The 143,743-nt window shown below is 43.5% G+C and overlaps 5 protein-coding genes and 1 non-coding gene across 10 annotated transcripts; all 6 read right to left on the minus strand.

Moving 5' to 3' along the window:
- Positions 1-5,835: 5,835 nt before the first annotated feature.
- Positions 5,836-57,184, minus strand: col12a1a (collagen, type XII, alpha 1a). The gene is made up of 66 exons (XM_035533030.1): positions 57,034-57,184; positions 56,222-56,325; positions 52,783-52,899; positions 52,541-52,681; positions 52,223-52,273; positions 51,011-51,274; positions 50,609-50,773; positions 50,331-50,504; positions 49,931-50,221; positions 49,219-49,821; positions 48,213-48,491; positions 47,803-48,075; positions 47,296-47,565; positions 42,365-42,634; positions 40,556-40,822; positions 39,971-40,163; positions 39,702-39,826; positions 37,488-37,637; positions 37,287-37,406; positions 36,904-37,068; positions 36,508-36,654; positions 35,808-35,950; positions 34,836-34,965; positions 33,197-33,342; positions 31,980-32,109; positions 31,754-31,890; positions 30,498-30,627; positions 30,170-30,309; positions 29,947-30,079; positions 29,731-29,751; positions 29,500-29,639; positions 27,758-27,887; positions 27,438-27,577; positions 27,123-27,252; positions 25,997-26,139; positions 24,423-24,552; positions 24,173-24,315; positions 23,879-24,008; positions 23,350-23,469; positions 23,088-23,234; positions 22,842-22,958; positions 22,557-22,709; positions 22,377-22,451; positions 22,128-22,267; positions 21,868-21,991; positions 21,364-21,507; positions 21,069-21,233; positions 20,931-20,969; positions 20,656-20,794; positions 19,691-19,833; positions 19,230-19,339; positions 16,039-16,197; positions 15,355-15,432; positions 14,093-14,179; positions 13,598-13,651; positions 13,283-13,378; positions 12,894-12,947; positions 12,093-12,146; positions 11,766-11,819; positions 11,205-11,276; positions 10,941-10,976; positions 10,776-10,842; positions 10,458-10,640; positions 9,556-9,633; positions 7,774-7,944; positions 5,836-6,700 (listed from the first exon to the last, which is right to left on the minus strand). Exons 2-66 carry the CDS (start codon positions 56,289-56,291, stop codon positions 6,549-6,551), a joined length of 9,342 nt encoding a protein of 3,113 aa, XP_035388923.1. The 5' UTR covers positions 56,292-56,325; positions 57,034-57,184; the 3' UTR covers positions 5,836-6,548.
- Positions 57,185-58,080: 896 nt separating this feature from the next.
- On the minus strand, positions 58,081-61,077 carry LOC113574113 (cytochrome c oxidase subunit 7A2, mitochondrial-like). 2 transcript variants are annotated; one of them, XM_027004799.2, is made up of 4 exons: positions 60,969-61,077; positions 60,034-60,123; positions 58,524-58,608; positions 58,081-58,299 (listed from the first exon to the last, which is right to left on the minus strand). In XM_027004799.2, exons 1-4 carry the CDS (start codon positions 60,984-60,986, stop codon positions 58,247-58,249), a joined length of 246 nt encoding a protein of 81 aa, XP_026860600.1. In that variant the 5' UTR covers positions 60,987-61,077; the 3' UTR covers positions 58,081-58,246. The 2 variants fall into 2 exon arrangements, with proteins under 2 accessions (XP_026860600.1, XP_026860599.1); XM_027004798.2 differs by having other exon boundaries at positions 58,524-58,611; positions 60,028-60,123.
- Positions 61,078-64,322: 3,245 nt separating this feature from the next.
- tmem30aa (transmembrane protein 30Aa) lies at positions 64,323-69,191 on the minus strand. The gene is made up of 7 exons (XM_027004860.2): positions 68,735-69,191; positions 68,514-68,627; positions 67,082-67,189; positions 66,893-66,980; positions 66,638-66,784; positions 66,096-66,305; positions 64,323-65,788 (listed from the first exon to the last, which is right to left on the minus strand). The coding sequence occupies exons 1-7, from the start codon at positions 68,981-68,983 to the stop codon at positions 65,595-65,597; spliced, it is 1,110 nt and encodes a 369-aa protein (XP_026860661.1). The 5' UTR covers positions 68,984-69,191; the 3' UTR covers positions 64,323-65,594.
- Positions 69,192-71,237: 2,046 nt separating this feature from the next.
- On the minus strand, positions 71,238-75,095 carry si:dkey-229e3.2. 3 transcript variants are annotated; one of them, XM_035532952.1, is made up of 6 exons: positions 74,695-75,095; positions 73,475-74,179; positions 73,160-73,264; positions 72,505-72,643; positions 72,146-72,214; positions 71,238-72,012 (listed from the first exon to the last, which is right to left on the minus strand). In XM_035532952.1, exons 2-6 carry the CDS (start codon positions 73,549-73,551, stop codon positions 71,890-71,892), a joined length of 513 nt encoding a protein of 170 aa, XP_035388845.1. In that variant the 5' UTR covers positions 73,552-74,179; positions 74,695-75,095; the 3' UTR covers positions 71,238-71,889. The 3 variants fall into 3 exon arrangements, with proteins under 3 accessions (XP_035388845.1, XP_026860647.2, XP_026860648.2); XM_027004846.2 differs by having other exon boundaries at positions 73,160-73,317; XM_027004847.2 differs by having other exon boundaries at positions 73,160-73,330.
- A 333-nt stretch (positions 75,096-75,428) lies between these two features.
- eprs1 (glutamyl-prolyl-tRNA synthetase 1) lies at positions 75,429-90,237 on the minus strand. 2 transcript variants are annotated; one of them, XM_027004826.2, is made up of 35 exons: positions 90,128-90,237; positions 88,659-88,743; positions 88,381-88,480; positions 88,131-88,287; positions 87,885-88,027; positions 87,638-87,738; positions 87,316-87,442; positions 86,988-87,180; positions 86,586-86,757; positions 86,189-86,422; positions 86,011-86,095; positions 85,853-85,912; positions 84,861-84,881; positions 83,908-84,018; positions 83,675-83,811; positions 83,147-83,354; positions 82,879-82,991; positions 82,643-82,760; positions 82,159-82,536; positions 81,859-82,071; positions 81,355-81,597; positions 80,979-81,218; positions 79,312-79,580; positions 78,764-78,815; positions 78,388-78,597; positions 78,231-78,303; positions 78,056-78,135; positions 77,848-77,949; positions 77,610-77,765; positions 77,074-77,271; positions 76,790-76,963; positions 76,510-76,670; positions 76,335-76,413; positions 76,148-76,212; positions 75,429-76,006 (listed from the first exon to the last, which is right to left on the minus strand). In XM_027004826.2, exons 1-35 carry the CDS (start codon positions 90,168-90,170, stop codon positions 75,856-75,858), a joined length of 5,052 nt encoding a protein of 1,683 aa, XP_026860627.2. In that variant the 5' UTR covers positions 90,171-90,237; the 3' UTR covers positions 75,429-75,855. The 2 variants fall into 2 exon arrangements, with proteins under 2 accessions (XP_026860627.2, XP_026860628.2); XM_027004827.2 differs by lacking the exon at positions 84,861-84,881.
- Positions 79,037-79,169, minus strand: LOC113574158. Its single transcript, XR_003410289.1, has one exon. It is a non-coding gene; the product is annotated as a small nucleolar RNA SNORA47 (small nucleolar RNA).
- Positions 90,238-143,743: the final 53,506 nt, after the last annotated feature.

Genomic DNA, 143,743 nt, shown 5'->3' on the forward strand with positions numbered 1-143,743 from the left:
ACTGCAAAGTTTACTATTATCCTCTGTCTGATCACATTTGTTTGAAACTGCTACAAAAGTTAAGTAAAGCAGTTCTGGTTAAAGGCAGTTACAATGTTCTGTTTCATTAGAAGCAAACTTGCTCCAAGGAAGTAGACTAAATCAGTGAACTCTCTATGACCCTGTGCCATTTGAATAAACGTTTGATTTAAATAATGTCTCCATAGCAGGCAGTCAATGAGTCTGTCAAAGAGCACTGCAGACAATTCACTATGTTGAATTCAGAGCTCCCAAAGGAAGTATGAATTCTACTGAAACAAATAAGTGGTAAAGTTCTTTACACAAAGTAAACTACTCTTCAGCAGGGTCTCCCATATGCTATAGTCTATACACATCACACAGATGCATAAGAAATAATCACTTTATTAGGTAGACCTACTCTGTCTGTATCTAATACGATCATATGGGCTTTAGAGTCAGTGGTAAATTATAATGCACTGTATAATTGCACTCTGACGTTAGTTAACATGACTAGGCCTCATTTATGAGGGACATGATTTTGACCAGGTATTAGCTGAAGTTTTTACTGCACTGTAATTTTAAAATACAGCATAAACTCATAAATATGAATATGATATACTGTACCTTGAGTACGTTGTATCAACCGCTTGTTCAGTGGTTGTTCAGTGGCCTCTATCATGAGTGACCTGGAATGGACCTCAGACCTCAAACCTCAGTCAACTAACTTTTGAGTACATGAGATTAGTGGAGGATCCTTAAAAAGGAGGCATCTTCCTGGAGGATTTGTCTATGTAAAATAAACAAAAGCCACTGTTTTATCCATAAAATGGTACATGAACACCAAAGGAATTTGTGCTGTCTTAGTGGTAGATTGTTTAGAAGTCAGTGCATCCATTCACTGAACGAGCAAAGGCCTCAGCTTTGACTTCCTAAGGAAATCCAAAATGTTTTGGAAGAGCTGCAAATGCATTTAAGTCTTAATAGCTGTGAGTAAGGCAAGGAGGTTTTGCAGTCCTTGGAATGTGAAGAGTTGTATTGCAAATAGGAATGAGGGATTGTCAGTTTATAGCTAATAGTTGGTGGTAACCAGAATTTTCAGACTTGATAAAAACATCCAAAAATATTATTCTCATGCCAAGATGTGTTAAACTCCATGTATATTCCAGAGGTGGGTGGAACTTGGAGAAGGAAAAAAGAAACAGTTGGAGCTCTTTAAATGTGCATGTAGCAGTACCAAAAATGTCATCTCAGAAATATTGAGAGTACAGGACAAGGTCAGAGCTGCTTTACATATAAAGCTGGTATCAGAAATCCACATGACTGCTTCCTTCTTATAAAGAGCTGCACTCCAAATGACAACAGCTGCATTCTTATCGGCTTAATAACAATTTCATTTCTTCTGTAGAGTATTCACTGGTAGATTCTTTCTTTGGTAGATTAAGTATTTTAGCTGGTTTGTTAAAAATGATATTATTAGTGTCTCACACAGTGCTTGAAATTCCCCTGTAGGAGAAGAGGACATAGCACAGTTATATTTAGATAAGTTAGGGTTTCCACTAGCACCATGGCATGTGGATACAATAGCCTAGCCTTATACTAAACATGGCAACAGTTAGAGGCTAACTACAATTACAACTTTGAAATAACTGTTGCATTAGCCTTGTAATCTTAATAAACAACTTATTCAGTTTTTTGGTCAATATGCCGCACAACGTTTTGTGAACGTATACAGATGGGTCTTGACAGCTCCTTTTAGGAAACAGGCCATTTGTCTGGCCAACAACTGTGAGATTCACAGCCTGCCTATTCCAGCCACAATGGCCAGTTGTAAACAGTGTCTGTATATCAAAGGATTATTTTAGGTGGTGTAAGTTTCCACACTAGTGTAGTAATGGTATTTGTTGGGTTTTCTCACCATTTGGTTGCTTCTGAATGGACTTTGGCAGGCAAGCTCTTTTGACAACTTGCTGGAACTTCAGATGAAGCTGAAAAACAGTGTCTTATACAAAGGTGATATATATAAATAAGAGTGCAAGCTCTGAAACTCTGTAGTTTCTAATAATCCTATGACAGGGACATTTATCACATTAGTGCTGACATATGATCAAAGCACTGAGTGTCATCGCTGGCCTCCGCCTGTACCCTGCCTTTTCCATGATTCAACATGATGCCTTGATTTAGGTGGCAAGAATTTTTCCACAGAGTGCTAGATCTGTCAGAGGCAAGGTGTGGCCAGAAGCGTGCAGTCTGAGCTCATCTGAGCAAGAAGTGCCACATCAACAAGCCTGCCTTGCTGAAATATAAAAGAGAGCATCCAGTCTCTAAAATCACTTGTAATCTGTGAAGACAGACTAGGGCTATGTTTTTCAAATGTTTATATGGTGAAGATCAAAGCATTTTAAACTTTAAAGAAAACATGTGATTCCTTAACCATAGTTCTACTGAACAACAGCACTAAGATTCTGAACTTATGATAACCTCAAGGGAATGAAATAATTTTATAGCCTGACATCATTGCTACACTTACCATAAAAGTTACTGAAGCCTTTAAAAGCCATGCTAGAGTTTAGTACCTACTTATGGAAAACAATGCATCTTAAAGGAGGCTCTCTTTTTACGTTACTGCACATGTAAGTCAGAGTTTCAAAGTGTCATGGCCACCCTCCCTTAAAAATAAATCATGTCAAAACGCCTAAAGATAAGAGGTTTCACCACAAGACATTATTGATCTTAGGTCTGTTGTGTGAGAAAAACCAAAATGATGTCATTGGTACCTTTAAGGTATTGTCTCCTCAGAGACGCCTTTGAAACTCAGGAGTGAAGTGGTTCAGTACCAAGAGAAATGGTGACAGATTTATACCTTTAGATTGAAATTTATGTCATGTCAGAGCCACTTTACCTCTGTAACACTGTAAAGATGACTTTTAGGTATTTTTTTATGAAAATGTTCACGAAATATTCGTTATTCACTATCTGTTCAGTTTTACTTAGTTGACGGCTATTTTGGACCAGATGTGAACTCTTAATAATTTACAAATTCAGTTACAGTTTATACCAAATTTAGTTTAAATACTGTTAAAAGATCAGAGGTTAACAGTTCAACAATATCTAGCACAGAGACGCTACAGATGTAGTCACTAAATAAACAGCACATGTAATGAGTCCATAGGAGTGTTTATAAGTAAATATAAACAGACCACAAATAATTCATCTCTGTCTTCATCTTTTTCTGTGACAAGGATGTTTTTTCAAAAAAAAAACAAAAAAAACCTGCATATATTAAATTAATATACTTTCAATGTTTCACATTTGTTTGACATTTTGTTTTAACACATTTTCCAAATCATTCTTTAGGCACAGCCCTGCTGGAACAAGGGTGTTTTGTACTGAAAATGTTTGCTTCAAATCCCAACTATGAACCACATGTAAATAAAAAAAAAGAATCGAGAGAGTTAAAGGGCATTTCTTGATCTAAAATGCCCAATATTAGCTTTATTTGTTCAAGTTTTTTTTAATGCACATATTGTGCCTATGACATCACTTTGTGTCTTATAGTAGCTCCGAGAAATGACAAGTGGTGTTTAGAAAGGGAAACCAGGCTTTATTCAAATCTGCATGGCAAATAGTCCACCATGTTTTTGTGCAGATGTACATTCCCACAATGAATGGAAAAAGCAAACCAATCTTTGGGTAGCTTGTTCCAACGGCTTTATAGCATGCACATAGATGTATCTAGATGGATTTGAGCTGGAACCAACCTGAACATCTGAAAGCCCCATTAACTGGTGAATAAGAATTATTATAGTGGTTCACTATTGCTCTTGGAATGTCCTGCCCACACATACATTAGAGCTGTTAGTTTCCACTGCATTAACAGCATGTTCAGTTCCTAAACCTGTATATTCTTGTATGTAATTTGTAGGTTGTATTTACTTCACTAGATGTGAAGAAGATAAACCATAGGTCTGCATGTTTGGACTTGATGAAATATGATGTCTTCCATGCATTTCCATTTACTTAGTGCAAGTTCATCTGAACACAATACTTGTACAGGACAAAAGCATGTGGAGAACTAGGGTAATTTATTACACTCTGCTGAAAGAAGACTGAATCTTGATTAATTTGCTTATTTACTGAATATGTTTTACTCAGTCTCTTGTACGTATTAATAATACGGTTGCCATTTGTGTCTCTTACCTACTGTATTTTGAATAAAAACAAAATGGACAATTATCATAGTTTCCATATTGAGTGTGTTGCAATAACATCTAGGAACACATAGGACTATGAATAAATAGTTTTTTTTCTGAAACTCCAAAACATTAATGTTTTTGACTAATGTTCCAGACGCAGCATGCAAACCAAGAACCACTGTTGTAATTTATCACTGGACATGTTAAGTTGCACACTACTTAATGGCTCTTACTGGTCATCTATCATATGTTATGAGTAAAAGCCGATCTGAAGTCGCTATTGAAAACATTTTAATTGACGTTTAAAAAACAGGTTCATGCATCCAAACTGCTCTATAATGCTCTACAAAAATATCTGTCTGAATTCTATTATAAAATTAATAATGATTTGTTTTATAGTTGTGGAAAGAGTAGATTTACGGAATTTGAAAGAAGACAGTAACCTTGTCTCCATGTCTTAATAAGGATTTTTAAATGAACAAAGTGTGCCATCAATGGAGATTTTCAGTACAGGACAGGAACCTACTTGAATGTATTGGAGGTGAGGTAAAAGTGGCATACTCCTTGGAAACTTTTAAAACTATTTATTTAAATGCTCAGATAGGTTTGCTAGCTAACTTTGGATTTGTGGGTTGTGGTTTGTTCTCACTTTTCACAGAGTTTGGATGCACATGTAGCAGAATTATTCCAACACTGTTTTATGCCATGATAGAATGAGCACATTTACATTCACCAGTATATGCAGTCCAGATGGTAGCCTAGTAGCAGTTAGCCTAGTAGCCTACTGTCTCTAAAATAACCACTAATAACACACTGTATTGATAATAATAATGATTGTAAATAGTTAGAGAAATAGTATGAACTGGTATAAGCTTGGTGATATAGGCCTTTCAGGGTCTGTTGAGCTTACGTGAGTCAGGAAATATTTGGAATTTTTATACCCTTTATAATTCTGGTGATGTACATGGTATATCTGTTAAACTGTGCAGAACAAACAAAAGTCTATCAATCTATCTCTAAAATGCCAAAGGTTTGAAACATCTGTTAAAGTTATGTTTTGTTATTTGTGATGTCTGTGACCTTTGGCCTGAAACCCATTAATGCTAAGTTAATTTAGTTTTCTTTTAAGTTCTCTTGATTGAAATATTTCAGTTTGAGAAAACTTTCCATTGAAATGGATAAGAGAAGCGCCTTTAACAGTGGGCTTGTAATAGTAAGATCTTGGCAGCAACATAATTAGAATTGCTATTAAGGCTTTAAACTAAAGAAATCCAAATGCCAGCAATCTGCATCGTTGTTAGAGGTGCATACAATCACCCAAATAGCTTAGACTTGCAAATTTGGGACATGATAATACCTTTCTAAATCTTATTAATACTACTGTTCAATTCTGAATTGACCTTTCAAGAAGCATGATCTGGCTTGCAATTACAGAAATCACTAGGGCTGTGGCTTTGTTTTATATTGATTTAATATAAAAATAAATTGTTTATTTGACATAATGTGAAAAAATGCATGGTTATGTTCTCAAAAAGCATATTCCTGCTGTTCTTGGCACATTTCACTATTTTATTCTTATGTCATCCTTACTGAATCAGTAATGTCAAAATTTTGAATGGGCAGAACAGATCAGTAAAACAGGTTAAACATTTTCAGTAGTTTTATTGAAAAATGCCTCTTCTGATCCAGAAATAAATAAGAAAATAAGGCTGTGGAATTCACAATTTGCAGTTCAAACATAAAGGAGCAATACTATGACCACAGTATTGATTCAAATTCCAACTGCATTGAAGATCGATTAAAAAAAAAAACTATATTTAAAATGTACTTACTAAATATACAACACAGTCATGCAATTCCACCTTTGGTAAAAATGAGCTGTGAGCTGGTATACAACAGATAAATATTTAGGATAATGAAACAAAAGCCAAGTCTTACAAGGTTTTAGAAATGAAAATGGAATTACATCTGAAAGCCTTCACTGATGAGAACGAAGGCATAAGATGAAATTGTATTGCAATGAATCAATATAAAAATTGCAATGATCTGTGTGGAATCCATCGGGTCAGTCTATACATCTTAACGTTAAGACATTACATTGAATACTGATCTTAGGGTTAGTGCACTGAATAGGAGTTGCATAAAAACTTACAGAGGATTTATATTACAAGTTTGGGGACAGTGAGCAAGCACACAGGTTTCTTAACATGAACAGGAAATTAGGGTTGGATAGCAGCCTTATTTCCACTTAACCTTGTTAAATTTGCATATGCATGAAGCATGATCCAATAACGACATTTAGCTTTGGATGTTGTTCTTCATGCAAATAAAATCTGAAGGTACTTTTTACTTGGTTTATGTTTCTATCCTCTCTGTTTCCTGTCTTGATAGTGATCTCTTTCCACGCAGGTTTCGTAAACCAGGAGACTGTATCTCTGTCACAGTATCTTCTGATGTTTCCTCTGGAATTGGCACTACGTAGGTATCAGGCTGAGGTGGGTAGTGGCCTGGTTGGAAATATTATTCATTGTTTCTCAATCTTGCTCTTTGTATGCGTTTACAAACTTTGCTAGTCCTATACCATGCCTAAATCTAAAACTTAAAAGTATATTGTACAACCAGAAAAAAACAACAACTAGAAACCAAGTGCTGGGATGAAGTAAAGATTGACCAGCAATTCTGTTCCTTATGGCACGGCGAGGTAGCCTATTATCCCACAAGATAAATCTCAATGAAAATAAGAGAAAAATGTGATTTGTTTGAACACAACATTCTGCAAACATAATCAAGGAGATTATGATTACATGTACAAATTGCACATGCTACATTTATAACCTGAGCAGAGGCTGTATTCATTAATTGAAGCGATTTAAGAAAATAATAACAAAAAATATAAAGGTTATGTTGGCAGTCAGCAAGATGCAAGTTATGAGGCACAAGCTTGATGACAGATGTTAACCCCTTTACTGTGACTGAAATTCATTTACAAGGGATCAATAGTTTATTTACAAACACCTCACCCTCATCCATTATCATCTCTGTTGACCTCATCTATGAAATCCTCATGGTTAGTAGTTTACATGCTTCTTGAGCAAAAGGAAGCTCAATCTTGCTGTTTGCTGCTTTGGAGTTCAAGATGCAACCAGGCCACAGGTATGTAGCCATCACTGATGCCTGCCTGATAGAGTAGCGGTGAGCTGGTGTTAGTGGCAGTCCAGTCCTTTCTTTGGTTTGGTTTGGTTTTAGAGTTGGCCAGCAAAAGTTCATTAAATCAAATCCACGGTCGTTATCCTTAAAAGCTTATTAGCGAATGTGCTGATCTCTCAGAGAGGATTGGTTTATTTTTTCAGGATTTCAAAATTTAAGGGTGACAGGCAGCTTACTATGCATACTATGCCAGACCTGAAATGGGTTAAAGATGGTGTTAGTGTAACATTACTGTTTCCTTTCTTTATTTGTGAAATAATCTACATGCATGCAGTTCTCTACCTTTTAATTACACCATAACACTCATTTTAAACAGCTAGTAAGACACACAAGGCATCCAGCTAAATGACCATCTCCCTTCCCTGCCACTTACCTGCATATCCCTGTCCATTGTAAGGGATTCCTACACACTGAGAGGAATCGCAGTAACCAGGGGGCCCAGGTGGTCCTCTGATTCCTGGAGAACCATGGCGTCCTGGTGGTCCGCTGGACCCGGATGAGCCTGAGGGACCTGGGGGTCCGGCCTGGGACACACCTGGTGGTCCTGGAAGAAACCAAAAAGAGGGGTGAACAAACCATCAGACATCCACTGACATCACTTTCAAATCTCTACTAGAAGTGGAAGGGGAAAACTGGTTTCTAGCACTGTAATTTAAATATTTTGACTGCTCAATTAAAAGGGAGTAAGGGGAAAGAACTGTGTGGAGCCCCCCCTCCCTCCCCCTTCTGTCTAGACAGCATAAACCAAGTTTGGAATGATTTCACCCTCAGCTCTCAGTCTCACAATCTGAAGTCAGCACATGTGTTATCAATGAAGCCCCTGTAGGCAACGCATTGAGTAAGTCTAACTGACCCCCCTATGAAGGTGAGTCAGTGGGAACATCCCCCTACTGTCCTTGTCTTATTCCATTCACAGAGATCTTGGCTGGGTTTCTCTAGGAGGGGGAAGGACTTCAGTGAACGGCTAGACATTGGCAGTGTTACTCAGCTTCCAGTGATAAGCGACCTCTGGGAATGGGAAGTTTTAGAGTAGCATATTGAATAGTAATTCAATTTGGTGAATCTGTATGCAAAGCTGCCTCAGAGACCCAATATTTTTAGATCACTAGATGATGAGCTACGCCTGCTTAACAGATTGCTGCAACAATGGGTCTTTAAGAACAGTACTTCTACTTTGAAACAAGGACGTGTACATCAGTGACTACGCTCCCTATTACGGAAAACCCAGAATACCTCTTGAAGAAACATTAGGCACATTATTGTAATTGTCATTCCATATCTTCATACAGTGTGTTTAATAACTTCCTAAAACAAAAGCTTCCTGAAACAATGTCTTTCATATAGTGAATCAACCTGACACCAACCTTGGTGAAACTCTGCCTGCTTTTTGAATAATGGATTTAGTTCAAGCTCTTTATGTGTGTCCAGACCCCAAGCTCTTGATTAACAATGGTGTTGTCTTCACATATGTGCGAAAACATCCATGTGGGCTACTCACAGGCAAGACTGACATAAATTTCAGAAATGTTTTGCTGGGAATACTTTGACTACTTGAAGGGAGAATTTATAAAGCACAGCTGGCCCAATTGAAATTCATAAGATGTGTTTAGGTACATCTCAGCTTTTGTACCCAGAAGTCCCTGAAGTCCACTGTTCTGTAACAATCAGTTCCCTAAGGCATTATTATTATTAAGGCTCAGTGTACAGCAAGTAGCTTTCTATGCTGAGAAATGTCTCTAACAGAGATCAATGAGCAACTAGAATTAATTTCAGTAACATTCAACATTGAAATCAGAACGGACATGTGGTCCTGCTTGGATTTAAACATTTTCCACTGCATTTTTCATGTGCAGTGTAATTTCTGAGCGTGTGAAGTAGTTAGGCTATTTGAACGATTCCCTTAATCCCAAGTGCCCAAGCACAACCTGCTTGAGTACATTAATACATCAGTCTTGCAGCAGACGAGCTTTTTACTTCTGGAACTAATTTAGATTTTTAGCCTTAAAGGAAACAGGCACTTGTCGAGTTTTTTTTTCTTTTTTCTCTTCGTTTAAAGGCCATCAAGCAGTGTTCGACCTGACCTTAAAGTAGCGAATCTGCGGCTCCTATCTGGTCAGCCGTGAGACCGACTTGGACGAGCAGAGATATTACGCACCAGGTGGTCCGGGTGGTCCTCTCTGTCCTCGCGTGCCCATGCCTGGACTCCCCCTCTCCCCCTTCTCTCCTGGCAACCCTGCAGTGGCAGAGGTGGTCAGGAAGGCACTCAGACCAGCAATGCCATGGTCAGATACACACCAATTTCTTTTCGGACACAACTGTGTAACACTGAAAAGGGGTGCACTAGCACAATGGCAAGTGGTAACGATAAATACACCAACCAACCAAATACTTTAACACGTAATACACAAAATCCCCAATCCGTGTAGTGCAAGGAACATATGGATGGTATTAAGGCAGTGTATGAAATTCCAGTGTTCCAACTGATCTTAATTTTTGTGCATGGCTGCTTGGAATAAAACTTTGTTTTTAAACATTAGACCATTTGAAAATGTTGTAAGCCTTCTGCTATTATCAGCCAACCAGCAGGAGACAGTTTGGCTATTACACAGAAGATAGGAGGCCTCTCAAAACGGCACCATATGTTACAGTCATGCTTTGTTTTTCTACTAGACTTTTCTTTTCTTTTCTTTTACAATATATCTAACCATTTACTCTATCTAACCATCTAACCATCAAAGCAATTTGCACATACGCATTTGCACCTGAAATTGGATTTACTTATAAAAAATTGGGGTGCATTAAATGACTTCTTACACCAATTAATTCCCTGAAGATTCAGATATGCTTTGCACAGTGGTAACACTATAACTTAATACTCCATCTCTTGCCCAGTGGACAGGCTCTACTATTACTGCACCATCTAAAGAATCCATGCTATGAGGACGGTCATAAAAGATACATCCATCAGGCTGCAGTCTATATGAAGCTGTGTGGAGGCATGAGAGTTAGGGAACATTAATAAAATCCACATTCCTAAGGTCCTTATGGAGCTCATACCTCTTTCGCCTGGAGGCCCTGGTAAGCCAGGGTTGCCAGGGAAACCACTGCGTCCAGCCTGGCCAGGTTCTCCACGAGCGCCCTGCTCACCAGGAGGCCCTGGAGGCCCAGCAGGACCCGGACTGTTGGAGCGGTATCCACTGGGAATCTGATTCAGCATCATGTCAATCCTGCTCATTTGTCCTGGGGGCGAAGAACAATATTCTGAAATATCTCTGGAAATCCCAACGTAATGTTTTTTGGGGTGTACGTTCACGAAAAAAAACCCCCCCACAAAAAGTAAAAAAGTGTTCCGATCCTGTTAAGGAGATGACTCACTGTTAACTAGCTGTTCACAGACTTGTCTTGCGATGGATCGCATCATATTTTGCGAGGCAGAATCACCCTGGAGAACAGAGACAATAGCAGATAAATAGAAGATTCAAATATCCAAACCTCAGGCTCTATCTGTGAGTTATCGCAAACGAGAAGGGAAGCACATACCCTCTCCCCCTTTTCTCCCTTCACACCAGCAGGTCCCTGTGATCGAGAAAGTGTGTAAAGTGAATGGAGTATAAAAAGGGGAGAGAAGGGAATGAACACACAAACAGAGCAGCTTCTGGCTGCAGCTGATGTCTAGTTTTGCTCTTTCGCAGCGGCGATGGTTTCATCTCAACTTTGAGGGCGGTATAAGTTACGTTGTACTTATTTAACCACATCATCTTGTTTGTTACGTACATGAAAAAGGATCCAACAGAACACACATACCAGGAATCCTGGGTCGCCAGTCTTGCCAGGTTTTCCAGTGATGCCTGGCATCCCGGGAGTTCCTGGGCTTCCCTGAAAAGATAAATCTATTATGTATTCGTAGACTCTAAAAACGCCCATCATGTGGGAATGTGCTCTTGGTTCAATTTTACAGTAATTTCACTGGACATGAGAGCAGGACGAGATTTATGCAAAATAGCATGTGCAGATCTATAATTCAAGCTTTGACCTGCTAAGCACAAACATATGAGGACCATAGACAGCGGTTTCAGAGCATTCAGGATTTAAAACTTCAAAATGTATGTGACTGGAGTTCTGGAAAAAAGCCCAGTGCCACCGTGGAGCCATTAAGTGGAGTCAAGGGGAAACCACAAAACAGAAAATGAGATGCACGCTGGATTTTTTAAAATGGGAGCCTTGGATGTCTACTGCAGATGGTGTTGCTGAATCCTGGAGCGTATTCTAACTGTCTTAGCTACATCAATTAGAAAGTGAAATACTCATTCAAAAACACCAAAACAAACTGAAAGAGATTTTTTTTCTTAATGGTTAATTACACACCATTGGTCCTGCTGGGCCTCTTGGTCCAGATGGGCCTTCTGGTCCTGGTGGTCCCTGTACAGATAGCATACTCAATCACAAAGTGGGTAACACATGCATGGTAACAACTCCAGCAAAAGATTATCCAGTCAGATGGAATGTTTAAACATGTTCCAGAGACAAGTCTAATACAAAAGTCTAAATTTAGTGAGACCAGACATATCATACAGCGAGAAACATAATATAAGCTGGAAACATACTCTAAAAGAAGGCACCTAAAAATAGTGTGTTTGTGCATATGGGTAAGCAATAAGAAAACAAACAATCAGTTGAACTAAAAAGTTTTACCCTTGCTCCAGATGTCCCAACGGGGCCGAGGGGCCCTGGAGCACCAGGAGGGCCCTGAACAGAAGGACGAAATTCCATAATCCAGTAGCTGTCTTAACAGTTAAAATGAACTGGTAAAACAAATATTTCAGCATCACATGCTGTTATCCTTTTACAAAAGTCAGAATGGTAAACATTGCAGAAAGGTTTGATGATGCCCACTTGCACAGCTCGCTCAAAATTCAGTGGCGATATTTCTTCCTCTGAGCTCTATTCCGATTCAATGAATAGCTACGGCGTTAACAGAAATGTTTTTAAGAGAAAAAGGGAAGCAATTTCAGCAAGCATGGCAAAATGTTGGAACAGCACATTAAAGCAAGCTTAAAGGAAAGTGACTGCTTCTTGTTTGCTAATATTTCCAAAAACAAACCAAACATACCTTTCAAATGGCAGCAAATAACAGACATGAATGTTTCTATTCAACTTCAATGAAGAGAGAAAGATGTGTACTTGTCTCTTTCCTCAGTACTCAGAGACCTGTAAACCTTTCCTAAACCTTCCAAACGCCAGACTTACTGTATGCATGCAACATTTTATGCTATCATAATAGCATGCACATTAAAATATCAGCTCTTTACAAACCAAAAAAAAACAACAACATGCTATGCATAACAAATTTTTGTCTGCTTAACCTATAACATAAATACATCTCAACACCCCACAGAGAACTTTAGCTGTAAAGCCAATACAGCTACTGCAAAATGTGTTTGTATTTCCTATGCAACACTGGAGATGAAAAAGCTAAACAGAAAGAGCACTTACTCTTTGGCCAGGTATTCCTGAGTCACCAGGGTCTCCCTTTGGCCCAGGCCGTCCCTGAAATTTACAGGAAAGATGTGAACTTTTACACTGGAACCACAACTCTTCTCCACACACTCCTGAGTTTGAAACGGCATGACAAGGAACAAGTGACTAGTGCTTTGGCTAAAATAAATAGCTCTGAAGTTGTGTGATTTTAGTCATAAATCAAACACGAGCGGCTAAGCTCATATTTTCAATTACATTGCAGCATTCATAGTACAAGCCCCCCCCCCATGAGAGAGACTTGAAAAATGCTAATAAAGACCAATGGGGACAAAGTGGAAAAGTCTGATTGAGGACTGGCAGGGTACAGACAGACACTCAGCAGAATCGTGCATGCTTAAACTCACTGGTTCTCCAGGAAGAGACAGTCCATTCGGGCCTTGCGGACCAGGTGGTCCCATCGGACCTGAGGGACCTTGCTCTCCACGCGGGCCCATTGGACCCTGAGTGGGGAAAACAGATGCCGTCAGAGAGTAAGCAGCCAGTCACCATATTAATCATCTTTCTGAGGGCCCCAAAGGGCGAGATGAGCAGGCCAGTGCAGCTGGTAAGAATTAAAAGACCTATCGACCTACAGAATTAAGGTGGATGGAGTCATTTAGGGAGTTAAGGAAACTGGCGTGTTTGCAGTGGTACAAGACTGTGGATGAGGCCAATCTTACCGCAGATCCAGAATCACCTCTATCACCACGTGGGCCTTTCATACCAGGGCTGCCCTGGAAAACAGAGAGCAGTCAGTTCCAAAGGCCTTCCAGTGGAGGATCCCATCAATAAACCACACTGTCAGGAGGCCTCTTCAGGGGGATAAGGACTAGGTTCTGTTCACACATTCAAGGCCTCTCCTGCAGGCTTCCCCTCTCTGGTTCCCAGGATGTCTCCTGATATGTCTTTAAGCCCCTGGCTGCTAACAGCCCACGCTGTGAGGTATGCTCATGAATATCAACACCTTGACTTGAGACCAAGCATAATAACACAGAAGTCCCCCCTCTTTCATGACCCTTGACTTAACGAAAGAGCAGGGGTTGCACTTTCGGGGCAGCCATTGCTGAAACACTATACTTCTCTGTCTTCACCATTTAGACGCCAGATTTGCAGTGCAAGCAAAATGACTTTAGAGACCTGGGGGGAGGTGCACGGTGAGGCTCTAATGGATTTACCGAAGGGCCAGCAGGCCCTGGAGGGCCTACGCTATCCTGAGTGCATGTGCAGGAGTGAGGAAGAGCTGGGCACTTGGCTTCATCTCTCTGCAAAGAAACAAAGAAGAAAATATGTTTGTCAACACCTGTCTACTTTAAGTGTTCCTTAAAAACGAAAAGGCAAAGAAAGAGAGAGAATGCTGTGACCTCATGTAGTGACCTCAGTGAGGTCACAGACTGGACCCCTGTGAGCAGTTTCTCATAGAGGGACCTCAGTGAGGCGTCAGACTAAACCCTGCATAACACAGGGTCATGAGGGACCAGTAATGAGAGGAAAAATAAAACGAGCTACAATAGGAATGAAACGAAATCTCTCTCCCTGCCTTTCATCTTGAGAGAAACTGAGAAAACATTGGCCTGCTATTAGTAAAGTAATTGTTTGCAATTAAAATAATTGTATGGACATTAGCTTCACAGCCATTGCATTGTCTTAAAATGTATTCTTGCATTAATGAACACGGAGCTTTGGAGCTGTTCATGCAACAGGGAACATAGGCTTGTTCTCAAGTAAATTCAGGCAACGTGATTCTTTGCAGTATCTGCTCTCCATATGGCCAGAGGGAGATAATGTGGAAATTCAGTGAATTAAAAATGTGATTAATCAAACATTATGCAATTACATTGCAGTGACCTGTTTCTGGGGTATTTAAATTCATCTCTCTTTGTATATTAATTCAAGGCCATATGTGGTCCAACTATTCTGTAAGAAAATTATACACGCTTTATATAATAAGATCTCTATATAGGAGATTTACTCAATAGATCTTAAAAACTTCATTTCACAGACAGGAATCAAAATGTCTTTAAGAAACACACTCTAGCATTAAGTGAAAACATATTCTGCAGATCAGAACTAAATTATGTATAACACCAGTATGAATAGCAGGTCACACGGCAGCAGTGGAAACACCACAGAAGCAGTTCATTTCAGTTGTTCCATCTCACTGCACAAACTCTCAACCCAAACAACTTTACTGAGCGTTCACATGCGCTCCAGTGGTTTACAGAGCTTAGACAATTGCGATTCAAACTGAATATCTCAAGCCAAAATCCACAGGGTCTGTTGAAATTTGACTCATTTAATCTGAAGTTGAAGAATAAGGAGCTATTAGAGAGCGTGATAACATTCCGCTGTATGCAAACAAAACACGGAGAGGTTGCTGTTATGCTCAGGAGGAGGACGGGCCCTCATCGGGGCCGGCCTGTTTGGGATATCCTCTCACCGTCGCTGGAAGGTCACAGCATTTGTCTCGACTTGTCCATCCAAGGCTGCAGACAATATCAAACATCTGGAGCTGGAACTACAGGAGAAAAAAAAAAGAAGAACAGAAGCGGATGTTACAGATGGTTGTCCATTGAGCCTTAGGATTTAAACAAAAAAATAATGTTAAAAAATGTGCCCACATGCGCGGCACCCACAGTGTGCTGGAAAAGCACATAAATGAGCAACTGTCAGCATGAGCTGGAGCAACTTAACCATAAAACTGGTGGAAGAATAGCCACACAGCAGCAACAGCTACTGTTGTGATGCACAATAACCAGCATAAGCGCTGGGAGGTTGCAGTACCACTATTCTTCTTCTTTTACCTTTTGTTTTTCTTTGCTTTTTTTTATGTAAAGCAAGCAAACTGCACGCTGGGCTTCCGCAGATATTTACAGTTTACACCTACTGACTTCAGAAGACAGATAGGAGAGCAAGGAGTGAAACCAAGAGAACATATGCGCAGCTCTGGCACGGTCACTCAGCCAAGGCGACTGCAGGAATTAAAACCAAAGCGTGGAATCACTCCAGAAATGCGCGCCTGAAAAGTCTCATAAATGAAAGGAGACATTCTGTACTTTTGTCTCGGTTTTCCTCCATATTTTATCCTTTATACCCTTGGATGAAACCGCGCTTGCGGACTTACGGTCGCAGACTGCCTCTTGGCTCCACCGGATTTCGCCATTTTACCGAGCACCTCATAGCCGCCCGTGGAGATGTTGCCGGCCTCTTTGATTGGCTTCTCTCCCACCTCTTGGCAGTCAATGTTCAGCTTGACTTTTTCCGGAGAAATGGTGATATGAAGCTGCAAAAGGCAGACACCGTTAGCCAGTATGCACTTGACACAGCAGTCCAGACCTTGGACACAAATATGTGCAAACGCTAAGTGATGATTCCTTGTTAACAAAGAAAATGAAGGCACTTAGACAGACGAATCTTTCTCCAAAGACACTGATATGATCTCACCCTTGAATGCTAATCAGCACACGATCACATCTAACCAGACCTTTTCCATTCAGATGTGGACTATATTCACGTCCTGACACGAATGATTAAAAGCCAGTACACATCCTAACTGCCCCTGGACCTCCTCATAAATATCTCAACGGACTCGCATCCTCTGTGATCTATGTTTAGAAGTATTAGAAGTAAGTTTAAACATTAATAAATCTATTTCCCTCTTATAATTATGGTAATTATAGATTATTTTTGTTGTTACAGGTAACACTGTACAAGTGGTATGAATGGGAAATTTTGTCAGTATGATTAATTAAACATTACAGATTCAATAGCTGTAATTTTCTTTTTGGAATTGATGCATGTGAGGCTGGTAATGTCGCTCTGTCTCCACATGTATTTTCCCAGGCTATTCTTGAGGGATATGGCAGAATGTGATCCTTTTATCATGTTGTCCTGCGGCTGCCCGTCCACTATAACCAACCCATTATCTTGCAACGTCACATTCTCAGTCAAAGGGCCAAGCCTGCTGAAATCCCTAGTATAATATATACTATTAAGAATAATATCAACCCATAAATTAGGCCATATGTCCTGGCAAACATGTAGTGCATTACGAGCCATGTCTTTCATGAACAAACCCGCCATTTGACTAACCAATGGCGACAGGGTCTGAGGTTCTGGTTTAGATGCAGGCACCAAGGCTTATGGAAACAACAAGTTCAAAGGCAACTGGAAAGCTGAGAAGAAGATATATACTTGTAGACAAAGTAAGAAGCATAAGAAATGTAATTAGGTAGTATAATTAGGTGTCATCTGGACACATGCAGATGTAATATTTTTCAAAGTACAGCTTCAGCCATTATAAAAGTGTGCTGTATTTCACCTGTTTTAAGAAAGTGTCATAAGAAAGGACACTCCAGATAATGTCCAGCGAGTGCTGACAGTATCTTCAGGCAAGGCTCTCTAAAGGGACTGGGTCAGAGAAACACAAGGCCATGACCACTTCTTTTACCATGCTCTCTCCTCCGCTGAACTCCTCCCGCTCTGGCTATCGCGGGTGTCCGCATGTGGTTTTATTTTGGCCCTCCGCTGCACCCTTTCGCCACAAATCTCCTGTCAGTGTTTCATAATGCCTATCTGCCTCCATTTCATGCTTGCTGAACATGCTTGTCTCCCTCCATTTTCTAACTTGAGCCTTGATGACAACTGGGAGAAAAAAAACAAAACACCCTGATCCGCCCCTGGTCGTGCGCCCATCTTCCCTTAGGAGTCATCAAGGAAAGCAATTCATGGCCAAGAAAGTATGAGGTCTCAAGCAAACATACTGTTGAGAACATGACAAGAAATGAGTGCAAGCTGATGGAATGCATCCTGACATCTACAGATTGGCTATCTTTGGATTGACTTTTGGCCATCATGGGCTATCATGTTGCTTACAAAAGTCACATCAATTTAGCTGTTGGCAGAAAACCATTTTATTCACGGGTACTTCCTTTGCTTGCTAATGCAGTTTCACGCATCATTAAAGCCATTTGTAATTTCAAATAAACAGAGAGCTTTGGGAAAGGGCACTGAACGCAGTACAACAAAGCCAAAGTTGAGAAATGTCTTGTGCCATGTTGTACTGGCCTGGGTCAATCAAGGGATGTTAAAAGCCGCTTTGATGGATCTCCCTCACTGCTCTCGTTGTGAAGGATATGAATACTGGCACAATTCATGAATCAAACCTATGAATGGAAAATGTGAAAGGGTGAAATGCCAGTACAGATAATAATGAAGCAACTGTAAGACTCTGGCCTGGGAAAAAACTCCAGAACAGAGTATCTAACTACTGAAATGCTACAATTCAAAAGACAAACTCGACCAACAGTAATAGGGTCCAAGTCAACACCATTTTGGCTTCATGGTTATGGAGCTTGTGACTGATTTTTCTGATCCTGAGGAAAATGTCAGCCCAGCACTGGTAGTGTAAGCATGGCCAAAAACTACACCGCTGTAGGAAAAGCCACTGGCATCAACACAAGAGGAACCCCTAAAAGAACCTCCATGTAGACTTCACACCGCATGGAGAGGAAGCACATGAACGTAATAAAACCCCTACAGATTTTATCATCAAAAGCTCACCTACACCTATTCCTCAGCCATACTGTTAAATTCTAATTTATTTGTCGTTTACTCCTAGATTACTCCTGCATTGTCAGGGAATAAAATAAAAGTTGCCTTCACTTTCTAATGCGTCCTGTATGGAACTTACCCAGTGACCCTATACAGTTTATAAGCCTTGGCAGACAAATGGTAAAAATCTGAAATGAGAATTCTTATTGCCATTAAAGGTTTGCCACAATGAGGAGGTTTTCCCTGACATTTAACCAATCTGTAATCTTTTAGCTGTTGGCAGAAACTAAATCTCTCAGGGAGGTTTCTCTGTGTGGCAGTCCCCTGCAAAGCCAGTGGGGAGAGAGGAGGAACTCGCTAAGTACAGTAGACCACAGCTGCAAACCAAAGGCCTTCAATTCCAAGGAGCAGTTGCTCTAGCACTAAAGTCTGATTTTAATAGCTGGGAATCCTTTTTGAAAGAAATATGTAAAAACACACAAGCAAGCAAACAAATATCTAAAATAATAAATTATAATAATAATCCAGAAAATCATAAAAGGAACAAAAATTCTGGAATGACTTGTAATTATATAATACATTACTAAAAAGTACATCTGGAGGTTGTAATGGCTAACAGTAATTACTATAGGTCTTAAATTATTACATTTTCCTAGTGCCATACAAGATCCTAGGGTATGTGTGGTACTTGGCATAATATATTTTACCTTGTGTAGAATACTGTTAAAAAATGCTTTTTATGAAACACACAATATTTCTTACCTTGTGGAAGCTTCCGTGAAAGATTCTCTTGACTTGGTCATTATCAAAGCTGACTTTCTGAAGCTCTCCTCTGGTGTCCTTGTTGTAGAATGTGATTACTTTGTTAGAAGCTAAAAACAGAAAAGAAAAGGAATGTAATGGTCTAGTTGTTCAGACAGACACCAGAGAAACACATGAGAAAAGGTTCCAAAAATAGTCAACAACATTGTTTCATAAAACTGGCAATTCAAGATATGCATGTCCATACAGTTTGAAAATCCACTTCAAAATGATTACCATGAGAGATCGACCCAGCCTTGTGAGCAGGATTACGGACTACAGTCCATGTTCATAAATGGTATTATTCACAAAGTCAAGTTGAACTGGAGGGTCGAGACTTGAGCCTGAAACACAGCTGGTAGGTGGGCTAGGCCAACCCCACATACACATACACTGTACTGAATAAAGAAAAGGTCTCTTACGGTCAAGAGTAAGGCCAACTTCTGGATTATTATTGCCATCAGCGATCTGCCATAGGTCGAATGTATCCTTGGTGGTGTCAGAGAGGAGCCGGAAGAGCAGTATGAGCGTGTAGGATGGAGGTAGCCCATCTGGATGGATTTCCCTTGAAATGAAATACTCATTAACATCGCATCTCTATCAATGGTAAGAAAGCACATAACATTAAAAAACATATGACAAGAAAGCACATATGACAAGAAAGCACATAACATTAAAAAACATATGAAGAATCAAACGTTGGCATCTGCATAGTAATACTGTTATTGCCATGCCAATAATGGTGAAAAGTTGCATGAGTTATAGAAGGGAAAATGATAGGGAATGTTCCACATATCTGATGCATGTTAATTGAGAACAGGAGACCATATGAACTCTAATCTCTGCAATAGTGAATCAGACGAAAACCTTAGTGTGAAAATGGAGAAAGTCTCCAGGCCATTAAAAATTGCAACATATTGAAAGTATTTTCCTCTTCATCCTCTGGTGCTTGAAACATTTCCATTTGCACAGTTGTCTATAGCAATTGGTATTTGTGCGTGGGTAGACAAGTGAAGGGATCACACTTTGGCCAGGGACATTTACACAGAGTTCTTGAGCAGCTTCACCATGGCCTGAATCCATTCGAAAAGCCCCAGTAAGCTATACTTCCTGACCTCAGGATGCTCCACTCATGACTTATGTGGCAAGACGTTTTGGCAAAAAAAAAAACAATTATTTTAATCACCTGACATCTCATTTCTACAAGCTGGGGAAAAAAGAAAAATACTTAGGGCCTGTGTCATGTATAAATGCTGAAACCTTTGAAGACAACAATTAACAATTACAGTCACTTGGGAGCCATTACAGTATTTGGAGGACAATGTCCTCTAGGAAAGTGACAGGGAAAGAGAGAGAGAAAAAGAGAACAGTCCACACTTCAACCTACTTAGTGGGCTGAGAAATGAACGCATCCTTATGAAGTCGGTAGGCGATGAAACTGTTAAAGGAGCCTGTTTCCATTGACACTCCATTCATTCCAGAATATGTCCGGTCAGTGATGTTAAAGGCCTCAAGCATCCTGAAGCCTAAATGCAATAAGGTTCACGACAAAAGGAGGTGGATTGCAAGTTACTAAAAGTGCTTTGGAGTATGAACGCAGTAATGTAATTAGTCTATAACCATCAGTTCTATATTTGTTCTGAGTATATTGACCAGTTTTACCTGGTGACGTGAATCCATCCAGGTAAATCAATGGACAGGCTTTAGGAGAGCAGAGTAGAAAAAACACAGTTGTCATTTAATTTGGTATTGAGGAGAAAATAAAAAAGCGAATGTAAAAAGTGAAGAAACGCCTTGTACTTGATGTTGCTGTTTCACAGATGAACGTAATGAGGTTGTCTTGAATCTTGACGAACGCATCATAGTCGTCAACGACAAAGACATGCCTCTCACTCGGCTTGCTTCCGATGTTCCTCAGCTCTGTGATGTCCACATCTGCGACACCCACCACAAACACACTGAATCCTGTGGAGAGAAGAGAACACACTACATTTAGAGAGCACACACACCTGAACAAGCCTTCACCATCATAAAAACACATTGTTGCTGCTGGTAGCATTTTGGACCACTCTTGGTAAACAGGGTCTACAGATACCTGAATGCTGCAGCTTCGATGCGCTTTTCTTAACGTCGTCTTGAGAGCGCCCGTCAGTCACAACAACCAGAACCTTTGGAACATTTCTCCTCATCCCACTGTCTGATGTGAATACCTTCTCTCCAACATGCTTCAGAGCAGCACCTGCAACATTCAGACCCCAAAGAACAGAGATTTTACTTAGATGGTTAATCCTGCTGACAGAGCATCAAAATTAACATTGAAAGAGATTCACAATGTGTGTGTGTGTGTGTGTGTGTGTGTGTGTGTGTGTGTGTGTGTGTGGTGTGTAAAACAGATACTTGTATGAGTGATTTAATTTGATGTGGAATTGATGTGGAAATTTTTAAAACTGAATTTACTTATGGCTTATCCACTGAGCCCTATGACCATGTTGAATTTCCTCTTAAAACCATTCAATACCTTATCCATATCTAATGCAATATCATTATACTGCATGACAGCTGATAAAACTGCTGTTTTCTGAGATCAGTTAGCGCACACCTGTTTTAGTGTTTCCTCCTCTGTAGCTGACCATCTGCACGGCGGATAATGCCATTCCCTTGTCATGGTATGTGTTCAGTTTGAACTCTGTCTTGGCATCATCGCTGTACTGCACGAAGGACACCTGTTTCCAAATGGAAGAAAAAAGTTAGGAGAAGCAGAAGCTTCCCACACGGCACTCGGACAGCGCCAACCAAGTCAGCCACAGAAGAGCTCCGTGCACATGTTACCATTTAGGAGCAGGCTGACAGCGTGAGTACCTGCATGCCCTCGTGATTGATGACATCAAAAGCTCCAATCATGCTGAACACGAACTGGAGAACTTTGCTGAAGCTCTCATCTCCAATACTCCACGAGCCGTCGATGAGGAACACCAGGTCAGCTTTGGCGCCCTTGCAAACTGCATTGGGTGGGAATGGTAAATGGAGGACAGGAGGAAAATGGAAAAGAACCTGCAGCATCCAGTGAGTACATCTACAATTCCAACCATGATTCAACATTCTCCTTACCCTCAAGAGCAGCAGGGATCGTAGGAGGGGGTGGAGGGGTTGGCGGTGCTGTAGGGGGCACAGTGGGCTTCACCACTAAGCAAAACAAAGAAACAAACCAACAAACAATTAGCAGTTAATACATGTCAACAGATCTAATATAGAAGAGCATGCGTTAAATGCTTCCTGAAGTTCACTTACACGTGCGCTCCTTAACACTGACTCCGGCTCCCTCCATATTGGGAGTCTGAGTGAACACTGTGGCATTGTACAGCGCATCAGAGTCAAGCCCATCAAAACAGTACTGGCTCTCTGCAGCAGTGATTGTGACCTCCTGTGTGCCACGGTTAGAAGCTACCAAGGAACGAGAAGGGCAAATAGAAACAATACATTGGGTGATGCCTATAACATTTCAATGCAAAGAGTATACTCAACAGGACTTTGGGTATCAAAAGATTCAGATTTATAAAAACATTTCTAACTCACGGTTAAAAGGGTTGACTTTAAGTCTGTAAGAGGTAGCAGCTCGGTGAGGAGTCCACTTAAGGCAGAAAGAGTCATAGCCAACATTGTATGTTGTGAGGTCTGTCACATTCAAGTACACTGGGTGGAAAGGAAACATTTTAAGGGTCAGTGTAAAGAGTTTATATTCCTCAGCCAACACCAGCAAAAAGGCTGAAAGGTGCTGCTTCTCATGTAAGGTATGTTTATGCACTTTAAATGTGCACGTACTGGTAGTTCCTTGGTCAACGAGAGGCCCACTCGTGCCTGCGTCATACTGGGCGAAGACCTTCACATCATATGTGGTCCCAGGCTGGAGGTTGTGCAGATTATAAGTGGTCACATCTCCTACAAACATCTCGGTGAACCTATCAGTACCTGTAATTTGCACAAGCAATAACATGCCTTAGCTGGTAGATGCCATCGGGAACCTGTGAAAACCTTGGACCGGACCAAGAACTTGACGTTTGTCCAGAAATATCCGGAGACTCACCCTCTGGCGCATAGGCTAGCTTGTAGCCGTTGACCCTCGCAGGTGCAGGGTCCCAGGACACACGAAAACGGGTGTACCACTCGTCTGACACGCGCAGGTTGCGTGGCCCCATGAGCCCCACTAAGGGTAACACACAAGAGGCAAATGCTCTAGACTCCCTGTACAACTGGAAAACATGATCAAATGTGAAACAGGCCGGGAAGAGAGACTGAGGAGAAATGGAAAACAGCGACAGGGACAGCTGGACCTAAAGGTTTAAATCCGTGATTGTTTCTGAGTACAATTACTGCATTTGTGTTTATTTATTCTTAGAGAAGGATTCCTCCAAGGACGAACCACTTCCGACTTTCTGGCAAACAGTTGTATTCCCAAGCAACTCTATTTTTTTTCTTCTGGGATTCAGTCTGATGTTGATGATGCTCACGGGTGCTTCCAGGTCATTTATTATTCTTGGGCATTACGGGTGTGTGTCAAATGGAAATGGTTTAAATGTATCTGTGTGTGCACTGATGTGTTTAGGAGTGATTACATGTGTGTCCATCTCCAGAAAGCTCTCCTCCGGGTCCATCTACATAAACAGCCACCACGTTGATCTTGTAAGGCGTGTCTGGCTCTAGGTTCTGCAAGACGATGTTGTTTCTGTTGCCGGGCACACTTGTCTATTGATGATTCAAAACAGAGAACAAAATTACCCAAATTGTACTCCACTTTGTGAGTAGTTGCTGTGAACAGTTGTACAGGTAAAACATTTTTTTTTTTTTTAAAGTAGAAAAACATGCCAACCAAATAAAGTGTGCATTGGCTAAGAACTGTGTCCACTCACGAACTCTTCGATGGGATCCCCTGTGGTGGGCGCATATCCGATGCGATACTGCAGCACAGGCCCTGCGGCCGGCTCCCAGCTGACAGTCAGAGTGCTCGTGCTGGGGTCATACACACGCATATTCCTGGGACCACTGCGCGGTACTGCAATTGAACAGCCATATATGCATCCATTAGCCAGTGAACTGTCAGTCTTTACTGTCTATGAACCGTTGCGGTCACTGAAGGAGGAGCTTAAGTGCAGGACGTACGTGTTTTGCCATTATCACTTGCAGAAGAGCCCTCTCCATCGGCATAGATAGGGAACACCTCGACTGTGTACTCTGTGTCTGAGCTCAGCTGTTCCAGTAGGGCATGGTGGGTATTCCCTGGAACAAGGATCTATAGGATGATAAAAAAAATAATAATAATTTACATACTAATGGACTTGCAATCTAATGGAAGTGATGGATGTGTAGTCAATCAGATCTCTGTGCAACCAAAATGGAATACCACACAGAAAACTGGACAGGAAAAAAAACACCCTTTCATTATAACTGACACTAGATTTTTTTTTCTCTTTGGAACTGGAAGATGGGGCAAACCTAATACTACAGATTAAAAATAATTAAGTTAACTTACTGATATTCATTTTTGCCAAAAGATTATTTGCTGAATGAAATGTTTAGCTATTAAATGTTCTACTCAGAAGCTGTAATGGATGGAAAGGACATTCAAAATTCTGATAGACCACCATTCTGGTGGTTACCTATCCAAAACAGGCTGGAATCAAGACCATCTCTGGGATAACCTGCTCTGGCGGTACCTGCAAGCTCTGATTACAACAGGCTTCTCTTCTATAGCCATCATAAAGTTAAAAGTAGCACAAAAATTCCTTTGATGTTCGCATTTCCAAGAATACAATGTGTAGTCTTGCTGTTTCCAACTATCTTTGCACTCAGTCAAAATGTTCCCTGCCCGGAGGCTAAGGCAGAGGGGTCTCGAGCACACGGGATGTCTGCTCTGATAAAGGGATGCAGCAGACTCCTGCCTCGTTCCCTCATCTTGCCAAGCACTGATGCCATACATAAACCAAAAAGACCTTAAAGCTCCATATCATCTGCCGGCAATGGAAGCTGATCCTCCAATCCAATGACTCTTCAGTTCTTTAACTTTAGCACAAGCTTATTATTCTTTGTCAGATAATCCCCCGTAAGTGCTTAAGGTTTGGTGTCCTCGAGGCTTCAGTTAATATGGAAAGAGGTAAGTGAAGTCATTGCACAAGGAACACTGCAGAGAGAATACCTCAGATAGAATACCTCAGATAGAATATTTCAGAGAGAGTGCACAAAACCTGTGAAAGATCCTGAGAATTATACCACATTCGTCCAATTGAGGGATTATGGAAAACTGGCTAAAACACTGGAAAAAAACAGGTTTGACAGAAAAAAGTAATTCAGAGGAAAAAAAAATCACCACAGCTTTGGATAAGACAGTATTTCTGTTAGCAAAAGTGGAACATCACCACTAACCTGTGCTCAGTATTTCTCACACATGGTGATGTTTGTGTTCATGTGCCAGGCAAAAGAATTCATTTTAACGTGTCTTTTTTTAAAATCTATGTCCCATCTGATATAGATGTCATATGAAAACATAACGACATGACATGAACGCAAACCCTTCCAGTCAAAATTGAGTAAAAACAAAGGCTCATGGTCAGACATGAACATAAGAACTAGACCATAACCCAAGCAGTCCAAAAAAGACCGCCCAGGAGCATGCAATCTCCAAAGACACGCCCTGTTCTGACCCTGCAGCGTAGCCATGACAACACAGCGTGACTCACCGACTGGGGTGGGCGGGTTCCGGTGAATGGCACGTAGGCGACCCTGTACTGCTGCACGTCTCCTGCCGCAGGCTCCCAGCGTACGCTCAGCGCGTTTGGGGTGGGGTTGTACACCCTGACGTTCCTGGCAGGGGACCGCACCACTGCGAGAGGACATTGGGAGAGAGGTTTACAAACAGCTTTGCTGACCTAAACGCAGCTTAACCGACTGATATATGTACAGGAAAGAAGGCAGCACTATGAGGACGGGTCCCTAACAGAGAGCAAAGACACCCGGCACTTCACAGGGCAAGGAGACAAACATTTCTGCCCTTTTAAACCGCAGCAGATGCCCAGAGTTGTACAATTCAGCCAACAGCCAACCATATTAAGAAGACAATGTTGAAGCCCGGCCATCACTGCGTTTAGAAACAGAGCGCAAGTGCTATATGAACAATGACCAACATTCCACAGTCACACAGTGTACTCAAAGCAATGATTAATGCTCATGTCTTCAAAAACATGGGGATCTCAGAATAAATCCCTGATGATTTGTGGTTTTCTTTTGTGTTACATATAGCTGTAGAGATTTTAGTTAAAAACAACAGAAATTAAATCATTCCACTAATTCGATCCTACCAGGGCCAATGCTCCAAGTGTGTTACTGATACTGCTTGCATGAGGCAGCACTCATTATGTAAGTCTGACTACAAGGTAACCGAGCAACGAGAAAACAGTGGCCAACAGTACAACCTGTTAGTCGCACTTAGCCTGGGGGCCGTGAAAGAATGTCTTTTAAGTCTCCGCATCTCCCAGGTTTTGCATTTAAGGAGGAAAATTGCAAAAGGTTTTGGGATCTCCCCCAAAACTCAGCACATATACTACCAGTCATTAGTGTACATAAAACAGGGCACATTAAGATAATCTTGATATATATTAAAAGGGTTGCCAACAAATCAGCAGTTTTGTCTTAGTGATTAATCCAGTAACAATAATTTAAGGGCCTTTACAACCTGCCTCAGCAGATCTGCTTGTCTGTCATAAAGTGTAAGATGAGCATATAAAATTATTCTGTCATTCTAAGTTAATAGAATATAAAGAAACAAGCGGCAGTCTGAGGGGAGGCGGGGAAGCTTTACGGACTCACGTGTCTTTCCGTTCTCAGTCATGCGTTTGCCTTCGCCGGCTGCATACACAGGCACCACAGAGACAGCATACACGGTGTCCGGCTGGAGATTCTTCAACACGGTGTTGAAGGTGTTCCCAGAGACCTGAACCTGAATGCAACACAAACCAAGGTGTGTGCAGTCATTTCTGCATTTCTGTTTGGTGATCTCTCAAAGTCGCTGAAGCCATTCAAGAGTGGTGTTGTATTTGGCCATTTTGCAGGTAGACATTAACTGAGCCAGAGATGTAAGAAATGGCGAGTTAATAAACTGGGAGAGGTTCTGTAGGTTTGTACCATGTCCTCTGGCCCTCCTGGTGCGGGGAGATAGTAGATTCGATACTGGCGCACACTGCCCTCGGCTGGCTCCCACTGTACATTCAGAGTGCTGGTGGTGGGGTCAGTCACTTGGAGGCTTCGCACACCGCCAAGGGGCACTAGGAAGAGAGGTTTAAGAAGACGACCTCTGATTCAGGTCAACAAAAATGTACCTATTGTGAAATGTTACATTCCATTCTGTATCTGCTCTTGAACCATGTTATAACTTTATACTTACTGACTGTGTCACTGACATCAAAACCACGGAGTGGCATTTAGGAAAATCACTGGACACTTACATGTCTTTCCTTGCCCAGATATGTCCTTGGAATCTCTATCTGCATATATGGCTGCCACAGTAATGGTGTAGGGTGTGTCAGGAGTCAGCTTCTGCAGGGTAATTGTGTTCCTCTTCCCACCAATCTGAGTCTGGATGGGAAAGTGGGAGAGTCTGAAAAATGTACTCTCAGATGACAGCCCATTTATTGTGAGAGCCTGCCTTCACTTAAATAATGTTTGAGAGAAAGAAGATCATGTGCTTTCTCTTTTCCAGCAGCGGTTTAAGGCCAGCCACTATTCCTTCTCTTTCCTGACGGCCCAGCAACAGACGAGGCCAAGATGGCCCTTGCGAACCACAAAGAGCTGATGACACAACAGTCAGGAAAACACACTCTCCTCAGTCCTGTCAGTCCTCTAATCAGCTCCAGTCGAGGCTAGGAAGGCCCATCCTAAGTCAACCCTGTGGCTTCGATTCATACTGAAGCAGTATGTTGGATTTTCTATTAAAGTGTGATGAAATATTAAGAAAAATGACCTGAGAACAGGCCTTGTTTCCGCAATGGTCTTATTGAATTATGCAGATGCCTACATAGATAGGACATCTGGCCTGGTGTGAGCAAAGTTAAAAGCCACAGAGAAGCTTTAAAAGAATACTTAGTGCTCAAATACTACTCATAATCTACATCATTATTAATCACAAATTATTTGGGGGGGGGGGGGGGGGGGGGGGTTCCTCTATTTTGAGAATCCGAAAAGTAATTTACTTGGATGCCCTGAAAACTCTTTTCTTATTCCTATGCCAGAGTTGGTGTGTCCAATGATGGCCAAAAAAGCCAAAGGTTTGACTACAGACACGGTGTAAAGATCTCCCCAGTCAGCAGCCCTGCATTATGTGTAGCGTGTGTGTGCGTGTGTTCTGTTCTCTAAAGAGCCTTGTTGTTGCAGAGTGAAGAAAAGTGAAAATGAACATGAAACCTTGGCTCACCTCTGTTATTTTGATTGCAGATTTCCTACCATTTGTCAACATTTGGCTGACACTAAGCGATTTACAATTATGCACAAATCGCCTTAGTTATGATTGAACCCAACTTGAGCAACTGAGGGTTAAGGGCCTTGCTCAGGGGGCCAACAGTAGCAACTTAGTGGGGCTTGAACCAGCAACCTTCTGATTACAAGATGACTACCTGAACCCCTGGGCTACAACTAGCCCACATTTCAATACATAGTGGCACCTGCACGTCATAACAACTGACATTGTTATCTTGATAAAATTGTTATCTTAATAAAATATCTTTACAGAATTCACCCCAAAAAAATTATTATTTGTTCTCAGCTATACCTAAGCAATATTTTTATAAGTGTAGAAAATGAAAATACAACTATTTATCATTAAAGTGCAATATAATGAACCCATTAAATATTTTTTTTCTCCATTCTTTGATGTGTTACCATAAGAGTTGATAGCCTACCACAAGCCACTGTGGACCTCACCTAAGTGCCAAAGGTACCTTAAAAGCTTAAAATGCATAAGCATGTTCCTTCCATTTTGCAGTAAGCCCTCCTCCTTAATGAGTGCACACTTGTGCTTGGATACGTCTCTATATATGAAAACATATAGAGGTTATATATGGATGTCAATGCTGGTCTTATTAAGGTAAATTCAAGGAAATCTCCATGCCAGCACACACAAAGAAACTGAAGGGAACATGTGTCTACATGTTTCTGTGACAAAAACAGTCAGGTGATGTACCAGGCGACTTACCGACTGAGTCCTGCCACCTGCTACAGGCACGTATGTGATCCTATAGTTCTGCACGCGGCCGGCGGCATGGTCCCATTTCACCGTCAGGGAGGTGGTGGTGGCGTTATACACCTGCAGGTTCTGAGGGGGACCCCTGGGAGCTGTGGAGTACAAGGATCCCATTTGTTCCTGCATGTCACATTATTATCATAGCCTGACACTGTGTGTCGCCTGCAAGATCAAAATACTCACGAGGTATGATTATCTTGGATACTACACAGGTCAAGAAGAGAGAGAAAAAGAACAGATGATAAAATTCTAAGTAAATAAGAATGTTTTTGTCTCCAAAATAAATTTATTTCTATATTTATTTTGACAAGAACACCGCATTTTTCCTTGAGAATTTGTAACTGAAATCAAAGTACTTTAGTAAAGTGCATAAAATAATGAACTCTGGACATGTCTTACATGTGCGCTGGCTTCCCATGAGGTCCTCGCTCTCTGACTCATCTGGATAAATAGCAGTGACAGACACGTCATATAGGGTATCTGGTTCGAGGTCCTCCAAGAGATGAGTGGTCTCATCGTTGCTCAGGATGTCCTATGAGAGATGACAAGTGAGAGGTCAGATGTTTAGCAACGGTACTCACAGTACTGCCACGCTTCAGCCTCGCTCATTTTGTAGTCGTACGTATACATAGTTGGACTCCCCAGACTTCGTCCAGCCAATGCGATAGAGCGCTACGTCAGGGGCTCCATGCTCCCAGTGGGCCCGGAAGCTGGTCTGAGCTACTTCAGAGAACCTCAGGTTCTGTGGTGCTGGGACGACGTCTATAAAGTCGGGAACATAAGTTTAGCAAGGAGAGGGTTTGCTTATTAAAGGATATGATGAATTATTGCATAAATCATCCAAGTCTAAAAAGGAGTATTAAACTGTAAAATTCACATTTAATCCTTTTACTGCAAGAAATATTTTTCAGTCCTAATATAGCATTGTGTAAAAGGGCTTTTTCAGGCACCTGTGATGGCTTGGTTGAGCATCGGGTTGCCAGTTCCAGCATCATAGACAGGAATGATAGCTACGTCGTACTCAGTTTGTGACTTGAGGTTATCCAGGCCTGTTGTTGTCTCATCTCCATCCACTTCAAGCTGTATGTGAAAGTAAGCTTTTCAGGGGGAGTACTCATTTACTTGCAGATCATCTACAAATGTTTCCCTCACGGAGACATGGAATTTTACAATGACATTTGAAAAATTTAACTACTAAAGTCTTAGCTAGTAAACATGCCTGTGAGCTTGCTAAGCTTTGGGAAAGCTCCTGCGTCTCAGCTCGTAAAAGGGGGGAATAGCACCATAATGGGTCTGATTCTTAGTGAGCATACATTCTGATAAAAAGTCTTCCCAGTAGAAGACATGTAAGGGATGAGAGCAAGCTCTGGATGAGAGCATCTTCAAAATAACATCAGTGCCTGCTGCGATTCAGACTGCTGTAAACCTGAACTGAATCAGACCATGAAAATATCAGAAAAAAAAAAAATCATTTGAAAACCCTCCTGGGAGGAGAAACACTCCCCGTTCCTGCATGGCTGGGTCTGCATCCCATCATTTTAATCAGGCTAAGAGAAGATGCCCAGGGCTGACAATGCTCCCTCAGACAGCAGGCCCGAGGATGTTTACTTCATCTGCCTGGCCCCTGCATTAAGAGTTAAAAGCAGAGCCACGCTCTGATTTATGCCTCGGGATGTAGTGAGCCTCCCTGGCCAGGACTGAGCAGCTCTGTGAAAGAAAAAAAAACACCACAAGACGCAAAAAAAAACAAGTGCTGCATGTCACTCAGAAACCCGTGGGCTTTCACTCCTGTGCCGTGGCATCTGCTTTCTTCATCTGTGGTGGCACGGGCCTGACTCTCCCCGCAGAGAGCCCAGCGATCGGCTCCGTGGCCTGCAGCTGCTGCTTCCATTGGGTTGCGTAACGCGTTCACCAGAGTGGCAAGTTGAGCAACTCGCATCCATCAGCCGTCATAGTTTTATATTTGTACTTCTGTGTCCTGAACAAACACGGAGCCTTCCAAAAGTGCTGCTAATGTAGCCAGAAATCAATAGTGACCCGCAAAATGTGTCACGTCAACACCATAGAGCAACTCCTGCCACTGACAATCCTGAGGTTTGGCTACTGAGCACAAGCAGGCCTTGTCAAATTTGAATTCAGCCGGAGCTTCTGAACAGTCGGCTTCTGCGTGCGTTGTCTGCAGCAGCAAGGGCGGTGTCATGCTCACCTCTCTAACTTCTCCATCCTCGGGCTTGTAAGTAATGATGTACTTGCGCACAGCACCCGGCGCGGCGTCCCAGTTCAGGAGCATGGCACTGTGGGTGACGTCCCTTATCCTCAGCTCACCGGAAGGGGGCAGGGGCACTGCAAATGGGCAAGTGGCGAACAGACAGTGAGGATCACGAAAGGCACAAGCATCCCTGCTCAGGCTAGCATGCTCTAGCGCCACCTACGGGTCACCCCCTGATCAACCAGAGGGTCGCTGGCTGATTGGCCGTGCAGGGCGTAGACGCTGATGCTGTAGGCGGTGTTGGGAAAGAGATTTTTCAGATGGACATCCGTGACCTTGGCTTTCACACGCATCTGCGAATGTTAACCACATCAAGAGTCAGAGCCCTGAGGGTTATCACCAAGGTGTTCTGGGACTATCCCAGGAGAATACTAGGATACAGGGACATTAGCGGGGAACTGTACTGTTGCAGGGAGCTGGTGCAGAGTTTACTCAGACACGCCTGATTACAATCATGGAAGGATTAGCTCATGGACTGATTTAAATGTGTTAAACAACTAAAACTTGAAAAAGGAAATATCTGGAATAAGAGATTTCTTACTAAATGATAACTGATAAAACTTCATGTACTTTTTGACTTACAAATAATTATCAGCTTATTAAAAACTGTAAAGCTATAGACAACATATAAGCTCTATGTCTCTGTTTAAAGGAAGAAGATGGGTATGGACTCCTGAGTCCTTAAGTCCTGAAAATTACTTATACAAAGCAGACGGAGTATGATCAGTCCTCGTTTCCCTACCATATTTTACCCTCATGAATCCAAAATGACTGATCAGTTTGTAAACATTTGTCTTCTACGACTTGGGCAGCTGAATCATTATGTGTCCAGCACCGACTTCAAAAGCTGATTTCCTACTTTGATCACACAAGAGATGGATTCTTGGAAGGTTACAACTCAGTGTTGTTATTTGCCACAAGAAAGCAAAAATGATTTGCAGTCTGCGAGAACTATCCAGTATCTACAAAATGTTAACGTTGCTGGCTAGTTCCCTGATTACTATGTCAGCATTGCTGGCCACGTTTTGGACTCCGTGAAGTCTCAGTTGTTGTTCGGCTTGCTTTTTTAAGACAGTTCTCAGAGGGCACCGACAGCCTCACTGAAGTAAATGGCAATCAATCTTTTCACTTGGACAGTTTCATTCAGAACTGAAAAGACCTTAGTTTTTATCTCCTCATCTTATTGTTGCCCGGTCTCGGCCAAAATACACAAACTGTCTGCCTGCCAGTTTGGCACCTTGTGCTATTCAGCGGAACTGACGCCATGGCTACGCCATAGCTACAGCCTGTGTGGCTATAACGGTAGTAGGAGCACAGCAGTGGCTTTGTAGGGGGAATGTTGGGGGTGGTGGTGGAGTCATTAGCCGGCGCTGGTCATACCTCTTGCTTGATGGAGGGCTCTGTGGCGTTTATAGCATTGTAAAGCAGCAGGTAGCCTGTGGCACCCTCGGCTTGCTCCCATCTCACCTTCATGGTGGTGGAGCTCACTTTGTAGATGGCCATTCTCCTCACAGCATTTAGAGGCACTATAGAGGGGAACAAGGCTTTTCTCTCTTTCTTTATATGTCACTTCCTGTCTAGCTGCCTACCACCTTGATGTGTACGCACGCACACGAACGCACGACGGGCACGCTGACAAAACGGAGGCATGGAAGAGGACGGATGAGCGAATGACTACACATATGCGATGAGTAACGAATGATAACAGACTAACAGCACATACTGATCGTGCAGCTACGTCAGCACAACTGCGCAGGCTGCATACATTGGGAAAGCGAAGCGATGATCCAAGTGAAGGCATGGCGGGAAAAAAAAAAAGAATGGCAACAGTGATACAAATGATGAAGGCGTTGCATGAAAACACAGTGCTGATACGGTGATGACGGCATGAATAAACCGTGAAGGACACTGCAGAGCCATGCTGTTTCATGCTGTGGCCATTTCTAGCACTGGTGGCTCTGTGAAGGAAATGATGATGGTTAGGGTTAATGGTCGTAACATCACACGTCAAAGTCTGAAACCCATGAAAACACACACACGCACACATGCGGTACCGAAGCAATTCACACGTTGCACAGCACAGCGATTCAAAACAGTTTCTAGTCTAAGCAATATTCTGTAGCAAACCCTTGTAATTATGTGAAAAAGTTTCACCCAAAACGTATTTATGCATCGCTGCAATATGAGAAGAAAATCAGTTAAATGCATCATAATGCGTACAAAGTGTATACTTGCCATCTGCAACATGAGCAGATTTCCAATTTACCAAATACATTGTGGAAGTTTTTTTTGTTGTTTTTGTTTTTTTGTTTTTTTTTGAGGGGTGGGGGGGTGTTTTTTATTCTTTAAAGACTCCATGTATTCTTATTTTGCATCAAAGCCAGGAGTTCAGGAGCTGGTCCAACAGATCCAGTCATTACTAGATAGCAACATGTTTGAGCACAGACATGTACCAATGGACCTCCAGTCATGCTTGGAACCTAATTAGGGACATGAATATTTAATACTGGGTGTAACTGGCTCTTAGCTTTAGAAACATGCTGCTTCTAAACAGTCCTCTATATTACCTTATTAAGTTTGTTAAGTGTGCTGCTACTGCACACTGGAAAAAACAACAGGAAAACACTGAGCCAAAACAAGGTTATGCATGGAAGACAATGCTTCGAAGACCTCTGAGACTAACAAAGGATTTGCTACAGCTGTAAACAATAGCTCACATTGGTCTTAAGTGTCATAAGTGATCCAAGTCAAAGCCTCAATGAGGCCTTCAAATCTGAAAGGCAAAGGCAATAAGCACAAATGCCGGAAACACTGAAAACAGCTGCATGTGAAAAATTCCAATAACTTGAATGCTAAATCCTTAAATATTTCTTTTTTGTAATGAGTAAAAACTTTGTCATTTGCTGTAACTTCTTAGAAGAAATGTCAACATGCTGATATTTAATGGTTATATTGTTGAGGTTTTGGCTCGGCTCCTAGTAAAAGACTGCTTGAGATGAAAGGTGAAATGGGTCCTTACGTGTTGTCTCAGTGCCTCTGAGGGGCTCGCTGCTGTCCTCTCCGACTAAGGAATAGACGTTTACCCCGTACTCTGTCAGTGGGTCCAGACCATCCAGCACCACTGTGGTCGCTGTCCCATCCACAAACAGCTGTGAAAAGGGCAAACAGAAAGGGGCAGTGTGAACTGAAAGCATCATTTTATTGGAAAATCTGCAAACGAGTATGGGACTGGAGACTGATTCTTTACTGAATCCACAACGAGAAGAAGCAGGAAACCTTGAGCTATATGTGCCACTGTTTTCAAGTGAAGCATTTATCACAGCTAAAAAGAGTCTAATGTAACTCTGATGTGTCAGGCATGTGAAAGCATTCAGACAGAAATCAAAATAAAATCCACTAAAGGAAAAAATATGGATTTCAGACTGGACCTTGGCCATTACGTGGTCTCAGCAGAAATGTGTCCAGCTCGTCACCATCATGCATCGACCAGAGGTCATTTAAATGCAGTGTTACAGGGACATACATAAATCTGCATTAAAGAAAAACTCGGATATCGTCTTATTTCGTCTGCATGCAGAAGTAGGTGCAGTAGGAATAGTGAGCAGAGTGAAATCTAGTGGTTATAGATTACCTCTGCCTAAAAACCTCAATAAACAGAGCAAGCTCACACAGCTTAGCTGTCTGGATCTGCACTGGAGGAAACCTCAGGATAACCAAAAGCATCTCTCATAGCACACACACAACAAATCACTGAATTGCCTGTTCTCCCTTGTAAACCTGTTTACTGGCCTATGTTACTATGCTTTATTGCAAAGAATCCTACCAATAAAGCTGATATGCAATGAACAAAGTAACACTAAATGCCTGAAAATACATTTAGATGCATCTCTGCACGCGTCACAAAAAACACTTGAGCAAAGAATATTTCTGAATTTACAAAGGATGGATTACTTTGTACTTTGAGTTTCCTTGACTGTGGAGATGGTTATACCTTCTGAGGTTGGCCTCCAGCAACCGGCATGTACTCAACACGGTACTTCTCGACATAGCTGTCAGGGCCAGTCCAGGTAGCACGGAAAGAGTAGTGGGTCACCTCAGAGGTCACTAGGTCAGTAGGTGATTCTGGTCCTCCTCCTGTTGGGAGTAATAGGGACAGTTTAACAATTGACCCCTTTAACAGCCAGACCTTCAAAGAACTGGGCTGTCTTGGATCCAGCATGTCCCGTGGGGAAAATTTTGTGCTCATTCATGGTCACTTGACCTTTCACATTATCGGTTTCAGGGTCGTGCAAAAAGAAAGTAGGCCAGTGTTAGGAAGTCTTTGGTCTCGCAAGAAACTTTGACAGAAAAAAACATTTGCGGTGAGAAGTATCCATCTGTCTCAAGATATTTGAGCGTGACAAAATAGGTGCCCTTGTGAAGTGGCAGCTTGGCTGAAGAAGAGACTCTCAGGTGTCCTCCCTGTGCCTGGCAGACGCGTTTACGCCACACCCACACTTCCAGAAGCTCTCAGAGTGAGTGTCTGTCCTAGCTGTCAGGGTTTACCTCACCAGTCCTTCAGAACCGCTCAGATCTAGTTTGATGCAACACAAGGGCCCTTATCTTCAAGCAAGTCTTTACAACGCTTTACAAGATTAATATCCCATGGGGCTTTCGTTATACCAGTCATTAGCGCACGCCCTTAGTCCTACCTGTGCCTTTGACGCTCTTACAGAGGTTGTCTGTTAGCTCGTCGACGATGTCAAGCAGGAAGGAGAAGTCTGCCACGTTGTACATATGGATCTCGTCGGGGTCAGAGGCAATGGCACGCAGTTCATTCTCATCGGCATTCTTCACACCTGCGGACCGTAGCGAGCCGACGAGATCAGTTGGCTCGCCCAGAACCAGGGCATAACACAAAAATCCAATGTTTTGTGCAGGTTGTACATTTGGAAGAAACCCAGAGGACTGCACACCTGGCTTGCACAGTTTCATCAACAAAAATTTGACGTTTACGTAAAACTGAAAAACTGAAAACTGAAAGACAGTCAAGAAAACCACTATTCCCACAGCAAGATTTCTGGGTAGATAAGTGAAAGTTTATTTACCTATAGCATAGAGTTCGATGCCCTGGTCACGCAGATTCTGGGAGTTGGATATGATTTCATCCTGTGATTTGCCATCAGTGATGAGGACGCCGATTTTACGGGAATTTGGACGCATTCCCACATTAGCTTTGAAATTGTTCTGTAGGATGTAATTCAAAGCAAGGCCTGTTGAGGGAAAACAATACTGGTAAATCAATTAATTGAGGTAGTCATAACAAAACTACAGCAGCTTTCTGAATTCACAGTCAGACCAGTCAAGATTGCATTTAGTTTGTACAGTACTACCAATTATCTTTTTAAATGGTTATCCAACATTGAGATAATGACTCATGAGAACATGTTTTGGCACCACCATATCAAGACATTGCATAAGTGTAATATACCTGTCAGTGTGTTTCCTCCTTTATATGGCAGATTAGCTACAGCCTCCAGCAGTGATTCTCTGGTTCTGTGAGCATTTAAATGCCACTCGGTCTTTGGGTCTCCACTATACTGGGCCAGACCTGTCCACAGACACAAGCATGATCACCCAGCTCCATTTTCAGGCACCGGTCCAACCCATGCCCAACTAGAAACGCCCATACCAATCTGGACGCGGTTCGGGCCGATGTCAAAAACGCCCACCATGCGAGCAATGAACGCCCTAATGGTCTTGAAGTTCAGACGGCCAATGCTCCAGGAGCCGTCGACCAGCAGGACGATATCAGCTTGGGCAGTGGTTCTGCACATTACATCTATGTAAGCAGACAAGAGCTGAGTCAGAGGGGAAGTAAGCATTACTCCGGTCACCGCTGCTGTCTAAGCTCGAGGATGTGAAGTGTCAGAGGTCAGAAAACACTTAAAGGAAAGAATGCATGTCGTGGAAAAAAGTTTGAGAAAAAGGAGAAGAACCACACACACACACACACACAGGACAGGTGTTTTGCAAACTGAAAAAAAAGACCACACCAGAGAAACATAAATAGTTTATTGATAAAAATTTCTGCATATTTTAAGTACATCAGGCATGTTACATCTATTTTAATTATATACACAGCACTGTTTATCACTAATGAGTGAGCATAACACTGTCTGTGGACATAACTGCACACTCTTTGCTGTGAGAAGAGAGTGACCGTGCTCCTGGTGAGTCAGAGTGCATTTCCCAATCTGCACCTGCTTTCCAGCGAACGCTTTCCACCGAACGCATGAACGTGGGTCCGCTGGTGTCCGTCTGGGCCTGCTCAGAAAGAACGCAGCCGAATGCAGCTCAGAAACAGGACAACAGGACAAACTCACAGTGAAAATAGACTGCAGCCTCTCTCTTTTATAGACCTCATCTGTGCAATAAGGAGACAAGCTTTTAAAAGTGCTGTGGAAAAATCAAGTGAAAAGATGCCTTGGGATTTTGTGCTCATGTAACAAGCACATAATAATGTGCTTGAGCTTTTCTGTTGTAAAGACAATTATCTAAGGCTATTAAAAATCTGGAGAAGATTCAGCAGCTAAACAGATGTTTGTCCTCTGAGGACACGCGCATCTCTCAAAATATATAAATTATACCTCCAAGTGTTGACACATCAACAGTGCTTTTAATTTATCCAAAGAATTGCATGTTTTTTTAATCACTGTTGCATGCTAGTAATTACAAAACTGCTAACAAACCGCTATATTTTAATATCATTACCTCAGATTGGTGACAGACCCTCCCCCTAATTGAGCTGATAAATTATGAGATGTTGACATAGGGCGCAAAGATTAGATTCTCTTGCTTGTTTTAGTGTTACTTGGTGCTTGGTTACTTGGGAATTTCAGCAAGTGCAAACACATGGGCTGCTTTGATCTCTTTCTGACAGCGTATAATTTAAATGCCACATAAAATGGCTGACTGTTCAGTTCAGCACAGGTGAGGACCTGTTGAGCACAGCAGGGCCAGCTTGGCAGTCGTGATATCATTAATTCACATGTGCTATTGGCTGTTACAAAAAACTATGAATATTTAATCTACTCTCAGTAGGAATGATGCATTTTCACCATTAAATAAAAAGTAAACAAATGTACCAAATGTACAGAATGCCATTTGTAGCTCCAGCCCTTGTTAAATATAAGTGCCATCTAAACGGACACATGAGCTGACCGTAAAGCCTTGATGAGCTACAGGCTAGGAGAAACAGCAGCCAAAGTGTAAGACCTTGGGACTGTGCCCGAGTTCATCTTGTGCTCCTCCTCACGATCTAACCAGTGGAGCGGGTCGCTGGATTTTCTCCCAGTTACGAGCCGCATTCAAGTACAGGGTCTGAGTGTGTCACTGCAGACGTCCAACTTTCCCCTGGTTATTCTTGCACTCCAGCTTCCACACAAGCGCACACGCAGACTCCGCCACTCGCCACCACGCATGCACGTGCCTGACCCCCCCACGCCAGGCTGTAAGACCCTGATGTTTGTAAGCAGATAAGGGTTTCATGTCTCCTCTTTAACCCACTATGCTTCCTGAATGGCTGGAGTTGAAGTGGCTGTGTGGATCTGTCACTGGATCTGCTTTTTCTGTGCGCACTTAGCCAAGGGAGAAAAAATGTGGTTACTCAACTGTCTAAGTGCAGCCAGACAGGAAAATCCATCTACGGAAATGCAAACTGAATGGATTTAAATTACCAAATACCAGTGGCAACAGATAAGGCAATCAAACCACTGCTTGCTGTGGTGTTTGTGTATGGTGTACTCGCAGTCCTCATTATACTGCTGCAGAGTTTAAGACTTAACTTCACCTTCACCCTCTTTGACCTACAGCATTCCTCCAGCTGGCTCGGAAGTTTCGTTACCTGGAGCCTCAATAGGTGGAAAGGCAGGCTCATCAGAGAGAGTGGTCTTCTCTTCTCCAGCAAGGGGCATACTCTCACCGCCATCAAACACACCAAACACACTCACGGTGTACTTGGTGCCAGACCTGTGAGTGGAATACAGCCTTCATTTGGGCTAACATGTCTCAGTCAATCTTTCATCAAACAATAAATGAAGGGGAATAAAAACATATCGCATATCTGTGAAAGTCTGGGGGAAAAGGAAGCTGCGCCTTTGCTTTATGGCCTACCTGAGTTCCTCCAGAACCACCGTGTTGTCATAGGGACCGACTATAAGCTCTCCCAAGTCCACCTCATCACCGATAGGATGAAAGGTGACTTTATAACCCTTTACATCCCCTGGCGCATGATCCCATGACACCCTGAAGCTGGTCTTCGTGGGCTCAGACGTTTGCAAGTTTCTTGGGGATTTGTATGGTGACACTGGACAGAATAGCAAATGAGAGAAGTAAAAATCACAGCAAGGCAGAATTTAAGCCAATTTATGAATATCAAATCCAGAATATGCTATACATGATCTGAATCAAACATACGCTACGTTTCCACTGACTCTCAAAGATTGATCACTTTTTATGTATGCTTTTAAGACACCATGTTTTTGTAAATGATAAGCTGAACACTACAAATATAGTCAAATAAAATAATAATTTAAAGCAAAACATGGTGTTGCTCTTCTGAAAATTGTGTCTTAAACACTGAGTAAGGGTTACTCTAAAAATAATTACAACTCTTTAACCACAGAATTTCCCAGACGTCTACAAGCCACAAAGGCAGGTAGTACAAACACTTATCCTAGTGTTTATAGACAAACGTACGTGTGGTTCCTTCTCCTTGCCTTGCTTTTCCATCTCCATGTTTGTAGACCGGAGTCACTGTGATGTCATAGGTGGTCTTGGGCTGGAGTCGGCGCAGAACAATGGTGGTGGTACCACCATGTGTCTTGGAGATTACTGGACGCCCTCCGTCACGATGTTTGTAAGCCACCCTGTAATTAAGCACGTTGCCAGGCGCTGGCTTCCATGTGGCCCGCATGCTCCTCACTGTCTCTTCGGTTACAGTAATGGCCCTGGCAGCAGCTGAGACTGTGGGGTCGAAATCAGTGGGAGTGAAGGATTAAATTCTATGGTGAAATTTGTCAAATCACTTCCTCAGCTATGATTCCACAAACATTTAGTATGGTCCAGAAGGGCCTCTATAGCATACAGGGATTCCATTATCGCTGGTAAATCCTCGCCGGAAAACGAGTGTCTTTCTGGTGAAAACACGTCGCCCAAAAGGTTTCCCATGCAGCTGAAAATACTCTCTGCAGACCGAGGGAGAACAAATGCCTTGGGCTGCACTTCTAGCCAAACATGGGGTGCTCCGAGTCTGCTCGTAATGTTCTCTTTCCATACTGTGACTTTCGGGGTGAAGAACTGAGCAAACCATTGGGGCCTCAAATGATCCACAGAACACTCTCGAAGGCTTAAGCATTTTTCAAAGTAGGGGTTTTATGGGTGGAAAATACCACTTCCAAGTTTCTACAAATGCACCCCGGCCCAACCAGACCCGCGGTGTTCCTGGGAAGGCTCTGGTTATTGAAAGCCGTCTCTGGGAATGCAGTGACCACTGACATAAAGAACACAGGCCCCAAGTGCTGTCTGAGGCTTGCTTTGACCGAAATGGCACCTGGTGGGTTTGCCAGAGTCAATAAACAAATGGGCCAGCGGGCAGTTTTTCCATTCAGACATTTGTTTATGGCAACCATCAGTTGAATTCCCTCGAACTGGGCTAAAATTCCACCCCGGGTGCTTTTCTCATGTCGGCCTGATAAGTGAGGTACGTCAGACACTGTCTGTCTGTGGCATGTTCCTAAGCTTTAAAACCGCCTGTTAACACAGAGTGAGTGTGACACATTACTTCAACAGGTCACAGCCTAAACCCAATACAGCCACAGAACGGCTAACAGAGTTGAGATGTCAGTGGCAGTTCAGAAGCAACAGATGGGCCAGCAGCAGGGACTCTGTTCTTTTGAAAGGCATTGTAAATAGCACTTTCACTTTTTTCACATCACATGGGAGGATCAAGCTAAAGTATCTGAAACCTTTGCTGGCTGTACACCGCAGGGCACCATGTCATCCTAGTGCATTAGAACGGGGAGGAATTACCTGATTAAAGAGCTGCAAAACTGAACAATACCGTGATATTAAAGTAGTTGTATTATGACCAGAGCTGATAGATTCTACAAATGACACTAATATGTGGCATGCAATGACATTTATCTTTATATGCTCCATGTCCAAAAAAGGTATCCCAATTTAGATACTAATCAATCTAAAAAAAGAAAAGAACACAAGCAAGTAATTCAGATTTTTGGTTCAAATACAAACACACACACACACACACACACACACACACACACACACACACACACATGAGTGCATATGCATCACTGTGCAATTTCTAGGCCAAACTTGCATATCCCCCAGTGAGGTCATAAAGGTTTTTCACATCCTACCCAGTATATCTTAATATCGTCACTGCCTGATTGGGCCTCTTTGACAGGGGTTGGGGCGGGGGGGCGTAAAGGTGTAGGCGAGCACGCAGCTCTGGTGGATGCATTACATGGGTGGGAATGGACTTACCATCTGTGGTCTCCTCCCCCTCCAGTGGCTCCCCTTCCCCACGTCTGTAAGCGGCGTACACGGAGACCTTGAACCGCGTCTCTGGGCTGAGGCCCTCCAGCACAGTGCTGGTGATATCGCCTGGGACGGTCTTCTCCCCGGCCTCACTGGTGAGCAGGGATTTCCAGGCCACACGGTAACGGTGGACATTTCCAGGTGCCGCCGTCCAGGACGCAGCGAAGCTGGTCTCGGTGACGTCCTTAGTGCGCAGGTCTTTAGGAGAGCCGAGTACTGTAGCAGAGAACCAGGAATAAATGTTTTTTAAAAATCTAACTTATTTACATTTAAAATACATACATTTGGGCTACAGAGTTTCCAAATTACAATCCAGGCCATAGTCCACTGTAATCGAGCAAATTGTATAGTCCTCCATGTGGATTGTGTTTAAATTGAGTCTGCTCTGAAAAAAACTGTTATGTTACAGACAAAACAGTACAGTTTATGTGTGAACATATTAGTAAATCTCAACCAATCGTCAGGCTCTTTCAGCCAAACCCTTTGGGTGCTTTGGATAAAAGTTATATGGTTGGTTAATAACATGTCACCCCAGAGAAAGCTCTGCAAAACCAATCACTGCCTGTGGATCCAAACCTGTCATTACTTTTATTTTCCATCCAACAAGAAACTCGATCTGTTAAAAACGCAGCTGGCTAAAATCACAGATGCTGCCCTCTTTTCGTCTTTCCATCCTAACCTGCACACTCTCTCCCACCACCCCCGACCCTCTTACTTTCTTTCTGGAGTGTGTGTTTAGAAACCAGCAGGGAAGGGGAAAGAGGGGAGGAGAAACGGCAATCTGCAGCTTTTGGTTGACGGGTTTCCAGGGAATGTCTGGCAGAGTTCATCGTCCTTGCCGTAGTAGCCTCTGTTTCAGCAACCTGTGACACTGGCTGACCCACTGGGTGGACACTTCGCTCCCATGGCCCCCACAACCACCCACAGAGCTCTGGTAGGCTCACACAGCACTTGCTGACCATTCCGGGCAGTTAATCAATAACCCCGGCTAATTTGAATTAGTATTTTTATGCCCATGAGGTAACAATAGTATCAATATAAAGCAAAGATAAGGCATGCTTGGGAAATCCACTTTACTACCATGATGTGAAGCAAGTTAACTAAAACTATTGGTGAGCAAAGACCTCACTGTTTGGACTGAGGTTATTTTGCTCACTAGGTTCTTAGGCTTACTGAGAGAGATAATCCAGCCGTATGAAATAATGAGTTCTGCAGTGAGTTCTGTAACTGATGGAGAATTCCAGGCTTCCAGCGTTTTTTTAAACATAAATGTACCATGGCAACAGCAGCTGCCAAGATGACTTGATCCAAAGTAGGCTTCCACATCTCCAGCTCATGCCTGGAGGGACCAGACCACATACTAATGACTCCTGCAGGCAATGGTCCCTTTTTACTGTTAATGTTTAGAAAGAACTATAGAGTAGTATATGAATTCTAGTTACACATGGTAGAAAACACTTTGATATCTGTGATCCATTAAGAAATTTGTGTGGATCAATCAAACAAGTAGGTGTAGGCATGGTTAAGGACATAAGCGATGCATATTAATTCTGAAAAAAATAATCCAGCACTACCAGCCTTTCAAAAAAACTATTTTTTTTTGTATGGTAAAGTGAAATATGGGCATCGGGAGAGCTATAATGAGAGGAAGCATTTTGGTGGATGTGGTGAGGAATGTGGCGATTCCTTATGCTGGGCGTTTCAGTGACCCTCCGTGAGCGGCACGGAACATTTACATCCTCTCCTGCTCAGAGCACCCTGCACATGGCCCCCTGAGAACCATAAACACAGACCACATCACACACATTAAAGACCCCCTGGATTTACGAGGGCCAATGACGCACTGGGCGGGATTTCACCCAGCAAATCCCTTCGGTTGTATGGCATAATCCTTGGAGGATTAAGGCCAGACAACCCAAATAAATAACTACGGTGTGGGTGAGCCTGCCAAGGCTTGCACTGGTGCAGGCCAATCAGACTCACAGTGAGCCCAGTCTTCCACAATAATATCATGGCACATCAAATCAGTTTCAAATATTGAGTAGTAAACCAAAGTCAGCAGTCAGCCAGATGACTACCAGATTTGAAGAAAAACACCTTAGACACTCTTGATCTAAATACTATCGGACATGCGCATTCTTGGAGAGCTCTGTTCGAGTCCCTAAGAAGGTCAAAAGTTGCCTTATAATGCTGGCTGTGAGCTGTTGAGGAGAGCCCGGGTGCGTGGCGGCGGGGGGAGTCCTCCTGACATCTTCTCCAGTGTACAGGCAAGAAGCATCCAGACAGTCTTGGCCAGTAGAGCACACAGCCTGGAAAGGACACTAGCCACACAGACACAGCTCAGTTTCCACACATCAGGAGTGTGAGAAGACAAAACCGGCTCTGACCTCTTTCAGAAGCAACTGCTGCTCAACCACACACACACGCACACACACGTACACACACATACACACACGCACCTCAGCTCTTTTCTTTCTCCCCAGCCCAGACCAGAGCCTTATCGAAATATGCTTTAGTATGCACATTGTTACTATGGCCAGAGAAGAAGGCATTGTGGTTTTCCCACCCAACACTGTCTTACGATTGAAAAATGGCAAAATGCAATATTATCAAATCCAAAACAACAGCAAACACTGCCATCTATTCATTCATGCTGAGAAAGTGAGTGTCTCAAGGTGTCCTATCCAAGTCATTATAATAACTCCATACAATAGTAATCTCAATAGTGATCTAATCTGAAAAGAAGTTAATAGTGAAACTATAAGCCACAAACATACTGATGACAAACGTCCCAAACCAGCTCAGAGTTGCACAAAACCCTTCAGACAATACAGCAGGCTTCAATCAGCTTCCTTCTAACTGCTTCCACATGCCCTGGTATTCCTTCACATTTTCATACATTAACCATCTGAGAATGGCCATAGGTCTGGCTTTGACAATTGATGGGAACAGTGGAGAATTACTGGTAACAACTATTCATTTGGAACATCAGTCAGTGGTACTCCACAAACGCCTTTCTGAAGCAGGCTGATTATGAGCCATTTCCACAGCAGCCCTGAGTAGCAGGGGATCCTCCGCAAGCATCCTCAGCCCCGCTGGGTCCGACCTCATTGCCCTCTCGCGGGGCTCTTCCTAACCGCATGGTCTGGACCTCCCCTCCCACCGAGGATTCCTGAAAGTCTGACGGCGTCAAGCACAAAGAGTGCTGTGTTCACCACCATGACGCGGGGCTACACGGGAACGGGAGATGGCGTGCGGTTGGAGAGTACTGGGTCTTCTGACCCTGCCTGCGTGGGCGACATCCGACGCTGAGTCAGCATAAACATCAGCCCAGGCAGCTAACTGCTAATAAAACCATCTGTTCAAACCCGGGGGAGGACAGGAAGGACTATCCCAACAAAATTCCATGATCGATACTATGAGGGAACGGAGGCCGTCGTAGCGACCTCCATGGGGAGAGTGCTTCTTATTTTCCCGTGTGGGAGAATGGCCTGTGACAGAATTCTTGGATGGTTAGGGGCTTGCATCAAATGAGCAGAATAGCTGACGCCCAGTCAGACGCCCTCATTTCTAGAGGAGCATACATAGAAAGGCAAGATGTTCCATAGAAGCTAGAAGGCCGTACATGCATGTGATGGTGTATACATTTTGCTTTAAGGTGAAAAGGGATTTGTTTCTGGGCCTACAAACTGACGTTCTCATTCAAACTGAATCAAACCGTGCCATGTCTCGCGGTGCCATGAAAAACATCAGGCCTCTACATCGGTGGTTTGAAACATGGTAATTGCTGACAGAGTAGCAACCGAGCTGAACAAGTGAATAATTCTTTTCTGTGGTTAACCAACAATGCAAAAGAAGGATAAGCTCAAACATCTAAAAACAATTACCTAGTTTAAATCATCTCGCTGAGACCACCTTCAAGAAATCTCAACAGTGCGATACTTCTTGTTATAATTGACCACCCCAGTGGCCAGCAGACCAACCAATCACAAGCAGAGTATGTTAGCATCAGTACATCCTCTACATACTCTAAGGAAGCACATTAATTTCCTCTCATTACCATTTGGCTGCATCCTCTCCCCCCATGCGAGCGTTGGTGTGTGACACGAAAGTAGTAAAGCTGGCTCTGTTCCTGGCCTTCCACCACACTCATGGTATGGTGCAAAACAATAAGCAGTCGTGATCAAAGCCCCATCAGGAGGACTCCCAGATGTAGCCAGGGAAAGCCCGTGGCAGGCCCGAGTGATTTAGAATCCATCTCTAGAGCTCCCCACAAGCATGACAAATCAGGGGGCTAAGATTTCAGTGGGGGCTCAAACAAAGGATCTGTTGTTGTCAGATGGCCTGGAACATGACCTGCTTGACCTTGGTCATAGCCTAATTCCAGAGGGCTGTCACTGATTAGAAATAGTTGTTCGAGACATTGGCTGTTTATTATTTCAGTCCATGTTACATGCAGAACACAAATGAGCTGGCTGAATTTCACAGGGACAGTTACAAATGGGTCTTACACAGGCTTCTTCCATTTGCATGGATGTCTTTTGGAGGGATAAAAACGCGAAGACAATGACAGTATGTCCTCCTCCTTGCAGTGTTCTCACTTTATGGGATTATCGCCTCCACCCAATGTAAGGAGAGGCAGGACTGCCTGTTGTGAACATTATGCAAAGTTTGCTACTCAAGGCAAATGTGCTAAAGGTTTTTCTTTCTTTCTGCACACTCCAGCTAAAAGATTTTGCTACAGAGAGCAGGAATAAATTCCTTTGTACCTTCATCTCCTGCCTAATGCTACTCAGACACCTTAACAAACACCCAACCTGCTGAAGACTAAATCTCAAACCTCTTTAAAAGCATACAGAAGCCGTAACATCTCTTACCTTCCAATGTGGTGCCTTTTCCTAGGAGCGGATCTCCCACACCAGATGCGTAGTGTGCGCTAACAAAAAGCTCATACTCCGTGTCTGGCAGCAGGTTCTTAAGTGTAGCAACTGTGGTGCCTCCGTTAACAGTGATCTCTTTCCTCTCGCCGTCCTCAGGCTTGTAGGCTATGAGGTACTGAAGCACATTCCCAGGGGCCGCCTGCCATGACAGCCTCATGGTGTACTCGGTCTCATCGGACACTTGCAGATTGCGTGGGGAACCCTTCGCTGAAAGGGAATATTTTACATGAGTTGATACTTTGATAACTGAGAATTGTTATGGGATTAAAGGGGAAAATAACTTTGTATTATATAATGTGATGGTATTGACTATGGCATTCCATTTTACAATAGGAAAATCAAACCCCTTTAAAGATAGGATACATTATGCTAATTCCAAGTATACTGTCCAAAGATACAATTACATCATATATTGAAATTATGGTATAACGTCACAAACTTCACCTTCTTTGGTGGTGCCATGAGTGTCCATCGGGGCTCCTATGCCAGACACATACTCTGCTGAAACAGTCACGCGGTAGGTGGTGATGGGAAACAGCTCGTGAAGCACGATGGAAGTTTCAGGGCCTCGGGTCTGTGCCTCCAGCCTGTCTCCACCACTCACAGGCTCATAGAAGATCCTGTAGCGCAGAACAGACCCTGGTGCTGCCTGCCATGACACTCTGAAACTGTCAGTCGTCTCCTCTGTCACTCTGAGGTTACGGACCAATCCCTGTTCTGTGTTAGCAAAAGTGCATATGAAATATGTGTGAATCTGGCACGTACCTACAAGGTTTTCAGAGATTATACACTAATATGATCGACTGTAATCACAAAGGCTTAGACATAAAACTTTGTCATGAATTTACCCATACCTTCTAAAGTGGTCTCTTCCCCAGTTAATGGAAAGCTATCTCCTTTATCATACTGGGCAAAGACATTGACCTCATAGGTAGTGAGTGGGCTGAGATGAGGCAAGATGGCAGTAGTAGTGTCAGCAGGAACAGCCAGAGTAGTGTAGTCCCCAGTTATATCAGCAGCTGGCCGGAAACGCACCAGGTAAGACAAGACATCTGTGTCCTCAGACACCCAAGTGGCCCTGAAGCTCGTGGACGTTACCTCAGAGAATGTTAAGGACTTCGGTGGGAGCAAACCTGAAATCGAAGTTACAGTGTCATCAGGCAGAGGATCTTCCTTCAGCCATGAAACCATGAAATGGCTGACATCTGGAATCATTGGTGAAAAGAAATGCCAAAATGTACCTGACAATTTTTTTACATGAGGAAAGAATACAAGTAAATATGTCACTAACGAATCAATTCTCATCATATCCTATAAATCAGAGCTTGTTAGAAATTGTAACATCTCAACAGTAACATGTGACGTTGGTGGCTTGAGCCAGTGAGCTAGGAATTATGTGGGCTTCCATTTGGAAAAAACTGGTTCTACAACAAGACCCTGCAGCTCCCACAGTGCTGGACCGCACATGCAGTGACAAGGTCATCTGAGGTCCAGGCACCAAGCTGTTTTCCTACATTCAGAAACGCGCGCTGGTAGGAATCCTTTCTAATGTGGAATGAACAAAAGACCAGCTGGATAAAGTGAAGAAATTCCAAACTGTGGTAAGGCCTACAATGAGAACTGCTCCATCATCCAACTTTTATCATACAAGTTCCTTGGATTATTCTTTTTTGTGTTGGTTTATTGGATTTTCAACATCATGATTAAAACCGTACCTTGAATTCTCAGATTTGGCTATTTACATTTTGGTAAACACACTGCCATACTCTTTTCATACTGTCCTTAGACTATGAACAACATCAATATTTTATATTTTAAATGAAGAAAACATAGGCTAGGGTGACACTAAGGATTTCCTACTTCTTTTCTTGATGTTTAGCAGTTCCTGCTCAATCCTGAGGCAGATGGACTGCGTCAGTTCCTTGGAGATCCTCTCGAAGGCATCGAAGTCCTCCACCTCGAACACATGGTTGTCAGCAGGATGGTTGGCGATGGCCTCCAGCTCTGACCGCACAGCATCCTTGACACCCACGGCAAAGATCTCCACGTCTGATCTCCTCAGGTTCTCGGCAGGCACTTTGAAGGAGTCGGAGGACTTGCCGTCAGTGATGAGCACCATGACGCGTGGCACGTTGTTGCGAGCGCCACGGCTCGTCACGAAGATCTTATCCCGTACGTAGGTCATGGCTTTCCCAGTGTTGGTGGAGCCACCACGGTAGGGGAACGTGCGCACGGCCTTGACCACTGCGCTGCTGTCGTGGTGCTTGTTGAGGGCGAACTCGGTGTGAGGGTCCCGACTGTACTGCACCAAGCTGATCTGCACCTTGCTGGGGCCAATGTCGAAGGAGTTGACCAGCACTTCGAGGAAGGCTCTCACTTTGGCAAAATTGGCCAGTCCTATGCTGTACGAGCCGTCAACCAGCAGGACAACATCGGCTTGAACGTCTACCCCCAAGGAACACTCTGTGGAAGGAAATGTACCTTTTACAGTCTTCAGAGGAATTTTCATGATGAGAAACAATCATTCTACTATGTTAGAGAAGAGTTAATTATTAATATAGATTGACATTACCTAATGACACTTTGACAGGCTGTGTCTTTTCCATGGCCAGTACTGGCTCACTGGGCGTAAGACCTTTAAGCGCAAACAAGCTGATCTCGTATTCCGTCTCAGGTGACAGGTCCCGGACATTCACTGAGGTCTGGGTGGGTCCCGTGTATAGCTCCTGTCTCTTGCTACCAGCCAGCATGGGCATTAACTGCAACTTGTAACCTGTGACGTCGTCCGGAGACGCGTCCCACATCACCCTCATGGACTTGGAGGAGATCTCTGTTACTTGGAGGTTTGAGGCCGGTTCAACCACTGCCAAAACAACACAAAGAAATAAAACAGGCAAACATCTTCACTGATCAGTGGAATGGTGGTGTGATACAGGCGACTGTGGCTGATATGCCTCTTTGTGGAGTTGTACCTTCCTCTCCACTGGCGAGGGAGTTGAGCTGGTCCTCCACACCAGTGCACACCTCTGTAATCAGTTGTTGCTGCACTTCCTTTATTAGGTCAAAATCCAGCACATTGTATATATGCTTGCTGTGAGGAGTGGAGGCCATTTCCTTTAACTCGTCCTCATCGGCACCTTTGATACCTGAATGAGCGGATGGAGAGGACATTTATGAGCTCTTGAATAAAATTCCTGGTCAAGGCAAAAACATATGCTAATGATACTTCTCAGTAAATATGGAGAAATACCCAAGACAAAAATCTCAGCGCCCATGTTCCTCAGTCTTCTGGCATGCTCGTGCACGGGGTCCTGAGATTTCCCGTCTGTGATGATCATGGCAACTTTGGGGAAACTTTTCCTGCCACCAGCAGCCTCAGTGAAGATGTTTTTCACTATATAGTCTATGGCTTCACCTGGTAGCAGAATTCAGATTAAAATCATTTTTAAAAAGCATTAAGGAATTTCTTAAGATGCTGAGTCAAGTTCAAACTAGGCCTTCTTATGATAACAAGAACTGGAATGGGCTCAGCAGAAAATAATATTTAGAGAAGTTTCATGCCATATTATATGATATGCTGGAGGTTGGGGTCAGAAAAACGCACGCACGCACACACACACACACACACACACACACACACACACACACACACCTGTCATGGTGTTGCCTCCTTTGTAGGGCAGATGTTTGATGGCTCGGAGGAGATCAGCCCTTCTAAAGTACTGGTTCAGGTTGAACTCCGTCCTGGTGTCTGTGCTGTACTGCACCACAGCCACCCTGGTCTTGTCCTCGCCGATATCAAAAGCTCCTGCCATAGCTCCAATGAAGCTGCGAATCAGTTTGAAGTTCTCCCTTCCCACACTCCAGGAGCCATCCACCAGGAAGACCAGATCCACCACAGCGCTCACTGAGCACCCTGCTCACAGGAAGGGGGAGACAGAAGAGAAAAACAGAAGAAGAATGCTTAAGAATAACAAAAATGGATTGCTCGGTCTTGCCTCACCTAGAACTATGGCCAACGAGGAATTGAATCCAAAACGGATGAATGTGGTAAAACTGTAAATATTATTTGTTTCCTGTGGAATTGGGCATCAGTCAGGCAATCATTTAAAAAAAAAAATATATATATATATATATATATATACACATACATACATACATACATACATATATGCAATAATTTTATTGTTCCCTGAAATGCAGCCATAAATCCTAGAATTTGGGTTTATCATAAGGCTGCTTAATGCATCTCCTTTAGGAGTGATGAATCTTCTCTCAGCAATAACAACAGACTGGACTGACTGGAATATGCATGCAAGCACCTCTTACTCTGCAGAATTTTATGAATGGCTCTATTGATGTAATTGGCATGATTCATTAGCAAGTATGTTGAGGTCAGTCTTCTGGGGGCCCTCCTGACCCGCACCCCACAGCTGCAGATGGCAGTGAGAACCACCATTCAACATTTCCCTTCTTAATTATTAAGGAATTATTAAAGAACAAATCTACTTGAAAATCTTTATCTAACCACACATTAGATGTTCATTTTTAATGACCCCACGCTTCCACAGATTATGCCACAGTGGTGTCAATGGCCCAGATGAGATGACATTGGGGGTCATTTCAAATGAATATGTGCTAAAGGAATCTCTGCTTCAGTCTGAATTCCTTTTCAAACAGTAACACCTACATACTGCTCATAACACCTAAGACAGTTGGAAAAAGTGAAAAATAATCCAAAGGGAAAATGTAACATAGTACTGTTTTTCAGGGTTGAAAATTGGGCCTGTAGAGAGATCCACTCAGTGGAAAAGCAGACTCCAGGAACGTTTTTGTTAATAATTTAGAACAGGGTTACACTTACTGATGACTTCTGTAGGTTTTCTTTGTGTTCCACTTGTATTACTGGATTGAACTGATATACAAACAGAAAGGAGATTTTTGTGGTGTAATAACACAGTGTTTCTGATGTAATGTATAAACTAATATTACATTACATTACGGAGAAAACATTGTTCACAATTCTCTGGAAAACATTCCATTTTGGAAGCAAGTATAAAAAGTAGCACAAAATGTATTTTGATTGATTATAAATTGTTGCTGATTTAATGTTTGGAACATGATCTTTGTCTAGTAGTGGACTTATGGTTTGCAAAATCCTTCATGCAGGGTGGACACTTACTGGTTATCTGGCCAAATATAGGTATGCTTTCGTCAGCCCCAACATAGGAGCTGATGGACACAGAGTAATCTATTTCTGGAGTGAGATCTGTAATGTCTGTGTTTGTGGCCGAGGCAGACAGAACAAAATCTTTTGAATCATCTGAAAAGAGAGAAAATCAGATATTGTGTCACAAAACACACACAAAAAAATTTCAGAGCAATCTGACTGATTGGCACATGGGGGCATGGGTGGTCACTTACCGATCTCTGATACTACTTGTATTCTGTAGCCTTGGATGTGAGATGATGGCCTCCTCCATGACATTTGGACTGTGTTTTCATTTAGGATTTTAAATTGCAAGTCTGAAGGAGGCTCCACTGCAAACAGAGCAGTCCTACTTTAGCACAGATGTCAACCAACAAAAAGTAAAATGTAAGAGTAAAAATTCCAAAAGGGCGATCGAGGGAGTCCCAACAACAAACACTTCAAGATTGAAGTCGGCTCGTTTGGCTGTTGGGCAGGACAAACAGACCGACAGCCGTATGGGTGGCCGGACGACAGCATGATTATGAAAGACAGAGAGGAAGGCCATTTTTTAGAGAAAAATGGCCTTTGCTTGAATTGGCTGACCCAGAGACCTGTAGTGAGCAGCTCAAGCAGACAGGCTAAACAGACTTCATTCAGACCCACGTTGAACAGACCATCTGCCAAACTCCACTGCAGACACTGAGTGGACCATCCAATACATGCTGTATGCAATCAATGCATGCCCATTCAGCCAACAGTAAATTCCAGTCAAGATTATTCACAAACTCATGGCAATGTAACTTTCATTCACAGGACTTGGATTATACAATGGAATCCAATTTACCCAATGTTAAGGTGGACCTACTGGATATCAGATCCACATGTTTATATATATATATATATATATATATATATATATATATATATATATATATATATATATATTTATTTATTTATTTTGCATGCATATTTACACATATTCCAAAAGGTATTTCAAACTTTTGCATACAGTATATCAATCCAGTATATCATCCATTGCAAACCTCAAAAAAAAGAATACACAATTTGTCGGGAGACTCTTGTGTACTTCCTTTTCTTTGTGCGAGTATGTGCAAGATGGCATGAGGTGACGAAACAGTGCGTGAACGCTCACACTGAGAGTTCGGAGGAAAGTGGACATCACAACAAAATGACCAACCCGCCACAAGACGTGACGTCTGACATAAAAAAAGAGGGAAAAAATACAATAAATTCCCATGACCAGTCTCACGGCATCATGCACATGTACATGAGAAAGTTGTGGTTGAGCAAAGATTCCCATGTACATAAGGGACCACGCATACACAAGCCATAATATATTTCACAATGATATTCTTCCACAGAGGAGCTTTACATGCAGTCTACTCTGGCTGTTTTCTAATGGAAAGTGTGGCAACAGATGTATGCCATATGTCCATCCTGGCATAACATCCAAGAGAACATCTGCGAGGGATTTGGACATGCTTAAACATTCGTGCTCAGTATAACATCATGTGTGAGGGAGGGGTGGTAGGGGGGTGGTGTGATCTATTAAACAGAACTAATTGAGAAGATAACCCTAAATGTGTGAGACTGAGGAAAGAGCAAGTAGGTGTTAAAAGTGGTTTGTTGACACATGCTGGGCCTATGGGATTATTGGTTATAGTAGCATTAATTAGTATCCACCTTCCCGGGTGATTTGGCCGTGAGTGTAAGGATGTTTTTGGCCTGTTATATAAAGTGTGGAGTGAATGGTTACCGGTCATGCCCACTTTAGCTAGTGTGTGCCAAGAGCCTCTGCTACTGTGCAGCTGGTACATGTCCATTAAGATTAGATAAGATGATGTCCAAGGTTTCATGCAAAGCGGTGGTGGTAGGGAGTGGTGTGTGGGATAGCGGGGGATAGGGTGGGGGCATGCAAGGTGGATGCTGGAAGGAGAGAATCCCAGAATATCATTCTAAAATACACTGTGGTGAAAGCCACAGCTCACGGAACATCAAGTGCACAGGCAAGTGACACACACACACACACACACAAACAAACAACAACCTGAGCAACAAGCCGGGGATCATGGAGGCTGCTGAAAGGTGGCTCACCAACCTGGCGCAACAACCCCAAGAGGCCTGAGCGAATTCCCTTCGTGTCCAAACAGGCCCCAGCTCCAAACCGAGAATCTTCCCTCATGCTCAGAAAAGCCAGCTGGCCATTCTTGCATGAAACGTCAAAACACCAGTGTGGAAAAGCTGCCTAGAGCTCGGGTAAAACCCGGACTAACCTATCTCCTGGTAGAAAGGGGCTGGGTACCACTGTTTAAGAGATGTGAAGATTTTGGAACCTGGATCTGAAGCCACGTCCCGTCAGGAGCATGGCTCTCCCATTCCCCAAGGAGAGCCTGGCCCATGCCAATAGCCTCTGTCTCCACCCAGACAGGCATTCTTTTTGGCTTGCACCATTGCCAGGCGGCTCGGAAAAGAGGTTGGAGTCTCCCGTTGAAGCCGACCAGATGCCAAAGTAATTCCGCAACATGTGCTGACATTATGGATTGCCACTCAGCATTTTAGAAAATGGCTGCAAGGCACCTAAAAAGCCTCTTTGTGCTGTCTGAGGACTAATTTGGCCTCTCCTATTGCATATTTCCATTGATACATGGAAGAAGACATTGGATGCCCCCCAAAAGAGCTTTGAATGGAATGTTTCCATTTTAAGTTCCAAATTAATTAAGCTTTTTTTTTTTTGACAAACCCTGTTATTTTGCCCTCAAACAGTGGTAACTTTATAATTATACATCCATTTTCAGATAAAACAACTGAAATCATATCGTGGAACACATGTGCTTCTTACTAGATGTAACAAAAGGCCACATAGTACATTACTGAGGTTACTTTCTAAAAGTCCTCATTTTCATTTTAAAGTGTAATCATTGTAGCGTCATTTCCAGCCATCCACTTTCCCTTTGTTAAGCATTAATCCAACAACTGCACTGGAAATCAACTTTGGAGCTTTTGCATGTTAAAGGATTTTATTTATTTATTTGTTTTTGCTTGTTTGTCCTTAATGACCTTTCTCGTTTGTTTTCCAGAAACACCTCTTGGCCTGCCAAAAGTGTATAACCCCGACCATTCCGTTTACTCATTAGACAAGAACTGACATGTAAGGAGAGAAAATTACCAGCCCAAATTACCAACCCTTACACTCATGTGCAAAGTATTTCTTTGATTCACTGGTGGCCTTCTTTACCTTACAACATTAGATTTTTTGTTTCTTGCCTTTTTGTCTATCACTTTTTATTTTTCAGAACCGCCATTACACTCAGAATTTTGAATCTTTTTTCATTATCTGTATCAGTTTTTGTTACAATCATTGTCATCTTTTCAGTTTATTTTATGCAACTGTAAAGAAGAAATAAAGAAGAATAAGAGAGAGGAACAGAAAACGTTTACAAGCCATTTTAAATACCTGCATCCTTGTTGCAAAAATATGTACATGGGGTTAATGCTACGTGAATCTAATCCAAATCAAACAATAAACACAAGTCTGTTTCCCTTAGATAACTACAGCATTAATATAATTCAGTCACTTCGGGGGGGGGGGGGGGGGGGGGGGGGGGTTGCTTAGAGAAAAAGACAAAGACACACAATATGTGATAACCATACCTTGAGCTTCCACTGTGTTCAGTAATATCGTAAGCAAGGCAGCAGTGGCCAAAGACAGCCTGAGCTTCATTTTTAGGTACGTAGTCAGCAGCACATTAATTAATCTAGAAAGAAAAAAAATCTCCATTCAGGTATGCGGTCACATATGAAAAATGTAAGCAAAAGAGAATAGAAGAACTTTTGTACAGCATTTCTGTGTGATTTAGGACAGCTAGCCCCAGGACTGTACACACTGGAAAGCGATTTTGAATGTCAGGAAAGAATGTTCCAAAGACAAAATATACCATGAATACCAAACGTTACACCGTTACATGCTCCAATTATGGACAGAAATACAGCCTACTCAACAGCGCTCAAAAATCGGCCACTGTGTTGTATGGTAGCTCTTGAGCGCCTCCTTGTGGTTCTTTGTGGAACTAATAAATATTGCAAACGGTTCGGGAAAGTCCAAGAATACCATATTCTACACAGAGGCATAGATTTAAAAATTCCTCAAAATCTCAATAAGCAAAGAAAATTCTTGCAGAAGTGACATTCATGCTGAAGAACAACCTAAGCACGGTAAAACTACAAGCGCATGAGAAACATATAATGCTCCTGAACTGCGAATGAACATAATATAAACCGGTAATTTAAAAAAATAAAAAATAAAAAAATGATAAACGGACCAGCTGCTTCCGTGATTCTTTTTATATATTTATCTTCCATGTGCATAATTTTAACTATAAAATTTAACATTGGACAGTAAGTAATTCTAAAATATTTAAAATGAAGACAAAAGAATGGGAAACAAAGACAGAAAACATTCAAACCTGTTGATTTGTAGCTGTGAATTTAGAGAAATTGACGCCTTTCCGTTGATACGCCCTAAAAGAGAAAAGTAGCAGCGACTCAGACGCACTCACAGTGAACCCTTCTCCGCTCGCCACTGCGAAGTCGCACTCCTGTTCTCGCTGTCTTTAAGGGAAAGTCTTACTTGAAGTGGGAGGTATTTGAGCGCAACCTGCTACTTAATAGGGGGCTGTTCCCAAAATACTTTTCCACCGTAGACACTTACGAAAGTCTTCAGGAATGGACCTCCCACTTTTAATTGTCCCGAAAAAGAAAAAAAAGAAAGAAAAAAAAACGAAAAAAAAAACCAGAAGGCGGAAACAAAATGTGAAAAATTTAGGAAATGCCACAAAATTGAAACGAACGTGAGAGAATGTGTTACATGAAGTGCCTTTAGCTGGTCTGCAGACTTGTGCATCTTACTTAAACTATGACCTTTTCATCCTGACCTCTTATTTTCTGTTCAGCATTCATGTCCTCGGGGTGTAATTTACAGGGCTGGCCAAATTACCTTTGAATGCAAACAGAGCAATGTTTCACAGCCCAGGACTCAGAGCCTTCCAGACATGTGTTTGTGTTCTACACTACAATTCACCTTTACCAGGTATTCAGTGTCCTTAATCCAGATGAGTTTGGGGCAAGGATAAGGTAGAAAAGTGGGAACCACTGCACCAGAACTCTGATTCGCAATCCAGTCCTTGTGAACCTTCAATAAACCAAGCTTTTGGTCTGTTTATATCTTCATACACTTACTTGGGGGCTGAGCAGTTCTTGGTTACCTGTCCAAGGTGTGCTGGGAGTTAGATGTATCCATAAAGACTGGCTGTCGGTTGCTAAAAAATAGACTGAGAACATGCTCTAGAGTTAGATATAAGCATCATATACATGTGTATGTATAAGATGCTTAATGTGTTAATGTCCAGGCATTCATTTGTTTTAAACATAACAGATAAGTTGTGCAAATGACCAGAACCAAATGATAACCAGCATATATATTTGGTGCAAAGATGGAGAAAAGCAAAACACAGTTGGCCGACAGAGTGTAAGGTTTATTACATATGGTTGAGCCACAGAACAATCAATAAATATTGATCCCTCTATGTAAACAAAAATAAAAAGTAAGGATCAATGTGTCCAGTCATTAATCCTCCGTTGCAACAGGAGCAATCGGATATGTGGATAAACAATTCTTCATTACTTCTTGGACAGTGCCGCATCAAACAGATTATACAAGACCAATCCACTACCTGCAGAAAGACAGAATGTTGCAAAATGAATGCCACAAAAAAGTGCATTTTAAAAAGTGCATTTAAAACTTAAGATTTTCTGTTAGCACTTATAATACCCCCAAAGGTGCTAAATAACAGTTTATTTAGGAAGAAGTGCAGAGTTAAACTTTATCAAACACCAGGCAGTTGTAACTGTGACACAATAGTAATGACAGTCACACAACTACAACTCTAGAACTCACCAAAAACTGTAAGAACCATTGTTGCTCTGTACAAGAGAGCATCTTTGGTACCTCCCTTCAGATAAACAGGTATGCCATTGTCCTCCTGGAAAAGCGGAACATATTCTCTTATACCGCACAGTAAACGGGAAAGCATCACAGTTCAGACTTCTGGAGCACTGTTCTCTCTATGTGCACACATCTTCACATGCATACAACAAGAAAGTGGCTTAACTGCTGTAAGTACAAGAAGAGGTGACCTTAAAATACAATAATTTACTCCTTCATGTTCTGGATACTGAAGGTTACAGGAAGTGTATGCATGGAATAATTCTCTCATAATTCAAATACCAGTGACCTGAAATACTGCATCATACTTCCTTGTTACTAGTACCGTCAATTCATTTTAAGGGAGACATCTTAAAAGCAGACTTAGAAAACAGGAGTAAAAGGAGTAAAGACAAACAAAAGCCATTCCTCTTAGTTCTGGTCCTAAAGAAGCAAAACGGGTCCGCATCTGAAATGCTGTTACTGCTACTAAAACACAGAGCAGCAAGTGAAACTTGCAACTGTTCAACTGTTTGATTTGCTTCTTTGTGAGTATCATATCAGATGACATGCAATGATTAGTAAACTCAGCACCTTGAACTCATTAGAAGCAAATTACAACACTATATACTTATCTGAGTTCCTACAGAAAAAAAACAAAAATTAAATTCAGTCAAAACTTTGAAAGGGTGAAATCTGAAGTTAATAGAAGGAATGGGATTTTTTTAATATATAAAAGGATTTTACAAAATCCATTTAAATGACCATTGTAGTCATGTGTTGAATGAAATCATTAAACATACATCATCAAAAAAGAAAACATGGTGCCATATGCAGCCTGCTGTCAAAGTCATCAAAATGTAATGACAAATGCCAGTGGTAGTAATGGCTAAAACACTTGGACAAATATTTAGATTTCATCACTAACAACAGTAGATTTAGGAGGCAGAAATGTGCTCCTATTTACTTCCTATAAAAATACACTGCTAATGAATTCTATTTTGGGATTCCTAAGAGCTCCATAAATTTCATAGCATTTTTAAAAACTCTCTCCTGTAACACACAACACAGCCACACATTCCTTAAGAAATGTGCAGTTACAATAGCAAGAGAAATTCATTCAATCAGGAGGTTTACAGAGAGCTCAGAAAAAAACGCAAGGCGGTTGTTTGTTGTAACCTGATGTAAGACCCATAAGTGTGAACAGTATGAAACAGCATTTCCACTGGGCACTAAATACCATTTCTAAAGGAAAGTTTAGTATGGACTTAAATAGTAAACAAACAACAAGCCAGCCTTTCGGTATAAATAAAGTTAAATATTATATGACACACATTGTGGCTTCAACTATGCTTACATTAGAAATCTTGCATCCAAGAGATGGTCACATATCATGTAGCATCACTATATCAGTAGAAGTACTTTTGACAGAGTGCAAGGTTGAGTAAAAGAAAGGGGGTGACCGGCCATGACAAACAGTTACCTGAAACAACTTCTGATTGGCAGGAACTTTGTTGTCAATCTGTCTGGAAACAGTACTAGAGAAGGTCCGTCTGGAAACCTGACGCAGAGCCTGACGAGAACACGGATAGGGAGTCAGTTATGTATATTACAAATCAGTGTCTCATCTCAGTCTTCAGAACGCACCACAAGGACATTTCGTCCTTGATCCCAACACTCAGCACACCTACACCAACCATTAGGAACCCCGAAGGCCCAGATGTGCTGGGAGCAGAGTTAGAGTACACATGTGGACTGTCTAGTGTGCTCTGGGCAGTTCACACAACCGACAACGCCAGCTCAAACGGCCGTTACTCCGAGTCCAACTGTGGTAGTGACAAGACATCCAGTATGTTCTTCAAATATATACTTGCGCTAACTTCTCATAACATGCGGTTTCCACATAACGATAAACATTTAGAAGACTGACCTAAATATAACAATATAGCTACAAGAAAGCAAATCTGACAACATTCACAGTACTGATTGACATACATACAGACAGACAGAGACATACAGACAGATAGAGACAGACAGACAGAGATAGATACATACAGATAGTTTATCAGACAGTTAGCGTTAGATAACGTCTGAAATTAGCAAACAAATCGTGAGCGAGTGATAGAATAACAGTAACTAACGATGGTAACGAGGTAGTCTCGACAAAGGTATCATGTTCAGTCAATTCGCTTTAGAAAGGCAGCAATTTGCGTGTCTGGACGCGTTAATATCCTTCATATTAATATCCTTCATAACTCTGTGACCTCCAGCCAGCGGCTAACCCGCTAACGCTAGCGCTTCACACTAGAGGCTCCTGGTCTGTCGGTATTTAATCTCAAACTTGGAGCCGCTATGGAGTTTCAGACCAAACCAGGCTGACGGTGGAGATACAAAACAAGCACTTAATATTTTACTCACCATTGTGTACCGAAACATAGTGGGAAATTAAAGCGCAAGCAAACACAAGGGCACTTTTAAGACGCTTCCCGTATCCTCCGAAGATTCACAGCGGACATCCGGCCCGTCCCCTCTTCCAATACGTGTATTCCGGTCCGTCCTCGCTCCCAGTACGGGTGTTAGTGTCGCCACCTAAATGATCACAAAATTAGGCTGCATCTTAGTTATTTTAGATAACATTTATACTTAAATGTTACTGAGGTAACGTCTTGAAAAAAGATTCCAGCCTAGAAAATGATTTTGCCTTCCCAAATCTCTTTAAACGTTACTGAACGTATAGATTTACATATTACATATACTAACTCTTCGTTCAGTTTCTTTATCTGTTAGGTGTATCTATTTATCTATCAAGGCCGTAGTCATGAACTGAACATTGGGAGAGGCAAATCTACCCGTGGGGTAGGGAATTCACAAACTCGAGCTGAAATTATTATTATTATTATTATTATTATTATTATTATTATTATTATTATTATTATTATTATGCTCTTACTATTGGTGCCTGACTAAAATATAGAGGACCCTTGAAATTTCATATTTCAAAATATGCTTGTGAATATATGCATATGTGAATATGAATGTGAATGGGATGTCAGTGTCAATGAGGAAAAACTGCATCTGTTTTAATAAATACAGGGTTGAGGGTATTCTCACTTCAATATAATCGTGTGGGGGTTTTTTTAATGAATCACCTTTCACATAGCAGGGTTGGGCTACAAGTATTGGGTCAAGGACTCAAAATTCCTGAGTGAAAGGACATGTTGACTGTGAAGAATTAGCCTTTTCTTTAAAAGACACCACTCAGGCAATCATCTACTCTTTAGGTGCATCCCTTCCTGGGACTTCATATAGTTGCAGACTACAGACTGCTGAGTCAGATAGGCGTTCTCTACCCATTACCCTAGCATGTCGCTCATGTGTGGTATAGCGTGGTATAGCCATAGTGGTAGCTGATGGCTTTCCACCAGATGCATGGCTTGGTCTGCTTCATCCACTCATAGATGCTTTCCATGTCCACTTAAACTGAAGGTAAACATTCCTGGCGCGGCAGTGCCAGCATTCCATCAGGAACGCTACTGGGACATAGATGTAACCATCGGAGCACAGGCTGTCATGGTACATCATAATTGGTAGGCACTGGAAAGTGTCATTAGCTGTTTCATACTAGAATTCTCATCCTGTCTCCTTAGGCCCTCATTATCTGAAGGACATTACATTCTGCATCCTACACTCAGTCAGGTCCAAAACATCTGCTATGTGCTATAAAGAACTGAAGTGATTTGGTGCTGGGGTAGTTTATCAGTGGAAAAGAATGGCCTCTGACTGCTTTGCTACTTTGACATTGTTACAGCTTTTCAGCATAATTCCACACACTACCACACTGAGTCAATATCAAGTTTTATCCTTTAAGAGACGGTAACAGCTGACAGTGTGTGTTGGAAGTCTACAAAGATTATAGATTGAATGAAATATATGCTGTTGCAACAGTTTTAAAAATTGGAGAAAAATATGCATATGATGTTCTCTATCAATATTTACTCCTTTTCCCACTCATGTGCAAGTCACCTACTCTACCTCTCTCTACTTTGAATGAACCAGAGGGAATATAAAATATAGTATCAGTAAACAACTGGTATTTCTTGCCATGATGCTCAGGAATGGATTATTGACAATTTCTTATCTGACTGGTAATTATGATGTCAGGAAAGACTGACTGAACTCTTGTACAACTCTCTTCTGTGCTTATATCATCTGACTAGTACTCATTTTCTCACAGCTTACTTTTCTTTTTTCTAAGGTTGCCCAAAAAACTGCAGAATGTCATTGCCACCCTTCCTCTTACTCAAGACTTACTGTAACTTAAAGCTGACAAAAGCTGACTAATAAAAATCTGCTTTCACTTTTTCAAACTGACACTAATAATGCCATTTATAGCGCTCCATTCATTGGCTCAGAGTAGCTGCATGCATCAGATTTAAAACCTCGATGCTTGCCTACAAAGCCAAAAATGGACCAGCCCCTTCAAACATGAGGTCAATGCTCGATCTGTACCTCGAGTACTTCGAACCTCAAGTACAACTCGGCTTGAAATACATTGCTTCAGGACTCATGGATGACAAGCATCGAGACTATTTTCTGTCCTGGCTCCAAGATGGTGGAATGAACTCCCGCTTGCTGTCCAGACAGCAGAGTCCCTTGCAGTTTTCAAGTGCAGACTGAAGACCCATCTATTTGCAGAATATGACACTGCTCCCCTATTGACTGACTAATTAGTACTTACTATAGGGTATTGTTTATGTTGTTTAACAAACTCTAGCACTTATTGTTTAATGCACTTATCATTGTTTAAGATAGACCTTATGTATTTTGTACTTCTAGGTATCAGCATTGATCCCTGTATTCTAGTGTTCTAGTTCATTGGTATGTTGGACTCTAACCTACTGTACTGTACTAGGATATAGTCTACGAATAAATGACATAGCACTTTCATAAGTCATTCTGGATAAGAGCGTCTGCTAAATGCCGTAAATGTAAATTTATCAATAAGCAGGTACAGCTACATGGTATATACAAATATACAATAAATTAAAGCTGTTACTCTCTACATGTTGACTGACACATTACTGAGACTTCATGAGGGATTTTTAACAAATACAATTAAATATCAAAGCATTAACATTAATTGAATATGACCGAGAGTATTGTTGAAGGCTCCATTAATATGTAGCCAATTAGTTTTCCAGTTAACTTAATTATGATGGCTAATGTCAGTTGATTGTTGTTAGGTTTAGCATTTGCAAACTGGCCCATTTTCACCAAAATGTTTGCTTCCCCTTTTTAGTAAAATGTTATTTATTTCTACAATTACCATGTCAGTGCAAAATGAAGTATTGCAATTAACGTTACTTTTTCCCTACAGGTCCGAAATGTTGGCTAGTTGGCAGTGCTGATACGGTGGTATGGTTTTCCAATAACAACTGTCCCATCAACAGGAGATGGGAACATTGACAGCTCCTAACATTGCACGAAGCTAGTGAGTGGAATAAATGTATTTTACCTCATTATATTGTTAAGGACATATCTCAATATCGGGGGGATGTGTCCCCAATAGTATGTATTAGGTGTATAGTTGATGGTGAGGTAGAAATTCAGGAAGAGTTTTTCCGATTTCATTGCACTTTGAAAGGAATCAAAAAGCTTACTGTGGCATAAGAAGGCTTTCTGTGGCATAAGAAGGGCACTCTGAGCTTACAGATCACAGTAGCATGCAATAGATAATTACCATTAAAGAAATCATAAGTGTATGACACACCATACAGGAAACAAAGAAAATTTATTTTGGTCCTATTAAATACATTAGTGTATGTCCATTTGATTGAAATGATGACAATTCTTCACCTTGCACAATAAACTTTGATAAACAAATGTCCACCAATTATATAAGACTATATTAAAGGAGATTCATCATGCTCACTTTTTCTTTGGCCAAATAAGTAAGAAATAACCATATGGACTGGTTCCCGCCAACCAGTGAGTACACTTTTTGAAAATGAGGAACAGCAATACAATCAAGACAAGTTGAGGGGAAAACATATCTTTGAAATTAAACCAAGCCTGGTAATAAAATTATATTTGTGTGAAGTGTGTGAATCCTGGTTACTGTAGGAGGCAAAGAAGTGGAAAAAGCACTGAAGATTAGATGAAAGCACACACACACACACACACACACACACACACACACACAAGATGCATTTCCAAGTACGTAAAGTCAATCCATGCAATTATACATTCACGCAAATCTGGTAAAGCTGGTAAAACTGGTTAAAGCTAACCACTCAGCTAATATTAATTCTTTTAAAAGAGTAACATTTTATTATTTCCTTATTTGAAGAATACCACAGCATTCCTCAAACTAGGGACATACACAGCCTTGAACAAGGACTCTCAGGAGGCACAGGATCCCCTCTAGTAAGGGATGTTTACATGCATAACAAAATGGGTCACTATTTTTACAAACATCCTTCATTCATTCAGTCCACTTTTAAGTTAGCGTCTCAAACAGAGAAGCACTCCAGCATGCACAAACATTTTAAAGGATTATCTGTTTGCACAAATGCAAGGATTTAAATGCAATCTGGCTGCATTCTGATGCACACTCAAAATTGTGTTTTGTAGGAGACTTTGCAATATGCACATCAAAGAAATAACTAGAAACAGTACCAGAAAATAAACTGTTTCTTTAAAAAAAATGCAAAGGCTTTTGCATGCCCTTAATATATTACTAGTGCTCTGGTCAGATTTTGAACAAAATACTATATGAGAGAGATAGAGAGCAGGATTTTTGAAGAATGACAGAATGATACAAGCATAGAATATATAAATAAGTTACCTAAACACACAGTAGACACTTAAAATACCAGTGCTTGAACATATAATGATCTATGTATGCACTCAGGATTGCAATCTGCCATGAGGTAACAGCTAAAGTCAGAGTACACAGGAGCGTTGTGCAACATTGTGACAAATACTCAGAAATCTGACATCAGCAAGCAGGTCTAAAGCATAAACCACATCAGTCTTAAAGCTCTAGTTGGGGATCTCAGCATTGCTGCTGCGGTTGCCGTATTTGTGGTGGATCACCAACAGAACTACACCCAGGAAGAAGCACACTGAGCCCACAGTGATGTAGGCAATGCCCAAAAACGGGTTCTTCCCACCCATCCAGGAGATGGTGCTGAGGATCATACGCTTGCGGCCATCAAAACTCCGGACTGGATAGTCTGGGTTTACAGAATTCAGGAATATTACAGTTAACGTTTCTGCTTTACAACTCTAAATCTACTCTGTTGAGCTGTCTTTTTGTCTCTTATGCAAATAAAGCTTAAGACTATACGGGAATGCAAATTTCAGATAGTAAATGACCTGCATCAGGTCGGATTGTATGGGTCGTTACACATCTTCATATACATTGTACATAAAGCATGTGTGTATTTCCTTACCTTCCATTCCCAAAACAAGAGATTAAAAATACATTACACATTAAGGAAAAAACAACAAGTATGAATTCATTATCAACTGGAAGGATACTGTAAGCAATGTCCAGGGTGTAGTTCCCAGGGGGGAGAGTTGGAGTCAGGCTGTCCTTCTTCTGGATGATGCGATGCAGCTTTCTAAAGGTGGGCAGTGCAGCTGTTCTCATCCACACAATGAAGTCCTCGTTGATGAAGCCATTATTGTCTGGTTCAGTGGGATCTAGCTCATAGACAGGCTTGTGCCAGTTGATGGGATTTGTGGTTTCTGCACAAAAAAAAAAAAGGCTGACTGTGATGTCAATCATTACAGCATTTCTAGAAAGGAAATTTACAGTTTATTATAAGAAAAACATCAATATAACTAACTGCAAAGAGGCTGATGTCAATTCATGAGTTTCTAAAAAGAAAATGTTAGCGTTTATAGTGCTTATTTTCTTGGGGGGGGGGACACTTTCACTATAGGTAACTTTTTATGGAACATAAATCGTCAGTCAGTTAAACGTCAGACTACTCTTACTCACCTGGTATAAAAAATAAAATCTTACAGTTAACACTTCAAGTACTTCTTTCTGAATCAATTCAAGAAGTTACAGATACCTTGGAATGTTATGGTGAGGTTATCATTGTTTCCTGCAGGATTCCTGAACTTAACATGCTTGTCAGTCCACCAAGCAATGTCCGTTTTCACAAGGTGAATAGCAGTTTTGGTACCATTTGGGTAAACATAGTACAGCTCCAAAGTGTCTGAAAATGAAACGTGATTAAGTGTCAAGGTTTCACCTTTCATACAAGATATAAAAGGTGTGTTAACATGTCTACATATCAAGCTGAAACATGTTTTACTTTTATTACCATTAAAAAGACTGTTGGCAATAGCACCACATGGTGCGATGGGCATCTTGTCATTCATACGGTATGGCTCACACTCTTTGCTGGGATTCTTTTCCGAAATAAAGAAGAAATCAAATATTTTAAAAATCATTTTAAGAAGTGTACTATATCCATATAGCAAAGATTGAGAAACAATGTCCTACAACTTACAGTTAAGAAGCGTTTGTCTCCATTCAGCTGACTGTCATCCCTTGACTTGACGTAACGTCTGTGGTTCTGATAGAAGTTGGATAGCCCGTAGTACATAAACACATTGCTCTAGGAGACAGAAGCACATAAATCCTGTTTACTTCAGCAGTTTCACAAGGAATCCATTTAATGATGCAATGAACCAGCTGTACAAAGACTGTACAAAGACTAATGCCGTTCTGATATAAACGGGAAAAGGCAATTAAAAAAAAAAGAAAAAAGAAGTGACAATATTACAAAATGTTAAAAATATAAAAACGTGATGTATATTTTAAAACTTAAAATACAAATTAGATCTAGGATGAAGAAAAAATGAATTGTTGCAAAAGCAATCCAAATGCTCAACTATAGGACGAGAATAAAAATGTTTTAATTTGCATATAAAATGTGACATTTGTGACACATATGTTTATGCTGAAGTTGGTTCCTCTTGTGTGCAGCAGAAGAGTTCAATGCTGTACCATAAGTGGAAGCTAATGTAGGGATTTTAGAACTGGAGTAACATGCTCCGTGCTCTTTTCCTGGTTAAAACTCACCCAGAAGCATTCTAAATAAGGGCTACCTGCCGGATGCTTTTTTTGGGAAGTCGATTTAGGAGACCATTACGGTACTCAACCTTGCTGGAGATAAAAGCAAGCATTTGATTTTAGAAATATTTTTAACATGCCAGAAGGCTCTTGCAATGATTGATTTCAAATGGCTAATAAAGGTGATATCTGAGTCTATAACATTGATTTCTGACTACAGTCTTTACTTTCTAGATCCCTGGAATCAAGATATCCAGTCATTTTGATATGTTGATTTGTCTTTATTTAGCTTAAGGAAATTCTGTCTCATCTGGTGTCAAAGGCAGCATTACAATCCAGTACTATCAGAATTTCCATTTTACCACTCAGTATTCAGGTACATATCATTTAATTCCTTTATTGGGGTAGTCACAGTATTATAATGCAGTCAGAAATCTGATAAGAATTTGTCAAGGTGTCTTTTTACATTAAAAATTCTATTAATTAGTTAACAGCCAAATTCTCAATTGACTTAGTGATAAGGAGTTTGAGACAGCTCTGTAATTGTTTAATGAAGAATCCAGAATCCTCTTTTTCAAAGTGTCTGTTCTTGATGATTTTGGCAAAGTGACCCATAAGAGTGAGGCTGTCAACTGAGTTGAATATGTATTGAATACATATTGAATTTATATTGTTGATAAACAATATAACCTCTAAAATACAGCAAAATACTGACTGGAAGCCAAGGGGCAATGTTTAACGTTCACGGCAAGTACACTTTTAAGGGGTTTTAGATCGCATCAAAGCAAATTCATTTGCTAAATATATCGACCGATAAATAAGCAGTCGGGTGGCTAAGGGACTTCATGCTGGGACTGTCAGCTTACCTCAAACGGCTGCTCCAGAGTGAAAGGCACTGAGCATCTGCACGAATTATTCCAGCTGTAGGTCTGCGAGCAGTTAAAACACGGGCTGCTCATTTCAACGCCGGTGTAATCGAGCTGCAACAAAAACAGGCAGAGGTAAAGTTACGGTTGTACTCCCACAACATTGTCTGTGCATGACCGGAATAGAGAAAAAAAAACCTTTCCCATCTGGATGCAAACACCTCAAACTCTCTGATGTTGTTCGAGGTCACGAAGAGACCGATGCCGATAGGGATAAAGATGAGGCCGATAGCGAAGAAAGCCGGCAGGACGGTGCCGGCTGTAAGGATGGGCTGCCACGCCGGCAGCCGTTGCTGTTTAAACGCGGTGTTGTCCGGTTTCTTGCTTTTCCCAGTGCCGGGCCCGCCGGGGCCCACGGAGCCCGAATGGTGGCCGTCCTCTTCCTTCGCGTTGTAGCTAGACGCCATCATGGCTGCCCCTATGTCTAGCTAGCCGAACAAACGAGTATCTAAGCTACCGCCAAGGCAAAACGACACGTTTAAAGTTGGTGTGAGGTATGTTGATTTGAATCAACCCACATCTACGCGGAATAAATTAACAACGGAAAGAGTAACGGTAACCCAGTTTTGCTTGACGATGTAGGAGGCCGTAAATAAGGAAGTAGAGAATGTGTGCTGGCCAATCGTATGTTTGTATTTGGTTACGTACGCAGCCTTACTGAAGTGTGTGTGTATGTGTGTATGTATGTATGTATGTATATGTGTATATATATATATATATATATATATATATATATATATATATAATAAAAAATTCCCTGTTATGACTGATTAATCAGGACATAAGCAGATAATGCGCTTAGATAATGCGCTTCTTTCTTTTTAAAGAAATAAGTTGTTATGGGATCAGGAGGACAGGTAGTAGAGTGTAGGAAGGAGAACATCAAAGAGGGCCTCCAAGCCAATCTATTCAAAACAGGACATTTTATAATTACTGTAGTTAGCTAACTGTATCATAGTTGATGTCTGAGTGTTAGTTGTGTCACGCCTTATGTCAGTAATTTTATTACTAAGCAATGCTGCAAACTCATTACATTTGGTGAATGAGAGACATTCAGATAATACATGGGGAGCAGGAGTGACTACTTACTGATCTACTGACTAGTAAGTTACCATTACATCCATGAGCCTTGAAATAAGTAAATCTATTTATGCCCATCCTCATGTGTACAGCCCCCATAAACATGCCCCTCTTCCAACTTCTCTTTGACACCTTTTCTCCGTCCACTAAAAAATAATTAAGGTGGAGCTGCTTCAGTTAAAATATGAACATCATTAGTCTCTAACCATGTCTCTGTCAGAAAACCATCATCTTCAGTCAGCTGCGAAATAACAAATGGCTTGTCTGTGAATGAACGAACACTCATTATAGTGATGTTGCACTGGGATGTGGATTAAGTTTCATTTACATAAGCCCCTCATGAATCTCTTACGGCCATGCCACTTTGTATTATTAATGACTGGGATTGGTTGCTGGACAGCATGGATTCCAGCAGGTCATATATGAACAGTATTCCTTGAAATAAAGTAAGAAACATTTGCAAATACACCAATACTGTCTGTTCATTGTATATATACGTGCACAAATTCTAAGGTTATTCATAGGTTGTCCAGAAACATACAGTGGTTTGCTTACTACTCTAGGCTTTAATGCTGTTGGGCAATTAAGCAATTTCTTACATCATACAAATAATTTATACAATACAGAATGTGAAGAAAAATTTTTTAAAAAACTTTGTGAATCATATTCTTGCATGGATCATACGTAATTGGTGGAATATATAAATTGTAGCGTGACTGAGACGGTTTCTGAATGGCATTGATAAAGTGGTATGACTCAGTGTATGCTTTGTATTGATTTATTTACATATACATTATTCACTAGCTCAGTGGTTAAGATACTTGACTTGTAATCAGAAGGTTGCCAGTTCAAGTAGCCAATTTTGGGCCCCTGAGCAAGACCCTTAACCCTCAATTGCTCAAGTTGTACTCAGTCATAATTGTAAGTTGCTTTGGATAAAAGCATCAGCTAAATGTTGTAAATTTACTCATGGGAATCTCTGTTCATCTTGGTCTTTGTGGCACAAGGTTACCTCAGGTTCACAAACCCTAGCATTTATGAGCTAATAATGTTAGCACGTAAGCTCTCTCTTTAAGACCTGTTTGTAGGATTAAGTGCTGTCACACATTACATTGTCAAAGCTATGGAACTAAATCACATACTAAAAAAAGACATGAAGAATGGTCATATTTACATCTTCAAATCAACAAATACACATTTTTATGAACCCCCTTATTTTACAGACAAATATTTGATTAGGATAGAGAATTAATCATAAACGTTATTAACTTTATTCCCACATTGTGATTGAATCAGAGGAAACTTGGGATACTTTTAAATACCTTTTAATCTACTTGTTTTTTTGAAGAATGTTTTTATACTGTAAAACACAGCCATATTAACCCAGAACAGAGTATTATGAAATCATACATGAGTAACTTTATCCTGGCAAAATTGAAAATAATATTCAGGTGCACATTTTATATATATATATATATATAAATATATATATATATATATAAATATATATATATATATATAAATATATATATAAATATATATATAAATATATATATATATAAATATATAAACACAACAGGCTGAAAAGCTTCATAGTTTATATCAGTGTTGAACATTACTTGTGCTTTATATAATATTTTTCCAAGTACAAAGTAGAGCATGTTCAAGTATATTTGATCTTTGACTCATTATTAATTTAAAAATGATCAGTCACTGTCACAATTCTTCAGTTATTGTGTGTTCAGCATAACCATATTTAAAGGCACAGAGTGGAAACTTGTATTAGTGCTACTGCTTATATAAGTGGAGCCCGGACATTGTTAATAATATTAATAAACAACCACAATAATAATGTATAATAAAGTACTGTTCTTCATATAGATATGCGTCTGTGGTACAGTCATGCTTTCTCACGGCCTGTTTTGGGTAAGGAGTTTATGTCCTGACCTGACTTGTTCTGTAATCAATTTTGTGGACACAAACTAGGCCGAGCACCAAGCTCAACAAGCAAATTTTATCTTCTTTCAGTGAACTCCAAACTCCCATGTAACAGACTGTTCCTTAAAGAAGCTTTTAAATAGCATAAGCCTGGAGATCAAGCCACATTTCCATGCAGATGTTAGTGTATTTGCATGTTGATATTCCCATTTTTGCATTCCCAGGGAGTACAGATCTAATGATGATGTGCATATATCCATATCTCAGTGAAAGAGGCTGCCTGCATGTTGTATTTAATTCACTGAAGCTGCTCTTTCTTCTCCTGATGGGGCAGTAGTCTCAAACTGTGTCGACTGAGCCACTGGTGGGAGATCTGGTAGAAGAATCCAGGTGCGTTCTGACACTGCGTGGGCGCCACTAGCTACAGACAGAGCCGGAGGTTAACGGAGTTACAAATTTACTCCCCAACTTGGCCGTTTACGCTATTTGCCTTCAATTGCTTTCTTGTCACTATGTTCTCTTTCTCTCAGTCAAAACACACACCTCACACTTACCTTAGTTTGGATAAGAGCTGCCGGGGATCTTTCAGGCTCCTCAAAATCCACGTCTGGGAAATCAGTGGTCTGAAAATAATGACACCAGGCTATTTACTTCCATGTGGCTGAGCTGTGGACTCGTGTGAGTATTCTTGTAGCCTCCAGTGGATACATATAAAACTAACCCTGTTTATGGTCCATCTTTTTCTGTCCAAACTGTTTTTATCTTAACCAAACCTTTGCACAAAGACTAAACTGCCAATATACAAAATCTGCCCCAGTAAGCCACATCTCCTCTTTGGTCATCATGTGTCACAGGTTAGTAGTCAAACTAGGTTGAACCAAATTGTTAATTTACCTGCTCTGTATCCACTTACCTGTAAATTGTGCACGTCTGAGTGTTTACGCTGCAGTGTGTTGATCAACAGCTTTTGGGAATGCAAGTTGGGTTTGGGACCTTTGAGACTCGGGACCTCTAGTTCACACAACATCTGATGGCACAGGCTGACAGCCTCCCTGGAAATGAGTGTGTGTGTATGTATGTATGTGTGTGTGAGAGAGAATAAGTGAATGAGAGCGAGAAAGAGAGAAAGGCAGAAGGAGAGACAGAGAGAGAGACTTTAGATATTAAATATGGTGAATTCAAAATAATTAGGAATAATGAGGAAAGTATAAAATAGGTTTCTTGAATATATATCCTCATTGGTGTGCCTAAGTCAGCACACTGAATCCAGAGGCCTGAGGAGAATGGTAGATGGTGCCAAACACAGTGTGTGCACAGGCTCTCCAAAATATCTCTCTGAACACACACACACACAAACACACACAACCTCTGCAAATCATCCACAAAACGTGCTTGAACATATGGGCTGTTAGCTGACAGAGCCACTAGGCAGGCAAATGTCGGAGGGAAAAAAAATGCTAAAGAAAGCACAGACCTGGCCACAGCATGATTTTTTTTGGTGGCAAGGTGGAACTGAAGTGTCTAGAGGGTATTTTAGGTGCCACGGTGCAAGGTTATTGTAATGGTACCTTGACAGAGCAACCTGCCGAGAAGGTGTGTGTGCAGACCCATATATGAGTTGGGACAGTGGCGAGATCTCCACCGTGTCGTCATCATTCACCGTCTCCTCATCGCTGAAGCAATCGTGGAACACAAACCAAGTGTTGATCATGTGAGCGTTCTCCACCTGCATACATGCACTTTAATAAGCCAGATATTTAAGTGATAACCTCTCTTTAGGTTAACACCCACATTTATAACAACATTTAACACAAAAGAAATGCAGGTATGTGTTTTTAGTATTGTAACATGAACAGAAACAGAAGTACCCACTGAATAATTACCTTATGTTCCTGGCCAGAAGTTCTTGTTTCGTGAGATGACAGGTGTGCTGGTTCCTCATTTTTGCTGACATTACCATGGAAGCAGTTCCAGTCGTCAAAACAGTTACTCTGTCTCTGAGCCTCTTGCCAGTGTCCAGAGTTATAGGCGGTCCACTCCTCAAACCCACCACAGCCCTGAAAAGCCTCCCCACTGAGGCGGTCCACTGCTGGGCATTCACTCATCACAGATACGTTGCTCTTTGCTACTCAGCTCAGAATCCAATCGACCATTACAAAAGATTCACAGTTATCCTCAGTCTTTAGTACTAGCTGAAGTCTTCTCATGCCTGCCTTCCTATTCCAGTTCTCTCTTCGCCAGGTCAAAAAACAAACAAAACCCCTCCCCACCACCCAAAAAAACAGAACTTCATTAGGTGTTATCACACATTCAGAAACACTTCTTCAAATCTGAGCTCTTCATTGTAGACAGTTAAGCCAGTTCTTTTTTAACCTAAATGGTACACTTTCCGTTCAACAGCAAAACATGAGTATGACGTTGTGGGCAGCTGTGTCTCTTTTCATTAAAAACAACAGTAGCAACAACAAAAACCATCAGGAAGTCCCTATTGTGTTACAGCCGTGAGCCTGATGAGAGATGCTTCCTTCCAGTGGCTTCGTGAGCTGCTGCATGGCTTTTAGATTTCCAGGAATACAAGACTGAAGAATCTGGGGATCATGGAGAACATTTTAGTGACACACTGAACTACACTTCATAGTATAACCTTTTTTTTAACCAGAATCTAAACAGCTTTACTAAACAGAAACGGAGCTGAGATAACAACGGCATGTAAGAATACTGCTAGTCCTGTTAAATTACGATAAATACAGCCACAATTAAAAAAAAAAAAAAAGCAAAATAGTCAAAATAGCACAACTAACCCACCAACATCTAACCAACTAAACGTGAGAAAATTAAGACTTCCATGCTGGTGAAGAAAACTTACTTCACTCGCTCCCAAATCAATCAAAAATGAATTTTCATGTGAAACCATAAGACACAAGGAAAGAGCTGAATTGATATATACTTTTCGTCGGAAAAGACAGCCGCAGTTTGGATTGGGTTTTTTTTTTCTGGATAATTTTAACGACTAAACCAGGTAAACGCTTCCGCACTGCTCTGACGCAAAACCAAACAGGCGGAGCAAAGCGTGAATGCGTCGGTCACGACGAACCGAACCCACCTGCACAGGTGTGACGGACACAGAACCGTCTTGGGAGACACATCCCTCGTTTCAGTGCGGTTCGCTCTATGTTGGTATTATTATAGATTTGTAAGGACTATCAGCGTAGGTCGAGGTAACGCCAGCCTAGATGACGAATGTAACCGTGGTGGGGTTCGACTCTGTTCTTTCCGTCCACATCACCCGTGTGTGCTTTACTTCGGCTGTCCACGGCGCTCAGCTTAGAGGTCACTTTGACGGTGCACTTGGTCAGGAAGGACGAATGAATGGTTCAAGGTGTCGCTAGAGCACGTTAAATACGTAAATTGTTCAAAGCATCGGTCGGAATCATTTACCCCTGTGCGGGCAGTAGTATCTTATTTAACCTAACCTGGTACTGAGGAACCACAGACCAAACCGGATGGCCGGCTGTACGTTTTTATTGTTGTGCTAATATGGCGTCGGCCGTCATGGCCCAGTATGGACACTAGATGACGTGCGACTCACTTTGGTCTCCTCTCCGTAACCGATACCCTGTAAAATATTTTATAATCTGCATTTAATATTTTCCCCAATCTAACGAAATAGCCACGGCCACGTGCTAGCTACGTGTGATGCAGGAGGTTTAAGTATTACCCAGCAGAAAATCTGCCATTCTAACGTGGTTTCCCCTCCTATGCAGATGTATGCTGTCTGTATTTGTCCAAGCAATCAAAGTCAACAATTCCGAGATAAAACACGATAAACCCATCGAACAAGGTAGAAATAAACAATCCCTTTATTAAGTACAAGTTTCAGGTTGGACTGAGCACTACCTGAACATTACAGATTACAAGGATTGGATTATTTTAGTGCTAGGGACAAAGATGTACAGGGGTTTATATTTTAGCACAGCTGAATCATGGTAACAGAAACCAGGTAGTTATCACTGCCTCTATACCTCATAACTGTAAATGTGTGGCTATACATTACAACTGTATGTCCTGAGAGTAGCCAGATGAGAGGAGAGCTTTCCTCAGCACAACAGAGGTCTCCAGCACGGTGGTGTTGACTGATTTTCCGACTTGGCAGCAGAGGATGTAGGTTACAGCGTTTCCTGTTAGTGCTTCAGACTTTCTAGGATGGGTCAGGCGCTGTTTCGGCGTGGATGTGGGTGAGGAGCTATGGCAAGGCCCTGCTTTCTTAGTAACTGCGCCCAAACAAGGTGTAGTGCTGGGCTGGCTCTTTGCCGCTGACACACATCTGGCCTGGCTGGAGGGTCTTTAGGGGGCGGAAAGGGATGCACAGGCTCTTGGCCCCCATCGAGGGTGCACCTGGCTCCAGGTCCTGATCCCTGTGGGCCAAATGAAGTATTAGTCTCAACCCTGCCACAAGATGCCTCTATAACATGGCAGAACAGCATGAGTTTACACATGACTGTAACTAAGGACTGCAAGTTGGCTTTGTTTAAGCTGAAGATGAAGTAGTCTTTTACTTCGCTGTGGTCTTCTTTATCCAGTCCTCACACTCAATACCTCCACAGAAAGGGATCTGCACAATCTGTGAAACAGTAGTAAAACTCAGTGACTTGTACAATAAGTTCTGGCCACACCCTAATAAGATTCAAATTCAACTTAACCATAAACAAGTTCAGTTTAACCACTGTGCCCCCCCCCCCCCACCTTTCCCTGATCCAGTTCTTTCTGGAACTCATCCATAGTGTCTGCTGCCACCATGTGTTCCTTCAGATCAACAGAGGCTCTGCAAAAGGCAAAGCAAAAGAAATGAAGCAATCAAGAGGATCAGTTTTAAAACCCATCAACAGAGAGGTTCTGCATACATGTACACGCGTGTTACCGTTTGAAGAGGTTGTCCTGGATTTCCTCTAGCAAGAGCTTGATCATCTTCTCTGTCTCAGCATCTGGTAGGACAACCTTCTCTCCTGTGTCTCTTCTCACTGCCACACACTGGCCTTGCTTCAGGTCCTTAGGCCCAACCTCCAAGCGAATTGGCACACCCTGGGTTCAAGAAATAAAGAATTTGGAGGAGTACAGGTCCAAACGGAAGAGCAGGTACAAAGCAGTGGTTCCTCCAAGGCCCATTCGGCACCACGTTAGGCCATCAGGCAAAAACGCACCTTCAGCTCCCAGTGGTTAAATTTCCAGCCGGGTGAGTAGTTATCTCGGAGGTCGCCCTTCACCCTGATGTTGGCCTTCTGCAGCCTGGAAAGGTACTTGGTGCACTGACTCAAAAGCAGCTCCTTCTCTGCCTCGGGCAGAGAGGCCGTGATGCCGCAGGGAATGATGATCACCTGAGACAAGAATGGAGAAGAAGCAGCGAGGTGGTGACGTAGCTGGCGGTAGGGACAATAATTTCAGAAACGCTGAGATGAACAGCTTTGAGTGCAGGCTGTGTTTGTACCTGCAGACAGGCCACTCTGGGTGGCAGCACCAGGCCCATGTTGTCTCCGTGTACCATGGTCAGGACTCCGATGGTGCGGGTGGTGATTCCCCAGGAATTCTGATAGGCCAATTGCTTCTCGCCAGGCTTCTTGGGATCCTCAAAGACAATCTCAAACATCTTGGAGAAGTTCTGGCCCAGGTGGTGTGATGTAGCACCCTAAAACATTTAAAAAAATAATAAAAATAAATAAATTAAAACAAAAATAATAATAATAATAATAATAATAACATTATTATTATTATTATTATTATTATTATTATTATTAACAGCCCTCTTGGGCTCTTGGGTTTAATAACAACAATACTGGCCTGCAGACATACTTTTTAGAGTATCTGAAAATCAAATATTTTTTAAAAGGAGAAATTAAATAATTACAAAAAAAAAAAAAAAAAAAAAAAAAAAAAAAAAAGGAGCAATCAACATTGCAGATCTTTCCTGAATATGGAATGTCTGCTTAAGCTAGATTCCAGTGAGTCTGATCTGGGAGCACAGACCTGAATGGCTCTGCCACTAGCCGAGATGAAGGCCTCTATTGTTGTGGTGTAGTCTCCGCCTGCAAATTTCTCCTTCTCCGTCTTCCTGCCTTTCACCACAGGGATGGCCATCAGCTCCTCATATACCCGCGCATACAGGTCCAGGATCTGCATCACCTGTTGATACGTACGTTTGCAAAATGTAAGGAAGTGTTGTGTACATGCGTAACTGCAGTAGCATGTTAGGCTAAAGTCCAACCTCCTCTACAGCCTCTTCCTGGGTGGCGAAGGCTGTATGTCCTTCCTGCCAAAGGAACTCCCTGGTCCTTAGAAAGGGCTGGGGGTGTTTGAACTCCCACCGCTGAGAGAAAGCGAGTGTGTGTGAGAGAGAAGGGATACATTAGCTCTGGCTGGTCCACCGAATTTTAATTTTACAGAAATTTGTCAGCCTACAGACTGAAACTCACCACAACGTTGCACCACTGGTTGAGCTTTATTGGCAGATCTCTGTGGGACTGGACCCATTTGGCATAGGCTGGGTACATCACTACAACAGATCAAATAATCATCTGTGAGAGAAGCAAACAAAAGCCAAGGTATTTCTGATTTCAAAGGTATACCGGGTCATGTAACTGTCGTGACCTGTCTCACTGGTAGGACGCACGGCGATAGGCTCTGCTAGCTCGGTTTTGCCTGACCTCGTTACCCATGCAACCTAGGCAGAGAAGGGGAACGTCAGAATACGAGTCCTCCCTCCGAGACTTGCAGTTGAGACTTCTTCCAAACTCATCTTCCATACCTCGGGAGCGAAGTCGGCAATGTGAGTCTTTTCCTTCTCCAGCGCTGCCTGAGAGACGAACATGGGGAAGTAGCAGTTCTCTACTCCCAGCTTCTTGATCTCCCCATCAAAGAAGTCTTTGATGCTCTCCCAGATAGCATACGCCCAGGGCCTCAGAACATAGCAGCCACTGACATCATAGTACTCAATCATCTCTGCCTTGGTGATCACCTGGAGACGGGCAGAATTCAAACACATGAAAGGGTGACAAATTGATTTCTGTACAGGTGATGACACACGAACGCTGGAAGTATCATAAGAAGACAGGAATGTCTTGTAGCATGTACAACGTTCATTCAATGACTAACGAACTACCACACAGCCACTCATCGCTCACCTGTGAGTACCATTCAGCCAGATTTTCCTCTTTCTTTGCCTCAAGCCCTAACCTACAGGGCAAAGACAGAAGACATGAGAATGGGTTAACCTGCAAATACTGGATCTCCATACCATCGTAAGGTTAACAGCCACCTGGTCTCGATGCTGCAGTGCCATTTCTGCTTTTGGCTTCTCGCTTTCCCTCCTTTTCATGTCCGCATTAGTCTTAAAGACTTGGATACTTCTCTGACTTCTTTTTAATTGCTATACTGCTAGTCATCTTGTACTTATGATCCTGTACTCAAGCACAGCGCATAATCTGAATGAAAGAGTCAGACATGAATGCACTGCTTGAGATTTGGTCTTGGAGGTTCTAACCAGTTCTGGCAGTACTAAATCAACTGCAAAACTTTCTCAAATCTCCATCCACGTAATCACTCTCAACCTCTTCTCATCAGTGACTTATTAAGGGCAAGAAAATAGCAGTTCTCTCATTTAGTGTGCAGAGCTGATGCCGATTGAACCGTAATTTCAAGCCTCGATCATCTCGCCGTCTCTCCCTCATACCGTGTCTGTTTCTTGGGCCCCTGGCCTTCTCCTGCTCCTCCTGCTCCTCGCTCCTGACTCTGCTGGGGCTTCTCTCCTCCCTTCTGCTGCCTGCGGCCACCTCCTCCTTGTTTCTCAGACGTGTTCTCCCGCTCCTTGCGGCTCTTGTCCGCTGCTCCGTGGTCCCTGAGGGCTCCTGGGGTGTTCAACGGCTTGTACTCCTCCCCAGTGAGGGCTTTGTACTGGCCCTTCAGCTCTAGCAGGGTCTTCACTGCTGTTTCTACCTGCTCCTATACCAACAACCAGAGGAGGATGCTTTGTCATGGCCGTCCCGACTCAAATCCAGGAGAGAAAGGGTAATGGGACAGTTGTAAGAGCAAAATACCAAGCTATCTGTATAGAAGAACAGTTAAGGTTAGGATAGATAGAATAGATGGATAGAATTTGACAGGGCATGCTAATGATAACGTTTTGACGAATCAGTATAAGGAAAATTATTAGATAATGTTAGTGCGTTTGTTTTCAAATCTTTTGAATTGCCTCCAGTTTCGCAAATAATTTTCCAGCTTTCCATACTCACATAATTCCTGTTATTGGTAAGCTATTACACCAATTTTTAAGAAAGTTATTTCTCCTTTTTTCTTTTTGTACCAATGTACCAATGACTGCAAACACAAGAATCAAACACCTATTTTAAAATTATTTGACTACTCTTCTTACTAGGACTTTTAACGGATTAGGAAGGTATGGATTCATTTCACCAGAGTGGTACCAGGGTAGCAGACTGGTATGGCCAAAAAGCACTCACTATTAAAACAGAAAGGACTGCAGAAGTTATTTCAGGACCCTCCCCAGATTTATATCCATCCCCTGTAACAATTTACAATGTGCAAATTAAACAGGTGATATCCTACAAATATCTCGGTGTATGTATAGACAAACACACCATAGGATGTTCTTATTGAGTTTATTTGTAATCAGGTACAACACTTTCTTCATTCTCTAGGGGCTAATGGCCAGATTGCATTGCAGTTTTACACTTTCTAACTTGTACCAACATGCTCCAAAACAAGACCATGGAAATACTAATGAGTAGCATTTTATCTAATTCATTACATGCTACATTGTAAATACAGTTTTCTGCCTTTAAATAAATATCTTCAGAGCTCCAAGAAAGAGACCAAATAGATAAAAGAACTCCATTATACCTTAAATCAGTCCGGATGCTTAATAAATGAATACTTTAGTTTAGAAGCATAAACACACAATATTTCTAAGATGTAATATTTCTGGAAAAGTGTATTGTGATTTTTTTTTGCAGGTAGCAGAGAGATCAAATGTGCTATTGTGTTCTGTGGAGGGTGTAAGCGTGCTTTGTTGTAATTAAGTTTAAGGTGTTCTGTGGAGTGTATAAGTGTTTGGTGGCAATCACGTTTAGGGTGTTCTGTGGAGTGTGTAAGTGTGTTATATTGTAATTATGTATAAAATGTTCTGTGGGGTGTGAATTTGTGCGAGGAGCTGTTGTGAGATGCCTAGGTTTTGAAGGATTCTGACAATAAAGATTGTATCACATCATATCATAACCAAGAAGTAATATAAAGTAATATAAAGATTATACAACTATTCACATAAAAGATTTGTCCCACTTCAGAGTGGAGATGTCAAGGTGAATGGTGGAAGGGACTTGCCTTGGGGGCCTTCTCTGCTTTAAGAAGCCTTACTCGCTCGCCTTGCTGAGATACCTGAGCATACAGTGCCTGCGCCTGAGGGGAGGAGCTGGACTCGGGCGGGACAGGGCTGATAGGCCCAGCCTGCGCAGGGGCGGGGCCAGTGCTGGGAGCCACGCCCGGCTTGTACTCCTGACCAGTCTGCTTCTTATACTCAGCCTTTAGAGCCAATAGCTGTTTAACAGCATCGTCTACCTGATCCTGTAAGAATTTTTTTTTTTTAAAAAAAGGTTTTACATTTTTGAAAAAAAACACACATAACTTGTGTTTGTTTACAAAATACACAGTCGCAACATGAAGAACTGAGGTAGTGCTAAAAAGACTTAAGAAAATGAACCTTGGGAGCTTTCTCCGATTTCAGTTTCCTCACGAGATCTCCTTGCTGGGACACACATTTGTAGATGTCCCCTGGGCAGCTGCTGGCGGCAGGGCTGACCCCTGCAGGGCTGGACGCAGCCTGCACGGGGGTTGCTGGGGCTGTGCTGACTGGTGAAGCTCCTGGTTTGTAGTCCTGGCCGGTCAGCTGCTTATACTCCACCTTCAGAGCCAGAAGCTGCTTCACGGCAGCATCGATCTGCTCCTGTGGGGGATGGCATGGGGAAGACTCAAAAGGTCACACTTGCACGCACACGCACTCGCACACGCACGGTCCGAGTTCTCCACTGCGTACTTAAGGTCCGACACTCCTACTAAAACTACTGTAGAGAGGGCATAATCGCTCAAGAATTGTCCAGATTGTTTGATTAATAGAAAAGTAAAAAAATGAAATATTAGTATGGTAGTAATCTGTGGAAAATCCAATCCAAAATTTCCAATTTCCCAAATCAGGTCTGGAACTGACCTTTGGTGCCTTCTCCGATTTCAGCTTCCTGACCAGCTCTCCCTGTTCTGCAACTTGTCCATATACGTCAGCGGGGGGAGTGTGTGTCGAGGGGGCGGGCTGTGTGTGCGCTGAGGAGGGAGGGGCCATGTCTGGTTTGTAGTCCTGCCCAGTCAGCTGCTTAAACTGAGCTTTTAGAGCCAAGAGTTGTTTGACCGCTGCATCTATTTGCTCCTGTAAGAAAAGCAAAGAAAACGTGTTGACGTCAGAAACGTCCATTCTAACGGATGAGCCTACACAGACATCCACAGAGGTTCGGACCTTGGGCGCTTTCTCGGTCTTCAGTTTCCGCACGAGTTCTCCTTGCTCGGCGACGCAGGTGAAGGGGCAAGACGAGGCGGGGTTTGGGCTAGCAGCTGCTGGGGCGGGGCTCGTCTGCACCGGAGACGTAGGAGGGGCCATGCCAGGCTTGTAGTCCTGCCCAGTCAGCTGCTTGAACTCGGCCTTCAGGGCCAGGAGATGCTTTACGGCCTGGTCCACCTGCTCTTTGGACGCCTTGTCCGTCTTCAGCTGCCGGACCAGGTCTCCCTGAGCCATGACGCTGGACAGCAGGGCAGAACAATCTCCCGGGGATGCCGGTACAGGGCTGGGTGCCGGAGCCGGCGTGGACTGGCCTGGGGAGGTTGGCTCAGTCTTTACCTGAGGACACACAGGGCCATAGAGGGCCTGCGTTATTTCCTAACGTCGTATCAGTATGGGAGAGAGGAGAGCACACGAGCCAGCTGGCAACGGAGGGAGCGCTCACGGGTTTGGGGGTGGACTGGTTCCTGGTCTTGTCCTTGGAGCCAGCCGTGGGCATCTCCTTGGTGTGGCCATCCGGGATGTAGAGCAGGACGCAGGGACTCTCCTTACAGCTGTGAGGACTAGACGAGTGGGCCAAAGCCACCAAGTTAGATTTCCACGAACAGTTTAAAAACGTAGAGTGAGCTGCAAGCTTACTGATGCTACAAACTGTTCCGGCAGTCGTGAGGAAACACCGACCTGACTGGTTCATAGGGCTGGTCGCAGATGTAGAAGCCCCTCCTCTGTAGCTGGATGATGTCACCCTTCCTCAGGTCCTTCAGGCAAGGATCTCCAAGCATCTTCTCCTCCGTCTGAACACACAGCAGAACAGCCCCCACATCAGCACGAGCCAAACACGCCCCCAGTGCACCATCTAATGAGCTCCGGGAATTCGGCCAGACGCCAGATTGCGTGCGTGTAACGACACGGTTGGAACGGTACTTCCGGGGTCAAGGCCAACACACACCTTGCTGTTCTTGTTGATGTAGTCCTTGAAGTCGTCATCCTTGCCGAGCACAGGTTTGTTGATGAGGTGCTGGTAGGTGACGCACACCGTGGGGGTGAAGGGCGCACGTGGGGTGTCGGCCAGCCAGGTGATCTTTGTGGTTTTCTTGTAATCGGTGTTCTCCAGGTTCAGACGGCCTTCCAGAGACGAGACGGCTCCGCTGCTGTCTCTAGAGGGTCCCAGGGCAAGAGAAAAAAACAAAAACACAGGGCCTCGGGTCTCAACCTAACTACTTTATCCCTGTTTTTCATGCTTCTGATTATGGCTGAATCACCAAACGTACAGCAGTTTAAAGGGAACCTTCCCTCCTCAGGGCCAATGCAGGTCATCATTAATGAAATACCACAAACGCTAGTTAATGTAGTGTAATGCAAATGATCACAAATTCTCCCAGCTAATTTAGTATTTATTGCTAACCGATGTTGTGTGGAGATCCTTTAAATGTCATGTTTTGATCGGGTGCAGAGTGGATGCACTGGAGGATTTTACCTGTGGATTTTGGTGATGATGATGTTGCCCCAGTTGATGAAGGTGACGGCCTCTCCCTCAGTGAAGGTCTCCGCGTCAGCTCCTTCTACAAACACTTTTGGTCCATACCACACCTGCTTCATCCCTACGTCAGTGTTCTACACAGAGAAGCAAAAACACACACAGCAAATGCAGCACGAGGACACCATTTATTGGAAGTGACGCGCTGCACAGAGCTGGTGGGTGCTGCTTACCTTGGGGTGTCTGGCTGCCTCCTTCATTTCCTCCTTGGCTCCGGGAACGGAGATGGGAACAACCTGTGAGCTCAGCAGCGCAGTGTATCTGGGAGCTATCGGGTCAATGACCTACAGCAGAGAAAGAGCGAAAGAAAGGGTGACAGGGGAAGGAAACGGGACACCCAGTGAATTCAGAGTCTCGCCACAGCAAGAGAAAAGGGGGAGGAGGGAAGAAAAAAAAAAAAAAAAAGTCTCCCAACCAACCAAGTTCCAAAATAAAAGTCCCACTAAGGCTCTCGAACACACATGGGGGGGAAAATAACTGAAATTGAGAGGAGGAGAGGAAGACATGATGGAGAAAAGGAGGTGGACTGCAGGGAAAAACTGGGCTATTGTGTGTTTTACCGAAATTAAAAATGAGCTACAGAGGCTCAAGCACTCCAGGTTCCACAGGGTTACATCAGCGTTCACACCTGGGGACTCAACAATCAGCCGAGTTTTCACATGGGGCTGTAAAATCGCCACAGAAGGCCAAAATATTTGTGGATATAATTACAAAATAACTAAACGGCTCTGAATGTTAAGCATCATGGAACGCAGTGGTGTGTGGAATCTTCCAGAAGCTATGTGAAAAGGGGGGTGCCCGAGGAGGCAAACACGTGTGCTGGGGAACGCCAAGCTGTGGTACTACAGGTGTCCGCTGTAATCGCCCGAAAGACGGATAACGTAACGCCCACTGAAGAAAGAAAGAAAGAAAGAAAGAAAAAACAAAAAACAAAAAAAAACCAAACACACAGACAATATAGTTAAGGCTTTAGACAAGGCTTGGTCCTACATTGTCTGGGCGTTCTGTGACGGACACGTATGGAGAAGGGGGCCAGAAAGATGGCATGAGAGAAACAACACAACATGGACAGAAAAGCAAAGAGAAAAGTGAGGAAGGGAAGGGAAACGAGGACGAAGACAAGTACCTTTGTACAGCTAACTGGCAGCTTGGAAACAGAAGAGCGAGATGCAATTTAATGTAGAATACGGGACATTAGAGCTCAAGAGGTCAGAGGTCAGGTCAGAGAATGGGACATGTTTTTGAAGCGTAGTTTTTCATGAGCTCCTGGGGCTCTAGAACAGTCTCCCCCTGTGCTGCCAACCGGACAGCGGGACCCGGCGTTAACCCAGCGGTCTCTATGGTCACACTGATGCCCGAAGGACCCGGTTAGGGGCACCACAAAAGGACCAAAAAAAATAAATAAATAAGAGCTTCCATTCAGAACCCGCAAACTTGACAATCGTGCGGTCTCTCTGGAGATACAAAGCGCTAAGCAACAAAAGGCCTTTAAAACCGAGGAGAGCGGCAACTGAGGAAGACCACGGCGCTAATGATAATGAAGGAGCTGGAAACTGCCTGCCAGCTGCAACTGAGGGGAGACGTGGCAGAGAGGGCAGCGCCGATCTGGTGGCGAGCGCGACCGAGCCCGGGCCATGCTTTAGGCATGATGAGATGCGGATGACGCAACACACTCCGAGGAGCGCGCCAGACCCTTGCTACCTGAATGACCGGGGGGGGGGGGGGGGAGCAAATGAATGAGGACAATGAGACGAAACGATGAGAGGAGGAGCAGACGGGAGGCGGAGCCATGCGAGCCGAAGGCCAGGATGAAGGGCATCGGGGACAAACGCCAGCCTGAAGGAATACAGGCCCCCTCACCAACGCCCACGTTAATGCAAGCGGCAGACTCTGGAATAACGTCAAACAACGAACGCACGAAGAACGCACGTTTATGGTTGATGGGTTGTGAGCCCCTGTAGGAGTACTGACCTCGGATCATTCCCCCCTCCCCAATGTTGGTTTAGCTGTACTCATCTGCGGTGCGAAACTGATCTCAGACCAGCACATTTACAACATATTCGACTTTAGATCGGTTTATCCAAGCAAAGGGCGAGTGGTGGTGTGGGGAGGATTTACCTTTTTGTTGAATGCCCAGATCTTATCCCACTCCATGTTGACCACAGATCTGGATCCACCCTGAGTGAGAACAGGAAAGAGGAGAAAATAAAAAGGTGAGAACATCCCAAGAAAAACCAAAGCCACGTAAGTAAAGTCCAGCATAAGCGTTCATGCACCTGGGCAGCGATGAACTGTTTGAGCCCCTCGACGGTCATCCCCCTCCGCAGAACCCCCCGGACCGTGGGGAAGCGCGGGTCGTCCCTGACGGACGGACAGACGGCACCGTTCACACCGCATGCACGCACACAGCTATTCCCTCCCCCCCGCGACGTCACCGTATGGCAGCGGACTCACCAGCCGTCCACGTATCCCTGGTCCACGAACCAGGTGAGCTTCCTCTTGGACAGCAGCGTGTTGTTCAGGTTGAGGCGGGCGTACTCCCAGATGTAGGGCTTGCGCAGACCCAGGGCGGTGATCATCCAGTAGAACTGCTCGTCGCGGTCGTGGTACTCGGTGGTGCGCAGGGCGTGGGTCACACCCTCTATGCTGTCTACGATGGGGCAGGCAAAATCATACGTGGGGTACACCCTGGAGGGGGAGAAAGAGAGGGAAATGGGTGACGCCCAGTTCTGACGTTCGCTCAGACTCAGCATGCGGCGTGTGCAACAGTCACTTAATCAGCGAAACGTGTTTCGCAGAGGAAAACGAGAAGGGTCCTTAGAACGAAGGGTGTGGCAGAGGCTTCCCTCACTTGTATGTGCTTCCGGTGCGAGGGTGAGGCATGTTCTTGCAGCGGTAGAGCGTAGGGTCACGCAGGCACCCGTTGTTGGAGTTCATGTCAATCTTCGCTCTCATACAGCAAGTCAGACCATAGTCTGTACCAGCCTTCATCTCTTCCCACATCTGCATGTTCTTCTCTACGGCTAGAGAGAGAGAGAGAGAGAGAGAGAGAGAGAGAGAGAGAGAGAGAGAGAGAGAGAGAGAGAGAGGAGAGAGAGAGAGGAGAGAGAGAGAGGAGAGAGAGAGAGAGAGGAGAGAGAGAGAGAGAGAGAGAGAGAGAGAGAGACTTGATGGCAAACAAGACAGGCCAAAATCGGCACAGTACAGCACAAGCCCACGCTCGGCGCGTTTTCGCGGTTCAGACTGCGCTCACAGTTGTTGCGGTGCCGCGACTCCATCCTCTGCTCGCGCTCCTGCTTCATGACGTCGGGCGGCGTGTCGTCCACGTAGGCCTTGCCCTCCTGCAGCAGCTGCTCGGCCAGGCGCTGGATGGTGGGGAAGTGATCGCTGGTGTAGGTGAACTGGTCCGGCTTAATTTGCAACATGGCCACGTCCTCCAGGATCACCTGCGGCACACGCAGCCTCTTACCGACAGCCCTCAAAGGGCTAACGAGTTATCGTTAAAAAAAGAGGCAGAAAGCCATGAGCGGAAGGCGGCGCCGCCGCCGTCTCCACCCAAAAGGAGGCGCGAGGCTCCACACCTTCTCAAAGTCCTCCTTTTCTTTCTCGGGGTTGGTGTCGTCGAAGCGCATGATCAGTTTACCCTTAAACGTGACCTGATAGTGCTGGTTGAGCAGAGCGGCTTTGGCGTGGCCGACGTGCAGGTACCTGCAGTCACGAATGTGACACGCCCACACGCAGAGACAGGACACGCCCACGCAGACAGGACACCCCCCCCCCCCACACAGACAGGACACACCCCCACACAGACACACAGAGAGAGACAGGAATATTTCACAAAAATTGAAGAGTGCATCTTGACAAATGCTGAAGCATCCCCTGCCGGGTGTTGGCGTCAGATACCCGCTGGCCTCGGGGGGGAATCGCACCACCACTTTGCCCATCTCCGCACCAGGGAGTTCCACAAACTTGCCCACGTCCCGCTTCTTCTCCTTCTCCGCAGGCTGAAACACAAGACAGGCAAGAACGCCGCACGAGTTAAAGCTGATGGTTCAAAACGCTTCCGCTCTCGTGCGGTCTCACGTCAGATGGACTCTGTCTCTTTCCACGTTATGATAAAATGAGGGAGGAGCCGCTGCTTGGCACTCACGGCCGCCTGGCAGGCAGTGAGCTTGCTGGCCCACTTGCTGCCCACGTCCTTGAAGGGCACTTGAGAGCTCAGGAACGAGAACCAGCGGCGCACGTGGGGGAAGGATCCTGGCTGAGCCTGCGCCACCTGCCACTCACTGCTCTCTGCATGACCGGGAGAACGCAACGTCACGGATATGGGAGTTACTTGCCCCCCCCCCCCCCCCCCCCCACGGAACGCAGCGATCGTGCACTGATCGAGTCTCACCTTGGAGAGCGGCCCACACGCAGAGGTCAGCCAGGGTCAGGCTGTGGCCCACCAGGAAGGTGCGCAAGCCCAGAGCCACGTCCAGCTGCTGCAGGGCGAGGACCTGGCCAGACTCTCCGCCGAGACGCCGGGCGCTGAACTCCAGCCAGTGGTCCACCTAGAGGAGCACAGGAGACAGCGACAGGCTCAGTAACACCGGTTTAGGCTCTTTTTGTAGGAGGACGCGTGAGAGATGACGGCATTCTCTCACCTCGGTTTGCTCCATCACGCTGGACCCATACAGAACCAGAGTTGGAGCCAAGCGGGCCAGATAACGCGTAATGGAGTTTACATCACTGAACTGTACCTGGCTAAGAAAAGCAAAACGGTGAGTCAGCATTGTAGCATTCCAGTCAACGCACGACCAGACCATCCAACCATACCGAATTCTTACTAGTTAAAACTGGTATGAGGACCAGTGAGGATGGTCAATGTCAGGTTTGGACACTGGTCACACCTCACTGCATGCACGGCCACTTGAACACTCACTCAGAGACAATGAGCTTGTTGGTTCTGCCTTCCTCCACAGACACGCTCACACTTCCCTTCACGTGCTCGGCTGCTAACAGTGCCCCTGCAGACGGAGAGTGAACCGTCAGTAACCAACGACCCTTTATCAACTTCCAACACAGCGGTACATTTTAGACGTGAAAGGTTCTGGAGAGGTTATACAAGTTTGTCCTGCTGATGCAAACAAGCAGACAGAATGGAAAACATAAAAAAAGTACTTAATGACTCTCTCAGTCCTGACTCTTATGCCTTACCTTACTTAAGGCATGTAAAGAATGGTGCGTATGTACATTAGAGGGAGAAACAGAAGGGTGTGGCAGATCATTCACATTCACGGCATTTAGCTGATGCTTTTATCCAAAGCGACTTACAATTGAGTGAGATCAGATGAAATTTGTCAGAAAATTAAAGTAGCAGCTGCCACTGCACTGCAGCGGAGAGGAGACTGGGAGTGCCTCTTTTTTGTCAAAATCAAATGGAGCTCCTCTTAAGTACATTAACCAGTTTATCATTACTCATAGTACAGTTGTTTAAAAGATACTTTATTTACATGCAACAGCAAACAAGAACAGACCTCTATTTTCAGTTGTTTTGGAAATTAAGCACAGACAGCCTTAGGGCCAAATTATTTGCTTTCAGTTCACAGAGCTCCTTGAACAACGCATTAGACTCAGAGGTACTAATGACCTGGGATTCTCACTTTTTGCTATTTTAAAGCGGTTTGTCTGACATTTAGTCTTTCAGTTGTAATAAACCCCCAGGCAACGGCCAACTGCTGCCAGATTGTGCCATCTCATTCGAAGTCAGCACCTCACTAACGTCAGGTGACTAACACTCGAGGCTGGAACACTGTTCATATTTACAATCAAGTATACGATAGAGGGGGTATGAATGAATAAACAGTACCCAAGTCTTAATTCCACGGCCAACACCTTGACCCCGTGAGCCTAAGACCAAGTGCATATACAAAAGCACCAGCGGTCTGGCTAAGCCATTTTTTATAGGTAACGTGCGATCTTTTTCCTTTCTGTCAGAGACCTGTCAATAAACCATGAGAATAATAAACTAACCAGCTACACCTGACTGTCCTTTCCATTCGCTTGCATCAGCCAGTAGTGCCGTTTCTCACCGACAGGTGGCAGCACTGGAGTGTTCGGGCAATCCAGCCGGATTGACAAGCACATTTTCAGTATTGATAACTGTGCAGTTAAAGACAAACTGCATAAGCCCATTAAAAATGGGATAACTGCAGTTCTGGGATTATACTGGCAAGAGAAGCTCTCCAGCTACCACACTCGCTATGCCACGACGACACAATATTCCTCACGCTGCGCCTTAGCTAGCTGGCATATCACAAGTGCATATCACTACAAATGTCGGATTTTTTACACTTGACATCAAAGATGCAAATATCTAAACGAGTTACTCAAAAGCGTGCAGCGGCTTACCTAACGGCGGGTTGCTACTGTTGATGATGAGGTTTAAAGTCATCTTATCCTCGTCTCTGCTCTAGGTCACCACGCGTCCACCACAGAGCCACGAAACAGCTACATTAAGTCCAGGAGAACTGACTTCCGGCCGCAAACAGCAACGTATTTCAAAATAAAAGTCCGTAAAAAAATTGTTAAAAGTGAACAATGATAATAATTAAATCAGTAACAGCTCATACTTGTTAATGCATATGAATAATGTACATGCACAATATGAATATGAATTATAATTATAAGATTTGTCACCTTCGCGGCAAGCAGGATTAAGCAATTGGCAAATATCTTACTTCCATTGGAACTGCACTGACCTTAAACTAACATGGTAACAACATTGTACCCCCTTAGAGGTTAAATATTATGTAAATATGTACAATGTAGATGTACAATAAATCTGAGGGCATTATATATTTAATTTTCTGTCTTGCAACTGCAGAACAGGAGCAGGGAACTGGGCAATTTATGTTTGCCTCCAAATATACAAATAATTTAGAAATTTTGTGTCTTATTGCTTGTTTTTACTGAAAAATAAATAAATCCTACTAACAATACATTTTCACTTCAAGAATTCTGACATGTTTGATTGAAAGATCAACAAGTTGATCAACAAGTGAATGAATTTGAACAGTAAACCAGACAATAAGAACCAATACTTGGAAAGGGGGGCACCAGGCTAACAACATACTAACAAAGAGAGTTAAAATAAAGACATTTATTTGCCAATTTTAGCCATTTCTGTTCATTTTAGTTTTTAGGTTTTTTTAATTAAAAAAAAACAAAACTGCTACACAGTGGACTGCGGAAATTGGCACATCTGGACCCTGGGCAGCAAAGGCACATCTTTGTAGATAGAGGTGTTTCCTCCTCACCAGTGAGGCTTTTCACTCAAGGCGGTCGGTCACAAATGATGCTTCTGTGTTCAGTTGGGAGAAGGTTTAGCAAAGAATCCGAGGGGCTTGGTCTAGGCTGACAGCCATAGAGCGTGTCAGTCAGATAGTGTTATTGGCTGCTCATGTGCCACTGAGGCACATGCTGTCAGTACCGTGTCTTTGGCTTGTATATCCCCAGCCCGGCTGTTCCTGTGTTTCAGTGAGAAGGATAAAGGGGCTCCTCTTCTCAAATACAGACTTTCCCACTTTGTGCTGGAAGTCATTTGTATGGCTCACATGTCCACACAGCAGATGGGGTGAGTGTCATGCCACTCTGCCCGGAGCACGTCTATGTCCTGGGCGAATCCGAAAGGTGCCTCACTAGTGGAGGTGTGTGAAGCTGCCACTTGGTTATGACCCTGCACGTGCCCTGGTCCTACAAGGTCAGCGAAGCCTCTTCTGCAGTCCTCTCTGGGACTGCCTCCGTTCCGCTCGAGGTAAGCTTGTGTTCCCCCCAATCCTCTTTGTATTCATCATCCGCTTTGCTACCCTCCCTCTCGTAACAGTCCGAAAAAAATACAAATGGAATAGAATGCTGGGTATGAATGGAACTGCAGTAATGTAACTGAGACGCCAGTCACTCAGAATGGGTGAGAAGGTTGCTGGAAGGCTTTCTTTGTGTGAGCAGGATATTTGTGCCGCTGGCAGTGTTTTGCACGGCTGCTTCTTGAGTGACTCTTGACAAGTGTTAAAGTGAATAAGGGTGACAGAGAATCATGAGAACCATGAGTCATATGGGTGTACGTTACATCTGTGCTTCTACCTGAGGCTGACGTGAGAAGGTACTTCATCATCAAGACAACCTATTTTTGTGAAGAGAAGAAAGAGAATTTTGATTTAATTCAGGTTTAACCATGCTTTCAGTCAGTCCTAATGCTGATGCTCCTACATTCCAGCTCAACTAGACATGGCAGCGGTTTCCACCCCAGGGCTGTGGTGCTAATTCACTGCAATTAAGTAGGTGGCACGTTGCACCTTAAACTGAACATAAATGGAAATTATTTTATATTTCCTCAGACCCTGTACATGAGTACATATTAACATATCACAGCTATAGCTCTTTTCACATCTTTTAGATTTACTACATATATTTGTTTATTTGTTTTCATTTTTATTTTACTCCCGGGTTAGTTTAATCTAACATTTTTTAATTCAGTGTTAGTACATTTTGTCTGGACTTTTCTGGTCTGTTTATGGATATCACACATACTTGGCAATAGAAAGTGATTCTGATCTCATGTTTACTTTTTATGGTCATTATTTATTTTTGTGACTATTATAATGCATATCTTGTTTTACCACTGTTGTGTGCAGTTGTTCACACTGCACACAAGCAAGCTTTAAAACACAATTATACTATTATACTATATACTGTATTTTTGTATATTTGTGTGTACCTGTAATAACAATACATTTGAGTTAAGATATGTAAATCAGTACACTTTACTCACTAAAAAGAACCCTTTTTTCACAGCTAAGTCATCTTTACATTTCATGTGGCCAGGAGCAACACTGGGGCTAGTGAAGAACACACCAAAAGCTAGAAATTCAACAGATCACTACTAGGTCCTTCCAAGATGGGCAGCAGTCAGGACCGATGGACTACTCACACTGTAATCTCTGTTTGCTTCTAAAGTAAATTTCCCTCTACACAAAAATGAAAAACATTTGCATTTACATTTATGGCATTTGGCAGATGCTCTTATCCAGGACAACATACAAAAGTGCTTTGTCATTTACTCATAGACTGTATCCTAGCCAGGGCAGTAGGTCAGAGGTCACAATACCAATAAACTAGAAAAAAGAGCCAACTGCTGGCGTGTAGTTTTGCACCGTGCACAGGGCATTTGTGGCCCGTATGGTATTAAAAATGATGGATGCAATTTAAACAATGTAGTACTTTCAACAGAACACCCGCACTCCATGCAACTGACAGAAAATCTAGCAGTAATTGTTCTTGTGTCTGAACTAGACATCAAGACATATACTGAGCAGTTACAGTTCCTGATTTGCAAACTTATTTAGCCTACAAAGGTTATTTGCCTCTGTAATATCAACCACAGGCAGCTCAACAGAGTATATTCAGTGGGGTAAATGGCATTTGGCTTTTAAAATGATATTAACAATTTACAAATACAGATACAAATGAAGTGTCCCACAATGCGTTGAAATATTTTACTGTTTATAAGACTTACTGGCTTAATGCTATAAATGCTATTGCATCTTTAAGAATGACACACACACACACTATATATATATATATATATATATATATATATATATATATATATATATATATATACATACATACATACATACATACATACATACATACATACATCCACGAGAGAGACACATTTTGTATGTGGTGTTGTTTATTTTTATGGTCTGTAATGAGATAAAGACAAAAATCCATAATTCATAAGTCCTTTTGTGTATGAATAAGACAGTACTGGACTAATGAAAGTGCCCCTTGCAACGTTTCTAGCTAGTACTGCCTGGGAAGCTTTGCAGATTTGCCAGGACATTAGCATTCAACTCGAAATGAGAGCGGCAGTGAAACGCCACATCACATTCATCTTTTCAAAAAAAGCTGAGCATAAAACCTAATAATGCCTGACGCTGTAGCAGGTACACCTCGGTCTGATGAAATATGGAAATGTCACTTGTTTGTTCAGTGAAGTCTGCAGTTGGGGCTGACAATTTCACACATTAAGCCAGTGTAAGCCTATTAATCTGGAAAAGAATTCCATATGTGGAACTGCGGAGGCAGCGGAGAGGAGAAGAACCGTGCCGGGATATACCATTACAATGTTTGTGATGAATGTGTGCAGCTTATCTGGAAACAGGCTTTCTTTGTTGAAAAATCAATTTCACATTTCCCATTCTATTCGCTTTCACTCTCATTTGAATAACTGAATAAATTAATCAACTATTAAAAATACATTAAAATTTTCCATACTCGTATGAGCTTACATAAAAGAATAAAAATATATAATAAAGTCTAACACACATACATGTGTGAGTGAAGGTAAGGAATAAACAGCTGGCTCCTGGACAGTGCTCCGTCCAGGCTTATTCTGACTTTTAGAACTGCATTAGGGTAGAAGCCAGACTCCGATGGCGTTGCTCACCTAAGAGACACTGTGACAGAGCCATCCGAAAAGAACCTCCTCCCTTCTTTCTCTGGTTAAACACAATGGAACCCAGCCGTATCTTAATTACACCTCCATCTTACGTCTGTGCTCGCCAGGAAAATGAAAGCTCTTTCACGCTATCAATCTGCGTTGTAATTGCCAGCACTCCGAAGATGAAAGGTCTGCATGAGAGACCTCCAGATGAAAGAGAAATTGCTTTGGAGATTTACACTTCACCATATTCTCATATGGGAATAATGGATTCAGTTGAAGAAATTACTGTAACGCACCTGCTCTCTGTGTCACTTCGGCGATGACAGAGAGAGAAATAGTTTACAAGGCTACGCTGTCCTTTGAATAAAAATGAATAAATGATGCATGAGCCAAGAAAAATAATGCCTCGATGTGACCAGTAGATGGCGCTGTGTGCCCGCAGAACGCACTTGTTTGGGCTGGACGATAGTGGAGCGAATACGCTCTCAGACTGCTGATCGCTCAGAAAGCAGAGCACTAGAGCCCTGGTACCTGGAGAATGGAACATTCCTCAGGTTATTGCCACCTGCATATATCTTACTACACCTGCTTGCAAAATGCCGCTTATATTAGGCTCTCGTATAGTTCTCAATTTAGAGAACTGAAGCCAGCATAAATCTCTCGATTAATCTGGTTTCTGTATTTGTCCACACTGCCATTAATACAGAACAAGCATCACATACAAATACGGTAAGCAATGAATTCTTGGTTGTGAAACATCCAGTAGGATCCTGGAAAGACGCTACTAATAATACAATTACATTTCAGCATTTACATTTACATTTATATTTACGGCATTTGGCAGACGCGCTTATTCAGAGCCACTTACAAAAGTGCTTTGTCATTTACTGATAGAATGCATCCTAGCCAGCACGGCAGGTTAGAGTCCAAGATACCATTAAACTAGAATGCTGTTAAAATACAGGGCTCAATGCTGATGCCTAGAAGTGCAAAACACGTATAAGCTCAGACAACGATAAGTACAATAACAAGCAGTTATTCGACTTAGGTGCGGGATCAGTGGTCATTTAAATACTCCACAAATAGATGGGTCTTCAGTCTGAATTTGAAGACTGCAAAGGACTCGATGCTTGTCTTCCATGAGACTTGAAGCATGGTGTTTCAAGCCGAGCCATACTTGAATGTCGAAATACTCGAGATACGGATCGGGCTTTGACCATTGACATCGTGTTTGGAGGGGCTGATGCTGGCAGCTACCGGAAGCCAATGAAAGGTGCGCAGCAGTGGAGTGACATGTGTGAACTTTGGAAGATTGAAGACCAGTCGTGCTGCTGCATTCTGGACACGTTGTAGAGGTCTCATGGCTCTTAGAGGAAGACCAGCAAGTTGCGAGTTACTGAGGTCTTGCTTTGAGATGACAAGAGACCGCACAAGCACATGGGTAGCTTCCTGTGAGAGAAAGGGCTGAATCCTTGGCTCTTTTGGCAAATGCTGTCGTCCTAAACTGCTTACATGTGTTTGGCGGTAAACAGCATAGCTACTACTTGGGACTCGACCCCATGACTTGGTTGCTGTTAGCACCTTGCTCTACTTGCCCTACCAGGTGAATTACAGGTGTGCTTTGACAAATGACTCAAATTAAGGAAACACGCTTTTTTTATTTTGGCCAAAGTGTAGCGGCTCAAAAGGATTTACCGTTACCATACCGGTCACATGCAGTCCACGATGAAGCGCTTTGTTGTTAGTGGAAGAGGTCAGGCCTAGGTCAGGCCCACCGCCTGGCACCCTATTCCCATAATGCTATTGATGCTGGGTGTTTGCCTGTTAACTGTTCTGGGACTGTTCTGGCACCAGCATACTCTAACTATTTTGTTACTACTACCACAAAAGGGCATTTGCACTTGCATTTCAGAGTTGCGCCACAGTTTCTCTGCCTTCACTGCTACAGGAAGCTTGGACTATGTAATATAAACCTTTGACCTTTAATCAGTTTGATCGGTGCAAGTCCATATAATTCCAGCCCTCTGTGCCAACCTATCGCATACGTCTTCAAGTAGATGCACACTGCTGGCCTGTCAGGTGATTATTTTTTTTTTTTTGATGTTGTTGTTCTTTGAAACTTCATGTTAGTGAGCAGCTTGAGTTTCATGGACAGGAAAGCTCTTACAGGACACAGTAGCCTACTTGGCAGAGGTCTGAAAACATCTAAACAGATAAGCCCCAGTGTCGACCGTGTGACCTGAGCCCCGGACCACGACGACGCCTTTGCGTCCATTAGAGACTGCTGCTTTGTGTCGTGAAGCCCTCTGTCCTCCTGCAATCTCACCTGTTTACCATGTAGAGCCGTGAAAACTTTGTGGGGTCACATTTTGCCATTGTAATGTGCGGACATGCACTCCCAGTGCAAATCTGAATCTGCGTTGCATTCAGCACGTTGTACTGCAGGAACGCTTTATGTGATTAGAAATGCAAGTGTTGTACAGGGAATTAGAAAAATGACTCAGTGGATTTGGAAATCCTGTGTGGCACCAGTTTTTGTCACCAAGCAGAAGTGACAATTCATGTGTGAAATGTCATTTGTATTTGCTGCACTAGAGCTCTCAGCGGCTCAACCTGCACCACCAAATTGGTCAGCGGGCCAAAAAAAGGAACAGGCTATGTGGGGAATTTCTTCCCTTTTTCCCTCCAGTGATGCAGCAGCCATGGGTAAGCAATCCTCCAGATATGGGATTTATAGACCTTCATTCTGAGCTGCTGGCTGTTTCTGTGCAAACCTACAGAGCATGTATGATGTATGAGAGTGGAATCTGTGGGCTTATCGTGCCATGTGTCACTCATTCAGCTGTGCTGCCAGCCACAGCAATTAAAGCAAGACCTGAGTCTAGACCCTCGAACGTGAGGGGGCAGCTGTGTGCCGACGTCTTCTATTAAAGCTCCATTACTTGAGATGGATTGCGGTGTTTCCAACCAGGTTAATGGCCGCGGTGTTATTTTTCCACCACGAATATCAGCAACTGCTCCTTGCTGATCCCCTCTGTTTACCGCAGAGATGATTTCATGGACGAAGGGCATTTGTTGTCATAGTGCATCCCGGTGGGCTTTTGGGGGGAATCGCCGCAATATATGACAGCACAGGATACGGACAGTGACATCAGTCCAGACAGAATGGTTTTCGACTGTGCCGCCTTCACACCTGCCTGTCCATGTGCAAGATGAATTAGCGGTGCTCTGATTGAGTCTGGGTGGAGTACACACCGAAAAAGCTTCACTGTAATTGCTAGACCAAATCTTGTCAAATTACTCAAGGGCCGTAATGGATAACGGCTTGTTTTAAGAATCTGTAGAAAGTCTTTATTTCAGAAAGGTTTTTGTACTAGAACAAAGTATCCATAAATAGAAAGCTAATCTTGCCTGCCTCATTTTCAGCAAGCTGTTGACAGTGTACTATTATGAAATTGTATTAAATGGCTTGGTAATGGCATCGAATGACTCAGTTATTGGTTTTGCAGTTAATGATTTCTGGGCAGTCTATTCGTCGGATGATTCTTACTACACAAGCATATCTATGTCATGGCAAATCAATTGTCTGCCTTTATCTGGTTTCATTTTTCATTCTGTTTTTGAAACTGCAGAAAGACGGAAGAAACGTTATCAAGTGTGGAAGAAAAACTCCCCTGGTGTTTCTCAAATTCAGAATCTCAGTCATCGTCAGATATGACTGCTAGTTTGTGTCATATTACAGCGGTTTGGAACCTTGGCAGGGGGTCAAGCTGACTTAAGATTTCATTAACTGTCATTCCTAACTAAACGCCCTTCGCAGATATTGGTGTACCACTACATTCTTACTGAGCTCTAAATGTTTAGCAGTGCAATTTGCAATAGTAGATTCCTCTGTTAAGGAGATTCATTAGAGAGTCGGTACAAAAAGACCAAAGACGGTCAAGTCGTGAGAAAAAACCAAACAAACTGCAGAAAAGAATGTGAGGCGTTCCATCTTGGCATGAACTGTAATGCTTGGCAGTGCTGCATAATGTGCTAAAATCCTCACCGGGGGACCGGGGGTGGGGGTCTCCCGGGTTTTCACTCTTGGATCAATCATTTGCAATGAAGCCACTTTTTGCGAAGAAGAGTAAATGAGCCGGACAGTTTCAGTGCCACGTTCCCACCCCCCACTCCCCACGCCCCCCGACCTGAGCCAGGGTAATCATTTTCCTCTTCTAGACCCTGTGTGTGAGGCAGAAGAGATGATCAGTTGCAGAGAGATGATAAATGAGAGAATGCTTAATGCTGAACAACCTTCAACTATATTTAAACATTCTGATGAATGATCGGGAATATTTACACATTTTGATCGATGATCAGGTAAATTCACTCGCTTTCATTAAATTAGTGATGCAACTTTAGGCTAAAAATCCACTGGCAGGAGAAGATCATATTACCAAATTGCCTTAAAATCACTGTGACACTAAAAGGACATCTATGTATGTGGGCTGAGTTGGGCTGTCAACTTGAGTTAGCATCAGTCAGTCCAGTTTGGACTGGCCAATACTTTCATTAAAAAAAATTAAAAATCTAAGTGCCCTACAATACACTGTTTACTAAAAGGTTTGTGTCCACTTTCATTCAACTTTCAATTAATGATTGAATTACTATTTTGTTTGATGAGACTTTTAGGGGGTTCTCTCTAAGAACTGTTAAAAGGCAGAGCCGAGCGAAAAATGGTTTCAGATGCTGTTTGATGCTGTTTTCCAATGCCATTGTTCAAAACAATGCAAGATTTGATAGTTCTGATTTTACTTCTGATGAAAGGATTCTCTTGACTCTTATATTGTTGTTGAATGCCAGCCTAATCATAATGTTTCTGCAAAGAGGCCTACATTATGTCTCCATCAATGAACTCGCTTGTATTTGTTTGTATTTGCGTCTTGTGCTGGCTGACAGTCAGGGCACGAGGGCCTATCAGAGGGCCAGATGTCAGAGTAGGCGGGGCGTCAAGAGAATGGCCCCTGAATGAAAAGGCTCCGAACAAATTTGCCTGCCTTATAGACTCTAGACGAACGTTGTGCGTCTAGATGCACTTTTGAATGGGACCATTTAATGAAATCACTACAGTTAGTGTGGATCTAATCCATATCAGTTCAAACTATAAAAAAACGTGATTAGCTTTGTTCATTTGTAATTTCATGACCACTCGCGTAGAGATATGTTAAGACTTGAAAAGACTTATGGGAAGATAAGATAGGAAGCATGACTCTGCTTGCCTCACCAAACAGACATTTGGCATCTGTGGGCCAGGCGTGGACAGTCAGCACACTGTGGTGGAAGTGGAGGTAACTAATATTTTCATCTTCCACACAACCCTTCTTTTCAACCTTCTATTCAGGTATGGATTCACCATTCTCTTGCTACCGGTCCCTGGTTATACCCTTGACTTAAAGGTATGCTTTCATCTGCAGGATGTAGTACAACAGCCACCAGATCAAAGTCTTTAGTGTGTGTGTGTGTGTGTGTGTGTGTGTGTGTGTGTGTGTTGGATAGGCAAGGCTATACAGCAAGGCTACACTGCAGTTGGCATGCTGGCCAGCTGACACTATGACAGGGCTGTTGTACAGAAGAGCCACCAACACAAAAGGCAAAAGCCAAGGTGAACTGAGCGTATTCATCCATTTTTTTCCTAAAAGAAGATCGTGTCCTTGATGTATGTTCACTCCTTGAAAACTGCATAAACTTATTAGAAAAAAACAAAATGTACGACATGCAGGCTTTAACTAGACAGCTGGGGAAAACTACAGGCCGCATGATGGCGGAATGTAATCAGCCAATGACATGCAGATTTTCAAATTGTGATCACGTTTAAAAGAAAAACAAATGTAAATGCTTAAATAAATCTGAACCCACCAGCAGTACACAAACTGTACATTAATAAAGAGTATCTTAACCCCCCGCCAAAAATAAAAAGCTTACAGTGTCTTAGAGCGACAGAGGCAAGCGAGAGATCTCTAACAGTTTGGAACAATAGGGAATCTTGCTGGTTGTTTTCTGTAGGGTTGATTAAGCTCCTTTCAGGCTGGTAGTGGATGGGCATCTGAGTCCTCCGAAACAAATCCAGAAGCTCTGTCTAAAGACGAGGCTGACTAGGTTATTTGGATGGGCAAATGTGTTTGGTTGTGAGTACGTGTGTGTTGGTGTTTATCCGTGTGTCTCTCTGCGTTCGGTGCGGCTCGCAACACTTCAGACCTCAGTGAACCCTCTGTCCCTGTCAGCTGCTCTGCGATGTTTCCACAGGCTTGCGTTTATGCGAAGCAGACGAGCTTCTAAACTGGTTTTTAGCGTTCACCGCAGGCCACAAACAACGGCAAAGCCATTTCTTGACAGAATAACAATGCCAACCAGCGACATTTGGCAAGCATGAAACCGAGGCGATGACATCAGCATGCAGCATGCATGTCTGGAGCAGGCGGCTCGGGGCGGGGGAGCTGTTTGCACGGCGAGCCGAGATTAGTGTCAGATGGAGCTGGAATTCCTCGCGCTGTGGGACATATTTGCATATTTCTGGCCCATGCTCAGCTCCTTTTGATCTACAGCTCTGGGGGCCAATCCCCAAGCCCCTCTCTCAGTCTGCCCATCCCCTTATGTCCTGTGGTGTTGTTGCTGATTCATTGTGACTGAAATGTGTGTCAGTCAACGTCAGTCAGTCACTGTTGCTAAACTCATTTGCCACAGCCACACACAGGCACTCAGTGTGGAGTGTGTGTGTTCATGCAGGGGAAACGCTCCCCTCGCAGTTCTCTTCTCCATCTGAAAATACGCCGAGCCCCTGCTGCTCACGAGAGCAGCGTGTTATTTTTTCCTCTTCCATGTCACCTCGGGGTTTGATGTAACCAGATGAAGAGATGCAGGCGGCGGGGAAGCTTAGCGAGGCGCTGCTCACCTGCCGCTTAAGAAAGCAGAGCATCCAGACCGTTATTCCCTTTAATGCAGTTTTTATCGGAGGGGGATTTTTGACACACAATAGATGAAGTGCTTGGCCTAAGTGTGCGCTTCAGATACGCCGATAGCATGATGAGCGCCAGCGCTGCTCTGATATCAGACAGGAAAGCATTGTTGACTCATTCCAAAAATATACCATTCTAAGTGTCTAAAAAGCAGGATAAAAAAGGTCGTGTGCAGGCACTTAATAGGAATATATACATAACAAATAAATACAAAAAGCTAAATAAGTCCCGTGTTGGCAAACAGACCGAGTGCAAAGATATCTCGGAGTGGAGGCTGCAGCTAGCCTCGACCCGATCGCCGGCCCACTCCGCTCAGACCCGAATCCCCTAAGCTACGGCGCAGATGGCCTGTCCTGATCATGGCTCTCTCTCCTCCTCTGCGGGTTGTACAGATATATGCACTGCGCCAAATGCAGAGGGAGCCATGACACCAAGGATTATTGCCTGGAACTGTCCTTTAAATGCAGTCTCTTATATTGGGAAATTGCTAATGGAATGGACTGGCACTCGAGGTGACTGGTGGCAGCTTTACTCACGGGGTGTGGCACGCATAAATCACGGCGGAATGTTCCGATGAAGAGGAGGACCCTTGGCCTCACTGGTTATTAACGTGATGTTAGGCTGCTTCATGTATGTTGGATGATTATCAAAACACCCGAGGCTTCGATCTCCCTACTGAGGGAATAACTCCTCAACATGGCTTTTCTTTCACTCTCTCCTCTCTCCTATATATGTTTACGCAGTGGTTTCATTCAAAAGTTACTTCCTGTTTCCTGATTCGCTGCTGCACACTGAAATGCTACCAGTCACAAGGTGTGGAGTATCTGCGGATGGGCCATCACTAGCTTTTTAAATGTGAAACCCTCCACAGAATAAACTGTTTGCACCCCTGGTGCTGCTACCTCGCTGGCCAAGGTGGGAGCCACTCTTTCTGAACTGAGCTCCCGGCTGCGGTCTCGCCTGAGGGACCTCAGCGGACACACACGAACCTGCTCGGCCGTGCGTCTGGTGCCTGTGGGCTCGCGGCGCGGGTCACCATGCCGAGCAAGTTGGGAAGGGGGCAGCACGCTATCCGTACCTGACACGGGTAGCTGCTGTGGGAATACTATACAGCAGGGATGGAATGTGAGGAACTTGAAAGGACTTCTGTGATGCTTCCACTTCTCTCTCTCTCTCTCTCTCTCTCTCTCTCTCTCTCTCTCTCTCTCTCTCTCTCTCTTTTTCTCCACTCTGAGCCATAAGTCTCCCTCAGGGGAGCCAAGACAGCCACAAAGAGCTTGATCTTCTGCCGCTCTTTCAAATCCAGATCCTTTTTCCCTGCGAGGAGACTTCACATTGGTATGACGAGTCAGACAGCCCACTATGAAGGCATGCATTTTGCTGATGGCCCGTTTGGGTAAAGAGGCGTGCGGGCGTGGAAGCGTCTAACGGCTGGGCGAGTGCTGCTCTTCTGGCTCCGCTCCCCGCTGCTGGGTGAGGTCAGGAGCTAGAGAGCTTTTTATTCTGTGCTCCCTGCGGGATGTGCTTTAAAGCCGGGAGTGGGGTGGGGGCATCTCCAGCAGAGCCCAGCAGACAGCACAGTGAACAGTGATGGGCAGTCTGGGAATCGCTGCTGTTTGTGGTGGTGGTCCTGGCTCAGGGGAATTTGTGTGTGTGTGTGTGTCTGTCTGTCTGAAGTGGGAGAGACAGGGAGCAGATTGGGGGGCCATAGCCCAGCAGGGAAAGCCAGAGGCCCCATGTTGAGACAACAGGCGTGCCAGGTGCTGAAGCATTCGGGTTCAGCAGGAGACAAGGAGCAACGGATTACTGAGAATCACTGTCTTACCCCTCACTACCTGCCATCGATTCCCCCCCCCCCCCACTGACTCCTGAAATTCATCAGAATGCTGTCTGCCACGATGCATTTTAAAATTCTTGCCGCTTGTAGCCAGAGAGCCTGTACAGTGTGAATTACAATAGCTGTTTTTTAAATGTGGAAGACTGTGTGGATGTCTCCGGGCTGACTGCCGAGACTCCGTGAGCTGAAGATGGAGGGCTATGTGTGCGTTTGAAGTGGAAAATCCGGGCATTCCACGTACCAGAGCTCAGCGACGAGGAGGCACCGTCTTCCCCACTGGGCCCCCCCTTCTTCCTATCCATGCAGCTAGGGCAGGGGGAAGCTGTCATTCATCTGGCCTATGCTTAATTTCACAGCTTAAACGCCACAGACACACTTCTTACACTTCAAAAAAGTGGAGTAATTACACCCTTCATTTAAAGTCCTTTATCAGTTCCTAATTGCCCCCTCTCTGCCAAACAAACACTCTTCTCTTGCTCTGACTCACCACTGTGACTGCACGATACCAGCCAGCCCCCAGAGCCACAAACGCACACGGCCCCTCAGTGAGTATCAGCAGCCAATTTTTCAAGCATTCTGCTTTCTGCTTCCTGGTCCTGTGTTCTTCGCCAAGGGTGGGGTGAAGGGATAGTATATTTTCAGCTGACAGATTAATTGTCAGTATGTAATTCTCTCCACCCACCGTGGAAGAGCTCTGAGGGGAAAAAAAATCAATTTAGGAGATTTTTATGAAGAAGAAGAAGATTATCACTGGTGTGACAGAGTTCTGTAAGATAAGATATTGTAGCCAGATTCATCACACAGGCCAAGTCATCTGAACAAGTCACTCTCTCAAGCTCAAAGCACAAAATAATGAATCTTACTATTAATAAAACCTATAGGTCCAGATACTGCTAAACTTGGGTTCTTTTCTCTTAGTTATGCAAAAAAAAGTTGTCTGTTTCAACATAGCGAACACTCCTTAAGTCCTCCTGCTGATTATGCACGTGAAAACAAATCAGTGTTATAGAAATAAAATGATCCATAGACCACTCTCACTGGTGCATGGCACTTAGACTGAAAGGCTCCTTCCAGCATCGGATGAGTGGAGCAAATGATTTTAGTGCATGTGATAATTGGTGTCTCTGAGTGGCGAGGGCCTGATTAATACTGCAGGCTGATGAGGGTGTGTCTGAAAGGCCTGGACAGAAAGGGCTGAGAGATGAGAGATTGCTCCGCTGATTGCAAAACCTGCATGGAGGCCTTCGACACATCTCGGCAGGGGAGAAAACAGGGTGTGGAAAAGGTGAGGCCAGGCCGACTGAAAGAACACCTGATTGGCAAGTGCTGGCAACTAAAAGACTCCTGACGGACAGCTACGTGCGCGGAAGAGATCGCCCGAACAGACCATTTCGGTCAGTGCAGATCCCGCTCTTACAATGGCAGGGTTTCTCCCGAGGCAAAGACGGAAAAGACTGAGATGAAGGCAAAGCATCCAGACTGCATTAAGATTCCCTTGGATTAGAAATGAGTCAGCGGTCCTAATGAAAGTTGCTATGTTTGGAATTTAATTTCTCCGCAGGACTCATTATTGCTGTGAGGCAATTTAAATCCCTCTAGTTTTTACTGAAAAGATTTCTCTCAGTTACTGTCATGGTCTAGTTTTGCCACATATGCAATTATTCTACTACTGTAATCAGATGCGAAATGGAAGTCAATGGAATCGATCCAAGAACCTCATGGAGCCATGTCACACTCTTTTTTATTCCGAGTGCAGCTCTGGCTGTATTTGGTCTTGATGTTAAACATGGGCCAGATAACACTTTCTTCATTAAAATTCAGGAACAAGAGCTGGCCACCATTTAACCTTAATTATGTTTGACAGTTAAATCAGTGTATTCTCTATGCTGTAGGTGGACTCAACTGGAAGAAAACATTGTTACCATGTTCCATGTTCTTGTTCACATACACTCAGCATATCAACTTTTTTTTAAATGCCAGTGCAATTTTGATCCCAGGCCAGAGCTACAGTTACAGTCTAGCGTGGGTACTCTCTGTTCCGCAGACAAGGTTACCAGTTGCCTAGATATTGCCCCCCCCCCCCTCGTCAGGGTCCCTGCAAAGTAACATTTGAATATCTGTCCATTTCAAACAGAGTTGGAGACACTCTGTGTCTTCAACTTAGTCATGCTTCATAACCAAATTTCATGACGTTAATGAGCTCATTACAGTGAGTCGGCCTCCCGAAGAGACAGTGGGCATCATGTTTGGCCCTTTCATACAGAAAACAGGGTCACTGCTACTAACTCAACACACACACACACAAAAATCCAGATAAATCAACAAAATAAATCAGGTCATCTGAAAAACTGAAACACACTTCAATTGCAGTGTACAGAATAACTGTGAATAGTTGTTTTTGCTGATATAAACAGTACCAAATTTATTACCGAACCAAAAATGTATGGATCAAGGATCAGTCCTTTCGCTAATGTGGACTGGTGAAAATGACGTGTTGCATTCTCTCCACAATTGCTGAGCTCCATGAGAAAATTTAATGTAATGGGTCTGAATGAATTTGGATTTCCTTCCAAAGTGCTTCATTAAACCATGTAGCTTTTGAACTCAGTCATTTACTAGTGCAAGCATCAGTGAGTTCTCATCAGTGAGTCAGATTTAGGAGAATGGAGACTGAAAGATTCACTGTATGTGTCAGATGTAATTATCCCAACTTAGTATGTCATTCAGAGCTTCACTCTAATCTTCTGATTGGAACATTATCTATTCACATCGGTTCCTTCACCCAAAGTGTGCTATTTCGTTAAGGGTGGTTAATGACATCAGTACCATCTGTTATAAGTCTTTCTGCAGACCGAGTTCCTGCTGTTTCTATCAGACATGAGTGCAGCTTTGATATGTGTTCATGTGCAATATTTCATACACCTTTAAATGCCCTTGTCCATATCAATTACCCATCCAAGTTTAACAATTGAGTCACTGGGATACATCATTTCCTTGTGACTTTCAGTCGATGTTCGATTGGACGGGTGGCTGAAACCAGGACTGAACTCAAGATAGGACCACAGGACAGACAGGAGGACAAGGCCTGTACAGGGGAACTGGCGAACATGTCCAGCCATAAACTGGCAGGACAGGCAGGACTCCTGGGAACAGGATGTGAGGGTAGCTGTGCTGTCCTAGGAACCAGGCACAGTGGAGGCACCCACAGGAAGGAGACAGGCAGAGCCAGACGGACTCCTGGGCTGTCCCCTAGACCAACCATCCCCCCAACTGGTGGTCCAGTGAGGACTGGTCCATCCCAGGAGGACTCCACTATCTAGCCTCTCCCAAAAAACTCCAGGCAAGCTATGCTGCCCAGAAACCCCCCCCCCCCCCCCCCCCCCGCCAACTTCATTAGTTGGACCCTTTGGGAATTATAGGTAGTCAGGCTTGAGAGAGTCACCGCCCCAGGCAACCCAAGCACCTGAAGCAGGCGTAGGTCCCACCTCAAGAAGGCATAGCAGACTTGGAACGGCATCAATAGCTGGGGAGCTCAAACGTTGAGGAATCAGACACACCAGATACTGGACATCACACTGGTGATTTACTGATTTGCTGGACAAAAAGCAGCACGGGACAACATTAGCACATGCAGACATGAATGAGTGTTCCCTTACTCCATGCACTAGCATCCCCCATCCACAATGGTTCTGATGGACCAGAACGAAAGAATACTACAGCAAGGCTGCAACTGCAACAGAGAACCAATATTAAGCATTATTTTCCTTAAAAAACCCCACATTGTATTAAATAATCAACAAAGCGCTTTGTTGAAGTTCACATGCAGAAAAAAACTTGCATTAGAAAATAATATAAAATACTGCCTTGGCTACAGAGGCCTGCTTCACACTGGTCCAGTAGCACAAACCAGTGGTGAAGACAAGCCAACCAGTGCTCTCCCATATTGGTGGTGTCATTACCAGTGAGCTGGTCCAGCATATCTGTTTCCCCTCCTGAACTTTGCTCCATGTCTGAGGGAATGTTATTTCAGAACATGGCACCATCTATATGCTCTTAATCTCCAGAGTAGATTGTTGCCGTTGCTACTCCTTATACTCAGCTGTTCTCAGTTACCCTAATCCCCCAAAGTATATTACTCTCTGTTACCTGCAGTCATTGCGAAGTCATGCCAGTCTTTTGCATTTGCTTAACAAGCCTTTTTATCTAGTACGTTTGTTCTTGGATTTTGGATTTGCTGCATGTTCTTTGAGATTTGTGCCTGTCTGTTCCTCTATTTGGATTCTTTTTTGGCTTCCCACTATGAGCTTGCATTTGCTCTTTTGTTTAGTAAATACCTATATATGGATCCTAATTAGTTGCTTGAGTCCTTTCTGTTACAATAGTTCCCTCACAAGTGCTTGCGCAACCATTCCTGTGATTGGTCATTCTGTGGCTGAAAGGCAGGACGCAAGTGTGAGTTGAGGCTGTGTAAATAGCTTAATGAAAGCCAGGGCTGGACTGGGAACTAAATTCAATCCTGGACGTTTTTCTACACCAGCCCACTACAATCACAGCAACTCCAAAGTGAATGCTAAACATACCATTCTGCTCCTCACTCCAACAGCCGAACAAGCTGTGTGTTTTCATGCATTTCACTGCATCTTGTTGAAGTATTCATTTTATTTTATTTATTTATTTTAATCGTGTGCCTTTTCAGCTTCTCCTATATGTTTTTTTTTTTTTTTTTTTGATGCTTTCTGCATTTTGCACTCATTACTAAACTAACGTTTTCCCAGTTGTGATTATGGTTTGTCCTGTGGAGGCAGCATTTCCATGACTGGCTGATGAACACGCACTAAGGATACTTTGGGCCAATACACACTTCATTATTAGAATCCTTAAATCAGGTTCTGTTTTTAACAAAAGTAAATTCCAAGCATACATATAGGCACATAACAACATACATCCAGACAATAACTCTCTCAAGTGAAGGAAAAGAGAGTGTGTGTGTGTGTGTGTGTGTGTGTCTGTGTGTGGGTATAGATTCCACAGGTGTTTAAATTGTTCCATGCGGAAAGGACAGCTTCTCACAACCTCTCACAAAGTGGTCATCTGCTGTTATAGCCCATCCACGCTAAGGAGCAACGAGTCATGCTTTCGGACACAGTAGCTGGAGAACCAGCAGTGTGTTCAGCTACAGTTTGCTTGACTGCACACCGCCTGTTTGTCAGAACAAGTCTTGACATCCTCTTCTGACCCCTTTCATCAACAAGTTGTTTACATCAACAGGAACCCTTTTGGCTGGATGTTTCTCCTCAATCAAACTATTCTCAGTGTACTATTGATACTATTGTTGAACAAGAAAAGCCCATAAGGTTGGCCATTTTTGAAATGCTTGCCCCGGCATTACCATGTCTCATTCAGAGACTCTTTTTCCCATTCTAATGTGGATTCAGAGTGAAACTAATCCATGGAAAATTTGCTCACCTGTTTTTTTGCAGCACCCTGAGGTGACGTGTTTAATTCCCACACAGCAAAGCTCCAGTTGTGGAAGGGCAGGTGTCTCTAATAAAGTTGCCATTCAGTGTAAACACATGGGACGTAAGGCAGGAAACAAGACACAGGTGAGACTATTCAACATACTTGCAGGAAAACAAGGGAAAGCTGAATGAGGGGGCGTGGCAACACAAGGGGAACGCAATGACAACACTAGGCACATGGCCACATGAACACGTGGTGAACCGCGCCGCGTGGAGGTCGCCGGCGAAGGGGACTGTTATAGTCTGAACCATCCACACCCACCTTGTTTTCTTCTTATGCCTGTCAGTTCCCAGTGTGTAATATGGAGATTTAACAGTGCTAATTACCACAAGAGCACCTTCAGATAAATGAGCTTATGAATGGTCTTCCTCTGGCAAGCATCAGTGACCCCGGCCGGCTACTCGCTCCGGCTCCGTGTTCTCTGTCCCATCAGCTGGGAACTCGAGTGTGACCTACCCAGTACTGTCAGGTTAATGCATGTGAGAGAGAGAGACTGCAAGGAGACTCTCTCTGGAGTTCACACCGCTAAGGACGGTTGAATCCCAGAGGCAGCCACGCACCGATGGGGTCAGCACAGTGAGCTGTAGCTGAGACAAAGGGCGGGGGGATTCTATACTCACAAACACTTACCAGTAATGCGCGCTGAATCTCGGGAGTATGGCATGATGCTGATGGGAAACCATGGTGACAGCAGAGAACGATGCTTGCTGTAGTGCAGTGCTGCTTGCTGTTTTTTAGTAAAAACCGAACATTTTCATTATCCTGAAGAGATACTTGGATATACTATATATTCAGGCACAAACTATATTATACACTGTATATTCAGGCATCCATAATACAGTCAAAATTTTGGACACACCTACTGTAGGTTCAATATTTTCCACAATTTAAAATAATAGGGAAGAACATGAAAATTATGAATAATGTATATGGAATTATGCAGTGACCAAAAAAGTGTTAAACTATAAAACTTCAGGCATATTATTCAGTTACTAATTTTAACCCATATTATTTAGTAACTATTATGAATTATTCAGTAACCATTGGGAAACCAATCTGAAAGGTATGTAGTTCAAGACTGAGGAATGTAAAAACACCCTCACAATTCCTTGGACTTTAAGGGGTTAATTAAACAAACGCAAACTGTCTTATGTTTAAGATTTTTCAACATGGCAACCTCTCCCCTAGCTGATAGCTTTGCACATTAGCATTCTTGGCATTCTCTTAACCACTTTCATGAGCTTACTACCTGAAATGCCTTTTTAGCTCTTTTGAAAGTGTTTCTAAGGGGCTATAGTTCTAAATGAGACTACTTATTGAGAGGGCATATCCATTTTTAAATGTATTTATTTAAGATTTGTTTTGGATATTATTTTTGTGTTTGTCTTGGAAAATAATTTAATCATAAGATCAAAGTGTCTTTATCAGAAAGGGATATACTTTATACGAGGATGTTACATAAATGCTACAGGTAGAGAAAATATAGATTTGTGTACATGCACACATGCACTCATATGTGAATATTCATTAGGAAGTACTTAATATTCAACATCTAAGGCTTTTAGTCCAGGGCCGCTGCTCCCTAGTCCTGGTTGCTCCCTAGGCGGGCTGGAAACAGCCAGTCATAGGCAGAACCCAGACGCAGGGGGAGGGACCCGTAAAAAAAACAAACAACAACAACGTCAACAAACCATTTCATCCTTTCTTTTTCCTCTGATCAATCTCTTGCCTTCTTTTTCCACACCCATCCACTCTAACTTCCTCACTTCTCGTCCTTGTTTCATGCTTCAGCAATCCTTCTCTCTCTCTCTCTCTCTCTCTCTCTCTCTCTCTCTCTCTCTCTCTCTCTGTAGCAAAACTGAGGCCCATCATGCGTCTGGCACCTTCTCCCAGCAGGTCATGTTTTCTTGTTTATTCTAAAGTCTTCGTTCCAGAGTAAACGTTCAGGGACATCCATGCCTTGTCTAAAACGAAATGAGTGTGTAGATTCGAGAGCTAGAATCAGCCATCTGAATCTCCCCAGCCATCGTCTAACAAAACTCAAGAGTGTGTAAAGGTAACGATAACATACTGGACTCCAGGAAAGTTGCTTTAACATTTTAAAATAAAAACAACCACAAATCTGTAGTGTGACTGCACTGACGATCTCTCCTGTGGACTAACCCTCCAGTTCCTGTGTAGTGAGAAGCATGCCTGAATTAACTGATACTGACAATGAGTGAATTTCAGTGAATTTCAATGGCAGATAGTATTCAGTATCAGAAACACTGACAATTGGACCTGCTTCTAAAAACATTCCAGTCCATTTAACCAACAGCTATTTATCCAGCATCAGCATGTCCCGGTACTGTTTCTTCCAAAGCTGTTACATGTTACTTTGGATGTTGACATGGTAAAATCCATGTAGAATTCCCAGGCGTCATGCGCCAGCCAGTATCCAGCCAATCACACACCGGTCCCAGCTGTCTTTATCCGCCCCACTCACACTCACCCGTGCTGTGATCGCACGCCTGGCTCTCATTCCCCTTCACCCATTTAATGCCTTGGGGGGGGTGTGAGGCCGGTGTTTCGCGCTGACAGTCCTGCCAACCCACAGACTCCCGTCTGCTTATTAGGGGCTTTTGTTCAGCTTTTCTTCAATTAAAACAATTCTCATTCTGTCCACTGCTGACTCACTTGTGTTAACATCGTCAAAGCTTTAGTTTTTCTAGGTTTTTTTTTTTCAAATAAGGTGCTATGTTTTTTTTAAGTTTGTGTTTACCAGCCTATGTTTCTTGACATTATTTCTTTATAACCTTTTAAATATTTCCTTTTTCTAATTTAGTTTTGTGCCTTGATTTTCCTTCCATTGTAGTGGTAGGCAGTTCCTATGAACAATCATACAATGTTTGCTTTTGAATATGAAGTGCAGGGCCCTCATCCAAATGTCGCCTCGACTGCAGCTGTTTTGGTTAATTACCTCCGTGCAGTCACATCACGACTCTCCCTATCTCGCCTTTTTAATGCAGGCCACATTCGAACTTTTCTATAAAGGGAACATCTAATCAGTCACATTTCGAATCGAGACTGAAAATCACAGAGCAGCACTGCCTGCCATGTCACATATCTCTCTCTTACAGAATTTCCCATCATTCTCATAAAGGTTACTGACAGAAGGCGATACCTGAGCTATGTGACTGGTGCATGTTTGCACAGTAATAAGGCCCCAATGGAGAGCTTCTGTTAGGCATAACCGCTCACCATAAAGCCGTCAGCCCGCCCGGCGCTTTACGGCTCTCTAAATATGGCCACCCAATTCGCCCACTAACAGCGCGATGAGGCCGTAATCACCACCTCCACGTTCTGTGCTTATGACACTGGCACCAGCGCGTTTTAGCGTGTGCCTCGGAGCCCATGTCACGTCATTTGCTGCCTCATGAAGCATGCAGGCTGCTCCACGCCACCAGTGCGTCTTGACACCATGGACAGACGTAAAGACGCATGGCGGCTTTTCTGGGATCGTAGAGGAGGTGGTGTAATCATATGTGTGTGGAAATAAAGGGTGGGAAGACTCGGCACTTTACGTTTGGGTGGCTGTTTGGTCGGATCCTAGTAGAGAGGAGTATCTGTAAACACAACAAGTGTGTTTGACATTATGCTAGGCTATTAGCATGTCACCTTTAGCAATTTTAGCAAGGTTCTACGAGGAGATGTGCCGTGCGTTCATTTGTCCGTTGTAAATTTCATTAAGTGCAAATAATAATGTTAATTTTTAAATGTTACAACCTTACAAAAACCTATGTGTTAGATCACCTAGTATATACTGTAAGAATACGCTGTGTAGTGAGTGAATACAGAATCAAGCACCTCAAAGTGGGGCTTCAGACTTGCGACCAGCATGGTTTTGAATGAGAGAACTGTGCTGTCTCTGTGAGGGTTTCTGTTCGGCTGCTGCCCGGCCACGGATTTGACAGGTGCATCCCACCTGAGGATTTTTTTTCCCCTCCATGTGCTTATACGATGTTGGGATCAGTCAGTCAGAAACACCTGTCACCAGCCGTAACCATCAGGCGCACCTTCCGTCATGCGCAGCCCACGGGCGCTCCAGCAGACCTGCTACCCAGCTCGTTTCTGCGGAAAGCGATTTGAGGAACAGCAGAGGGGAGTGATCTCCCCAGTCACTGACACTTCTACACCGCCCATCATCACCATGGCGACGGGTTTAAGCGTACGGGACAGAGAAGAACTGAATTGAGCACTGGCTTGAAGTGTGATTGAGATGTTGCAGGAGGAGAAACAGGGGTGTTGTTTAAGAGGTCCTAGCATGCCAAAAATTGAGAGGTGAAGATTATGTTATAGCAATCAGATTTACTCTCGCATAACGCGAAGTGTTGTCATTTCGGCAGGTCTCTAGCCCAGAGTTACGGCTTCTGTGCTTAAAGATAAGTCTGCACCTGTAAAAAGTTTCCATGCCTGTCTGTATTATATTTTGAATGAAAAAGACATATACTATGTATTTCTGAACATTATGATCTGTATATATATATGGCAGAGATACCGGTATACCGGGGAGTCAGGGAGTCAGGGAGTCAGGGAGTCAGAGGTATCAGTCTGCAAGTTTTTTCCTGAGTTCTTCCACGAGACCTTGTCATTAACAGCAAAGCAGATTCAAGAAACAAGCAGGCAGAGCATTACAGGGCATGCTCACAGTCGTGAACCAGGCAACCGGCAACTAAGGTCAGAACATGGAGAAAAGGATAACGAGCAACTAGGGAAGCCACAGGAGACGCGGCAGATGAAGAATTCGAGCAAGACTATGCAAGGCACAAGAGCAAACAACTGAGTAAGAAGCTTAATGAGTCTATCAGCCAGGGGCAGCTCTGAGGGATCAAAACCAAGGGCTTCTGGGGGACGACTTTCCTGACCTGCGATAGGAAACGGCAATGGACGACTACAGGAATATGGCACTTTATGGTCTGGAAAATTTATCATAGCAATAATCTATTAAAGAAGCTGTGTACCTTTCTTATGCTGTAACCTGCAACACACCAATTATGAAAACTACCTGAAAACACAAATATTCACATCCTTAGTCTCAGGTGTTCTGTACGTTGTTGTATAAGCACATTGGATTTTTCTTTTGGTGGTTATCATTAGCCAAATGAACCAAATGAATTTCCACAGTGCACATAGTTTCAGAGTCCCTACTGTCCTACAGTGACATGATGACGGCATAGCGGAGGTGAGAAAGCTTTGCCCCAGTTGCTCAACTGTAGGCTTCTAAACAAGGTGGCGTGGAGTCAGCCCGCTGGATTACACATTTCAGATTACACAAGCCAGTGTTTGCAGCTGAGGTGGTGGGCTTTTGTTCACCAGGGACTGCACTCCCTTGAACTAATCAGGGCACACACCCACTGGGGCTCGGCACGTACGTTGTCGGGGTGCGCCGGCTTACGGGGCAGCAGCTGCGAGCAGACGAACCTAGACACCATTTTAATCAGAACACACACGCGTGCGGAGACCACGGCTGCAGGCCCTGTACTTCACCCCACTGTGCCTGATTGGAATGTAACGCGCGACCGAACCACCGCAAGCACACTGCAGACGTTACGCGCGGCCAGAAAAACGGAAGCGACTCCTGACCGAGGCGCGCGTGCTTTAACAGCTGCACGCTTCTTCTGACGCGCCCGAGGCCGATCGCCAAGCAAGGAAACCACTGAACTAGCCGGCGCAGCAGGCAGAGAGGAATGGATTCTTTCACCATAGGATTACGCACCTGTCTGCATATGGGTTGCAAAGAGACGGACATAAAAGCGAAGCGAGCCGAGCGAGGAGCACGCGGAGCCTGAGCGGCATGCCAAAGTGCCTGCGCGGACGTATGAAGTCCAGCCTTTCGGTGAAGCGCAGATCTGAGGGAAGAGGGGCCCGTAATCTTTATGAAACGCTTTCGACAGTATTTGAAACAGTCCATTGCCTACGGGACACATTATGAATACTACTGCACATTTATCATATCCTGCGTGGCCGGCCTGCGGCTATTTCTGTGGCATCACGGTTTTTATGACCATCTGTTGCAGAGTAAAAATTTTAATTAAAAATTATGTTGCGCCGCTCTCGAGTGCCAGCGTTTGAGGATGCTCTGAAAGTCCCCCCCCCCCCCATCTTAGGGCGCAGCTAAGTAAAGGCCAAACTGATCAATAATCACCAAATATTTACTCTTGTCAAAAGTATGTCGGCGGGTAGTAACTTTAAATGGCGTGTAAATCGCGCACACTTAAGACTGCAGCAGCCGCGCAGCAAGCCAACGACAGCGAGTAAAGATGCGAAACCCCAGTCCTTTGCACAGTGATGGAGGATGTTCCTCTGCAGTAGAGACAAACCATAGCGACGGCACCTCCGCAATAGGCGGCTTTGCAATCCAGTCCCTTAAGCAGAGAGCGATTGGGTCAAAGGCAGTCTGCACAACAGAAAAGCAGCAATCCATGCTCACACACACCATTTAGTAATCTTTCTGGAAAGGTGCGGGGACGGTGATGTGGTAAATACACGAGGAGGGGATTGCAACAGAGAGGATCCTGTATGCAGCTTTCAGTGCATCGCCTTGGCTTTGGACTGGAAGACAGCATAAGGCGCGCCCGAGAGGACAACGGTCCCGCTGACCTGCCGGGCGCAGAGACATAGAAATGGTGGAAACGTGGGAGAATGGAGTTATCATCAAGTTAGAGCTCGGTGACCTAGACTCTCTCTCACAACAATCTACAGCAGAAGCACAGAGTGTTCTGCTGCTCTCACGGTGTGAAATTTCAATCATCGGGCATGCCAGGGTAAAGCAGATTTCAGGGTTTCAGTGCTTTCAAAATGTATCCCCATTGAGGGCTTAGTAGCGGGTGATATTTGCACGAATGTTGTCAATTATGTAAATGTTTCTTGGGAGAATTTGGTTTCATTACGGTAACCATGTAACCGGCTCTCCACTGCAGCTCATAACATGGTGTTGAGAACTGCTGCTCTTCTTGAGGTTAATTAAAGTGTAATGACCCTACTTTTGTTGTTCTGTCTCATTGGTTTTATTGATTAAAATGTCAACAATTTTAGAGATTTTGATCACTGGTACACAGTGTGGCTCGGGTAATTACAATAAATGGGATGCATTATTAAGTTTGCAGCCACACAGGGCTTAAGTGCATCTGCTCTGCTGAAAATGCAGTACTAGCATTATCTGAGCCGCTTCTGTTGGGTTGGTGACCAAAGGACTAATGACAGTATGAAGGGGTTGAGATGAAGGTAATTAAATTATGCTGAGTGGTTAGGAACTTGCCCAGCAGCTCACAATAGTCTTCTCCCCTGCAGGAAATGACATTTAAAGAAAGACACAAGCCTGTTCGTTTGGAGAGTCTACACACAGACCCAAGCTCGCGCACACACACACACACACACACACACACACACACACACACACACACACACACACACACACACACACACACACACACACACACACGTATGCACGCACTTGGCTTAAGATGTGATGCTGGAATACTGTAGGTGTTACTTTGAGTTAAAGACACTAGGTACAGTAAATGTATTGCTGACATTTAGCACATACTGCTCAGTTTTAGATCGGGATGAGGAATTGCACACGCATGGCATCGTTGGCTGGAGGGACGTGTACATTCAAACACCTTTAGAATTTAAGGAGGTACAGGCTTCAATGCTACCCAATTACTGTGGGGGCTTTTTTTTTACTGATATTTTATTCGATTCAAATTTGGCATCAGCTTCCCCGCTCTGTGGAGCTGCTGACCTGTACCCGAATATATATTTTTACGCTTTCTAAACCTTTGCACTTTTCCCCACGAATCGAGCCTGTCTATGTGGCATGGGATCCCGCTTTAATGACCCTCGGGAAGCTTTTAAGTGGCCTCTGAGGGCCACACAATGCGCCCCTTCACTCCTGTTAGTGCGTTGCATTACGTACCCCCCCGTAAAGCCCCTCTTAATTCGCCCTGCCGAGGGGCTCACCGGCATCCTGAGGAAGGACCCCATATTTGTGCTGGCTGGGCCCTGTGGCTCCTGTTGCGCACTCTGCCACGTTAGCTGCTCTGTGGGAGTCATTTGGAGGCCTCGAGGAAGAAGAGGTCTCTGACCGCCCACCTGGCCACTCAAAGGGAGAGAGGCCAGGGCATTCTGGACACGCCCCTCCCTAAATTACTCCCTCTGCTGTTTTTTTGTTTGTTTTTTTTTGTACAGCTGAGGCAGATTAATAAAGCTTACAGCGCATACAAGCCCTGGCCATTTATCCCGACAGCCGTTAATGCCCTGGTTGCTAGCGCCGCTCCTCAAGTTCCATTAATCTCCTCCGGAGGCCCAGGCAGGCTTTCTCCAGGGCTCCTCTCCGCCGCTTCCATGTTTCATCCCACAAGGAGAAACGGCCTTCTGCAGCCTGTAAAAGAACGTGCACCCCTCCGCCCGCCCCCCCCACGTCGTCCTCCTCAGCACACACCTGTGATCCGTGCTGAGGGTGTGTGGGGGTGTAATGTGTTTGTGCAAGAAAGAGATGGCGAGACAGTGTTAAATGATACACAGTGTTGCTGTGTGACCAGAGTGATTTGTTCAGGCCCCGGGGCACTGATTTCACAGCTGCACAGGAACTGGACAAGACAAACACGGCCTGAACAGGAACCAAGGGGTGCAGAAAGCGAGAGACGGAGAAGCAGCGTGAGTGCAGGCACTGGACGTCCTTGCAATTTATTTCCAACAGACTCTGCTATAACAGCAGCAGAGACTGGCCACCCCCAAAACATACTCCTAAGACCCATAAACTCTTCTAAAGCTTATCCGTAAAACAACGGAATATATGTGATCGTCTTGTCTTATAGGTCACTTCTCTGCACTAACAGCCAGAAAACTGAGCGAGTGTCTACTTAAAAATACATTTGCACAATTCCTTAAGTGATGGCAGAGCTCGCAAAGTACATTCAAAGCAATGAGCGCCTTCCCTTGAAGAGGCTCCGTCCAACCCATAGTGGCCCACCGAACTGAGACGTGCAGGTCGCACAGCAGACTGGTAGAGACTTAGGCCCTCTGCTCTGGTCTCCAGCAGGTTCCTGCAGCACGTCTGGCCAGTGTGTGTGGAGGTGCCAAGACACTTATGAGCCTGGAGGTGGTGGCTGGGAGCCCTGGGGGCCTCCGCACATGCAGGGCATGAGCAGGACCCTTCTGCGGACACACGGGTAGCGCCCGGATGCTTTCTTATTTGCAAGCATATCTTCTGCCCGGAGGAACTATGGCTATGTTTTACCCCCAGACCTCAGCTTTTCAGGTACAGCACTTACCTCTGCCTCTCTCTATCCCCATTTGTAAAGAACGCTGTCTTTTAGAGAGCACATCTGGAGAAAAGCGTGGCCCGTTAGGCGCCGTCGGCAACAATTACATGCTGCTTACAGCTGCAATTTTGTAACGAGCTGTGTTGTCAGGAGCGGCACAGAACAGGCGGCTGCACACGGGCACGATGCCGTGATGGTTGCGAATGTGTGGACGCCGTGCTCGATGAGTGGAGACTCATGTAAGATTGCCGGGTGCTTGGGGAGGAGTGGAGTTATTCCTCTTCCTCGTAACTCAGTTAGTCAGATCGATCTGACCTTTGCGAGTGACGTCAAGACTCACACGTCCTCCCAAAGAGGGAGCGTCAGAGTAGACAGCTGGCACTCCCTCTCTCTCCACAAACCTACTTACCGCTCAATCTGTCTGTCTCTCTGTGTATCTGTCTGTCTGCCTGTGTGTGGATCTACTATATTCTAATATATGTTTCCTTGTGTGTTTCGCTGCATAGTGTTCTATTGTCATAAAGGCCTGAAGATGTTTGGCCAGACATTTTGCTGCGTTCAAAGGGAATGAAAAGACTTGGTCATTTTAATACAGTCACACGTGTGAGACTCAGGGTGAGATACACACGCGCCCACACGTTTGAGCATGCCACAAATACACATATACACCACACACACACACACACACACACACACACACACACACACATACATACACACACGCTCACAAACACATACCCCTGAGGACACCAGTACATTTCATATGCTAATGAAATCAGTCAAATTTCTCTCTGGAAGACCCAGTGGTGGAGCTGGTAAATTTCCATTTGGCATTTCTATTTTGCTTTCTGCAGCACCTCAAGTGAAATAACTAGAATTTTATTGTGACACAAGCTCCAGTAAGTGCCAATTATTTATTTAGTTATTAAGGAAAGCCTCCAGTTTGACCTCGTTATTATGCATCAATTAATTCAAACTCCTCTTTGGAAAGCAATTATTAATTTTTGCTAATTTAATTTAATTTAATTCTATTCTTGTTAGTTAATGGTTGCAGATTTTTTCTAAAACACTGTTTCAGAAAACTCTTAAAAATCTTTAAGTGCAGTAAACATTTCAGCTACTACTATGCAGTATAACCATTTGCCAGCAAAGCTCAATCAAAAAGATACTCAATCAAAATGTTTAACTCATGTGCCAAAATGAATTAAATCTATCAGTGAATACCATCCATGCCACCAAAATAAAAACTCTCTTTATTATCCAGAACACGGAATACAGAAGAATGTCCATGCTTTCTCGGCTTCACATCTTACAGTGACTGATATTAAAATTCAGCAAAAGTATTTGCAAGGTACACTGTGTGACTTTGCAAAAATGTATACTTATACAACCCTGTACAGTATAGAGCAATACATCATTACAACAAAATGATGTTAATCAGGAAGGAGAAAAACATTCTATATGATTATATGAAGGTTTGCTGTAAAATGTTTTGAATTCTGAGTGAAAGAAGTGATTAATGTTTGTAGCGCTGTGAGCAAATTAACAAGATAAGGGGTCTTTTGAGTTTGTCATTTAAGGACTGTGTAAAAGTAATCAAAGAAATACGAGCTTTGGAATAAACAGTAATTACTTTTCCCAGGAAGAAATTTTACATATGAAGTTCATTTAAAAAATGGATATTATATATTATATTACAAATTGTATACAGGGCCTTGAAAAAGTATTTATACCCCTTGAAACTTTCCAATTTTTTTCATGTTATACCTACAAACCTAAATGTATTTTATTGGGATTGTATGTGATAAACAAACACAAAGTAGCAAGTAATTGTGAAGTGAAAAGAAAATGATATATGGTTTTCAAATTTTTTAATAATTAAAAATCTGGAAAATGTAGCGTGCATTTGTATTCAGCCCCCTTGACTCAATACTTTGTGGGACCACCTTTTACTGCATTTACAGCTGCAAGTCTTTTGGGGTACATCTCTACCAGCTTTGCACATCTACAGGCTGAAATCTTTGTCCATTATTCTTTGCAAAATGGCTCAAGCTCAGTCAGTTTGAGAGTGTCCGTGAACAGCAATTTTCAGGTCTTGTCACAGATTCTCAATGGGATTTAGGTCTGGACTTTGACTGGGCCATTCTAACACATGAAAGTGCTTTGATCTAAACCATTCCATCGTAGCTCTGGCTGTGTGTTTAGGGTCGTTGTCCTGCTGGAAGGTGAACCTCCGCCCCAGTCTCAAGTCTTTTGCAGCCTCTAACAGGTTTTCCTCCAGGATTGCCCTGCATTTATCTCCATCCATCTTCCCATCAACTCTGACCAGCTTCTGTCCCTGCTGAAGAAAAGCATCCCTACAGCATGATGCTGCCACTACCATGTTTAAAGGTGGGGATTGTGTGATTAAGGTGATGTTCAGTGTTAGTTTTCCGCCACACATAGCGTTTTGCATTTAGGCCAAAAAGTTCACTTTGGTCTCATCTGACCAGAGCACCTTCTTCCACATTGTGCTGTGTCCCCTACATGGCTTGTGGCAAACTGCAAATGAGACTTCTTATGGCTTGCTTTTAAAAATGGCTTTCTTCTTACCACTCTTCCTTAAAGGCCAAATTTGTTGAGTACACAGCTAATAGTTGTCCTGTGGACAGATTGTCCCACCTGAGCTGTGGATCACTGCAGCTCCTCCAGAGTGACTATGGGCCTCTTGGCTGCTTCTCTAAGTAGTGCTCTCTTTGCCTGGGCTGTCAGTTTAGGTGGACGGCCATGTCTTGGTAGGTTTGCGGTTGTGCCATACTCCTTCCATTTTCGGATGATGGATTGAACAGTGCTCTGTGAGATGTTCATAGCTTGGGATATTTTTTTACAGCCTAACCCTGCTTTACATTTCTCCACAATTTTACCTGTCTGGTGCATTCCTTGGATTTCATGATGCTGTTTGATCACTAATGTTCTCTAACAAACCTCAGAGGTCTTCCCAAAACAGCAGTAGTTATACTGAGAATAAATTACACACAGGTGGACTCTATTTGCTAATTTGGTGACCTTTGAAGGCAATTGGTCACACTGGATGTTATTTAAGGGTATCAGAGTACAGGGGGCTGAATACAAATGGATGCTACACTTTCCAGATTTTTATTCAATAAAAAATTTGAAATCCATCATTTTCTTTTCACTTCGCAATTACTTGCTACTTTGTGTTCACTTATCACATAAAATACCAAAGAAATACATTTAAATTTATAGGTGCAACATGGAAAAAATGTGGAAAAGTTCAAGGGGTATGAATACTTTTTCGAGGCCCTGTAAATATGTTATATTTTAGACCAAAATATCCACTTTTTTTTTTTTTTGCTTTAAGTCTCTTTAAATTATATGCCCATGACATGAAATGAAAGTGAAAAGCTGAGGCTCTTTATAACTGAGCCAGTGAAGTCGACCCCCACCCCCACCCCGGACCCTGCTTGATGCCCTTCCAGCCCTCAGGGTGAGATGCCTGTGGGAACGTCAGCTCTGCAGGAGCCGAGAGCTGTTTGGTGAAGTAGGGGGTAGGGGACCTCCGGGGGACTGGGAACCAGTCACAGGTCACTGGGCCCAAAGCATAAGCTCTCCCGAGAACACCTGGTGCCCACCCTCACACCCAGGCCCGGGCGAGGAGGGGTGGGATCTCCTCTCAACCAATGCGTATGCAAATAGCTGTACACTGTTACTCTCGACTGTCCACTACACACCTGCTCTGTCTTATTCCACAACTCTGGGGGCTCTTTGTTAACCTGCATGCCACCCCCTGGAAGACTGCTGGTGAATGCATATGTAATTAACATTAATTAACATGTATATATAATTAGCATTTCATTAACAGTGAACAATAAGGTGGTATAAAGGAATCAATAATGTGTTATTTTCCTTCATCTGTACTGAAATCAGGTTATTATTGAACTGATTGTCTGATTTATTTCATATATAAAATATTTGATGGAATATGCAAAACATTTTTAAAAAAGATTTAAGTATTAATTATTATTCATAATCAATTGTCCTACCTAGCCAAACTCTACTATAAAAATCCTCACAGACAGGACTGATGGCATCTCGACCTTGGATAAAACTGGACCCGTCTGTTTTATGTGTAAGGGAAACGCACATCCCATGGACAGTGGCCGTACATCGTGAGCAAAGGAATTGCTCAAATGAGGAAAACATCGGCATGACCAAGCTGTGGGGGTTTGGGTTAAGGCAGCCTCTCCTCACCGCTCCTCGGTCTCCCACACACACTCGCGCAGAAAGGAGCCACTGAGGTGCAGAATCAGATTTGATTTGTCATTTCCGCTTGCTGAGCTCCACTTTGCCGTTATAACTTCCATACTGACTGTTAGATCGCCCCTCTGCCTCCAAGAGAGATTAAAAAAAAAGAGGACAAGAACTGGGCAATTTCCATGCTGTCCTCTCCGCTGAGAGATGTATAGCTCATGAGAAACAGAGGCAAAACATCACCGTCTGATGAATAAATATCTGCCCTACCCATGTCCACTTGAAGCTCTCACTGTTCCTGAAAATCTCTCTGACAGACCTAAAGTTGTACTCCAGAATCTGGGGAAAAGAAACCTATCCACATAGCAGTTACTTCTGTTGATAGCCATAGTCCATGAGTGTAGGTCCCACAGGAATTGCACTTTGTTATAATTACTGAATAGAAGTAACTGTAATTTTCAGACATTGACACTAATTTAGTGTAAAATTGTCCCCGTAGGACAGTTTAGTCATTTTGCCTCTTTGACACAACAAATGCTATTGCAAGGATATTGCATGTAGGCATAAAAAGTATTGTGATCATTGTTTTTCTTCCTTGATTACTTGTTTCCATTTCGTAGCAATTATGACAGACAGGCACTGCCGCCGGTTTTGGCAGAGCAATCAGGCAGCGGAAATGGAGAGAGCTTGCGTGCTTATTGGAAAGCGGACTGGCACAAAGTGACTCCGTCAGCTGTAATGGGCGGAACACTGAGCCTATGAGCTGCCCACGAACAAGACTGGGACGCTTGAGTCTAGGACGTCGCATGCGAGGGCGTTTACATGGAATCAAGGATTTAGTTCCAGTATCGGATTTAAAACAGGTGACGGTTATTGGTGTTGATGCTATTTATGTATAGATCTTAAATCACAGCTGTTACATCTGTGACCGGTCCAGCTGATCCAGATCTGTTCAGGTTCAGGTTCACAATCTAGAACACATCAATCGTAAATCTTGTGATCGCCCGTCAGTTGTAGGGTGGGGTGTAATAAGCCCACATTTCACAGAGGAAGTTAACCAAAATTATAGGTTGAAACAATGCAAACCACTAACTGATACCTTTGACATAGAGTTTTTTGGTATAAAACCTTGAAAAAAAGCCATTTGGCCGGTCTCACCGTAAACCCATCTACTGTCTGAAGGACCTTGTCGCAAAAGGGTCATAACTGCATACTGCCACTCAAGGGGGAAAGGCACCACTGCAAACCCTCCCACAGATGACTGGACTCATCTGGAGCACGACCTGCAACTTAGCTGTCATTTTATTACTCTCCGGCTGCCTGGCTTCTGCCGGCTGAACTGTGACCCCCAGAACAGTGTGGTTAAAAGAAATACAGTGGCCTTTCCTCCAGCCACATTCGGCTGTAAATGCTCCAGTGGGCACCCGGTGACAGGACTCTTATGAGCTTTCAGGAAGAAAAAAAACAGCCCCTGGTTAATAAAGGCGAAAACTGCAGAAACTGGGGACACTAGTCAGAGAGTGCTCAAGGGCAACGCTGTGACGGATTGGAAGCACATCTATGACCGTTACAGAATACTGCGCTCCCTGGGAGAGCTAAATGGACCCAGACGCAGGCGGCGGTACGGGGAGGGGACTTCCGATTTTCGATTCATGGCGGAATGAACGTAAAGTGGAGGCCGGCGGGGCGGGAGCGGGCGGGATGGTGAGCGGAGTCTCCCTCCTGTGCTGCTAAAACTGGCGACAGGGCTGCTGAGATGCAGGGCGATAAGCCCAGCTATTGGAATGGGCACGAGTGGGAAATGCCTCAGAGATCAAGAAACCGCGAGGTCCGATTAACTGTACGGAGAGCGGATGTGAATATGAATATGCACAAAATCTGCACCAAAACCGCCCGCCAGTCAAGGAGAGAAAATCGCACCTGGGAGGCTTGGAGAGCTAGAAATGTAAACAATACGAGTGCAGCTGAAGATAAAGCATTTATGCCTGGCAGGGCGTACGATATCAGCACGCGCAGGCCATGCTGCTCTGCACATTTTCAAATAAAGCATGAACCTCCACAACCCTGAAACGCCATAATCTCACTCTCACACAAACATAACCGGATGGAGGAGTCACAGCACACGAGATGTTGTTTATCAACGCAGAAGGATTCCCCAGGGCTGTCACCCCTTATCACAACCTCTCCCCTCTGTTCTACCCAGGCTCATGCATCCCCAGCGCATGCTGCATCTCATATGGAGCACATCTGTTAGGCAAGTCCTCCGAAATTCAGTGGAGCCGCACGCTGATAATGGACGGGGCCCACATGCAAACCAGGCTGGTTTGCCCTGCGGCTGGGTCCCATGATCTATCCTAGGGATGCATTTATTTTTCATGCTGCTACCCACTGAATATCCTCCATATTGTTGCCACTTTGATCTCAGAGAATTCTATTATGATGAATAAATAGTGTCTGACAGCTCACACGAGAGCGGAGTTCATGCTTAAGACTTTATTTCTGGCAAACGAAACTAACTGGTACATTTAACTGGCATTTCTGGCACTGGTAGCATGCTCACAATAAATATTTCATAATGTACGTGTTTCAATCAGCAGTGAAGACAGCAGTGATGTTTCCTCATATTTCTTTCACGTGGATAGAATTGCAAGACAGGTTATTTCGTTGTGCTGCTAAATGGCCAAGGCAGGTTTCCGCAAATGATTTATTTGTTAATCTTTGTAGAAAAGAAACTGACATTCTCTTTAAAAGTAATATTTCAGTTGTCAGCAGAAAGCAGAGGAACTTTCTTTTAATAAGGAAGAGTCCTTTTTAACTGAAAGCCTCTGAGAAAATCAAATTAGCAGTCACAAAAGACACATTTTCAAATTTTATCTTTTAATATTATAAGCCTGTTGTCTGTTATAACAGTGTTTTGAACATCAATCATCTGTGTCAACATACTTATAAGTAAAGCAACACAATTGCTTTCCATGAAGGTACAATGCTGAAGACTAAGATGAAATTCACCAACAGTGTTAAAGAACAAACGTGAACCTATCCGATTAACTATGGGCACAGCATTTGCGATGCTGTGGCAAATTTTACTGAAGAGCTGAACAAGCCCAACAATCTGAGAAGAATATGTCAGGAGAAAACTCAAATGTTGATATTTTGCATGTCAATCTTAGCTGATGTCTCTCAGTAAAGGACAGGAAGTGCCAGCAAGACACTTCCACAACAGAAGAGCACCCGTGCTAAAACATAGATCTTACATATCATGGAGAAAAATAGCAATTAAAACATAAAAAAACCCAAAATTATTATTCTTTTCTTTCAAAAATAACAATGATATAAACGCAAGTTCACACAGAGGTGTACGTGTCTTCTTTCCCACATATTTTGACAAAACCCATGTTGGGTCTCCAAAAAGACTGACCAGAGTTAGACAGGTTTAAACAATAATTACAGCCATTGCTGGTAACCAGTTTTGTTCCTCTCAGAAGAAACGGCGATAGCATTTCTCTGTAATCTGTAAATATATCCAGGGAACAGAGTTGGTAAAAGTATTGCAGAGAAGTCAACCTACTGCTCTGCAGCATGAAATACTGAGCACATCTGAACTGCGACAGCTGCTGTAACTTCTGTTACACTGGAGGGAAGCTGGGACCTGTTTCCCAGAGATAGTCTAATTTAAGTTCTATTCCCTGATTTGATTTTTTAAAAATGGAATCGGTGATTAATCACTTCTTGCTCAAATGACAGTGTGAGAATTCTGGAGCAGGAGACGCAGAGGAGCCTGCCATCTCCTCCCTGTGCAGATGGAGAAAAGGAGGACGTCTTGGGGGAGGCGGGCTAGCCCACCCATGCTACCCAATCCCCCCAACCCCCCCAACACAAACACACACACACGTGCGCGGAGAAAATCATCCCTCATTTAACTTTGCTAATTTCCCCACCTCCCTATCTCACTGGAGCAGGCACTGGCATCTCTGCTTCTTAATACAGAAATGAAAGGAGAGGTGCTTAATAGATTCTCCCTTTGGGGACTGACTGGCCTCTGCGCTTCAGACCAGTGCTCTGGCTTTCTGGCATGCCCGTTCACTCACCATCTTTTGAATAATAAATCATATTCATAACCCCGAAACCCACCAGACCTTTATTACTCAAAATGGAACTCCCCCCCCCCCTGCCAAACTACTTAGGTTTCACGTTACCTTAGGGTGCTTTCTCACTATGTGACGACGAAACTAAGCAAACTGGTTACTGATCTTATATGGCGGCATTCATAGTGAAAACTGTCAAACTGGCAAGAGAAATTGAGGCAGGGGATGAAAATGCTTGCTGGATACGTAGTTACTGCAACAATATTGCATTTTAAGTGTAGTGCATGACACAAAGCAGGTGGAAAATCTAAAAAAGGAATGGTGACCATCAATGCCATTGGTGCAATCAATCTCAAATTCACATTATGGAGGTAACATGAATGTGTTCTTCAACATTTTCTGTGACTTGTTCTTGCACTTTGCCTTAACGGGTACTTCATCGCAAGGAATATGAAAAAAAGCAGAGAAAATCTATTACAGGGTGATAAACTGAGATATCGAGGTTTTTATTCTAAAAGTGCTGTGACGACTCGTGCATATATATACATATTTTTTTTAGCACTGTGCTAATGCTTGGTGAGTCTGATCCGTGTTAGGAGAAATTGCTCCTGATGCATTAATCAGACCCCGGCACACTAGAGAGATTTGTTATGGCTAATTATACCAATTGAATGAAGATGAATTCTCATGTTCACTCATTGGTTTTCCTCCACAGAACATTTTAAATGTTCCTGTATGTGTTCTTAAAGGCTATGTCATGCATAATTACATAAACACATAGATATATAGGATTACTGCTCTTATTTTTCCAGGTGCATGTATTCCAATATGTATTGCAGGGTCCTTCGCAGTGAAATGTGTACATTTAGGAAAACAATATGTTTACAGCTTTGTGGGGTGGACTTACAAAGCACAATGTGTCATGTTGTTTTCCATATGTGTGTTATTTAAGTCTCTAAGAGTATCAGAGATTTCATCCAGCCGATTAGCACAGCGTCTGCATGCAGCTGTGGTTACAGATTAATATGAGGAGTGAGTAAGAAGTGACATGAAGCCTCGTGCTCCTCATTCCAACACGGTTAACACCAGGAGAGGAGGGTGGGAACAGGTTGGAGCTACTGCTTTTTGTGCAAATTCATGAATCATGTGTTAAATCCTTCACTGCACTAGGTGACGTTACGTATTCGGTCTTTATTTGCCTAATTTGTGCCCCTCGCTCTTTTAATTATTGAAATGTATTACATAAACAAAACTTCAAAGCTCGGGCTAATAAACCAAGATATCTGGGAGGATGACAACAATAAACATAAGGGCATGCTAAACTTGCGTTGGAATTTATGCAATTTGAAGCATAAGGCAGTAATTGTCACACACAGACCTGCAGCCACATCAACCCTAGGCTTAAATCAAATGAAAAGGTGTTAAAGGGAGAAAGCAGCATACCCACTGTTCTTAGTCACCTGTGCACAGCTGCATGAATACAGATGGGGAATTAGCTGAGCTTTGACAGCAGGTTGGATGTATAGTCGATTATTGTGTGTGTGTGTGTGTGTGTGTGTGTGTGTGTGTGTGTGTGTGTGTGTGTACGCGCACGTGCATGTGTGTGATTTAAACTGATATGCCAACGTCAGCATGTTCTGCCTGCAGAAAACTGCCGAGGCCTTAGACTCACTGGCCTTGTTTAGATTTAAATCCTGGTTGCAGTCATTCTTTCAACTGAGGGCATATTTCACACACACACACACACACACACACACACACACACACACACACAGAGAGAGAGAGAGAGAGAAAGACTCACCTTAAGATTGCTTGTGTTTTTGGGGTCTGCATCTGACCGATGGAAGTCGTGTGTGTGTGTTGGATGTGGTGGGTTTGAAACAGGGGCATATCTCCCCTGTAAAAGGCCATGAATGGACAGTCTTCTTGGATGTCTGAAGAGCCAAGGGCCTTTAGACAGGATGATGAGGTGATAAGCACTTACAAAACAAACAACAGCTCTGTCTGTAACAACACACTAATCTTTATGCAATGTAAAGGAGCCACTCCCAGTAAAAATATACACTTAATCAATGCAGGCAGTCACTCTACCATTGCCGTAGAACCTTGTCCACTGAAAATAACAATTCTTTGGCTTGTTTTTACCAATAGCAGATTTTATTTGAATATGATCATAATAAGTCTAACCGTGCTGTATGACAAGTAATTGGTGGAAGGCCTAAATTATTCTGTCTGCAGTAAGTAATTATTCCAAAAAAGAAATGTGATGAGGGCATTTGAGGTTTGAATATTTTATTTTTGAATGTTTTGTATTTAGAGAAATTTAAAGAAAGCTCATTTTTGATACCAAGTACCAAGAAGTTAATTCTGATTTTTCAAAACTTTTACACCAAAATCTCTAGATGATCAAGAATTATCAAAAATAATTACCATTATCTTAATATGTTCTTCAGCTTCCCATAGTGCCTTTCCCATAGTGCCATCAACAGAGTCTGTTCAAGAATGAAGAAATGAAGGTCGGTAAAGCTGAGGTCCAGCCCTCTGAGGTTTTTTAACTGGGGGAGAGAGTATCCACTGGGACAAAGCTGGATCATGCATCTATAATACCGTGAATTACTTCGGGAACTTGTGAACTTGTGAGTTGTCTGTTTGTTACTGGTCAGTGGTAACTGGAGAATAGACACATGCAGAAGTGCATGCCTTCACCTTCATGAACCTGTTCCATACAGATATCATGGTTTGGGAGGACTTAAACGGTGACAGAAGAAAAAGGAGATGAGTGTAGAGATATGGCGCCTGGACCGTGCTACACCAGTTCAGGGACAGGAAACTCTGGGTCATCAACAGACCACGGACGAACGAAACCAAACTGAGCAGCCAGTTGATTGCTTTTAAAACACAGAGTGGCAAGTCCTGCAAGGTCAGCTGGAAGTGGCAAGAAACTGTATCTCAAGCTGGACGTCTTTTTATACCAAATAAAAAACTGCAACCGCACTGTGGAGATGACTGAAGGCTTTTTGTGGGAACTTGTACACAACAAGCCTGGCAGTATGTTCAGTTTCAATAAATATTGCAGAAGAGGCCTGCTAAGAAAAGGAAGCCAGTGAAGTCACTTTTAAACTGTGAAACAGAGTTAGTCATAAAAATGTAATTGTGTCCTTGCTGTGGTATTTGAACTCATTATTTTAAGGTTTAATTAAAATGGCTTGGACTGCGTAGAAGGTATAATGGGAAAGGAAAGCTTTCAAATCCACATCCTTTGCTTCGCAAAAGGAACGGTTGCTCTCAGCCTCCTTGGTTGAAATACCATACAGGGAAAATACATCATAGAGTCATTTAATTACTCATTTTAAACTCTCGCCTTCACGTTTTGCACAATAAAACTTAAAAGATTTGCAGTTGGTCATTATCTACACTTATATGATCCAGACTCTCGAAATGTTACCAAGTGTTTGTTTTGCATTCTATCTGTATGCTTCCATAAAAGACTTTGGTAGACCTAATCCAGTGCAACATAAGAGAATTTTCACACTGCGTTTGTCTGATTCCTATATTCACATCCTCACAGATTTCTGCCCAAACAAAACATATCATGATATCTCCTATCAGCTCAGGCAACCCACTGAGTAGCTAGAAGAGTTTGCCGACAGCAGCCCAACACTGATACTGGCCGTGTTATTTCTTTCAAATTGGGGAGAGTGCCAGCCACTGGATGAAAAGCAGATGTGCTGAATTACGCCTGCTCGCGGTGCAGTTTTCACGCCGGTGTTCATGTTAGTAAGAGGGCATGCAGATGTGTAGACTTTATTATGTACTCACACGGCTGGCTGAGCTTCCTGACTCCAGCGACAATCGATGGGGTTTTTGCCATTTTCATAACTCTCCTTGTTGTGTTGGGTGAATGGCTGCACTGCGATAAGGCTGTCAAAGGAGTGGGCTGGCATACGCTACCAAACAGAGATGCAGCAAATTTACCCAGACAGCATTTTAAACACATTTAAATACACTCAAACACATGCTGGCGGTAAGGAATTCTGACCGCTGGCTAACACTATTTGGAAGAACTGGCTAATAAATATGCCATTTAGTTTTAAATTGTGCGAGTGTTTTTACCTCGCTGAAGTAAATGATAGGTAAAAGTTCAAATCAGGTCAGGCACAACCAGGATCTCACTGCACCGCATACAAGCCTTATAGTGTTTTAATCAATACTGTAAAACATAATGTGTCACTGCAGTCACTTGTGTGGACTATCAGAGCATTTTCTTTAGGAAGTGGGAAACAGAAGACTTTTCTATTTATATGGGCTTGGCCGAGTTCAAAAACCGCACGTTAGTCCCATGCAGGGGATTAGTCTGGGAAGCAAGCCTGTCCAACACCTCCTCCGGAGCCGGCCGGGATGGCACAGATTTGTAACAGCTCACCGCAGGTAGCGCTGAATACCAAGCTCCCATCAGCGGCAAAGCCGCTCCTCCCACTCTCCTATTTTGAGCGAACGCGATCCACTCTGCTTCTCCACTAAGCGCTCTTAAGACCTTGAGCTCTCCTTGGTCCAGGCACCAGACAGGTAGTGTCTTGGTAGTGGCTTCGCGTGGTGTTGCTAATCTGCAGGAATCAAAAGCAACTCTGCAGGAAAAAACAAAACCAAGCTAATTTACAACCTAAAAAATTCTTGAGAAGAAATTGTCGAGCTATGTACGAAATATTCACCAAATGGGGAAACCGAGTCTTTGTAGAGGAGTGGCAGAGGTTTAGAGGACTGGACATGAACCTGAAATTAGGTGCCTAAAAAAAGACCTAAAGCTACAAAACCTGCAAAACAGTGGTTATGTACAGCAGAAAAGATGACTAGACTAAGATAAAGAAGAATGATGGCTCCTAATAGGTAGTAATGGCAACTGTTGTATTAAAGATCTTTTCACTGAAGGAGAAAATTGTATGTCTGAGTGCCCATGTTTCATAAAGTGAAAAAAAAGTTAATTTGATTCCACTCATATGATCGCCCCCCCTTTTCTTAAATCTCTTCATTATATATGGCAAAGCCCATGGGGCTCCACTTAGATTTAATTTACAAGAGCCCATTTCCAGTGTGGATGAAGGTATATTTGCCAGAGGCTCTCTGAGACCAAAGTGTCATTTGTCTTGATTGAGGCCTGGATGGGAGATGACAGCCATACTAAACCATGGCCACACAGAGGATTTGAGGAGCTGCAGCCTCTGAGCAGGAGCCTCTGAGCTAAGTGCTGTGCTCAGGGAAGAGCTGATCGCGAGCAGGTGAGTAGAGAGAATGCTGTGCTTATGGAAGCTTTGGATGCATTATTCTGTTCGGAGAGAAACGATGGGGACACATAAACGAATACAGAACAGATGGCTCAGCGTAATCCGAAGTCTTCCTGGACTAGAACGACAGATAGGGAGCAGCGGAAGGGCAGACGCACATGAAAGGGAAGTGAAGTCATCCCCAGAGCAGCACAGACAACACTGTGTTGTAGGAGACTTTCCAAGCCCAACTATATCCATCCAAAATGCCTCAGTCATATTCAAACACAAGGAAACCATACAAGGTTTGTATGAATTAGCAGTGTTACAAGATGGAACAATGCAACATATCTGACACCCACTAACCCTGATATAGTCTAATTACACTAGGTTAACTAACCAAACTCTCTAAGCTCAGTATGTAAGTCAGAACATCTTAAGATCAAAGGTCCATGACACTGGGGGAAATGCATCCAGTAAGGGACAAATACACAATCACACGACAAGTATTTACTCTGGATTTGTTAAACAGAGATTTATTCTTCTTACATTTTGTAAGCATTTAGCTGCTTTTATCCATAGCAACTTGGAATTCTGACTGAACACAGCTTGAGCAAGTGAGAGTTAAGGGCATTGCTCAGGGGCCCAACAGTGGAAACCTGGCTATAATGAGATTTGAACTGACAACCTTCTGATTACTAGTCAAGTACCTTAACCACTGAGCTTCTTCTTCTTCTTCTTCTTCTTCTTCTTCTTCTTCTTCTCCTCCTCCTCCTCCTCCTCCTCCTCCTCAACAACAGTATATAGCAATTCTTTTGACCCTAAGTGTCATACTGATCAGCTTATGAGCAACAGTGAGGCAACAACATAGTGCAAAATGGATATATTACTACATATTACTATATACTGTTTGGACAAATTATATACATTTGACTATATATAAAAACAGCATAAACAAACTTTTAATTTATACAAACACATTAATGCAATACCCTACCATTTATAATTGGGTAACTTAACAGAAAAGTAGCACTTGCTTGTGCTGCTGAGCTATATATGATTCCCAGCTGGGAAAATCTCTCTGTAATGTCTGAAGGGGCATTGTGTAATTTCTAAAGTAAATATCTAGGTAGCACCAGTTATTAAGATGCTAACTGGTGCGTGCCACTTAATATCCGGTGTTCACTGCTTAGTAACTGGTGCTCATTTGATATTTAGTCTACTTAAAAAATTACACCACGCTCCCTCAGAGGCACTGTAGTTCTCAAGCTGTTATCTGCTATTTTTAATTTATTGCATTGTATTCATTTGTTTGTTTGATTATTTATTGAGAAGGAGCATTGGAAATGGAACTGTGTTGTAGTGCGGACATCATGAAGGTTTGCTCCCAAACTGTACATTTACTGGGAAAATTCGTATTGGTCACAGTCTGTATACTACATGTTATTTTTGGCCATGATTAGTACATCTGAAGTTTGCAGTATTCCATTCTGAACATAGCCATAACACGACTTGTACATGGAGTAATCTGTAATAGAACTGAATGAATACTCAGACTTCTTCCCTTTTCTGAGCGTATTGTAGTCTATCAGATAGGAGGAAAATATTATTTGTAATTCAGATTTGAGATTATACACATGCACAGTCATTGTTTTACATGCACTGTTTGTCTGGTGAGTGATAAAGCTCTATCCTGGAGTGAAGTAAACATTTTAATTAGAGAGAAAGCAACAAGGGCCATCTTTATCTTCTCCCCTTTTCTGGTGAGAGTGTGAGAGAGAAGTCACCCATCCTCCATCTTCTTCCCCCGCCTGCTAGCCGAGGCGCCCTGACGGATAGACATCCCCCACTGAGCCGTTACCTGTCAACCTGAAGCCGTTACCCGTGAACCTGAAGCTGTTACCATAGCCTAACGGGAAACACGAGGGAAGCACACACGCAAACTTCAGCACACCACATAGGCATCCGATTATTCTAAAGGATTTCAGGAGACTCGCGTACCGTCAACTGGGGAAATCAATTCCGATTTCTGCGGCACTGTCGGCCTTCTTGCATTGCTTTTTGTGTCTAAGATAAACTATACAAGTGTGTGAAACGATATATGCACTCGTGGAAACGCAGGTCGTTGAGTGAAATGGAGAGGATACGTTAGATGTTGGAAAAGTTTAGTAGAGGTTCATAATTCATCAATGGTAACACGGATTCTGAAGGTTTCAATAATGCATTCTTTTAGTGGAGCATGATGTCTGCTTTGTACCATGAATTATCCTGAACAGAACTGTCGCTCTCTATTAAAAGAATCAGAAAATATGAACACTGAAATGCCTCCAGCTCTAGATGATACAGGTGAAATATTAATGCGCAGGTTATATATACACATCATGAAAAAAAGATTATATTCTAATGAATCCCTCGTTAAAGTCCGTCTGCAACCATTTCAGGCACTCAGACGGTGATCTCATGCCACCATGGCATTAAAAACTGATTAGCAAATGTTATCTGTGTGCGGGTGAAATTTTGGATGCAAATATTGACAGGCGTGCAGAAAGATGAATACCTGGCGGTAATAAAAAAGAATGATGTTTATGTGTGTGTGGTTCAATGTTCTACTGTTGCACTGTGTGCATGAGGAATGGTATCACCCCAAATAATGCATTCTTCTGCTAATACAGAGAGGCGGTATATATTCTTTTGCTGCAAGCAAAAATATATTTGTTTTGTATGTGCATATGTTTGTCTTGTATGTACACTGTTTGGGTACGGTCTTGCTATAAACTGCAGTATTATCCAACATCGGACGTGGATAACTCTTGTCTGTTCGTATGTCCTCGTGCACACCTGTGGGGGGGATGCATGTTGTATCATGCATGTTGCATCATGCTCTCCCAGGAAACAGAGTAGTTCCATCACTTTCACCAGGGCCTGGGCAGTGCGCCTGGGCAGTGCGCCTGGGCAGTGCGCCTGGGCAGTGCGCAGGGCGCCTTCCCTGTGTATTAACACGCTCGGTCTGTTCTCGGCTCAGCAAGGACAACTCTTCGGAGCGTCGATGTCAAGGACAGGGCTGCCATGGAGGACCTGAGATCAGCAGGAATGAGCCGTGGCCCACGTGCACAGGTTCAAGGGCAGTCCAGTGGGTAACTGCCTCAAGGCCAACGCCCCCATATATCATAATAGACCACTTGGGGGGAAAATGGTTTTAATGGAATTTCAGCAACCAGGCTGGCAGTCCGTTCCAACATCTGTCTTCATCAAATCACTTATGTCAGAGAGCATTCAAGCCCAATATACCTAATCAACCCTACATTACAGTTAACCAGTGGCAGGGCCTAACTGCTCCAGCCTGGTTCAGTTACTGAGGCTTACATGGAGAGTTTTTGCTTGTGGGACAGCACTTCAAGAGGAATGTGTTCTTTCTGAGCATTTCCCAAATTAGTGGGATGTCACAGGCTGCAGAGTTAGAATGCATTTCCTTTGACTCGCCCCATTTTTCTTGTGCCTTCCCGGGGTTGTTGTAGAGAGCATTAATTTCCTCCTGAGTTCTTCGTCTTCTGATTTGAGCTGATGCTATTCGGTGTCTGTTAACTGTTTGATAAATAACATCCACACTCTGCAGCAGCAGCCAGTCTAAAGGAACAAAAGATAATACATGACTGTATGAAACACTAGAGACCAAGCGGAAACGATAGCGTTGTAAAAGTGTTCAAGTCTTATCGTTTTTGCCCGGTAAACTTTTCCACCCATGTGTGATCTAGGACAGTATCTGAGAAAGACGAGTTAGCTTTTCTGGCCCTCCAAACTCAGAAAGCTCCAGTCTGATACTGCGTTGTCCGCGTCTTGTTTATAGGAGAATAACGACAGTGAGTGGCAGCGAGGGCATTCTGCAGTCTTGTTTTAGAAGAGAGCCCAGACATCTCCCTCCACAGGGCCGAGGCGGCGAAGTAAAGATCCGGCTGTATGCCCTGAACACCCTCTGAATGCTGCCTCCTTCACGCAGAGCCCTTTTCCCTCCGCTGCCGCAAACATCTTTGGGGATAAAGAGGAGAAACCTCAGAGCGTTGACTTTTGTTTGATCAGCACTGCTGCCCGACAGGACTCAGGAGAATACCAGGAACACAAAGCAAGAAAAAAAAAAACAAAGTCTCTGCTCACTTCAGGCACGTCGAAAAAGGCAAAGAGTTCAGCAAATGGGTGATGCGCACGGTATCTTCCCTATCGCAGTCCTCCGCGATAGCTCCGTGGCCTAGCCTCTCAGGCTCCGTGCAGGCTTCAGGGTGGAGGAGCACTACACTGTGCTGGGTTGTGCCATATGACAAGAGTGACCTTCAAACAGCCTTGCGTATAAACGTATCGCACCCTGCATTAGCGTTCTCATTAACAGGCCAGCATGGCTATGTACAGTGAGTAATTATCTACTGCTCTGGCTAATGGAGGAGGCTAAGCATCTCGATGGGGCAGACGGCGTCAGACCTCTACTTGGCCTTTGGAAATCAGAGAGTAGCGTAGGTGAACTTGGGGAGTCCACCCCCGCCACGCTAGGCTGCTCGCTCTCGGAGCAAAGCCCAGATTAATTGGCCCGGAGGGGATGCAGGGACAGCAGATCCCACGGACGAGCACGCTGCTGCGGCCCGGGAGCCGGGGCGCTGCTTGCCCCTCTGTGAACCATGTGGGAAGGCCCACATCAAACGAGCAAGCAGGATGGGGGAACATCAGTGGACGCCCTGAAGGCAATTTCAGCCCCGCTATCAGAAAACGCATCCACAGACCAAGCACGCATCCCACATTCACTGTCAGCTGCTCTCTGATGTCAGAGAAATCTTCGTGGCAAAAAGAAATGGAAAAAAATAGAAGGTGCATCTGTATGCATGCGGCGTTTAGTCAGGTTTAGCCAGAGAGAGCTTTAACTTTAGCAACACGTTACGGATGTGACAGAGCCTCCTCTTTGTGTGCTGTTGAGCACAGCAGATGGAGGTGTCATCAAAACACTGGCGTGGAATCAGTGAACCTCTTGCTGCTCGGGAGGCAGGCCGCCAGGTGTCATGCAGTCATGAGTGACCAGTCAAACACAGATCATATGAACGGCTTTGGTGAATGATCCACACATACACACACACACACACACAAAAGGAGCAAAGCGCAGAGCGTCTGATTCCTTTGGGTGAGGCCGTGGTTGAAACTCATTAGTATGTTGCAGTGGTTATGCACTGCAGAGTTAATTACAAAATGCATATGCTCCATACATAAATGTTCCTTTGAACATGACGCTTCCATCGGCACACTCCGGTCCAAGCAGAGGGGCTGTTTTTGAGGGAGAACTCTCCTCGGCACATGCAATGAGCTTCATGGATGATTTTTCAGCCAAGACATTACACCTTCTTATTTCACACTAGAGTGATGGCAAAAACTGCTCTTAGCCCCAAGGAGCTTGACATCTCATAAAAGATTAAGATTAAAGCTGGCCTATTTGTAGAAGGTTATTCGCAGGCTCTGATACTCCATATCGAATGCGATGAGACTGTTTATTGGGAGGGAGCTTCTATTTTTGCCCCTAGGCCTCTCTCTTTCTCAATCCCAGAGGCACGGATGTGCCCACAATATTGTCAATTTTCATCAACACAACCTCTTGGGGAGAAAAAAATTGTTCTCTTTTGGCATTTGCTTTACTCCCAGCTGTTGAAACTGCGAGCTTTGTATACCACCTTCTTAGCAGTAGCTGCTCACAGATTAACCACAAATTATGTATATGGTTTTAGATTTAACATCAATCACTATACTGGGCTTCTTAAACTCAGCCCTGGGGACCTCACGCTCTTCACATTTTTATATGATCCTTGGCCCAACACACCTGTCTTATCTGATTAAGGGCTTGATAATTCCCATGTGAGTTTAATCAGGTGAGCAGGGGAAAAAAATTACATGTATGGAGCGTCCAGCACTGGAAATGAGACCCGCTATTACACATAAACACTATTTACATGTTTATTAAGAGGCATATAAATACTCAAGTGTTTATCGTTAACTCAGTAACCACATGAGAACTCAACAAAGAAAATGGTAGGTTCCGTCAGGTCTTATGCAAAACAGACTCTTAACAAATACTTGTTATTTATGGTGCTGTGGAGACACTGCAGCACAATTCTTAACCTTGCAGAGAGAGGGAGAGGTGAACCTTTGAACTGTTGTTTCCCAGAACTACATAATGAGTTTCTAATGAAGACTGCCACATCAGTAACTGACCCACCTGATCTCTTGCTGCCACGCTGCCAAAGTCAGCAGAAGTTTTCTCCTTTGCTGAAGTGCACGGGGCAGAGAGTGAGGCTCGTGCACGCGCTGGGGTGGGCTGAACGCTAAGTGCACGGTGCAGAGAGTGAGGCTCGTGCACGCGCTGGGGTGGGCTGAACGCTAAGTGCACGGTGCAGAGAGTGAGGCTCGTGCACGCGCTGGGGTGGGCTGAACGCTAAGCGCACGGTGCAGAGAGTGAGGCTCGTGCACGCGCTGGGGTGGGCTGAACGCTAAGCGCACGGTGCAGAGAGTGAGGCTCGTGCACGCGCTGGGGTGGGCTGAACGCTAAGCGCACGGTGCAGAGAGTGAGGCTCGTGCACGCGCTGGGGTGGGCTGAACGCTAAGCGCACGGTGCAGAGAGTGAGGCTCGTGCACGCGCTGGGGTGGGCTGAACGCTAAGCGCACGGTGCAGAGAGTGAGGCTCGTGCACGCGCTGGGGTGGGCTGAACGCTAAGTGCACGGTGCAGAGAGTGAGGCTCGTGCACGCGCTGGGGTGGGCTGAACGCTAAGTGCAGGGTGCAGAGAGTGAGGCTCGTGCACGCGCTGGGGTGGGCTGAACGCTAAGTGCACGGTGCAGAGAGTGAGGCTCGTGCACGCGCTGGGGTGGGCTGAACGCTAAGTGCACGGTGCAGAGAGTGAGGCTCGTGCACGCGCTGGGGTGGGCTGAACGCTAAGCGCACGGTGCAGAGAGTGAGGCTCGTGCACGCGCTGGGGTGGGCTGAACGCTAAGTGCACGGTGCAGAGAGTGAGGCTCGTGCACGCGCTGGGGTGGGCTGAACGCTAAGCACCTCCCTTTTCCTGCACCTCCACATTTGCATATTTTCAAAGGCGCGCGACTAGCTGAGTTCTTGTGCCAGCACACTTGATTTCTGAACTGCCTTCAGAGCAATTCCCACCCGGACCACTAGGGACAGAAATAATTTAAGTGAACACTGGGTAGATTTACTAGGTAAAGCGGCACAACAGGTGTATACGTAAATAATAATAAAAAAACATCAAAAAGCAGCACAAAAAAGATGAAACAATGGTAGAGCCAGTCTGAGATTTTTTAGTTTGTACCTGAACTTTGTGTCTTGTAAAGTTTTCTCACAGAGGTTTAAAGAACCATTAGAGAATGGTTTTATTGGCACTAAATGGTCCTTTAAACCTAGTGGCTTTTAAGTTGTTGTTTTTTTTTACAACATGGGCACATGTCTTATTTAAGAGTGCGATGACAGAGTGCAGAGGAACAGTCTAACCTGCAGCTCTTAAAACAGTCTTTGGAAGAACCTGCAGTAGGACGAGTATTGCATTAAGGCAGTTTACCACTGGGTCATTACTGCAGCTGTGTCAACTGTCAGCATGGCCACATGCTAATGGTTCTTCAGCCCACACTGAACTCTAATGCTGTAGCTGATCTGACCTGGAAGATCCAAGTACTGGACACTGCACTGAATTCACGAAGGCCTTGGTATCTACCCATTGAGGGAAAATCCATGATGTCATTTCAGGAAGTACTGAGAAGCGTGTGCGTTGCACACATGCCCCCCCCCGCCCCGAGTCACGTTGAGGATATTTGTCACACAGAGGTCTGAGCAGGACCACAGACTATTTGCACTTGTGTTTTCTGAGGCATTACTACGAATATTCAGTGATCTTAGCAGCCATGTGATTTATCTCGGCATTTTTACAAACTTTTAAAAGAGGCACGGCCGGGTATAAAAATGCTGGAATTCCTAAACCGCAGTCACAATAGGCGAGTCCAAGTGCCAGGTGGCAGGAGAGTCCTCTATTCTCACCGACCTCGTTTGCGTTTTGCACTACTGTTCAATCTCAACATGTCAGACGTGTTTTGTTGCTTTTGATCCTGGCAAACAGCATAACAAAACCTCCACAGCCCCTCAGTCAACCGCTTTCAGTTTTCCACATCAATACACGCTCCACACCCTGCCACCATTCTGTACAACCGGCCGTCCACTCACAAAAACCCGCGCCCAGAAATGAGTTTATTTCAACATCTTAGCAAAGTCGCCAGCAGTGTGCAGGACTTGTCGTAGAAAAGTGTTACGCAATTTGAATACAATCTTGGTTCTTCAGGATTTTGCCAGCCATTGTTCCTGCCTGTATGATTTGCTGCTTGTTTTTACAACACTTATTTCTGTCCTGCTGCTTTCTTTCCTTTGTTTTTTTTTTTTTCAAACGGACCAGAGCCGTGTGGAATGGTGGGGGTGGGGGGGCAGAGACTCTCCCGGGAGGAGGTCTTCACGCCGGGACGCTGTCCCCCGCCCCTCGCTGCCATGACAGCGATAAGAGCCCAACGGTGCGGCCCCGCCAATGTATCAAGCGGCGGCAGCTGTTAATCGATTCACTTGAGTTAATTAGAAAATAATTACACGACTGACCCATGAGACAAATAATGCATTAGCTCCTGAGTAGCATGAAGGGAAAGATTAATAGTTTGTTTACAGTTTGAGGACAAGGGTTTAGGCGATGAAATTTCAGCCGATCCCTTTGCGAGAACAGCGGTGATGGTTATTCTTAGTCAAGCTTGGAGATTATGTTCTAAATTACAGAGATTACATGAACCATTAAAGAGATTATCACATCAATTAATACTGTAGAAAACTGGGTCTGCTAGGTGCTAATAAGGCAGAGGCAGATGATAAAATAATGAAGATAAGAGTGTGCTGTAATCAAGCAGACATTTCCTGTCCGAGCGATCGTGTCAGTGGGGTTAGCATGCAGGTACTGACCGTGGAGGGTGACTTCAGATGTTCTCTCTCTTGAGCCAACAATGCAGAGAACATTTTCACATCTCCTTACTGAATAGATCAGCAAAACCATAGTCGAATGTGTTCACACATACATTCTATTCTATTTTATTCTATTCTATTGTGTACTGAAGCTCCCTGAGACAAGATTAAGCTCAGAAGAAAGTCTCAAAAGAAGAGCTTCAGACATTCTGAGTGCAGCTAAGACAGTTTCATCATGACTTAGGAGATTCATGATGGAAACCCTGATTCCGTTCCAATAAGTGGTGATGAAGAAAGGAGCCACACAAGATAACGTTCAGATATCAAGCTACTTAAACTAGGGACCAAGTTTAAAGAGAAGCTAAATATATGGAAAGCTAAATATTTAGTAGACCACCTTTGGGGTAAACAGGGGTTTTCTAAAGAGTTGACTACATAAAGTATAAGCTACAGCCTACTCTTCACAGCTCTAGGGAAAACATGCATATGACATTGCAATGGATTAGTGACCCTTCAGCCTGTTATTGAGCTTTTGTTTAATTACATTGCGGACCAACTGAATTGTCTATTATGCACCATTGGTTAAGATTAGTGTGCGCTATTAATTATTGAAAAGCAAGCAAATATCTATTTGTTCTCTGAAAGGTGTCTGATAAATGTTTGCGGAGTAGGGGAGTGGTGTAAACATAAACCGCTTAATCTGATTTCCCATCAAGAACAGGTGTCTACAGTTACTTTGACAGGAAATGAGTTGTACGGTGCAGTTTTTAGCAGGAAGCGGGGGACCCGTGTTGGGTGCTATGTGAAGTGGACGCCATTGTGAGTGGAGAACTGCACAGCTGCCAGGTTGCAGGGTTCAGCAATAAACAGACTTTTAGGCTGAAGATGTGGAATTGTTCTCAGTCAATGGCCTCTTAACAACAAAAAAAAACAACATATTTTTGTTACCCAAAATATTTATTTAGCGATTTTTTTTTTCTATAAAGAACAGAATACAACTGAGAGGGTTGTTTCTGTTTAGTCTTAAGGTGACTGACTGAAACACAGTGACATCATTTTCTCTGTACACTTGTTGAAGTAGAAGGTGCTTGGGAGACAGCAGATGATATAAAAGCCAAATGTAGAGGATAGGGCATGTTAGTGGCTACCAGGAACAATCAAAGTCTGTATTATGATAGAACGGTGTATTAGTAAATGTAAGGTGATATTGGTTATGTGGGGACCATATATGGGATATGATGGTATAAAAGGGGATATTTAAGGACCATAAAAGGACAACTGGAAAAGGTTAGAGGTGATGGGGGAGAGCACTCACTTATAGGGTGCACGGCAGGAGTTAAGAAGGCATATAAGGAAACTGGGGGATAAAATAATAACCAGGAGAGGTGATACAGCACTGGTGAAGGACTGTGGGAAATGCAGAGAGTAGATGATGCTAGTCAGTGACCCCATTTTAAAGCAGAATATGTTAACTCTGTTTCCCAATCATGGCTATGTTGAGACAAGGAAACCTGATGAGAATAAGACACAGTGCATGTGACCTTTTCCAAGATGAAGAGTAAGACTCCACTGTGTGACATTTTAAGGTGGCTGGATATGGCTCACGTGAGGGGCGGGGGTAGTTGATGGGAAGTGATTTACTGATTTTTCACTGCATGACAATTTACCCCATTTGGCATGAATGTTTCCACATAGCAAAACAACAACAAAAAATATATAAAAAATCCTACAAACGTCAGCAAGCATGCCCTGCACCAGACATGACATAGGACGACACAGCCGAAGTAGTACGGACACTCAGGCACACTGTGCAGTAAGAGTGACCTTTTGACAATTAAATCGCTTCTTTCCATGCGCATGCCCAGTTTAGGATAATAGCACTATCTCCAATGGCTCCACATACTCAATTATAAACAGCCATAACAAAGACTCCCGGTGGTAAACGAAACCCAGTGAAGCATGCACAGGGCATAATTGTTACAATGTTGAAAGTCACAGTTAATTAAAGGTCACCTAAGCTGTTCTCGACGGGACCAGAATGGGGACGCTTGGACCGGAATCGCGGGCTACAGCCTTTGGGACAGACGATCACCCACAACAGCATGTGCAGTCTTCCTAGTTTTGTCACTACGGCTATGCTGCACCATGGTTTAGAGTGGGATGAATAATTCATGGTGGGCCTTTTTGTAAGATTAAAGAATTAATTCTTGTTGTTCATATGACAAGCACATTTTAATGAGCTCCTGAATCCTGAATTTGGCTGCATTAGCCATTGTGATGGCAGGGTTGTTTGTGCTGGTTCATTACTGACTCCTGTGTAGTCACAAGTGATGAGCACTTCCTGCTGCGTGCCCGTCACACACACACACACACACACACAGGAGGATAACATCCACATCAGCAAAGCTCATGTTAACTGATGAGACCCATCCGGCCATTGACAACACCCTAGGAAGACGTACCCTTCAGATTAACACAACAGAGGTTTATGGGTACAGCTAGATAAGCTTTCATAGTTGAAATGTATCAGATTTAATCTCCTAATCACAGCCTGTAGGCAAAGACAACCTCGCCCCGGCAACACGTCACTCAGCTAGATCAAACATCCGTGCATACCCAGTACAGTCGAGGAGTGCATGCTGGAAACTTGGGTAGCATTCAGCAATGTTCTGTGCCGAGCAGTGAGTCACCGCGGGACAACTGCTTTTCAAACTGGTCTTACGTCACGCAGTGTCGCATGGATGCCGCATACGCTGATCTCCCGCTAATTCTAATTTCATTTGTCCCCGTGCCGCGCCTGGATCTTGGATGCGGGCCGCAAGCATCACATAGTGACATAGTGACACAGTGAAGGTGTGGGGGCACCTTCGTCTCCACTGCAACATTTTGACAACCTAATGCCTCGTTCCCCCCGGGAGCTCACTCTCTTACTCAGAGCGATCATTAAAAGTTTTCTTTGAGCTCGAGTGAACTTGAGTTACTAGCCGCGCCCTCATAAGTATTCCGCTGCTTCTCCGGCTCAGGAAGCGCGAGGCCAGACCGGTTAAAGCGCGCTCCTCTTCTGCATGTGAAAATGGATGATGGGCTCGTGTCACTCTGGCTGCGGGGCGCGGCGTGTCATCGGCGCGCGGGGGGAAATGACGATCGGCTGTTGGAATGTGCACGGCTGGAGGAAACTGCTTGCGCGGCGTCCCCCACGCCTGGCTAATGGGGTATGAAAAACACATCTCTGATTGCCGGGAGATGCCTCGGCAC

Source organism: Electrophorus electricus, chromosome 13 (genome assembly GCF_013358815.1).
Source record: "Electrophorus electricus isolate fEleEle1 chromosome 13, fEleEle1.pri, whole genome shotgun sequence".
NCBI classification, from domain to species: domain Eukaryota; kingdom Metazoa; phylum Chordata; class Actinopteri; order Gymnotiformes; family Gymnotidae; genus Electrophorus; species Electrophorus electricus.

Excerpts from the sequence above, each read along its gene's own strand:
- col12a1a (XM_035533030.1), bottom strand. The coding sequence starts at position 56,291 with ATGAAGCTCAGGCTGTCTTTGGCCACTGCTGCCTTGCTTACGATATTA. Across the intron at positions 42,635-47,295 it reads AAAAGGCACCACATTGGAAG|TACTCGGCTCTCCTAAAGAC; the intron begins GTAAGAGATGTT and ends TCTCTGCTACAG. Across the intron at positions 12,147-12,893 it reads CAGGAATACCTGGCCAAAGA|GGCCCTCCTGGTGCTCCAGG; the intron begins GTAAGTGCTCTT and ends CCTTCTGTTCAG.
- LOC113574113 (XM_027004798.2), bottom strand. Across the intron at positions 58,612-60,027 it reads AGAAGTTGTTTCAGGTAACT|CAGGAGGACAATGGCATACC; the intron begins GTTTGTCATGGC and ends GTTCCGCTTTTC. Across the intron at positions 58,300-58,523 it reads AATGGTTCTTACAGTTTTTG|GTAGTGGATTGGTCTTGTAT; the intron begins GTGAGTTCTAGA and ends GTCTTTCTGCAG.
- tmem30aa (XM_027004860.2), bottom strand. The coding sequence starts at position 68,983 with ATGATGGCGTCTAGCTACAACGCGAAGGAAGAGGACGGCCACCATTCG. Across the intron at positions 68,628-68,734 it reads ACAACATCAGAGAGTTTGAG|CTCGATTACACCGGCGTTGA; the intron begins GTGTTTGCATCC and ends TTTTTGTTGCAG. Across the intron at positions 65,789-66,095 it reads CACCCTGGACATTGCTTACA|ACTATCCAGTCCGGAGTTTT; the intron begins GTATCCTTCCAG and ends CTGTAAACCCAG.
- si:dkey-229e3.2 (XM_027004846.2), bottom strand. The coding sequence starts at position 73,696 with ATGAGTGAATGCCCAGCAGTGGACCGCCTCAGTGGGGAGGCTTTTCAG. Across the intron at positions 72,215-72,504 it reads CAGACGTGCACAATTTACAG|ACCACTGATTTCCCAGACGT; the intron begins GTAAGTGGATAC and ends CATTATTTTCAG. Across the intron at positions 72,013-72,145 it reads CAGCTCTTATCCAAACTAAG|CTAGTGGCGCCCACGCAGTG; the intron begins GTAAGTGTGAGG and ends CTCTGTCTGTAG.
- eprs1 (XM_027004826.2), bottom strand. The coding sequence starts at position 90,170 with ATGACTTTAAACCTCATCATCAACAGTAGCAACCCGCCGTTAG. Across the intron at positions 87,443-87,637 it reads TTCCCCCCCGAGGCCAGCGG|GTACCTGCACGTCGGCCACG; the intron begins GTATCTGACGCC and ends TCGTGACTGCAG. Across the intron at positions 79,581-80,978 it reads AAGCAGAGAAGGCCCCCAAG|GAGCAGGTAGAAACAGCAGT; the intron begins GCAAGTCCCTTC and ends TTGTTGGTATAG.